The sequence below is a fragment of the Pithys albifrons genome, chromosome 2 (genome assembly GCF_047495875.1).
Source record: "Pithys albifrons albifrons isolate INPA30051 chromosome 2, PitAlb_v1, whole genome shotgun sequence".
Lineage (NCBI taxonomy): Eukaryota > Metazoa > Chordata > Aves > Passeriformes > Thamnophilidae > Pithys > Pithys albifrons.
In genome coordinates this window covers 33,613,742-33,717,701 of record NC_092459.1, presented here as the reverse complement: position 1 = coordinate 33,717,701, position 103,960 = coordinate 33,613,742, and the positions used below count along the sequence as shown (strand labels likewise).

The 103,960-nt window shown below is 39.9% G+C and overlaps 1 protein-coding gene across 18 annotated transcripts; it reads left to right on the top strand.

Moving 5' to 3' along the window:
* Positions 1-30,238: 30,238 nt before the first annotated feature.
* On the top strand, positions 30,239-98,777 carry SNAP91 (synaptosome associated protein 91). 18 transcript variants are annotated; one of them, XM_071548686.1, is made up of 30 exons: positions 30,240-30,598; positions 31,127-31,281; positions 49,723-49,865; positions 50,912-50,987; positions 52,792-52,894; positions 53,951-54,044; positions 55,219-55,330; positions 56,586-56,692; positions 58,019-58,060; positions 60,889-60,959; positions 62,828-62,855; positions 64,544-64,653; positions 65,796-65,920; positions 70,246-70,260; positions 70,403-70,573; positions 76,635-76,742; positions 77,266-77,523; positions 77,731-77,808; positions 77,906-77,977; positions 78,440-78,523; positions 79,384-79,467; positions 86,595-86,732; positions 88,017-88,166; positions 89,448-89,478; positions 90,607-90,718; positions 91,591-91,614; positions 93,699-93,782; positions 93,853-93,957; positions 96,103-96,203; positions 97,461-98,777. In XM_071548686.1, the coding sequence occupies exons 2-29, from the start codon at positions 31,152-31,154 to the stop codon at positions 96,193-96,195; spliced, it is 2,748 nt and encodes a 915-aa protein (XP_071404787.1). In that variant the 5' UTR covers positions 30,240-30,598; positions 31,127-31,151; the 3' UTR covers positions 96,196-96,203; positions 97,461-98,777. The 18 variants fall into 18 exon arrangements, with proteins under 18 accessions (XP_071404795.1, XP_071404787.1, XP_071404791.1 ...); XM_071548690.1 differs by having other exon boundaries at positions 31,122-31,281; positions 77,287-77,523; XM_071548688.1 differs by having other exon boundaries at positions 31,122-31,281; positions 78,455-78,523.
* Positions 98,778-103,960: the final 5,183 nt, after the last annotated feature.

The window sequence follows — 103,960 nt, the reverse complement described above, 5'->3', positions numbered from 1 at the left end:
CATGCTTAGCTCTTGGGGACAATTTGGTTAATACCTCTGAAGTGTTTTACAAAACCAACCGATCACAGAAAGCCTTTAGGATTTATTTCAATATTTCACTTAAAACAGCTGGTGCTTAAGTTCACATCCATAGAGTACCAAATCAAACCAAGTCAGGGAACTTTCTTATCATGCCATGAATTTTGTTCTTCAGACTTTCTCAAGCTTCTGGAAGAGATTGCCCAGAGAGGTGGTGGATATGTGCACTAGTTTCAGCTGCGGTACAGTTAATTTTCTTCACACCATGACAACATTCCATCCCTGGAAACATTCAAGTTCAGGTTGGATGGGGTTCTAAGAAACCTGACCTAGCTGAAGATGTCCCTCCTTATTGCAGGGGGATTGGACTAGATGACCTTTAAAGATGCCTTCCAACCCAAATTGTTCCATGGTTCAATGAAGCAGCAAGATTTTTGTTGTGATTTTTCATTAGTTATGATAGTCCTTAAAAAAAACCCACCTGGTTTTCATTGTACAATATAAAAAGAAACAACCAAAAATGGTTGTAACTCCTGTGGTAAGTTCTGTACTGCACAGAGCAATCATGAACTCTCCAACAGTCTTCTCAGGGTTTCTGTGGCCACACTGCGGTCTCCTCAGTATCCACTCAAGTGATAGTTTTATGCTAACTGTAGGAAGCCTATTTCCACACTGAAGTTAAAGTGATTTAAATAATCCACTACTATTTATGTAGTTTAGAATTCAATAGACTAGAAAAGATAATTAGTGTTCGGTGCTTTCTGAGACTGAAATGCCCTACAGCACCAGAGGCAAGAGTTCCCAAAACACAGTCATCAATAACATCAATATCAATTAGGATCTCTAGGGGAAGACCTGATACAGGTATCATAGGTAATAATAGTGGAGAGAAAACAGGATGGGTAATGTAATTACTGCCAATATACACAGTAACTGCTTTGCAATCTGCTAAATTTTGGAGGGCTTAAATATACCCTGGAGGTCAGAATTAAGTGTTGGGGAAAGAAAAACAGATCAAGAGGGCAATACAGATGCAGTGCATCATTAAACAGTGCTTAAAATACTAAACCCAGAAATGTTTCTTTCTTTTCAGCTCCCTAAATGCTTAGAAAAATCATCTGTTGAATAACGTGATCAGGATGCAAACCCAAAACCTGCAACCCATGTGGCTGAAATGCATTCAGTTTATGGCTGTTTCTCAAGAGGAAGCTGAAGATGAAATAGCCAAGAGTGTGCTATGGGCATTGGTGAGTGTGGCAGGTACTGAGAAATATGCAGTACAGTGGATGCCCCAAACACCCACCATTGCAGAAACAGGGAGGGCTCCCCAAAGCTGCTTTCTGAAAGCCTTTGGATGAAGCTGTCACACGAAGCTCAGATTTACTCCATAGATTTCAGGGGTATGAAAGGACCAGCTCTGTGCTCAGCCTGTATATGGAAAAAGAAAAATACAAACCACAGCAACAAATTTTTAGCTGGCACTGAAGTTTTCTTCTTCATTTTTATAAAATTAACATGGAAAAATTCAAAGCAGTGCCTACTAAATTTAAATATTTTCAAATATACAGTACTACAAATTTCACACCTAGGATTTTAAAGGAAATAAATGAAGATATTTTGTCATTAGTAACACTAATATTTCAATGTATGGAAATGTTTTAATATATTCATTTGTAATATTAAAAAGAGGGGGTAAATATATGGAAGGTAATAGGCAAAACACTGCAATAGTTAATATAAGAATGTAACAGCAAAGAGGTGAGGCTAGAAATGTGTTCAAGAGATGTCTGGATCTGGCACTCAGTGATATGGTTTAGAAGTTACAGAGGTATGCCAGGTGGATGGTTGGACTGGATGATCTTGAAGCTCTCTTTCAACATTGATGATTCTATGATTCTATGAAACAGGTGAATAATCAATGTCAGGGTTTCAAGGCAGGTAGATCTTCTGAAATCAAATTCCACTCTTTGACCTCACCACAATTTGGGCAATAATGAAAATATGTCAATACCATGTCCTTGGGTTTCTTGCAAAGCATTTATATATATTTAAAATGCTATATATATATATATATATAAATATATATATATATGTTTAAAATGTTATATATATATATTTAAAATGTATATATATATATATAAAATAAATGTTACTATACTTACTACATATTATTTATTTATATATTTAGATCTAAAAGCTTTTATCTGGTGAAAGAAGGCAGTTCTAAATCCAGACATTTACAGACAGGTCACAAGGTGGATGTGAATGGAGATCTCCAATGAATCATGCAGGTTTTGATGGGTTACACAGCATTCAGTTTCTGGTCCAGGGCTACTCAGCACTTGTGTTGATGGTTCACAGGATGAGGCACTAAGTATTTGCTGGCAAGATTTTGGATATCAGGAGATAGCACTGATAACATGTTCTAGGAATCAACTACTTAGTACTCTGGATCTGCTGTGTACATGATCCTGATACAGTAGGGTTTCTTCTAATGTCTACAAAAGAAAGACTCAGTTATTGGAGGGGAAAGCATATGTCTACGCATTTTCAGTGTAAGAGGATATGCTAAAAATTAGCACCTGTGAGGAGAATGAACTGAAAAAATTTAAGAGAAGACTAATCATGCTGCACCACTGCTTCTGCTGCTGTAAAGAGGAAGGTGGTCTGTCAGTGAAGGGGCAAACCTGCTCCCTGTGCAACCTGCTACGAGACTGCGCACACTGCACTTGTCTTGAGAAGAGATCCACATGGAATTCAGAGACTGGACAAAACCTTGCCCAAAAGGAAGATGGAGGTGATTCTAAAACCACATCTCACATAAAGAAGCTGCAGTGGTTTCACCAGAGGAAACAGGAGCAAATTGTGGTCCAAGGCTTGTCATCTGGGCTTAGCTGAACAGAGGGAGTAGTGACTGACTGAACACTTTATCCAGGAAAGAAAGAGATGTTGCTCACATGCTTTCAGGTGAACTAGCTGTCTCCCTTCTGCCTGTGGGTGTGGTAAGGAAAGCTCTGTGTGTGCACGTTTGAAATCCGGGACTTGACTCATGTAACCACTAGTAGTCTTCCATAGAGAAAAGGAAACTTTCTGCTGTGCTCTTAATACTCATGAATTTTGCAGCTCTGCAATGGGACAATGATTATAATCAAATCTCATGCTTCAAGGCTCCAGGGTCAGAAAAAAATAATACCCTTCATGCCACCATCAGTACATGCTCCAAATCCCTCTGGGGCCTGATAGAAGAGTCCTTTCATTCTCCATGAGCTCAGGCATGCTGAGGACCCCAGGGAATTTCTATCTGCCTGTGCATGTGGAGAAGGTTTTACTGCCTGAGGTCATACAAAACCTGCTCCCAGATTTTGGAAAACAGGTAATATTCAGTGTATCTTAAAGGCATGAGTTTGACACTACCTGTCCTGGGACCTGTGAGTGAATTTATCTGGTCCTCTGATGTGGACTTAATTTCTGTGAAGGAGATTATAGAAAATAAATTCCAAATTGAAGCTGAAAATATTTTCTTTTTTCTTAATTCAGAGAATGTCACTGGCAATACAGAAGAGGAAATCAGAAGAAAAAAATTACTGAATAGCTAAAGGGAATGAAAGGGTACATGAAGTTCAGGGAAGGCTATAAACCAAAATTGCTATTATGTTATTAAACAAAGGGAAAGAAGGATAGAAAAAAGTTGTTTAATTCCAGCAGGCTCAGATAAGGATAGTAACTGGTATTGCTATCCCACCTTTCTTTCCTGTTTTACAGTAGTGAGCAGGTATTAATCAACATTTCATTCTGGTGAACAGTAATGGAGAAACATATTTTAAAGCAGAAATTGTACTAATACAAATTCAGAAAACTTGTGAGCATGGGATACAGCTGTTACTTGGACATATCACAATAATCATGTATGACCAGTAGCAGATACACTAGAAGAGGGATGCTTAGGATATTTTACTTGTGCTAAATGAGAGAATGGCGAAATCTGAGCTTGAATATCAGTTTATCAATTTTACATATAATTTATGCCTGTCCTCACGTAAATGTGTTAGTTGGAAGCCTTGAGACTACATTAGCTTTGCCACCACCTCAAGGTAAAAAGGAAAGGAAGAGATGTCAAGGACATGAAATGCCTAAGTAGTAAGACCTATTGACCCTCACTTATTTAACAAGATTTAACTTCACTACAATGTTGAAATGAGCATAAGCAGAACATGAACCAAAACAAGTGCCAGGTTCCTGAAAGCTGCAGATGTAAAGTATCTCTTCAAGTTCACTCTGTCCTTTTGCCTTCTCCTAGCATGAAGATCCTATATGAACTCTTGGTCTGAGTCAATTGAGCCTTTTTAATATTTTAGTTCTATATTTTGTGTTCCACCTTTCCCAAGTCAAAACTACCAAGAGAATTATAATTGATTTAATAGCTAAAGCATTCTACGGGATACACAAAAAGTCCTCAATCTCTGGAATTCATTATCTACCTTTAATGAGAGACCAGAACAACGTCGTAAAAATCCAATTTGTGTTTGCAAAATAAATTTGCCTATCCTGTTTTTATATTCATGTAGCACTCATCCTTTTTCATTCCAGAAGCAATAACTCAGTATCAGTCAATATAAATTGACCAAAATGAAATGGAAATGTAATGAAAGGAAAGGAGTCCTGTCAGATGTAACACTGCACATCTGAGTTGAGGATTATGAAAGAGACATTCTGACCCAGAAATATGCAAACTCCCTAGCCCATGTTCTTAACTAAGGATTCACAAAACTTCACTTCAATGTGCAATTAAGTTTGCAAAGAGAGTAGCAAAGCTGGACCAAAATATAGCAGCTATACTTGGGGACAAACTGTCCCCCTCTGGGTTAGTATTGCAAATCAAACTCCAGTGTTGTCAGTTCCTCAGGTTCTTGTTTAATCTTAGTCTTACATTCCTCATTTCAAAATAAATGGCCTGTATCAGAGAGGAGAGAAGACTGACTGGAACTCTGCAGTTTTTAATAAGCCTTCCAAACAGAGAAAACTATTAGTTTAACTGTGCAAGGAAGGCACAGTGAGAGGAGTTTCAAGGTGGCCACAACAGGCAATGACAAAAGCCTTCAGAGTTAGTCAAGAGACGATGTGCCCTAAGCCATCAGCACCACCACTCAGCCCCATCACCTCTTTTCTAGAGATCCCATCCCCTCACTTCTTTTCTTTCCTTCCCTGTTTACTCCTTACTCATTCCTCTCCTAACCTCACCTGACTCCTGCCCTCCAGATGGCCCTCATCAAGCTGATGTCTTTATAAGCCCTTTATGCAGTCTATGATGCTCTAGTCCCAATGGCAGATGGACATTTTGTTGGGACACAAGGCAAATCTCTGGGCATAACTTCAAGGTATGGAGGTGAAGAATAGAAGAGCAAATATCTTTCTTCCATGGCTGTGACCATGTGGCTCAGAGGCAGTATAATGATGGGCACGATGGGATGCTCTGTTGAGCAGGGACTGCTGAGTAGGGAGAAGCGGTATTTAAGCTAAACCCAAATGTTGGTATAGGAATGAAAGAAATAATACATCCACAAATTAATCTAGGTTGGAAATTAAAAACTTTCTAAACCTCAGAGACGTACAGGAGACGAAACCATCCAGGTAATTCCTGTCGGAATAAAAAAGAGTAATTAGGGTTTAAGATAGAGCTTCATCAGTTTATAAAAAGGATTACTTTACCTAATGGCTTGAAAATACAAAAATTAGACTTCATGATATCTGATCCTATGCCACAGCCTATTCAGACTGCTAGGTCTTCAGAGCAGCACTGATCTCTTCCCATGCTCTTTCAAAGTGCCAGCATACTTTATCCATGACTGTGATAGGGCTTTTATGTGTTGCTGTATCTAAAAGGAGAAAACTCAGGGTGGAGGAAGGGAATTACACAAGAAAAACCAAGAAAAATAGTTGTGACGCTCAGAAAGGCTATTTGATTTGAAGGGGATATGCACATTCGTTTCTTGAAAGAAGAAGTTACATTTAGGGCATCACATAGCAGGTAGTCTATTTGCTGGGGCTGCCCCGAGGTGCAACCACAAGCCAGCAGCCTCGGCCGGCTGCTCCATCAGCAAGTGGTTGCTCCGCTCGTGGTTGTTTGGTGCCATCTATGGCCAGATACTCGCTCACACACCTCAGGATCATTTTAAGAAGATGAGCATGCATGTGGGTTTGTGAAATTAGCAACGACACTGAAATACAATGCACCTATAAATCTCTTTATGGATATTAATGTATCACTCCTCTGCCGGCTGTTGGATGCTTCCAGTGAGCTCCTTAAGGTTGTCAGTAGCTTCTGGAGTTGCTACATTCTTTTCAGAGTGACCTTTGTATCCAAAGAACAGAATATTAATTTGGGGTATGGAGTCAGGACTTTACTGGAGAAAAAGAAGCCCCGTGCTAGAGAAGATACAGCATCTGTTTTTCTACACAAATGAAGAAAACAGACATCATTTGCTGTGTCATCCTCCTTTTTCTTCCTATGCATCGTCAAGGACAGGCAGCAGTCAATGCCACAGCCACAGGTAATTGTGTTGTTTTGGCGATGCTGTCTGACCATTCCCGTGGCTTTGCAAAGGTGGCTCAGCTGTAAAAACTACTGAGTGGATAAGCACATCCCCACCCGTGCTACACTGTGTCCATGTATCCATCTCTTGGCAAGCAATATCAGCAGTGCTGCCTATGGACTCCTGCCCCAGCAGCAGCTCCTCTGTGGGAGCTAGTCAGTGTTGTTGGCAAGGGCATGTGCACAAATCCAACACTGCCTGGAGAGCTTTCCCCTCTCAAGGCAGAGGTCCGTGTCTCCTCTCTCCTCTGTCTTGGATTAGTTCCACTGTCTGACTCTGGATTTGTGGACAGTTATGAGGTCTCCCAAAGTATCTCTGGAGAAATATAGGGTACATCAAAGCTGGGTATGCCTAAACAACCTCTTGAAATGAGTCTCTTTCCCAGATGGAATACAGGGAGGGATGCCAACACCTGCATGTAGATGTCTGTGTGTAGCCATATGTGGGCCAAACATCCAAACTCAAGCAGTCACTGAGAGGGTAGGAGTGGGATGCAGCACTCACACACAGGCACCTTGTACTTTACAAGATGTCCTTGGATATCTCACTCATCCACACAGAGCTGCCATATGTGACAGTGGGACCTGCAGAAGACCCAAACCCTTCTTCAGCAGGAACTGGTGGCCCAGCAGAACACCCAAGAGATGTCGAAAAGGCTGTAGATACCTGTGTGTGGGCAACAGTAAGCACTTAAATTCAGGTGTATTGACCTGGAGCTGGATCCCACTGACTGTATTGCTATCTTCTCTGAGCTGCTCACAACCTGCAAACAGCTGGTACAGTCTACATAAAACACATTTCAGAATTTCCTCTAGTTTCTCATAATATTGCACCCATAACTTCTGATATAATTAATGGCTGCAATGATGGTTAGTCAGTTTATGTGGTGGGAACTGCTACTGAATTTAAAAGAAGAAGGATATTTTAACTGATTATTTAAATAGCCAAATTACTCGAAAACTGTCTACTGATCTGTACCTATAATTTCAGTCATCTGATGTTTACTCATGCAGCACATCTTTTGACACCCTCAGTGAGGTTTCTGATGTAATACTCAAGAGAAGGTGTTATGAATCTCCACATATAATGTGTGACACAGAGGAAGGGGATGGGACATGCGTTCCTGTATTTTGAGTAAGATCAGCTGTTTCACGCTGATAATAAAACTACTTTAGACTGCACATAAACCAGAATTTTACTACTCAGGGTCTCCAAGGTTCAGAATTTGAAAGCTAATCGCTATTTGTGGTGCTTACTTTGCCAATAAGCTCTAAATTACTTTCCTGGATTTTTGAAAATGATGATACTCAGAGAGAGTTATGGCTTCCAAGTATTTCAGGATCTGTAGGAACCAAATGTAATGAAACAATGCTAGTTGTCTGAACAGTTTAAGAGATATATATGTAATAGAAAGCAATAAATGTAGCTGGAGAATAGTGGGGGGAAAAATAATAAAACAGATGTATACCCTGACCACATGAAATATACAAGAATATTTAGGAGAAAAAACTTCCAACTGTGAATATAGCAAAAGTGGGTGCAGGATCACTGAAAGAGAGAATTTAATATGATGAAGCTGTCAAGTAACAAAAATATTTTAGTATTGGGACCTTTTCTTTTCAAGGTGAATAGATGTAATATTACAGCAACACTTAGAAACACTTTAGGTGGATTTGTAATATTGAAAGTACAGAAAATAGGATTCCATATGGCACTGTCATGAGTGTCTCAATTTGTTGGTTGATGGTAAAACTATCCCCCAACAGTCTAGTAATTATAGAAATTTCTTAATAAGACTTTTACTCAATTATCCTCTAATTTTCCAGTTTAGGCCAGAGGTAGAAGTACAGCTGCACCAGGCAGACCTGTCTGACCAGCTGTCATTCTCCTACCACCTGACAGGAAAGGAAAACAGCAGAGGGAAAAGCAAGATGTGAGGAACTTTAAAAGACAGGTATTTTAACTGAAGTGACTGTTGGTATGGCACAACTGGCACTGTTTGTGGTTTAAGTATGCTTTACAGATGACTTGAAGAGGTGTCTGGCTTTTGAAAATCAAACTGATCAATACATAGTCAAAGAAACACTGTTCTAAGTTTTACAAGTGCAATTATTTTTAGGGTAGTAAACATTGTGGCCAGCCTGAGCAACATACACCTGGAATGATGGGTTTGGTCTTCTTCAAATGACGGGATTGTAATATTTGGCAATTACAAGTCCATTTACTTCAACAGGAAGGAAAACTCTTTGTTGTTTTTTTATAAGGAGAGGAAGAAACTGAGACTGTGAATGTTTTACATCATACGTCATGTCAGAAAGAGCAATGCAAAATTTGTATGTCCTAGGTCTAATTACCATGGAAAAAACAGTGGAACTTCATGCAAATCAAACATGATAGTGAATCCAAGTATATCAGTATTCACATAATTTTTGTTACAGAATGAGGTTGTTACAAACTCAGTTTGGAATTTATGGGTTTTCTGAATGAGAAAGGCATACACAAAGGAGAGTTGATAACCTGGAATCCATTTATTTATGCTTTTTTTTCCTCTGCATTTTCAAAGAGCTAAAGCATAGAATTGTTTGACTATTCTGATGGCTTCACTGTACATACTCCCTATCAAAAATAGTTGATGTTGGAATCCTTTTAAGGGATACTTTATGGTCATTTTGATCAATTATGTCTTTGTGGGTTTGCCTGTATATGTGCATTCGCCTTGGATATAAATCCATATTTTACTGGATTGTGTTCCTGTCTTAGAGGGACCTCCTCAAAATGCAAATCTAAATGAAAACAGGAAAATCAAAAGTATGCTTTCAGTATCTTCCATATTAGTAGAGTATTTCCTGTACTTGACCTTTAAACCCAGAATACTTTTTATTATAGAAAATGTTCTACCTCTTCTTAGCATGGAAGAGGTTAAATAACCTCATCCATTTATGTGCAGGGTATGCTGCTGTTGCAGTGCTTTCCCCCCAACCTTGACAAAGAAAGCAACAAAATTTGCAGATTTTTAACATTTGAACATGTCTTATTAAATGAAACTAGTACATAGCCAGCAGCCTCACTTCTGGCAAGGTATCTAAATGCAGCTATACAAATAGGCCAGTTTCTGAAGTTGAAGCAATAGTCAACCCCGCTGAAGCAGAAGAATCTATCTTTTCTCTTGGCTTGTTGACAGAGATGCAGTCATCTCCAGAGTTCAGAATTATCCACTGCTGTTAATCTTGCTTCCCTTCAATGAGAACACAGTTGACCTTCAATTTGACCCATCTTTGACAACTTCCCAGGCCTTCAATTGCCAAAATTGTATCCATTCTTTTTTTGCAAAATGTGGATCACTCGGATCTCCCCTCTCATCTGCTGTTGTTCAAAGTCTGCGATGCAGCCCTGGTTCCCACTGTACACAGGGTTATGTCCCAGAAGTGTTCTATAATTAGAACCAACCACACAGATGTGCTTCAAGAGACTCTGCAGCTGAACTGCAGAAAATACTCAAAGAAAAAAAAAGTCAGTTTCAACTTGATACAATGCTGCTTTCTCTTGACAGTTTTTCTTCATGGTATTGCACATCACTCTGCCTCCCTTCATTGCAGCAGAGGTAATTAACACCTTTTCCATTATTAAAGCCTCTGGAACAGAAGATGAAATCCTGCCTTTGCTAAGGTCAATGACAGAACTCCTGTGAACTTCAGTTCTTGGAGTATCAGGCCAAAAGGGATCATTAGATTGTCCTGTATATCATTGATATTGATGTTGTATTGGACTACTGCCTATCCTCCAGATGGCATCCAAGCTGTGACTCCTAAAGGACAGAAAATCCACCACTATTCTTGATGGTAACATGTTCCCATGATTAGTTACCAGCTCAATTTAAAAAAAAAAACAAACCAAAACCCACACAAAACAAAAAAAAAAAAAAACAAAACAAACCAACAAACAAACAAAAAATCTTTCATTTTATTCTATTAAGCTTGCCCAGTTTAAAATTCCAGGCACTGATTTTTTTCATAGCTTTTCTTCCCCAATTGAAGAGACTTATTCCACCTTTCATATTTTCTCCAGAAAGATGCCAATTTACTGTAATTTAATCTCTTTTTATAATTCTAACATCTACAAGTAACAACCACAGTTCCTGACCCTTTGCCAGAAATTATGTCATTTCTGTGCCTTTTGCCTGCATTCTCCCCTGTGTTCTAAAGAGGATCAAAGGACTCAGGGGTGTTTGAGTATCCATCTCACCAGCTCCACCTACAGCATTATCTTCCCTCACTTCTGTTGGTTGCAGCCCCATCCACTCACACATGTGTGGTGTTGGGCTCTCCCAGTGACCTACTTGTCTGCTGCAGCCATTACATCCTCTCCCCAACACAGCCCTGATAAAGACAGTTTGAAATACTTTGTTCTGAGATGTATAAAACTAATTTGGGCTATATTAAAATATATTTTGATGCAGGTAACCAAATAGTTCAGATCAATGTGTAGCAGGCCCAGTCCTCATCATTATCATATGGCCAGTCCTTGTCCCGTGTGACCAGGAATGTTATAGATCTGTTATAGAACACAGAGAGCATCGCACATGCTGCATCCATACATCCCATGTAGAGCCCCATTAGAAGTATTTGCACTCAATAGTAATCCCCAAGCATAAGTCTGAAATGCTCCATCTGGCTTGTTCTCAATCCTGCTTAAAAATTCTTTATTGGTATTTTGCACCGATTAACTTTACTTGGAAAGCCAGGTGAATGTCCTTACAAAAGCCTCTCAGGTGGCAATCACATAGCTACACTTATCTACTAAAGTTAGAGTCAGGAAAAGGAAATAAATTGGGCCAGACTCCTGTAGCTAAGACTCCTATGGAGCTGACAAAGCTAAGACTATAGCAGTAAATGGAAAAGGTGAAGAATTGGCCAGAAGCAGGATATTAAAGACATCAAAGTATTGTGATATTCTGTTTGGACTCTGAGTCATCCCAGTTAAAGGCAAGCTGTATGTATTTACTTGGTGTTCTGGGTACTACAGGTCTGAAGTCAGGCAGTAATGCTGGGTATTTTATACTAGCTGTCATGGCCTTGGTACCTAATCATCATGGTTAGGCCAAGGCAAAATAGTGATATTAATAAAGATATCTAGTATAGCAGGTAAACAGTTTTTAAAGCCTTGTCTTCTAACACAATTATATGATTATTAGTATTTCATAACATCCCTTTGTGTTGGACACTTCTGTTGCAGCAGGCTGTTGCACAATACTTCACATTTTCATAGCACATTCCACCTGAGAATCTGGATCTCTACCAAGAATAATGGGTCGAGCTCCACAAAGCTACCCTGAAGCAGCCCTTGTGCAAGTCCAAACCTCGAGATGATGAAAGGGAATGGCAGCAAGGATAAGGAGTGCCCAAGGTCACTGAGAAAGTCTATGGCAGAACTGATTCTGGAAATAACTTTCCTATTTTCTCTCCTTAGGCTTTCACCTCAAGACCACTCTTCTCCAGGGCATAGCAGTGGGGGGGGAAGGGGGAAATTAAAAAAAAGGCCTTTTATTAAGAAATAATTTCAATATTTTGCATGAAGTTGTTCCTAGAATGTTAGTGCACTGATGTACTAGAGAAGACATAGTTTGCAAAGCCAGGCTCTCAGTAGCTGGGAAATGCATGTGCAGCCTAGTCTGTTTGCATTATAGTATTTTTCTGAGGACAATTCTTTCTCTGCACTGAATAAGCAGAAATAGCTGGGAAAAATTATCTGCAATCATATAATTAAAGAGGGCTTCAGGATTATGTAGCTGGTCTAGCTTTAGCTGTTGTCAGTGTGGCTCCTGCTTCACAAGCTCCAAAAGTTATAAAATGTGCAGAAAATGAGGCAGGGGACTGCAGGCAATTGAATGCTGCCCTGGAGAGATTGATGCTATCCCTGCCTCTGTCATTTTTCATTTTCTTGTGGCCCAACTTGAGACATCTGGATCTAAACTAGAAAAGGGCTGAACATTCACAGCTGCACTTAAAATTGCTAGCTGCAATTTGAACACATAAAAAAAAATTGGGCTCTGAGTTTCTAAAATCAGACACATAAATTTAGATAATACTCAATAATTCTGGGTTTAATATCTGTTCTTCACATCTCTCTGTCTCAGGACCCTGGGCAGAAAATTAAGGGAAGAATAACCTCAAAACAGAGCTGTAAGGATACATTAATTAATGTTGATAAACAGTGATAATATTGCTAAGAGATCATCACAGTAAATCTCATAAGGAGATTAATAATTCAATAGAGGATTTGAATAATTGTGTTAATAATGTGTAAGTAAGGCTTGAGCTTAGTGGAAGTGGAATATTTGATTAGCTTGCCTTCAGTGAGGTCTGTCCATCCTCCAGACAAATCAGGCAGGTGTGCTGGGGGAAAGGAATGTGACTGTCACCAGGTATGGTATTACTAACTGTACTCAAAAGTGAGCTAAACTCGAGTTGCTCTTCTAATTTTGGTACTGCCTAACTTTTAAGAGCCTGAATAGACCTTTAAAAGCACTCTTTTATTACATGCCTCTGCAAACTGGATTCTATGTATACTAATTTTTCAGTATAATTAGGGTGTAATTGCCATATACCCAATGGTAAATAGCAGCTTCCATGAACTTGCAATTTATGTGACAAGTACAAGGAATTATGTATAGAGAAGATAAGCCAGTTTGGTGTTGTGAGCAGACAGAAGTATCATGTACAGATTATAATCAATAACTCCCCTTTGTTTTTAATATGTAGGTTTTGTGCTCTTTCACTGCTCAGGCTTATTTATTATGAAAATCACATGTCCCTGCTGCTCCTGAGAGACTGGGATACTTTCCATATGAAAAAATCTTTGGTGTTTCATGGTGAGACACGACACACAAACCACTGCCTTCAACTACACAAGCGCTGCCTTCATAGCATTACAGAGCAATCTCCTTGACATCTCACTGGTGGGATTTGGCAGACCACAGCCTAGGAGTGTCGTAACAGTCAAAATCAGAACATGCTAATTTTAAAGGGATTTCTGCAAAACAATGCATGGATATTGTCTTTCAAAACACTCATAGCAGAAAGATGTGAACAACTGCTAAAAATGCTGCACTGCTAGTCTTACAACCTTTTCCTGAAAAGCCTTGTAAGGCTTCCCCACCACCAGCTTGATTTTGCCTCTTCTGTTGTCCCTTTCCATCACCAGAAGGAATTCCTTGGCAGCCCCAGCTTCAGTTTGGGGTCAGACCTTGTGGACTGACTTCCACATCACTAAGAAATAGTGTTGGTACTTTTACCAATTTACACCTACCTAAATAAAAACAAGACTTTTGCTTTTAAAAATCAAGATTTGTCAATATACAAATTACACCATGACAAAAGCTAGAACCCTTTATCTATTCCAACCCCAAAACAGACAGACACATAAGATAGCTTAATTCTAATGCCAGCTTGTAATGAAATGATCTGTTTTATATTATTTCTGGTGTAACTTCACACAGCAGATTTTGATAGGTTTGTTTTTTGGTGTTTTTTTTTGTTTTTGTTTTGTTTTTTTTTTTGTTTTTTTGGTTTTTTTTTTACAGGATGTGTTTTAATTTGGAGAGGAAGAACTTTTCTATCTTCAGATAACTTCTAAGGCAGTCAGCCAATATAGAAGGTGTATTTGGAAAATTTCCCTTTGTTCAATTAAGACAGCTGGGAGCAATCCAGATTCAATGCAATGCTTTCTTTAACCAGCTCTCGTCAAATTTATTATTCATTTTTTTAGTCTAGCTTTCAAGTAAAAATGATGAGGATATTAAACTATGAAAAAACCCATTCAGATGAAGGGCTGACTTCATCTCCCAAAAAGCAGGAAAGCCAAGGTTAAAACTGTCACTACTAGGAGACCTCTGTAATATTAAAGAGACACAATGAGAGCAAGCTAAAAATGGTATTTCAGGATTAACTCAATTTTTTTGTATGTGTTTGCAGATTTGTTACAGAACCAACTCCTACTTATGTTCGGTGACTAATCTCATTGCAGTGTAGTAAGTAGGCAAATTTACTGACTGTTAGCTTGCTGAATTAAATTATAGCTTATTTTAATAATTCTTTAAATATATATACCCCTAACTACTGCACTGATTTATGTTGAGATATTTAGTCCTACCAATAACAGAATGAGTTGGATTTTAAAGAAAAAATAGGAAGACTAAATATGTAAATCATGTTAAACAAGTATCGCCTAGCATGCTCTGAGCACTGCCATCATAAGAGAGCCAGAGAGCAAAAATACAAAATCAGTGTCATATTTAACTCTGTTCCTTAGTCTTACAGATTTTTAATTAAAAAATTAAAAATACCCTTTCTCATATGTGCACAGATTGGACGGAATTAAAGATTTAGACTGGTGAATTGTTCCATAATTGGTTTTGCTAGTAGAATCAGTATTATGTCTAGATGTAACTTCAAAATCTGTGTCAAGAATGCTGGCTAGCTGGCAATCAAATACCAGTTAGTTTTACTGTGAAAACATGGTACAGTAATTTGGAACTAAATATATACCTTATTAGTCATCTGTAAGAATTAAAAAAATAAAATTGTCAGAAGGTAGAATATTTATTAAAGTTTATAGTCTGACAGTTAAAGCATTGTTTTTTTTAAACTGAAGAACTAAATGCAAGAAATATGTGTATATTTTCCAGCAATCCAATGCATTTTGAAGTCACAGAAGGTACTGAACTGTAGAGAGAAACATTAAATGAAATGACGATTGTTTTCATTTCTGAAAGATTTTGTGTTGGTTCTTAGTTGGAAGAGGGTTAGAGCAGTGTATGCTGTGATGATCTATGTCTGTCAGTTCTATGCAAGTTCAAAAATTGCAGGAGGAAAATCTAAACATGCTCAGGATTCTCTCTGAGATTCAAATACTAAAACCTTTATTCATATAAAAAAAAACTTATTCCCTTTGTAGTCTATTGTTAGCGCTCACCTTCTACAATGAGGGACTTTTCAGCAGATACACAGTGAGCTGTATCTTTCCTACAAGCTGCTGCCATGGTCCTTACATATAAGCAAATTAGTTCTATCCTACATCAAGAAAAGATTTTTTTTCTGTCTGTGTAAGGTTAGAAAAAGCACTGAGGGCTACTGTTTGAGCTTATCTTCATATCCTTCCTAAGTTTTGTGGTGCATTCTTGGTTTGTGCAATCAGGATCTCTAAAATACCCATCACATTACATGTAGTTGTTTGCACGTTCTCTCACTGAGTTTTCTGCTGCCAACCTTGCTAACTAAAAGGCACTAGAGCTGCCACTGGCTCTAAGTGTCACCAAACTGGATACAACAGTATGGGGTGTCTTTCTTCAATTTTTACACAGTTCTTTCTCCTAAGATAAAATAACTGACTTATGCTGGATGGACATCTTAGTGTTGTATTTCTAGTAAATTCCATCACATTAAAATCAATTTGAAGAGGGAATGCAATGGTAATATTAAAGTGAAACCCTTTCACCCATCCTACACAGCTGCATGTACATGTTGGGTATTAACCTGTGGGGTACCTGAGCTATGTGAGTGGGAAGTCCCTGAAATGGGTGTGTAGACAGCTGAACAAATCACCATAACTTTCTCTGCTCTAGTATTACTGGGTCATGTAAGTAGCAGGAGATAAAAGCAAATGGCACAAATAGGTCAGAAACCCTCCCTATGGTGTCTTTCATGGGAGCAGTCACTACTGCAGCCTGCTCCATCTGCGTCTGGAAAACAGAGGGAATTTCCTTTCTCTTTCGCCACCTCTCCTACTCAGTTTCAAGGAGAATATTAAAGTCTATTTACTCAGGATTTGTGGAGAGCTCTAAATTCACCCTCTTTAAAATCTTTTTTTCCTTTTAAAAAAGGACTGCAAACAAAGATTTCTGAAGTATTTTCAGCAGCTCAGCAGGTCTCAGGTTTTGTGGCCTTTGATACAGCCTGAAGCCTTTATTATTGCTGAAGACCAGGTGTTCACCCTGCACTTCAGCAGCCTCTGAAATTGTCAGCTATAAGGAATTAGTGACACTCTTGAAATCCCAGGCAGAAGGATAAAATGACACTGTACAAAGACAGTGGAGAGATTCCTGCATGTTATGTGCTTTGCAGAGCTAACACTGTTCAAGTGTCCTATCCCATTGTCTCTGCTTTGCAGGATTCAATCAGGGTTAACAGTGTTAATGGGGAAGTAAAGGTCACAGAGTTTAAATTAAACTGGTGAAGCTGGGACTAACATTCATCTTAGGTCATTTTAGGTGCCTGTATACCATAGATATTTGTGTGTGAGCTCATAATCTGGCTTTCCTTTATTGCCAAGGGAGAGATATAGGCAGGATTCCTCTGATCTTTATGAAGACATCTATTTTATGCTAAGATGGATAGTAGCTCAGAATTGCCATTTCTTGGTTTGAAGGCAGACAAATAGCTCAGCTCAGTGTCCAAATTTCCACAAATGAATCACATTCCTAGAGGTAAATCTTCACCTCTTCATACATGTGGTATTGCCAGCACAATATACTCTGTCGTAATGGTGACAGGAGTGTAAATGAGACCTAAAACCACATGTAGCTTTGGAGCCGGTTAGTAGAATATAGGAATGGCCAAAGAGAAAGACATCACCCTTCTGAGTGATGTCCTGAGCTTTGCTGGAGAGCAAAGCTTCTGCAACGATCTCATTTCCCCAGTTACAGTAGCACATTTTTTACCCTTTTTTGTTTACCCTGGCAATTATTTTTCTGGAAAAATTATCATTTTTTACTTTTTTCAAGACAATACTTACATGTTACATACTGTAAAAAGCATAACAGTATTACCCGTTTAGAAAATCTCCTCTTAAATACTATCCCCAAACTATCTTCAACTGATTTCAAGCTGAGTATGAGTCAACTCATCTTTTTAGATCATTAAATGTTAAGAACTGGCTTTTTACTTGTCCTTTGAGTAGATGCTTGAAGCAGGTTCACTGTAGTTTTTATTACTGTTTTAAGAACACCCTAATTTTTTTCTTTGCTATGAACCTTTATTTAGTATTGTCATTTTGGGAAAACAGAAATATAATGATGCAAGCTGAAATATATCTAAAGCCACTCAGAAATATTATCTAATTCTTCATTTTCTATGTTATATGGAGAAGAAAAGTCTAGTTATCCTTACTTTAAAAAAACCCAAACAACAAACCACAAACTGAAGATGCATATGCACCTGAGCAGATAGCTCATTTATATAACTTTCCTGTAAAAGACCAAAACAATGTATTGTTGCTGTGAAGTGAACATGAGCCAGGACCTAGTGCACAGACCCACAGTGCTTGAGAGACCATGAAGAATCCACTTCATCCAATTGCTCAAAATCAGCAAAGCTCAGTGCCTAACTTAAAGATGGCTTGATGAGTTTCAGAGAGAATTTTTAGTAGGTTATATCTTTGTGTGTCAAGATTGACAGCAAAGTTTATAATTAAACCTGAATTCCAGACCTGTGAACAGAGAAAACTTCTAAAACTTTTGATAAACTACAGCAATACACATGACAAAACTGTAATTAAAAACCTCATTATTTTACCCAGATTCTTTGGATTCCTGCATTTATGGGGGATTTTGCATCACAAAGACAATGTGCTTGATTTTCAGGAAGACTTCTGCCTTCCATGACTCCACTCTGTCTCAGAAGAATTACATCATTCTTACAGGGCAAAGTCTTACACTTCTGTAATTCAGACCATTGATTGTAATGAAGCCTCTAAGACCTAGGTTATTCTTTTACATCTGCATCAAAAGCATATGGGAAATCTGTCAAATTTTAACATTTTATATTCTGTACTTGTGTATATACCCTCCTCTTCCATTCCATGCTCTTGTAAATCATCTACGTGAAAACTTTCTGCAGGAATACTGGAACAGAACATGACTGAATTGTGAAACAAGGTAATCATACATTAACACTCCAAGGACTGGAGAATTCTAAGTGTGTGAGGGATGCACAGCCAAGGCTGCCTATATTAGATTTATTTGGGTAAAGAGTATTAGCTCATGATCTTCTGCTGCCGGTGTACAATGGAAAAGAAAGCTTTAAGAATTCTGATGTGTTCCTCCCAGTTTGCGAGCACTGATACAGCAGCAAACTTCTTTTTCTACCTTCAGATTTTTTTAAGGCACTTCAATAACATTTCAAGGATGTCTGAGTGCAGGTAAGAACAAAGACACTAAAAAATCAGAGCACACAGGGGCATTACTGCACTGTCTTGTATCATCCTAACAGTCTAAACACTATGGTAATCTCTAACAGTTTGCATTAACTCTCCAAACTGCTCTGGCATTTTAAATAAAGGCTTACCACATAATTTAGGCCTAGCTTCATCAATACAGCTCGGCTATGGTCTATTTGATGCATTGTCGTGACCACTAAAATTCTCTTTGGTGCCTGATACAGGTTAGAAAAAATATGATGAAGGGCTGCAGCACCTCCATTACTGTTATTCATGGTTGAGATCAGACATCTTTCCTACTGAGGGGCTGGAAAGAGACAGCACGCCATCCATATGTTGTTTTTATTCCACTAGAAATACTTGTGGGATGATCCTGGTAGGTTTCCAGATCCTTTGTGGGGCAGGAGTGGCATGAAAGGGCGGCAGCAGACTGGAAATCCAGCTCCATTATTCCACTCAGTTATTTGTTCGCCAATGCAGATCCTCAACAGCTACTTTTAATCTTAAAAAATAGATGGTTTAAATTAATAATATGGTGACAAGATGCAATTTAAATGAGTTATTGCACTTTATTACATCTATTCCAAAGTCATTATCTGTGATCAGAATGACTATTAAGAATTCTGGATATCAAACCCTCATAATGGATTAGGTAAACTCTCCAATGTCAGTCTTGAGAGACAAAGACCAGTTTACCCCTACTGAAAAATTCATTTAACGATGACTCTACTATTAATGTACATAAAATGTATACATTACAGGTCTAAAGGATTTGTATGCACATTCTGCCTTTTTCACAAGTAGTTAGCTACTAGCTTCATAATCCAGGTGAAATTCAGTGCAAGGGAAAAACAGTGTCTGCATGTTATAGAGAAAAAGCTGTTTACTCTACGAATGTTGACTAAAGGGACATAAATGCATATCATTAATTATTTGAAAAGACATATAACTACGTGAGCATTATGCAGTGAGTTAGTCTCCCTCTACAGTAGTCCCACTCAAACTCATCAACATGAAACACCCACAAATACTGAGTGTTCTGCCCTTATCTGCCAAGTCTGACACTGTAAATGCGAAAAAGATGAAAAAGGATAAATTTCCATATTCTCCACTGCTAAGTACAGCAGTAAGACTTATTAACTGTAGTTTGTGCAGCTGTAAGCCACATATGTATGTGTCTGTGTGCTTATCAATACTGTTTGTACATTAACATATAAATTGAGTATAATGTGATATACATATTTTTATATCATACCCTTGCTGCACCTTTTTTTTCTCATTCATTTGTATTTTCTTGACCATTTTTAGACTTAGTGCCTAGAGATTTACTAGCAGAATTGTTTCATGTTGAATTAAGATAGCCTTTTATAGGTTCTGTTCCTTAGGTCTCTAGTGCTGCCAACAGCTTATTATGAAGGTCTCTAGCACCACCAGCAATGTGGTGAGCACTCCCTTGACATAAAGAGAAGGCAGTCCCTGGGGGTAATAATACTTACCTTCCCTACAGTGAAGTTGGGAGTTTAAATTAGCATCTGTGAACTATTTGGAGTTCTTTGAATGGAGGATACCATAGAAATGAAGGCTAAAGCAAAGTACATTGTGATGCAAAAATGTCAACAATCAATGCTATTCAGTAACGGCCATAATTTTTCTATTAGCAACACATCGAAATGAGACTCGTAGTACTTTTGGATCAGTTATTCTTTTAGACTGAAATTTTCCACATAGGCACTTAATTATATACCCAGGGATATAAATAAGTAGCTCAGCAGACATGATCAGTTGGGCCATGCCCGTCTACGCGCTGATCTCAATCCATGTTTGCCTCTAGAGGCTGTTCTTCTCTTTCAAGCTTAAAGATTTGTAGTCATCTTTAACCTTCCGTTCTTGCAGGTTCTGCTATGCTTCCTCTTATGTGGTCTCACTCTGGGAGTACAGGATTATCACTTCCCTTATCACAGTTCCTTCTAGAGATCATTTAGCTATTCTGCCCATTGGAAGCAACGTTTCTTGATCAAACCATGCATTTTACATATACAAGTGCACATGCTAAAAGTGCATTGCCTTTTTCTAGTTATAGCCTTGCATTCTCTATGTCACTCCAAATTCAGCACAGTATTAGCCCTCAAATATGTAATTTCTAATTTGAGGTAGGGTCCCTAACTTGCTTCTGTCAGTCTTTGGATCTTAGAAAACCAACCTTCCAGAGCTGCAAAATACTCATGGTACCATCACTTTCAAGGAGAGTGCTGGCACTCAGCACTTCTGAAAACAGCCTGTCTCATCAGATAGCTAAACAAAGTTTGAAAATTTCAATACTGTTGGGCCTATTCTTCTCATAGGCTGAACTCAATTTGACATCAGGAAATATTTGTATCTTTTTCTGAACTCAAAGTAATTAACAGGTAATTGTTTTCCTCTTAGACTAAGTATTCTACAGCAGCAGGATAAACACAGTTTGGCTTCATTAAGGATGATGCTTAAACATTCCTTATTGTAATTACTTTTTTTTTTATTTTGAGCAGTCAATAATGTGCTTACCCAACTGCACTAAACTCAAGAAGAAATTAACTTTGATGCATATTCTTTAAGTAGTAATTTAGTCTACTAAGTAAGGTCAGGTGCTGCCTCTCCTGTACAAATTATGCTTTCTTGTGGTAACATAACTGTGCAACCTGTGAGGAAACATTCCTATCCCTGTCTTATGAATAAAATTAACTCATCTCCCCTGTGCCAAATCTATGACTCTATTTTTTTACTACTCAAATTTTCAAGAAGTTGAGGATGGCTTTTCTGGCTTTCTCTTCAAGGACAAGCAGTTTTGATGAAATTATGAAATCCCACAACCAGAAGATACAAGGAAAGAAATGAGGAATACCCCAAAGGCAGGAAAACATGGTCTCATTATGTGCACTAGATTGAACTGATAAAGGAAGAGCAGCTGTGAGCACCAGGATTGCACTGAGCAATGCCTATGCCAAGTACTTACCTGCATAGTGCATGTGCAAACAAACATAGGAGTGGCCAGTTTTCCCTCTGTGCTGGAATATATGTTTTTTCCAATTAGGTGGTTATTATCAGACTGCACAGTGAGCTGAAGAGTGGTCAGGGGAACCTGTATTTATCACTGTTCATTACAGGTCTCTGAGTCAGGACTGGAGATTGCAAAAAGACTGATTACAGTCCTGCCTCTGTGACACCTGGTGGAAAACCTTTTGGCTTTGTCACAACCTGCTCCTGGGAAGGGGACGGGGGTAACCTAATTTGTTTTTAATCATTCCCTTTGGGGTGGATTAAAGTGAAACAACACTATATAATCTGTGTTTATTTAACAATTCCGTATAGTGTGACATAGAAAATAACCTTAGTGGGAGGGGGAAAGATGCATAGGGGGAAGAAAGACAGAAGAGTCCAGGACAGCAAGGGAAAAGAAGAGATGAGAAAAGGTGAGAAGGTTACATAGTCACCGCCCTAGGGATCCAGCATTGCATCTCAGCAGTCCTGCAGGCGGCAGGGGTGAAGAACAGAACCCAAATTCCCAAAGTCACCAGTCCATTTTTATATCCTTAGCATGCCTTTTGCACCTCCCTCTGAGGCAGGGGGTTGTTTTCCATGAAGCATTGCCGCCAGCCGGGCTGTGAATCCCCATATTCTCCGGGTTCATGAGGAAGGCAGGGCAACGGCTCTTCTTGCCTCTTGAGGGCTTGAGCACTGGAGGAAGGGATGGGCCCAGCTGCTCATCAGGGGTATAATACAAAAGTCAAAAGCCTGCAAAGTCTCTTAGAATGCATAAATCATTAACTGTTTCAGTCTCTGACAGGCTTGGATGTAGTTTGAACCAACTATTCTGTGAAAAGGATGTCTATTTCCCTTTACAGAAAGAGTAGCAATGTCTACAGCTGGGCAGGAAAAAATACTGGAAATAAAATCCTACCTCTTACAGATGCTCCTGATGAACAAAATTATTTGTCTTCTTCTGCTTCCTCTTTTATCAAATGATTTAGCCAATTTGAAGAAGTAGAAAAGTTCTTCCCCTTTTTGGTAGATGTCTATCATGAGAGTATGCATGGGCCTCCCTATAAGTAGGACAGAAAGAGCCTTCTAATACTCTAATCCATTTGTCAAGAGTCTTCAAAGAGAACATGAAAATCAGAATTTAAACAGTCTTGTAACACCAGTCTCACCCCTGTCATACATAGAAATGAAAATGACACCCCAGTCTTGCTGGTGGTGTTTGATTACAAAGTTTTGAGGCTGACCAAGTTTTTCTACACAGCATCACACAAAGTTTGAATATGTTGTTTGCCTGTAATGACTCCTAAATCCTTTTCCAGAGTAAAAGCTTTCCAGCAAGTAATCTTATAGAATATGCTTCTAGATATATACACTTAACTGCGTTAATGACCCCAGTTTACCAAGGAATCCAAAATCAGAAGGGCTTAGTCTTTTATACAGTTGTGACACAGTCAATATTGTGCAAGACAAATTAAACGTGTAAGTTATAAAGTCAAGAAGAAGGAGTGAAGGAGTTGACTGACAACATCACACCACCAAAATGGTTCTCGGGTTGCCAGTGTAGGCCAGTACAATCAAAAGTGTCCTCCTGTGGGTGTACAGATTCAGTTAAAGAGCAACTCCAAGCTCAGAAGAGTAGGAAGTGAGAACTCACCACGCCATACCAGTCACACTGCCACTTCAAAAGCATAGCTGAAGAATTCGGTCTTATATTAGCAAACTGAGCTTTGGGCTCAAAGCCCTTAGCAAAATTATGATGTGCACTGAAAATACCAAAACCATTAAAAGATTAGGGATTTATTGCTAAAAACAGAACAAAAAAAATCACTATGATATATGTTGGAATTTTATATAGTATTTCACCTAGAAAGCAAGCCATATGCTGAACTGCCTATGTAAATAAGTGCTGTAGCCTTAAGAACTAATTAATGAGATCAGAAATGGCTGCTGCCGACTTTCTCGGCAGATGTGGATGGTCAGCCAATTATGAGAAGCTTCGTAATATAAACAACATTGTTAACCAATAATGAGTGCCAAAGTGTCAGCACCTGCGGAAGGTTACAGTCTTAAAGATGTATATTAGTGTGTGTGCGGAAGAATAAAGGAGCCTGTTGCTGCTAACTTCTGTGAAGTCGTCTCTCAGGTCCAAAAACCCGCCTCCCTACGGTTACAGATATACATATATGCATATATAAACTTTAGCATACATTCATATATCTAATTGCCTAAACCAGCTTCTTTTCAAGTGAACAGAGGTCATATTTGGTCATAAGGTATTACAATTCATAATCTCCCCTCCCTATTAAATACATGCTTATCTTTTTATGCTTAAAACTTTTTTACCCTCTTGGTTGAAAATTGTACTGTTATTTGACATATGTCTGACATCTATTGAACCTCTGCTGAAAAAATCTGTCACTGAAATTGTAACTTTGGAAATTTCTTAGCAGACTTTGACTGTCACTTTACTGTACAGCTGAGTATTTCTGAGCCTAGAGCAGTGACAGACAGGGCAGTCGGTATGTGGCTGAGAGCTGAGTCCTCAAGTCTTGATGGTACCCCACTTCCATGGACCATGAGGAAAATGCATTATACTGAATGCAAATAATCTCCTTCTCATAGGTCAGCTTCTTTCTATAACACACCAAGTTCTTATTTGGTTAAAACCTGCTTTTAGGATGTCTAAAAGCTCAAATAAACCGTTCATGTCACCTGGCAGAGCTCTTGGCCAGGAGGTGGGTAGCTATTCCTGGCCCTGGCTGAAGGTTCACTGTCTTAATAGCTTTTGCCTAACACTCTCTCTTCCATCAGCTCCTGCAAATATTGGACAACATGTAAAATAAAAACATGCTTTCAATGCACATAGTTTCCAAAAGAGTCCTCAGAAGGTTTAAGTTACTTTTGCAGAAATTGATGAGTTGCCAAGAGGCAGATAAGCAGGTAAGAGATGAGACTGAGGCTTCAGGATGGCAGCCTTTACTGATTTAGCAGAACAAAGAAATGAAATGTCCTTGACAGTCTTTTCTTTTTGGAAAAATTTAGAGAAGCTTTCTCCTTTGCAAATCATTGCTAACTGCTTCTCAGCCATAATTTGTTCCACTTGTGCTCAATGTAAGCTACAGCACGTAATGCTTCCACCGTCCGAGCAGACAGAAGCTGGGCAAGTGACAGTCAATGAACCATCCCTGGTTCATATATGATAAAATCACTATTGTATGAAAATAACATTATTACAGCTGTACAGTCATTGCTATTGCTGATAAAACAACAATTAATCATTTACAGCAAAATGCTGGCACTTTGTCAATATGAATAACAAAATATTGCCCCTTTACCAAAAAAAGTTGGTTTTGCTCAAAAGGAAAAACAATGTCCACAAAGCCAAGGTAGGTTAAGTTTCTATTGTCTTTCCATGGATCAAAATTTCTATGGCACTTGAAATTTGGATTTTATTTCAGGCAGCATTCTTCCTTCTTGGAGCAAATGATGCAGTTGTGATTAATGTCTTCAGAGTTACATTATGTTCAAAGACAGGACTGTCAATTAGTCACTGAGTAATAAATTTTATATGTCAATTAGTAGTAAATTATCTGTTTCTGTATACTCCTGCACATGTTGAATGATAATGTCTGTGAAGACCAGCATGACCTAAATTTTTGATACTTCCCACTATCAGCAGCTTCAATGGAATATTTAATATTCATATTGAAGTTGACCTGCAACTTTCTTAAATTATTTCTCACACCTGTCTAATATCAATATACAGCTGCTATTTCCACATTAAATATATTAGAATACAGACTATCTACAGAAGCAGGAAGTTAGGTAGCTTTTGGTACACAAACTTGTTTAAATATTCTGTAAAAGATTAGTGCTCAGTGTATAAGAGAAGGTAAAAAAAAAAAGACAAATTTAGGCCTAGTCTGAGTCTGTTGTGTGGAAGTGCATGATGCTTCAAAACTCCAGACTTTTGCATTGGAGGCTCTACCATGATTAAAAAATTAACAAGCAAAAATCAACAACCAAAATCAATACTAAATAGTGAGGAGTTGCACAGGCATTGATTTTCATGATTACAGGACTTTTCCTCCATTTCTGATCCTGGTGTTCAACGGTCCCCTTTCTGGCCTATAAACCTCAGCATTATTGCCAGATGTAAGCCAAAAGCTACTCCACAGCAAAAGCTCTCCTTGTGATGGGGTGGCCGGGTCCACTAATACATCAGTCAACAGAGGTCTCACAATAGGGATTTTAAGGTTGTCCTTGTGGGCACAGGCATTCTGGATAAGGAGAAGGAACACAGGTATTTGCTATGTACAGAACAACACAGCACAAGCCAATTACTACCCTTCTGTAAGCATCAACTCTGCAATGCTCCAGCCACTCCGTATTCTGCAGAACATGACCTCAGTTTGACATGGCTTAGTGACCAGTAAAAGAGCTCATTTGCTATTCCTTGTGTAACTTTGTCTCTCATATTAATTCTCTCCCTTATCTAAATTAACTTTTTAATTTTCAAAGTTCTTCAAACACAAAAAGGCGTCTCCTATGGGATGTAGAGTATATATTGAAATCTCTAAGCCCCTATCCCTGCCACTGTGTATTGCTGTTCTCTTAAGATTCAGTACTTGAAGAGGTTCTCCAAAATGCAATGAATCTTCTACCTGGGTGTTGTAGTTTGGGATTATTATGTAAATTCTCTCCCCTGCCACTAACTGCCCATGCCAGCAGTTAACAAAAGAAGTAGTTAACTGCTGATCACTTGGATGGGGGCAGGTTTGTCTCTTTTGTTTTTTGGGGACATCTTTCCTTTCTTAGCTTGGCGGAACACGGGAGCGGTGGCTGCCGAGGAGGGAGCCGAGGTGGCTGCCTGCTCTGCTGGCTACTGCTAGGGCTTCTGGCTGAGACGCTGTTTTTCTCCTTGCCGTGGCTGTTTCTCCTGGTTCCTGCATCTGGGATCCCGGCCTCTGTTCCAGTCTCACCACCGCCTGCAGCGTCACGGCCTGCCTGCCCCGGCTGGGGCAGTGACCCGGGAGAGAGAGAGGTGTGAAGCTGCTTTTGCAGGACACGTGGTGGTTCCCCACTTTCAGCTTTCATTTTCCTTCATCTGGGATAAGAGACACAGAGTTCATCTGAGAGCTCACCACTCGTCTGTCTCGCTGGAGGGGGACTGGAAATTCACTCTGCAGCCAGCCGGGCTGTGACATTGACACTATTTAAGTATAACTTTCCTCCCAGAGGAAAACCTGCTGGGTTTTGTTGTTTTTTTTTTCTTTCTCTTGTGGCATTGGGGAAGTGGTTTGCACTAGTCTGTATATATATAGCAGTTAAGAACAGTTATCCTTCTTGTATTAAATTCCTTTTTTTCTTAAATTTTATAAAGAGTGGTGTGATTATTGTGGAGAAGGCCCTCTCCCCCACTTGTGGGTAAACATTTTGGTTTTTTCCCCTCAAACCAAGACACTGGGGTGTATGAACACATTCAGGCTACATCCTCAGGCCATTTTTCTGACTGGAAAATTGACAACCTGCTTTAATTTCTCATTAGTGCTTCATAACACAGCAACCAAAGGAACTACAGGAACAGTTGCCAGCAAGGAGGGTGACAACAAAGGCTGAATGAACTGTTGCAGACAGAACCCACACAAGACCAAGCAATGAGGTTATATTTAACAGCAGAAGCATTGAAATTCCTAGGTATTGCAAGATTTGAGTATCTACTGTTGTTTTGCAACTTCTGTTGCATGTGTTGTAGGGAAAGCATACTGCTACCTACCTGGATCCATCAACTTGATACGTCAGGAGCATGCCTCTCCTTTGAAAAGTCTTCTCCCCCTCCCCAAAGCTAAAGAGATCTGTTCAATACTGCTGCTATCACTATGGTTACGGCCAGCCTCTCCAGGAGCTCTGTTTGTACCACTGGCCCTAAGACTAGGAAGCAGAAGCAGAGCAGCAGTGCTGTGCCTGATGCTGGCTTGGCCCTAAAGAGGATGGAGTCTAAACCTCTGGCTGTCCTGGGAAAGCAGAAGGAAAGGACATCAAAATTGTTTGAAGAACTGGAAAACTTGACAGGAGAAACTGGAAAACAAATGAAAAAAAAAAGGCAGAATTACAGTGAGAAAACTCTCACTTTTAAGTGTACTTTAGTCTACATGCTTTATGTCACCCAAGACATGGGCATCTCTGGCGCAGAATTCAGGTGTGTGATGAATCAGCCCGTAGACATGCCTTCTTCCCTCCATGTGGGTGTCTGAACACGAAATTAACACAGATCAACTCTTTTTTTCTCATTTCAGATTCAGTTAAAAATTATCTTTGAGCATTTATCTCAAAATGGCTTTTATTTTGTCATTAGTATCTCTTCTCTCCTTTAAGGTTTTCGTTATGAAGTTAAAAGCATGGTCACAAACAATCGAGAAAAAAGTTGACAATTCTGTGTTATTCTTAAAAGCAAGAACCCTCTCTAGATGCTTATATGGCCCTCATCTAGACCTCCTAGTTTATCCCACCTCTCTGACATTATTAAGATATAACAATAGTATTAACAATCATAGTTTTTGGTGACACAGATGAGAATCTCAGTGACAGAAAATGCTGATAGCAATATGGACTGCTTCAGAAAGTATCCAGACCTCCAAATGAAGATGTACACTAGATGTTAATAGAAGTTGCATCACTAATTAAATACTTTGCCTAGCATAAAGTTGAAAACTGTCCTGATTGCAGCAAATAAAGCCACTCTAAATTTTTTGTTGGGTGTAACCAGCAAATTCCAAAACACTTTATATATTTTTTTTCTTCTAGTTAAAAAGAAACCTTCTTTTTTAAAGTCAAGCCACTATAAGCTCCTGTCAGTATTAACAAGAAAAGTTCAGAGTCACTCTTAATGCCAGTAATGGAACATGAAATATTTGTAAATCCCAACAGTTTCTTTCCTCTGAAATCAATTGGAAGTATGACACCAATAACTGATGGTGAAGTAGAGGAAGAACTGTTTGTGTGCCTCTGCTAAGACACGCTTCTAGCTGCCACAAATCACTCCGTTAATGATCAGTTTCTAGGAATGGAAGTTAACATTTCTGTGGCAAATTAAACACAATTTCCAAATAATATTAAAATTTGACTTTATTTGATCAGCAGACTATAGTAATGCTAAACAATGCACTATTATATTATCTTTCTGCCCAGCTCCAGTGTTTATTCATTTGCTACTCATTACTGAATAGAGCTGAGAAGCACAGACACTTTCTCACTATTGGAATATGAGAGTCCTACTTACAGGAACATTTTGCAGACTCCTAATGCTGATTGCTTAGAGTGACATACACTTACATCTTTTTTGAAATTAAATCCCTCTCCATAATCAAACACCTCATTTGAGAAAACCACTGAATCTTGGAATCCAAACATCTCTGCTCTGCAGATAGAGAGGAATTTAATGAAGGAAGTTTAATCAATATTGAAAGCCTGAAAATCCTAACTTCTTTCTTCAGTTAACACTGGCACCACTTTAATAGCTATTTTGGAAGAGATTTTCCCATTGAAAAGATGTCTTGAACTTTTGAGCATTCCCAAGCTTTCAGGCTGTCTAGGACTTTAAAAATCCCCCGGCTGTTAGGTTAAAAAAATAAAGAAGTAGTAAAAAAGCTGCTATTTCATACTGTCACAGACCACAATCCCTCGTCAGTATTCTGCTCCTGGCATAATAAACGAAAATGGTGCCGTGTGTCTGTATGCAACAAAACCCAATTATCACTTTGTGTGCACAAATCTTCCATACTGACTGTACATAGTGTTTTCTTCAGCTAATTAATAACATGCACTGACATCGCCTTCTGAAATTTCTTCTACCGGCAGCCCGAAGTAATTACTACCAGTGCCATTTCATTTAGACCCCACCCACTTAAATCACTTTACTCCAAAACTAAGTTCAAGCAATTTATGGTAATACATGTATGCCACATTTCCCAATACTCCACAGATCACTCCGTTAGGCTTCAATTACACAACAGAATTGTGGCGATATATCCTTTCGAGAGTAGCGTTGGGTTGTAACCAAGACCTTTAGGGTATCTTAGATAACAGAAAGAAAACCCTTCTCGGAACATATTTCAGATGTCTTTGATAACAATAATATCATAACAATATTTTGGAGAAACCCAGTCTATGTGCAGTTTTGGGATCCCTCAGGGCATTATTTTAAGCGTTCACGACAGGACCACGATGCAGACAGGAGAAGCATCAGTGCCTTCGGCTCCCCGCTACCCTCCGTGCCTCGCGCATCCCCACCGGGACAGCCCCCGCCTGGGAGCAGCCCCTGCCGACTGCCCCGCCGCCACCTCCGGGCAGCGGGATGCGGGTGGGGGACGGGGTCACCTGACTGCGCCGGGCCACCGATCTGCGGCGGCGAAGGCAGCGCCGCGCCGGTCCGCGCCGCTCCGTCCCGCCCTCTGCACCGGGGTAGGGGCGGCGCTGCTGCGGCAGTAGCGCGGGGATTAGGGTGCGGGAGGATTAAGCCGCCGGCTGGAAATAGCAGCGTCGGCTGCCGGGCGTGGACGCCCAGCGCATCCCCGGCGGCGGCGGCGGCGGCGGCGGCGGCGGCGACGACGGCGGGAGGGGCAGCCCGCCCCGCACCTGGAGCCAGCGGGGCGCCTCGCCAGCGGGCCGGGGGCGGGCCGGGCCGGGCAGCGGTCGCGGCGGGAGGCGGCGGTGCCCTCCCCGGAGAGGCGGCGGCAGGAGGACGGCAGGGAAGGACGCGTTGACAGGTCGGCCGTTGGCGCTGCCTTCATCCCCCTCTTTTGCCCCCGCGCCGGGATGCTGCATGGCGCGTTTGCCGGCGCGGGGGGCTCCCTGTCGGGGCCGGGGGTGGCGGTGGGGGGAGGCACCGAGAGGGCAGAACATGGCGCAAGGGTGCCATAATCTCCCCCGGGGAGGCGGCGGGGCGGGCGCTGCAGCGGGGCCGGGGCGGCGGCGCCTCCTCAGCGGGCAGGTGCTGAGGGGAGCCTTGCCCCCTGGCCGGGGGGCTCCCCCCCTATTTGCGTGGATCCTCCTTCAGCTGCCGTCATTATTTCCCCTCCATCCGTTCCTTGCAACGCCTCAAATACCCTTCTTCCTGCCCCAGGCGCCTTCCAGCGAGGCAGAGGCTTACACAACGGGGGTGGGGAGGCTGCCCGAGGGACCATTGTGCGTGTGTCCGTATGCCCCTGCCTGTGCGTGTCTCTGCCGTGCCTTCCCCCGGCGATAAACCCGGGATTTCCCCTTCCCCTCCCGTGCTTTCCGCCCCTGCAGAGCAGGCAGCAGCCAGCACGCCGCTCGAAGATGTCGGGTCAGACGCTGACAGATCGCATCGCAGCTGCTCAGTACAGCGTTACGGGATCGGCCGTAGCCAGAGCCGTCTGCAAAGCCACCACGCATGAAGTGATGGGGCCGAAGAAAAAGCACCTGGACTGTGAGCATCCCTTTTTGTTTCCTTAGCAGTGGCCCGGGGCTGAGCAGCCAGCCCGCAGGGTGTTTTAGTGGGCCTTGGAGCCAGCTGGCTGTCACGTTTGCTCTAATCCAGCTTGCAAAGTGTAAGGGTGATGGGAAATCTCCAGGAGAGGATGAGTTATTATTGCATTTCTTCTCATATTGCATAATGCTGCTCCTTCAGCCATTTTTTGTTCTCATGACCTCTTGGTTTTTATCTAGGAAAACAATACGAAGAGTGCCTTGTGGAGCAAGGGCTTGGGAAGAGGGGAGGGGGTTAGACACAGGGTAAAGTGGACACACGCTTGTCACTTCCTGCTTCACTCAGGAAGGCTCGGTATAGGCTGAGGTGTACATACGTACTATGTCTGGAGCTGGCCAAGCACTGGGGTAGGAGTGTGGCCATCTCCACAGCAGAGGTTAAGATGATGGTGGGCTTTTAAATTGCAAGGCACAGGAATAACACTGTGCTGTAGATTGGGACTACTTTTGGAGAGTTTAAGGGTTGATACTGAGGTCCCCAATATCTGACAGCAACTTCTTGAGCTCTCCAGTTGTTTGCATCACGTTTTATTGAAGATGGTGGTGGTTTTGTCTCATAGGTTTATGTAGTATTCTGGACTGGCATTAGCTAGTTAAGCCATGACACAAGGTTGTTTTGTCTCAACAATTAAATTTCAACTGTGAGTCCCTTATCAGAGACACCAAGTAGTAGAATGTTGAAAGAATTCAGTTGCGTGATGTTAATTGGCCTTGTTTACCAGTAGTAACTCTGTCCAGCATTGAACTTGGCAGATCAAAAGCAGGTTTTAATGTCTAAAATTAAGTGGGTTTCCTGTGGGTTTTTTGGACATGGTAAGAAATACTTTAAAGTAAAGATCAGCAGGTTTCATACCAGGCAGTCTCTTGGCTGCTGGCCATTACTAAGTAATGCTGGTGCAGGTGCTTGTAAGTGCAATTCTGATGATGCTGTATTTGGTAAAAGGAGGTAGTATTACTTCTGGAAAATACTTCCAGATTTCAGTTCTGTTGACTTTGTAGCTAACCCTCAAAGTGACAAACAGTATGCTGGTCTGTCACTGTATCTAAATACTCCTGTATATATGTTGAAGAAATGCTGATGTAAGCAGCATTGATTGAAGTCTGACTGGAGTCTAAAATGTTTTTTAAATAGATCACTGGTCTTGATATCATGTGTTCTGTCTTGTTTTCTTGTATATTTGAAAAAATCATCTTGGTTATTGATGTCTCTCCTATGTTATTCTTTAGTAGCTGTCGACACTTTTTAATCTGTAGGTTTTGTCTGCACTGTCCTACTCTATCTGTTACTACAAGCTTTAGCTTAAGAAAAGGGCATAGCCTGTATTTAAGAGCATGTGGTGTCTTTGTGTGTATGCGTCTGTGTATGTATATATATATATAAGAATAAAAATACTGTTTTGGATAGGCAGGTTTAGAGTGAGGTTGAAATAATCTACCAGTGCTCTATTAAGGACTCTAAAGGGTCTGTGTTTGGGTATTGATGCTGATATTACTGCTTTGGAAGGTGTGAGTGTTGTAGAGGTGGAAGCCAGTAGCATTCCATGCAATTTCATATGTACCTGCATGTCAGACAAAACAGGAAGAGAAATTATAATTTCCTGTGAAGATACCTCCCTGCTTATTTTTCCTTCTGTTTCCAATCTGTATATAACAGTTCAGAGTTTTACTGTCTGATATGATTAAGGACAGAATCTTGTCTAAGGGAAATATGCATGTTCAAAATTAAAGACTATAAATTAAAGTTCATGTTTTAAAAGAAGAAATATTATCTGGGTCTTAAAACTGAGGCATGTCCTCATCACTGTGAATTGATAGACAATTTCTTAAACTCTGACGTATGTCTTGTGAGTAGTTGTTAAAATGAACTTTATATATTGTAATGAGAGAGCAAACCACAAGTTCATCCTCTGAAAGAGCAATGCACCTGTGTATACAGGAAATACTATTAACTAGAGATAGATCTGAACTGTGTGGCTAAGTGCATCTCAAATTGAATAAGTAGCATTTGAATGCATGGAGGTAAAACTTGCCAATGTCTTACAATAGTCAAGGGGTGAAGGATTTAGATGATTAAAACTTCAGATACCAGAAAGAGATGGCTGGAGTGAGGCTTTTTTATGAAGAGCTGGAATTCTAATGTTGGTGTTGGGATTCTGTGTCCTTAGGGAACTCCATAATTTTTGTTAGTGTTTAGTAGCCAGGTGTCATGTCACACAACCTCTCTTTTAACTCCCCTGGTTAGCAGTTGGGCTTTGTAAATTAAATTGAGAGGTCAACTATTTAACATGAGGGAAGTAGACCTGTGAAGACAGGATTCAGTGATGTCTGTCCTCATATCTTTTCTGCAGAAGGTATTAGTTCCAGAGGGTTATAGAAAGATTATGGGTGACAGAGTTTGGGGTGTTTTGATTTGGTTTGGGTTGGGTTTTTTTCTGAGTGCTACTTAGGAGTTTTCTCTCAGGAATAAAAAAATATGATGTGAATATGAGTTGGAGGAAGGGAGGAAAGAACAGAATTAATGTGTTATATGAAGAAATGCTGAGCTTCTAAAAGTGTTCACTTTTGTGTGTTTTTCTGTACTTACATATTCAAATACAGATTTTAACACAGAGGCTGCTGTCCTCTGGCATGGACTCTGGCTGCTGCACAGGCTTGTCATGTATAGAAGTACTGAGGAATGATTAGGTTGCTATCATACATGCAGCAAGATTTACTGTTTTGTTGAACTGCAGCTCCCATACTAGTGAATTTTCGGCAACTGCTGGAAGTAATGCCAGATGGCATTAAATGTGCTTCTCTAGTCCCTGTGGGGAGAAAAGGATTGTAAATCTGTACTACTGTGATGGCTTGGGACAGTTGATATGTTAGAGCTCTGACCATTCTGGATTTACCAAAATGTTGTCATCTTAAAGTTGTCTTAAAGTCACCACAATGATATGGATTCATATCCCTCAGCTAACCATGTTGTATTAACTAAATTACAATTAGATGTAGCAAGTAAGGAAAGCCTCCACATGAAGAAGTGGGTATTATCAACTTTATTTTGGTACTATGAGAAGGGCCAGAATGAATGAAAGAGGCAAATGGGCTATGTTAAGGATATATAAACTGATAATTCAACTGGGAAAGTAGTCCTAGTGCACAGCATAGAAATTTCATTCTCAGAATTGTTCTGAAAGTTGTGTTAAGGCTTCACTGAGGGTTTAATTGTGTGGGACAAATAAAAGACTGCTTTCAGCCTCAAATGGTGATGACTGTGATGATATTAAAAGGGAGGTGGTTTTGGAGAAGGGAAATAACTTGACTTTCAAATGTAAAAATACAGAATAAATGAGGAAGAAGTAGGTAGATTTGAATTTGTCTCCTTTTATAGAAGATCTCACTCAGTAACAGATGGTCAAGTTTTTGATTAGAGAAGTGAATTGAAAACTAGTGAGGTTGTTGCATCTACAATTGGTTGTAACGAGTTCCTGTTTCTGAAAATTATAAAAGTGGCTGGGATTTTTCTTGACTTATTTTGTTGAGTGAATTGCTTTGCAACAGGAGGAAGTTCTGGAGTGTATATTCTAGAAAGAGCACACGGTGACCTCTTCCTTCTTCAAAATAATTCTCGTAAAGTAGAAGACCCTTCCAGAGGCCTGATCAAGAGCTAGGAGATGTTTGTGAGAAGTGGAAACAAAGCGGATGAAGATCAGGATTCACTTTTTTGTGGCAGTGGAGATGACTTATGTAGCTGTTGTAATATCTTTCCATCCCAAGTCTAATTTTCCATGTTTGTATGTAGCAAACAAAGGCTCTAAAAGGAAGTTTATAGTTTAATTCATGGTGGTAACTAAACTGCAGGACTGGTGTCAGTATTTTGCTTATACAGATAACTTTTTTCTGCCAACTGGGGGGTTGACCTAACAAGTTTCGATTGCTGTGGTCTCTGGTGTTGAAACAGAAGTGTCTGTTGACCACAAGCAGTGGGTCAAAATGAGCTTTTTTAACCAAAATCTCAAAAATGAGCCATTTTCCTAAGGCTCAGTAAAGATGGAGTTGCTGGGTGCCACAGATTAGTCTTAGAAACCTCTGTCCTATTCCTGAGGAATATGCCTGTCTCTGTTTTTTGGGAAAGGTGTGGGTCAGTGGAGCTATCTTGAGTCCCTAAACTTCAGTGACTGTTAACTTGGTTAAAGGATAAGGTTAACTTGGATGTGTATTTCAGAAGTTGTTTGCTGTTGCAGTGATTTAAGGAGTGTTCTGAGTCTCTTGGCACTTGGGGCCCTTTCCTGATGGGAGTAGCGCAGCTGTACTGCATTGCTCTGCAGTCCAGGAGACACAGCCTTTACAGCTGTGGAAGTATCTTCAACAAGGTTGCCAAGAATGCAGTTCCTGTACATACTGGGCTTAATCCTTCACATTGTACTAATGAAGCTGCTTTTGTATGTCTCACTGTATTTTGTATTGCTGTAATTTGTCACAGTTTGTATGTATGAGAGAACTAACTAACTAACTTTGTTTAAAAGTTACTCTCGAAGGTCAGCTGCATTACCGTGTCTTTGGTTTTGTTGTCGTAGCTGGGGTGAATTTTAAATTGTGAACTCCTCTGTCACCCCAATGAATTATTTTCATACCTGAAAGGAAAAAAATCCAAGCAAGCAATTGTTTTCTTTAATTCATTAATGGATATTGGATTAACACATGTGTTTGTGTGTAAGGACTTGACATCAGTCTTTGTGTGGAATAGTTCTTTCTCTAGGCTTGTGCCATGTCCTTTCTCAAAACACTGTTGAAGACACACTTCATTTGGAGGCATATAGATCTGTGAATAGGAGTAGAAATGCCTTTCTTGGGTAAGGGAGCTAATAAGAAGGCTTTTTAGATTAGTTGTTCTTGAGTATTTAAGTGGCATTAACTTTCAATTCCACTCCACCTCCTGAGCCTCATACTGTTTTTAAGGCATGTGTAATACCAAAAGAAAACTGCCCTTTTAATTAAACTAAGACTTAGCTAACTAATAATTCTTCAAAATATGCTTGAATCAGGGTAGAAGTTTGAACTCATGTTAAGTTATGAATGTTGGAACCTTGTCACGATCACTTGATCTTGTGCATCTCAGCTGTTCTGTGTTTAAGGTGTCTTATGGTTCAATGCCTAAGGAAAGGAAAAGGGAGGATAGGGGAACAGAAAAGTGGGTAGACAGTGTAATATTAAAGTCCTTTTCATCTAAGCAGTGTAACTTGATAAAGATAGATTGACTAGTCCTACCTACCCTCCCCTTGGCATCTCCTCAGCTGAAAGCAGGTATTAGTCCTTTTCAATAGTAAGCAAGATCCTTCTGTTAAATGTGCTTTGTCAAGGTCATGGATGACAAATTCTGGGACAAGTCAGGTCTTTTCTGTTGCACTGACTTCCATTAGTAGACCTTGATAATGGACCAACTATGTATGAGATGGGCAGGTTGATAGTGACCAGAACATAGTTTTAATCACTTCTCTTTGGTAGCTGAGTATGTTTCATAATAATCTTATAGTGTTGCTCCCTTAGATGTGGGTTGACAGCAACTGAACAACTTCTAAACAACAAAACAAATCTGCTGTTTGATTACTGTGGTTTCATCTGTGCCTCTGATTTCCCAGCCTCACTCTTAAACCCTTTATCTTGTGTGCCTGCCTTACATGGACCTGTCCCACTAGTGAGGAATTCTGTGAAGTCTCCAAGAAAATGCTCTGTAGGTGGGATCAGTCCATGGTTCTGTGTCTCTGCCATGTGAAGGATCCTTGGAAGTGCTTAAGAGTAGATGATAGGATAACTTTGAAGGGCATAAAGCATATTGGATGCTATTCATTGTCACTGCTTCTTGGTGTAGAAATTGGTAGTCAGGAGAATTTCTTGCTTTCTTAGTTCCCGCTTTTGAAGAAATGGCAGCATAGCAGAGGCACACCTGCTTCTAGTATTTTTCTGCCACTGCTCAAGAGTCTTGAGACTGTTTTACTCTTCCTGCCCTGCTTACCTTCCCCCAGTACTGGTTGTCCATGATAAGTTTTTGGCTGCAGGGCTGGCCTCTGTCAGAAGAGATCAGGACATGCTCTCTGTGCCAGACACAGCCAGCTCCATAGTGGATCCCCTGCAGTACATGGCTGAGCCTGTCCAACCAGCTTGTGGTATCTCAAATAAAACAAACTTGAGAAAAGGCAAAAAACACTGGATAGGCAGAGGAAGAGGCAAAATGAAATGGCAGAGGGAACATCAAGGTTAGAGGTGGAGCAGGAGGTACTCCATGGTGCTTGAGCAGATATCTCCTGCAGCCTGTGATAGAAACCCCTATTCTCAACAGGCACAGCTGCAGCATCCCCTACTACTACCATAACCTTGCCACATGCACCCAGTATATACCCCCTGCCCCTTAAGAAAAGAAAGGGATAGACCTTAGTCAGCTGTGCATGTCCAGTATTGCTGAAGGAGCTGGATCCAGTGTTTCTGGGGGTGGGGAAAAATTGAATATGAAGGCATAACATTACATCCCTTCTCTTAGCCTTACTATAGCCTAAAGATGAGTCAGTGGTACCAGTCTCATTAAGTTAACATGCCCCATTCCTTTCTGGAACTTCTTTCAAGGCACAGATCAGGATGCTGGTAAGGGTGGAAAAGCAGAAGTTCAGCTGTGGGGAAATACTGGAGTCTCACCAGTGAGTGTCTGATGAACCTTGAATCTCCGAGCTTGAACACGTGGCATGCAGATTCAGAACAGTGTTCTGGCTGGTTTGGTCAGAGGAGTTTAAATACCATGAAAACTAAAAAGCAAGGAATAAAGCAAGCCACGGTCTGAATCTCAGCATAGGACATAGAAAGAAAAGAATGGGTCACCTGGCCCAAGGCTATACCCTGAACTCAAACTAAATGATACAATAGAGGAAGCCGTCCTGGTAGGTTTGCAGTCAGTGCTCTGTAGCACAGGGTTTGCAGCAGTACTTTCATTCCCCTGAGTCAGCAGTATCAGCAAGATTGCAGTGTAAAGCCTCATTGGTAAACTGGCATCAGAGTATCCCACCCCATCAGATTCAGCGTGGCTGCTTGATTTTTCCTTCTGTCCAAAATTTCGCTTGACTGAGAGCTAGTGGCTTAAATTAACCTGAAAAAACCAGATCTTGGCAATTGGTAGAAGGCAATTGGAATATTTGGCAGAGGCTACTTTGTCACTTTGCAGAATATGGTAAAGCCTGCTTTTTCTAGAATCTTGCAAACCATATACTAGGCCCTTAAACCAGTTTTTAATGCTTTTAATCCTGCTGTTTTGATTGTGTTTTCTTTTGCAGAGCTGGTTAAAGACACTTAAAATCAATACAAAACAAGTTTTGCTTGTGTTCCTAAAGTCTTCTCTTTAGATTGTGAAACACGCTGAAGCAGTTGAGAGTTGTAGTTTACTGGGAGAGGGAATATACTAGCCATCTGGACTAGCTTCGCAAGTGCTATTGGACATCAGCCTTGAAATGAATGGAGGTGGAATGCTAGAACAGTACTTCATAGGCTGCTGACAAATGGGGAATCCAGTGGGGATCTGAGGCTTGCAGCTTAGTTGTAGGCATAGTATAGGAAGTGGAAGTGCACAATATTACCAATGACTGCTGGACAAGTCAAGTCTAAATACCTTACTGTTCCACCTTCCTGCCCTGGATAATGTGATCTCATGCTTTGTTTTAGATTATATCTGTATCTTAACTTAGTTTAATGAAAGGGATTGGATGCTAAAAGGTCCTGGTGCTATGCTTACATTGTGTATTTATGCAATTTTTACTCTGGCCATTTGAGCTGAGGCAGCATGTCAGGTGGTTGCCTTTCCTAGCGTCTGTCTTTTCTAGCTATTGATAAAACTCAAATGTGTTGCGATATTTTTTTGTAGAGGAGATTTTGTATGTACACAGACATGATCATGCTTGAAGACCACCAAGAAAGCAATCCCAGCCTGTCATGTGTACTGAGAACTGCAGGTTGCTGACAGGACGTGTCTGCAGCCTGGCTCTGACTCATGGCAATCAACTCTTTTTGATCATAAGCCAATAAGCAAAATTGCCACAGGTAGAAAGCAAGCTGGCAGGAACTGCTGTATTGCAGTAGGGTTAGAGAGCTCTTGACAAGACAGCTGAGCTGTGTGCTTAGCTAAGATTGCTTTGCTGTCTCAAAGAAGGAATGATAAAGAGAGCAATGTTCTTTGCTCATTGTTTTTAGGTATTAAGGGTACTAGGTTGTGGCTGAGATGTGAAACACCTGTAAGGGTGCATTGGAGAGTTCGTGTCCACTTGAGCTAAGCTTATTCTGCCAAAGCACCAAAGGGCATGTCTTTTCAAGAAAGTGTCTTAAACTTTGCTGTCCTGCAGAGGTATAGTCCGTCACTTCAGACTGACTCTTGGCTTGGTGTGAGCACGAATGACACAATGGCAGCGGGTGCTTCCATAGCAGATGGTCAGGGGTGAGCCTGCAGAGCCTGGCAGGCTCCTAGTGCCTCTGGCATAGTTTTGTTAAATCTCTTAAGTCACTCTGGTAGTTTACAGAATGTTCTAAAATGGTCCTCCACAGAAGTGAGAGAAAGACATGACTGCTCAAAACATGAATAAAACATGCTGACTTGTCGCCCACATTCTTTAAATGTATGCAAGTTTACAAGTTTAGAGGAAGGTCCTCAAAATAAGGCAATGATCAGTTACCTTGCCACAGAGCAGGACAGCTCTAACTAGGGTGTACATCTTTACACATATTTGAAGACCTGACATAGATGCACTTAAGTGGGAGCTCAGACTGTTATTGAAAGGACTCTTCCTTTCACTTCTCATTTCAGGGAGTGTAGGACTTGTATGAAAGGGGGAAGCAAGCTGGCCTGCTTCTTGGCTCTAAAGGCTGCTGTTTCTCATTACATACAGGTTGAATGTAGACAAAAGCTTTAAAATATCATTGCATCAGTTCTTTAGCAACCCTGGAGTTTTGAAATCTAACCTTTTTAAATGGAGACTTGGCTTTGGATCTTGTTGCTTGATTCTGGCATCCAAGCTATGGATATTATGCCTGTAGCTCTTAATCTGTTTTATAGCTTCATCTAAACCTATAAATAGGAGAATGTACATTCTGCTAAGGGACAGCAAGCTATAAGTAAGTCAGCATATCTAGTGTGCCAGTGTTTTCAAAACACTTGTTTTATCATGAGTGATGTTTTATTACTGGCATGTTAAACTGGTATTTTCATACGCGAGCCTTGCTTGTGACTTTCTGGTCTTTCGTTCTATGCCACATAGAGTCTTTCTGGTTTTGCTAAGATTGATTTAAACTTCATATTGCTTTGTTGTTTCTGAACGGCAGGAGTGTTAGCAGGCAAAGTTTGCTATGTTTGAAGAAATAAGTGAGTTTAAGAGAGCTGCTTCTTGTTTATCAGGCAGCTGGAAATTGCTTAGACAGTATGTTGAGAAGCTACCTTTCCAATATAATGCTCCATATCGTGTTAAGGAGTTAATCAATACTTCTAGGTGTTCCATTCTAGAGGTCTGACTCAACACAAAGATTTGCTGCCTGCATGTGAGCCTGTGTGATGCATACTAACTTCCCCACTCATCAATAGCTTGATAGGAGATTTTAAGTGCCACTGGCAAATGCATCATGCAGAAGCATTGGTGACTTTGAACTGTTAGTAGCAACTTACTGCTGTCAGGTTTTTTTTTAAAATATTGGTAGTCCTATCTGTGTCTTCTGTCTCTCAGGTGGATGGTCCATTGAAATTTACAGATGTTTTGGGTTTGTTTTTTTCAACATTAAGAAATCTGCAGTATGTGAAAGGCTGCCAGGTTATGTTGAAGAGTTGGGCCTATTGGTAGTAGGTGTTAGCTTTTTCAAAATTGCTGAGGCTTAAACTTGCCTGTCTGTGTGGCAGAAGCAAAGATTATTAACTGATTTAGTACAGGAAAATGGACATAAGTTAATTGCATGTTTGGTTTCATATTTTATTTTTTTTAGCAAGGAGAGAGTAAAGCTGTGTCTGATTGTGAAGGACATCAGTCACTTTTTGAAAAAAGCAGTTCTAGGGCACACCATTTACATGTAAGGCAACTGTCTGGTTTTAGGAAGTCTTATGGTCTTTTTGTTCCTTTATTATAGGTACATAAATATAAGAAAAAATGGATTGAAATTATGGCAATCATGTTACAGAGTACTTGGTGCTGCTTGTAGCTGCGTCAGTGTGCTTCCAAGAGGTCATACTGTTACACTGGCTGTATGGGAGAGGTGTGCATGGCACTTCATTTCTTTTTCCTACAGATATGTCCATGTTTTCAACAGGACTGCTTGCATGGTTGTGGGCATTTAATTCCTGGTTAAGAATTTCAGGTTAAGTCATCATGTGGTATCCACTGAAATAAAAATGGATGCTGAGAATAATCGTGCTGAGGGAGCAGGAAAAACATGGACCATGGTCTGGACCTTGAGCCAGATGTATCAGTTTCTGAGCCTGCCTACTTAACTGTCCTGTTTCCAGCATACAGACTGTAGCTAATCACCATGGCACTGAAGTTGCTTGCACGTTGTCTCATACCCACCCAAGTTACTTTGGTTGGTTGGTTTGTATTTTTTCCCAGTGTGTAACAGCTAAGTAGTGCAGCTGAAACATCAGGCTCCTTCAAATATATTTTTGGTCTCATTCCGATTCGTAGTGTACTACAAATTGCTGTTCTGGGCAGAGTTGATAGACTAGTAACAGTTTCATTTCTACAAGTTTATTGAAACCAATTGGTTTTCTGAGGAAAGGAGATCATTTGGGGTAGAATTCTCAGAATAAAAGTGACAGCAGCACAGACACTGAATAGCTCATGTACCATGCCTCAGTTGATTACCACTTTCTGCCAGATGTGTTTGGAGTGTAAGATCAGCCCAGTATGCAAAGGCTGATTAGAAAACACTGTAGTGCAAAGATTATGGTAAATGTCCCAATGCTCCTGGGACAAACATTAAATCCTTGTGTTTCTAGTGTGGCTGTACTGTCTGGATAAAAGCTGCACTTGGTCCTGTTACTGATATTCCATTAAGTGGCCAAGTGGTAAGAGTTATGCATTTATACAACCAACAGGTATCAACAGGAGTTGGTCACCTTCATGGAAGGGTAATCACAGGCCACAGCTGGAATCCTGGTGTCCAGTTGTGGATGTGCCTAGTGTCAATAGGCAATTGACAGTGCTCATTTAAGTAGTTCTTACTGACTTTTATCCTTTTAAGCAATAATCTTGCAACCCTGTACCACATTTAAACTTGCTTTCTTGTTTGCAACGGGAGCTAGGATGCAGCAGGACTGTCACTTTAATGCTTGCATGGACAGAGAGAACAATTCCATCCCTTAGAGGAAATTGAATAAATGCTTTAAAGGCTTGGCAGAAGATTGACTGGGGGCTACAGTTCATGTTTCTTCTCTGAATTAATGTGTATTTTGGTTAAGACTTCCAGGTTGGAAGTGCGAAATGAAATGTGTTGTAGAATGAGGTCTGATATTTGCCATGCAGGATAAAAGTTCCTTTTCGTGCAAATTATTGGTCAAACGCTACTTGTAATGTTAGTAGTGTTTTTTCAATGTCTCTTCCTCCCCTAGAGTTTGGCATCTAAGATGCCATATTACAATAATCATTGATCGGTGTCCACCAAATGCAAATGGAATTTTGCATATCTTAAACTATTAAGAGCTGTGCAAAAAATGTAGTGCAATGTGGATTTGTGGCTCAGCTCGTATACGCAGTAAATCATCAAATAAAGATCAAATATCCAGATCTACTTGATGTTTCAGAAGCATAGCATAAGCAGAACTGCTCAGTTCTTGTCTTTGAGCAGAAAAATGCATATTTCTGTTAAGATAGTTGGGGAGCAGAACTTGTGTGGAAAGAGGGTTTGGAGTGGGTTCTCTGAGTGAGAGGAAGGGATCATTAAAGCAATGGTTTTCTCATCTTTCCTCTGCTTTGCTGAACTTTTGCCTGAGACGAATTCTTTGGTATTCAAAGTGAGTGAATTCTGTACAAATGTGGTTCAAGACTGAGCTTTTTATGAGTTTGGACAGGGAAAGGATTCCATGCTTAATAACTAATACTGTTCCTATAGTGAAACTGCTTTAAAAAGCTGTGGTGGCTGTAGTTGGGAAGAAAGCAGGCAGCATTCTTGGACTATGGAGCCTTTTCCCCTTTGTTTAGTGTTCCAGCTTCATTTGTGTGAGACAAAAAAGCCGCTTTTGATAATATCTTTCTACTAGAAAGTTTGTGTAGCCTATCTTCTGCTGTTCCAGGTGTGTAATTCCTGAGTAAAATTGAAGCTTTTCTTCTTCTGACTGGTTGGATCATGGATGTCAGCAAGGTTTCAGACTTGGTTCGTAAAATATACTAATTCCTACTTAATTAACAGTCTTAAACACCATACTTAAACCCCTAATGACTGCTGCTTAAATTGGTCTTTTGCAGCTGATCTGAATGTCATCTTTTAGTTGTACTGCTCTCAAGGAGAGAACTCTAATGCAACACTGGAGGCAGTACACACTGTTCCCACCTAGAGGCAGTGGAGCTCTAAGGTCTGGGAACTTTTTTTGTATTCAGACTTCATGGAACTTGAAGGAGTTGCATATGGCAAGATTTTTTTTTTCTTTAGCACAGTGTCATCACACTTTTCTTCCATTATTTGTACTTAGAGAGACAGCTGCCTTAATTGCACCCTTTCAGATCCGTTAGAAGACCACCTAACAGTTCGCTTTTATTTTCCTCTTTCCAAGAGAGCTGAACCTGAGCATCTCAGGAGGAAAAGCCATGTGTATAAATAATTAAGGACTAAAATGGACGCAAATCCAACATAACTGGTTTAATACTGCTAATGATTTGGGGTGGTGTTTACAGATGATTTAAAGCCAAATGTCTTGGCTTGATATGTTGGTTAAGGAGGGATGCAAACTGTATGGAAATGCATGGGAATAAAATCTAGCAATGTTTGTGAGGAGTAGATCTTCTGCTTTGTTTCAAAACAGATAATTAATGAGACAGGAGGTGGTGCACTGTAGTTTTTAAAAAGGAACAGGGAGATAATAAGATGATTCTAAGGCTAATTAAACTCTCAGTTTGAGAAACTGGAGGATGCTCCAAGAGAAATTTGCTGGTACTCAGTCATTTGGCCTGTCTCGCCACAGACTCTTCGTGTGATTGATGGATTCTGCAATAGGCTATGGGTGGTATGGGTATGCCTCTGAGTAGGCAGAGGGGATTGTGTGTAAAAGCTGGCCTTTGTGTGGTTCAAAGGCTGACTGCCCTGACTTCTCAAACTTCAGGATCTGCAGCAAGTATTTGTCTTCACAAGAGTCAGAGATATATTTTGGAAAGAGGATGTCTTTAAGTAAGGCTGGAGAGAGAAGTTAGCAGTCCCCTGAGGGCTATAGCTGGCAGAGTCCTTATAGTGCCTGGAGAGCATGTGCTCAGTGAAAGGTTGTGTTTCGATTTGTTGAATTGGCAAAGGCAAGGAAGTGTCAAGGCAATACCTGAAAGATGCTGGACTTTGATAAAGGTTAGGCTTGCAGGGGTCAAGGTGGGATGTAGCAACCCCTGAGGCAGACTTTTCAGGAGGAAGGAGGAGACAGTGTGAATTGCTATTCAGTTGGGGTCAGTGTTACAAGCCAGATTAAGGTGCATGTGGAGGTGAAAAGAATAGTGAACTTTAACCCCACACATAAATTCCCATCTCTTTTCTGTGGAATTGTTTGATAATCAAAGCCAACAGCATTAAAATCACCTGATGTTCTCATGAACAATTATTGTAGCAGCAGAAACTGTTAACTTTGTTCTGCTTTCCTGTACTGTTTTGGGGTCACTTGTTTATGATCTTTTGTAGACCTGAAAGTTCAGACCTTGCATTGGTTAGCATGACACTGCAGTAGCTTTTTGATACAGTCCTGTGTCTTGCAAGGAAGGACTTGTACTGTTAACTTGCCTATTGATTTTTTTAGGTTGAGGCTTGTAAATTCTTACTTTAAGTTGCTCTAGATTAGCCTGGAATCAGAACAATCCTGCATTTTCTATAGGTTCAAGGCATTATTTAAATACATATAAGCAAGAGAAAAACCTTCTGAAGACTATTGTAGTAGCATTCAGTGTAATAGTGAGGAAGGTCTGTAAGGGGGTTACTGTCAGATAGATTTGGCAAAGTTTAGGAACTGAATGTATGACATAGCTCAGATGCTGAGGCAGCTTGTGTGTTAATTCAGTCTGGAATGACAGCTACTCTTAAGTTGGCACTGATATTCCTCTGAACAGAGAGGTCTTGTGCTCTGCTGCTGTTTCTCTGCATACTGAAATGTAAATTGTGAATAATTAATTTTGAACTGGGAGATCCCAGGTCTGTTTATTAAAGAATTGAGGGCCCCCTCAAAAAAACCAGAACAAAATAAAGATGTATAATCTCTCTCATCTTAAAACAAGAAAAAAAGAGAGAAAAAAAAAAGAAGGAAAAGTCTCAACTAGAAACTACATTTTTAATGAGACTGAAGAAGTCTGAAATTCTGAAACTTTCTTGCTGGTCTTTTTTTTTATGGTCTTACGAGCTTAACAATCATTAAAGGTAGTCACATCTTTTAGTGGTATCTTTAAAGTGTCATGAAGAGCTAAGGTGTCTTAACTTACTTCAGTCTTCCTCAGTTAACCCTCCATCAATCTGTCTCAATTTGGCAGGTTTGTCTTTTTGTTCATGGAGAAATTAATTGTACTCTAGCTTTACCTCTATTCAGTAAATAGTTCGCAGATGTTTTAAGTCTGGGTCAAAAAGCTGGTCTGTCAGAGTCTAAAGCCTGATATTTAGGATTCAGTTACGGTGTCTAAGAATTGACAACCATGTATTTCTTCTACATGCATTGGTTTTGCATCTCAAAACTTGACTAGAAAAGTATATTGAAGTTCAAATTACAATTTGAACAAGGATCCCTAGAGTTAATAAGTATTCAGAATAGCAGCTACCAAAATATGAAGAGAGGAAATAGGAAAAATCATGTACTGTGATATGGCAATTATAATTTAGTCCCACAGTAAACAAATGGATTCAAATGAAGGGTATATAGGTCTTCATTCTCCAACTACTTCCTTTCTATGACAATCACGATGAAGCACTTGCTGCTACTGCAGTATGATTCCTGATTGCTCACTCTGCTTGGAATTTGTATTTGAGCTCAGTGACTGGGTTTGGGGATTAGCTGCCAGTGTACTGGATGGCTGCAGTAGCATAAATTTCATCAGGAAGGAACCTGTAATCCACTTTTTGCCCTGCTTGTGTGTGTCCCAAATGGAATAAACTTTGTAAGATTGCTTCACATGACTTCTGTTGGGCTGTTCTTCCTATGTCACTTCTTAGTTTTACCTGTTTTGTATTAATGTGGCTACCTGTGATTTCCTTGGAAGATTAAAATTCACTGTCTGTTTTGAAAACTAAGTTTCTGTCCAACCAGTAAATGTCTGAATCTGTATCTTTTGAAAATGTAACTTCTAGATTATTCATTGTTACATACTTTCTCTTTCCTTCTACCTGTTCTTCCTTGCCACATTGAAGTAAAATTATTTTTTTCCAAGTCTTGTTTTAAAATTTAGCTTAGCCATCAAACTCTGCTGTCAGTTTGTGAAGTTAGCCATGTTGGTGAGTTGTTCTGGATGCTGGTGATTACTGGTTAAGATGAGACTCTGTGGTGTTGGGGAAAGAAACCTAGGAAACTTGAGTACCATATCTTTGTGGCATGGCTAAATGGGAAACAGCTCAGCAAGAATTACCCCCCCACACACACCTCCCAATCTCTGTTTTCTGCGCTCAGATGATGAGTGACATCTTCATGCATGGTTTAGTTCTTTTCTGTGCACTGAAAGTAGTAGGCTTAAATTTAATCATGCCTCTCTATTTGGCACACTATAATTACTCATGTCCTAAAACATTCAGAGCTGCAGACGAGATGCTGTACCCTCCAGCAGTTTGGAGAGGAGACAGAAATGACTGACTGACTTAAGAAGCAGTGCTGTGGCAGCCTATAGTAGTGCCTTGTAGCCTCCATTACCAGCATTGCTGTGGGTGGACTCCTCTGAGGTTTCATTATCTAACATCCTCCGATGGAATACGCAATTTAAATGTCTTCCATAGAGAGCTACATACTGAAGCCTAGGACTGAAAGCTTCCAAATTTGATGCGTGTTTCCTTATATTGAAGACAAATCCTGTCATCTGCTGTAAAACCTCTGAACAGGGTAAACAGTGAGCAAACCACTTGTGACTTGCTTCTAGGCTTTTACAAACTGCTGTCTTCTATAATGCATTAATCAGCAGTACAGAATAAAAGATTATTGGCCTGTTTGTACTATAAGATCAAGAAGAATTGTTGGAGCTCTGTGAGCTTGAACTGCTGTCATTCAATATCATGGTTTTACTGCTGTAATACTTTGTCTGCAGAACTGCCTCTGCCGAGGGTAGTATTACTGAGGTTATAGAACTCAACCTTTCATTTCAGAAGGTGTTCTTAAAAAAACCCAAGAAACACAACATCCATAACCAAGACAAAAAACATCATTACAACACATATTTTAAATTCAAACTGGGTGAACAATTCACATAATTTTTATCTCTTGTCTCATTACAGAAAATAATTCTCTTGGCCTAAAATTGAAGAAAACTTGCAGTTTTTTGGCCATACAAATGACGATTTTAAACTCAAGCACTGCAGTTTTCCCAAGCTTCTGACTCTGAGCTAGAGATTTCTTGTACCTTGAATAAGTCTGTGTAATAGAATTAAAAATGCCCATGAAAATCACTTGCCATGATTTTAAAAAAGAAAAAAAACACAACACCAATCAAACAAACTAAACCTGAACTTCTGGTTGCACAGCAGTGTGGAGTTCTAAACACATCAGGTGGGTCTCAAGAGCTGATGTGATTCATCGATGTGTTTAGACAGACCCATCCTTTGGACTTTTCCTGCCCTGCAGAGGCAGAATCAGTAGTTCAAGAGCAGACTGAACCTTAACTTTCCACTCTTAGGAGTGTTAATGCTCTGCATTGTATAGGGTTATGTCGGGATAGGAAAGGTGGTTTGTAAAGTGGTGACCCTACTGCCCAAGTGAACAGAACTCCGGTAGTGTGTTTACAGCAGACTTACATAGTTTAGATGTGCAAAGATCAGTCCTCTTTTAAGGTAGTGTATTTGTTAATACTGAATGAGTTGAGTAGTTGGATGAAAATCTCTAGTGTGGGGGCGGGGAAGAAATCATTAAAAATTATTCCTCTGAGGGAAAGTAAAAAATGAGTATTTTTATTAGTAACACAAATATTGCTTAGTCTAGTAGTTAAACTTTTTAACTTTTTCTGCTCAGGTCTTCACACTTAAAGCCTCAGCCCTACAATTAGGTTGGTATTCTGTGCTCTTTGTGTTGCATGAAATCATCTCCTGAAGTCTTGCTAGGGCTGTGTCTAGCATCACATGGGTTTTGGTCATGCAGTTACAGTATGCAGTGCCCGAAAATAGGTAATAGCTTGTAGAAGGTAATTGCTGGCTGCCTAGCCAGAGTCTGCAGGTAACAGATGATGTAGTAAATTACAGATCCTGTCAGTAGATGTGTAATAGAGATGGTAGTGGAAAGCTTGCTGCCCTACTGTTTATGATTTAACTACTTATCTTAATTTCATGCATTCTTTTCATGCAAATCTACACCTTTCTAATGTTAAAGACACAAAGCTGTATTTTACTGTTGTTCCCTAAGGCAGTCTAATGTCTTATTTCTTCTGTGTAAGGTGCAGTCGCTTGCAGAAGACTGTTATTCTTCAGTATAAACTAATGTCTGTCCTGGTGTTCTTTCTCACTGTTGAAGAGGTCTTAATGCATGTCTGAATGCAATTTTCTGCTGTCTGGGTCTGTAGAGACCTTAGGAGGTGTGCTGAAGCCTGCTGATGACATTAACCTCTAGGATGTTTAGAGTATCTGTTTCTGGTGGTACATCTAATGACTGATGTGACTGGGTTCAGTGTGCTTGATGTATCACCTGTAAGTGAAGAATTCAGTAATACTTCTCTAAGTCAGCAGTAGTGAACTGCCACAATTAACTTGAAAACCTGCAAGCTTTAAGGTTATGTGATGTTGTGCACCCTAACTTCATCTGGGATAAAGATGGAAAAATTGTTTGGTTATAGCTCAGGACAGAATTGTTGGAAAACTAGTATCCTTAGATGGGTTAGACGAGTGTTTTGTTTTGCTTTTATTTCAGTGTGAAGTGTAAGCACTGAACTTGTTGTTTGTCATAACCATGGCCTGCAGCCTGATGGTCTGAGAACTTGGCCATGCTGCAGACTTTTTTATCTTACTTGTAGCACCTAATGCTTTCCTTTTCTCTTTCCTACAGACTTGATCCAAGCAACTAATGAAACAAATGTGAATATTCCTCAGATGGCTGATACGCTTTTTGAGCGAGCAACGAATAGTAGCTGGGTGGTCGTATTCAAAGCCTTAGTTACCACACATCATCTAATGGTTCATGGAAATGAGGTAACAGCACTCTCAAGACCACATTGACACTGAGCAGATTCCAAGCCAAAAATATTACTGATGCAAAGGCATCTCTTCTGAACCAGTAAGGACCTGAGAACAAAGGGCAAGAATGATTCTTGAAAAGAAAACTTATCTTTAACAACATAGTTGAAGGCATGCCGATTACTTGTCTCTCCATTTATAAAATCGTAACATAAGACCAAGACACACTCTGTTGCAGGATGTTGACAGTTTATGTGCTATCTGAAAACAGAGATGCACAGGATTGAACACTACCTGGGATTTTTTAACTAGGGTCAAAGTTGATGTTCTGGCACATGTGTACTGCCATCCAAGTATCTGCCCTTTCTCTGCATGAGCATTAAAATCTTCCTCTGTATGCGCATTAACACCTTTCTAGAGCTGTAAATTCAGCTTAGTACCCTTTTTGATTGAGTTTTCCTTTCCCTTCGTTTTCATTGACCTGTATAAACAGATACATCTGCATAAAAGCAGAAAGCATATTTACAGAAGATAGGAAATGTTTTCATGCAATGAAGTTCTCACAGTGTAAATTTCTATATATTTTCATTCCAAGTTTTGGCTAATATTCTCATCTGATTAACTATTTCAGCCTGTTAATCTCTGTACTTTGTGTAGGGCCTTGCTTGTTACTAAGACAGGCCCTCAGCTTGGCTGAAACTGAAGGCTGCTGGATTGAGAAGTCTGGGACTAGCCTGGCTATGCTGCTTTATAAGTAAATAAATATTGTACTCCCTCAAATCTCTTTGAGAATTGACCATTTTTATTGCTCTTTCCACAATCCAATTTGTATTTTGCACAGAATCTAGTTTTTTATATGTACCATAGAATATTTCCTAGAGATTCCAACTAAAAGTAGTTAATCTGAATGTATGGAAAAAGTTTGGAAGAAGGTATTGCAGGCTAAGACAAAAATCTGGGGTTTCATGTTGTATGCTGGAAGTAGACTGTTAATCTTCCTGCTAGGAGGTACAAAGCCTTCAGATACAGCCTGTGATAAGAAAAATAACTTTGTGTTGCAGAGATTTATTCAGTACCTGGCATCTAGAAACACATTGTTCAATCTCAGCAATTTTCTGGACAAAAGTGGTTCTCATGGTAAGCATACTCATGTCTCTAATCTTAACTAGATATTAAATAAGATACTATTGTTAATTTGCTCCTTCATTCATAAGATGTAAACAATATCAAAATGTGCTACTGAAGTCTTTTTATAAGTACTTCATAAATACAGGAGCTCAAGTGAACTGCTGAACAACTTCAGAACAATGTTTCCCATCTCCTGCAATATTTTAACTCAAAAGGTGAAACTGTATCAATCCCTTAAGTGCTAATTGAATCTAGGCTGGGTTCTCTCTCTCCTCAACTGTTAAGGGTGTTAAAGTTGAAATTGATAACTTTCCATTTTGTTTTTTTGTTTTTTACTTAGTCTTAAGTGGTAACTCCATTGCTTGGGGACACTGCACTTTTTAGGCATTGTCTAAAACTATTTAATGGGCAGGCTGTTGGCACCAAAATAACTGGTTGGTTTTTATTTGACTGGAGTTATGAATTTAGAAAGGTGTATGCAGAAATTAAGGACTTGTTCTCTCTAAGCCTTAAAAGGTCTGCTTTTCGACTTTTTACTCTGGAATTATTAGTGAGTTTTCCTGTGCCCTCACTTAAGATGAAAAGCTTGTTCCATGGTAGCTCTGCTAGAGAAGAGAGAAAGCGTAATTCTTCAGCTATCAGAGAATATTGGTAGACTGCATGCAGAGTGCAGGAAAGCAACAATATTGGGCAAAACAAAAGCAATGCCACATTACTCCATCTCTCGATGTAGACATGTGACACCAAAAAGACTTTAGCATCTTTTAGATACGGTAACACAGGGCAGGAACAAAATTTAGCAAATACTGAAAGTGTGCTTTTCTAAGCAAAGCATACTATGTATATTCAGAGACACTGGCACTTGGCAACAATGAATTCTGTTAAATGCATCCATTTATGTTCTTCACCACTTTCTTTTAAACTTAAGTTGCCATTTCATAGATAATACAACAGCATATCTTAGATAATGAGGCATCAGATTTGGTAGTATTGTGCTTGAGTTGGCAGAGATACTTAATGGTGAGAGATACTAAGGAAAAACACAGTCAGTGACTAAGTTGAGGGGTGTGGATTTTTACAAACGTAGCAAAAAGAGATCTGCACTGAAGAGAAGGATGAGCTGCCTTCTTTACATGTTTCTGTATCTTAGAAGAAGAAACTTTGAAAGACAGACTGCAATACTAACTGCTAAGATGTCATATGCTTGGAGGTCACTGAAGTTGGAGGCTGCTTGTACAGTGTTATGTGCCTTGAGGATGTCTGGTGTAACACTTCAAGGAAAGGACTAATCTCTGTGGATGCCATCATAGTTTCTTTGTTCTGGTAAATCTAGTCAGGGGAATTTTGAAGGTCCAGCTAAGACTTGGAGTGACTAACATATCAGGACTAAAATATCAGGAGTATTTAAGTTGAAATTGATCTTTATCCTGGAAGTCATGTAGCAGTTAAGTAAAAACATTTTGCTAAATTGATATTTTTCTTGGTTATTAAATAGAGGGGTAGGTTTTGCCTTCAAGTAATGTTACCTTGTAGCTGTGTGGGAGCCACTAGTAGGTTTTTCCAGGAACGGTGCCACTGGTGCATTGGATAAATCTGTTGCAGCATAGGACAGTGGTAGATTGTTTTGGTGTATCACTACTGATTTTTCTTCAGAAGCTTGAAGATGTCTTGTGATGCCTGTTCTGTTTGTGGACTTGTATAATGCAACAGAAATCGTATAATCTTAGGGTCTGTTGACTGTATATTATTGTTTACTAAAGAACACCCAAACAATCATGAAAATGAAATACAAAATGTGTAACTTTTTTTGCAGGTTATGACATGTCCACCTTTATAAGGCGTTATAGTAGATACTTGAATGAAAAAGCCTTTTCCTACAGACAAATGGCATTTGACTTTGCAAGAGTGAAGAAAGGGTAAGCAAAGTTAAGATACATAAATTAATAGGGTTGCCAGTAATCTCATTTGTGTCATTATGCTCAATTTTAGTTTCTCAGTGACTTTGTTCTTATGTTCTTTGTGTAGCTACAATGAAACACCAAAATGGTTTGACTTTTAAAGTATTTGTAATGGTTCAAAAATGCTGAAAGTGGAGGAGAGAAAAGACTGGGTATTAAGGCAAATACTGAAGACTAAAGTAAGGTGCCTTGCAGAACTGGAAGCTTTTAGTGCTAGGTGTTAAATCTGACTCTTACTAAAATTGTGCTACAGCAAGACTGTAGGATTTGGAGAAGGAAGCACTTTGAAACTGTATTTAGGATGTTTCATTGTTCTCCAGATACTTTCAGTAAGAAAGATGGCTAATTGTAAACAAAACCCTAAGTGAATTCTACTATTCCTGCCTTGCTCTGTGTTCCTGGAAAGGCTTTCTCTGCTTGTTATTTCTGGTTCTCAGAACAAGGTGCTGTCTGAGAGTGTAGCATGAAATAAGTAAGAACAGTGGCATGCATTTCCAGAGAGGAGGTGCTATACCTGTCTGCAGCTAGAACAGGGCAATACATAATGGTGGTTGTGCAGGTTTGTGATACTCAGAGGTAAAAGTGAACATGCTTGAAGACTGCTAAAAGACTATGGGTGACAGGTCAGAAATGCTATGCATCTACGGACACGTAGGCAGTGAGTTGTCATTAGTTATTTGTAACAAACTTCATACACAAAGGTTTATAGTTCTGTAAGTACTTCTGAGGCAGTCAAGACAAACTCTGTGTTGTCTTTGCATAAAGAGATCAGTCTCTTGCGTTCATCACTCCAACATAAAACCTTTCCTCACCTACTGTGAGGGAGGATGGCTGATGAAGGAGTTTTCATGCCAGCTCTCACAATAATGTGAGAAGCAGGAGAATCAGACAGTGCTTTTTGAAATGGTGTAGAATGAGTTATAGCTGCTTTAAGCATTAATTTAGACAACAGTTCAGTTTGGAGGAATGGAGAGGGGAAATGCCATGGCTTCTAATCTATATTGTCTCTTGCAGAGCTGAAGGTGTAATGAGAACAATGGCTCCTGAAAAGCTGCTGAAGAGTATGCCAATATTACAGGAACAAATTGATGCACTGCTTGAATTTGATGTATGTATTGAAGCTGACCTAGCATTAACACTAGGCAACAACTTATAACTGCTGCATTGTAGTGAACACATTTAACCTTATAGGTAATGCTTTACTGATCATTCCATCGTGTGGGCCAAAAAAAAATCCCCTTTCAAATGTTCCAGTGAGGTAGTGTGGTGAAAGATGGTCCTTTCCTCTATGTATGAGAGGTGCAGATTGCATTTTTGGTTTTGTGAAGACGGAAATTGGAGTTTCATTTTCTGCATCAATGAGGGGAAGAAATGGACAAAGCAGGGAGACTGAACACTCTTTTTTCTGTCTCTTGGCAACCAGCTTCCTTTGGGGAGGAGGGAAAAGCCCATTAAAATACCACATGTGCATTGTTTGGCTTCTTCAAAATCTTCATCTGGTTTTTGGCTGTAAACTAAACTGGCTAATGTTTAATCTAGACTGTTCATAGAAATAATTGTGTACAATGTATTTATAATGCCAGGAGTGTTAGTGGGATTGTTTATCTGACCTAAGGATAAAAGCAGGAGTCAACTGTTGTTTCAAAGAGGTATTTGAAGGAATTGATCTTGAAGTTCTTCTGTTCTTGGTGGGCAGAAGAATACACTGAGATGGGAGGCAGGATTCACTACAGCTCTCAGAGGAAAGCCTTAGAAATACATGTCTTGCTAGTGTGTTTTTCATTCCTTAAACGGCTTAGGAATTGTGATAGTGCTCTCGGAAGAGGAGATATTTTTAAGAGAAGAAATATCTTTTAATAAATGAGTGCATATTTTCTTCCGAAGTTAATGTGAGAACTGAAAGGGTCTTGACAGCATCAACCCCAACTGTATTACCTCATAAAAGATTGGGGGTTTGTTAAGTTCTGCTGTAAATTGACATCTTTGTCCTCTTCCATTAAAACTTTGTTAATAGCATCTCTGCCTTCCTCTTCCTTGTGATAGGCAAAGGAATCAAGGCTAAGATGTTTACTGTTGATGCAAGTACTCCTCTGCTGTAGTGGGTTGTTTTGAAGTGGTGAAAAAAACAATCCTTGATCTGCTAACCAAAACTTTTGGTTAGTCTTAGAATCAAGCACTGAAGCTTTCACACTGTCTGTAATAGCATCAAATACCTGGTGTGAGCCAAAACTTCTTATTGTATTCAACGCTTCTGTTGTAAATAACTGATATTTTATTTGTAGGTTCATCCAAATGAACTAACAAATGGTGTCATAAATGCTGCATTCATGCTTTTATTTAAAGATCTCATCAAACTTTTTGCTTGCTACAATGATGGGGTTATTAACTTACTAGGTAAGTAGCCTCAAGTCTTCATCTCACATATCACAAGCAAGTGAAAAATGAGTTTCAGATCTGTTTCAGATTTTTTACTTAACTTTAATTAAAGCTGCATTTTTCCTGACTGTTCTGTTCTGAAATGAGAGACAATTTTATGCTGTAACCTCTTATATTAGTGTAGAGAGTGATAAAGCTATGTGTAGCTTTATATAAAGTAATACACTCCTTAATAACATTCCTGATCTGTCTGAAAGCATGACTGCCAAAGCTGGAACTCCTCCAGAACCCTATCTACCATCAGCCTACAAAGTCTAAAGGAGGCTGTGTGCGTGTGCAGCTCAGGCAGCCTGGTGTGATCATCAACACGACACACTTTAAGCTGTCCCTGCAGAAGACTTCCTTATGATGTCTAAACCCAGGGGTAGTTGTAAACTGCAGGAAACATAACTGACCCTATAGAAAATGAACTTCAGCTATTAATGTTTGTGAACACTGCATCTGGTCTATAAAGACAGCTAAAAACTCAGATTGCTTGGGCAGCATAACTGACCTAAAACTGTCTGCAACTAGAACAGGAAGAAACAGACATTATGGCCATGTTACAGAGACTGAACAGGCCAAAAGATGTTCCTGAGCTGTAAAGCTCAATTTCTTTTTTATCCATGTTGCAATGTTTCCTGGTGGTTTCATAAAATCCCAGGTGTTTAGGCTGAAACTGTAGGCATGGGAAGCTTATGGAACAGGTACAAATATATTGTGCATAACAATTCAGTTAGACAATGAGACAATTTCACTGTCTACTGCTACTTTAAAGTGTAAGTTCAGGTTGAAATATATGACAGCTGTGTTTAATAATTGATAGAAATGAACTTTAGAGAGCTACTTAAGTAAGAAAAGTACTGTTCTTTGGAGTGAAGGCAATTCAAGAGAGGCCATACGTTTAAGTACCTCTAATTATTTGGAACTTTAAGTTTGGTAGCTACTTCACCTGCTTAGTTTTTGATCTTTAAAAGTACAGGTTACATCACACACAATGCTGTGGCTGGTTGGGGTGCAATTTTATAGTCTATATAATTTTTTAGCAGCTCAGCAAGCCCAACTCCTAAGTTCTACAAAGGGCTAGGAATGCCAACAGATTAGTGTTCAAGTAGAAAAATGTTAATGTAGTGCCATATTCTTGAAATGTAATTTTTCTGAAAACTGGAGTTTCTGATGAACACAGACCTAATGTAAGATATCTTAACTGAAATTTACCAAATTATTTCTTTAGAGAAATTTTTTGAAATGAAAAAGGGACAATGTAAAGATGCTCTTGAAATCTACAAACGATTTCTAACTCGAATGACCAGAGTATCAGAGTTTCTGAAAGTTGCAGAGGTAAGTGATTTCCCATCTTTTGGAGTTTGGCACTTAAATATTTTGTGAATTTTTTAGCACCAATATAAAAAATTAATTGCATTTGTTAAGAATCTGTCTCAATGTGTATAAATGCATAGAAGGCCTTGGATCTGCTTGTTCAGCTCTTGTTGGAGTAGTTAAGCCCTGCCTAGGACTTCCACACTTCTCTTTGGTGCAGCCAGCCTCAACTTTCCTGGTTAGCTTAACAGATGACATGACTTCAAACGTACCAGTATTTCTGAGAAATCCTGTAATAAATGCATGCTTCTAGGACAGAGTTGAACATTAGAGGAAGATACAGCAATTAGTAATAAAGGCATACTGATCTTGTAAGTCTGTTTTTTTAGTCTTTGCAGCCAACATCAAGTTAAGTGGAATGTGAGATTTTACTGGTTTTGTTCCTTGTTATCATCCTCTTATGTGGATAATGGGAGTATTACATGGTTAATTAACTCCTTTGCTGGGTTCTCATTTGTAGTAGCTGGCTCTTTGGCAGAGGATGCATTTTCCATGTTTCATACTTCATTCTAATGGACAGCAGTAATGAGCTGAATAAAAAGTTTCTTTGCTAATTTACTTATCTGTGAAGGCCAGATAGACTCCCTAATGATTTGTAATGGCAGATATGAGTATTGAATTTGAGAGAGTAAAGTACTTTGGAGACATAGGTCAGCTTTGCTGTACAGGGGTTATAGTGACTATACTTCAGGATTACTGGGTGCACTGGAGCTTGCACTTCTGCAAAAGCCAAACCAACAGGCACTCTGAAGAACTGTAGTGAAGCAACAGGGCAATTAATAGGAGATTGCTGACTTAGACCCTAACTTGTTTTATTTGAAATGCTAGCAGAGATTGGCAGAACAACCAAGGAACTTGAGCTTTAGCATTTTTTTAAAGGGATGCCTTCTAGGTTTTTCTCACTGGCTGAATTTCAGAGAACTGCATTGGGATAATCAGGTATCTGGATAGTCTGTGTTCATCTGTTCGCTACTGCTGTCCTCTGAGACAGCAGTGTATGACCAGTGTATTGCAGTATGGAGTATGAACTTTAACTGTGTGAAATGGAGCTCCATTTTTTATTCCTTTTATTTTAAGTGGATATTTATTTTGTGGAGAAGAAAAAGAAAAGATTGGTGCAGGTTGTTGAAGGTAGCTACTGGGAAGATGAACATGGGCTCTCTAACTCTGTAATATTTTTCTAAAGGTAGAGCATGTTACACTTGAGGAGCAGTTCTACTCAAAATTAATGTGTGCTGCAGTGGAATAATGCACTTATATTTTTACTTTATTCCTTTATATCCACAGCAAGTTGGAATTGACAAAGGTGATATCCCTGATCTTACACAGGTAAGCTTCTCTTGTAGTCTTTTTGGATCTGTTAATAACTAAAAGTTCTGAATATATACCAGGAATATACATGTTGGTAGGAAGTAATACCACCTAACATGCTGGAGCTGCTGGTCCATTTTCAGTATCACTTGCAAACTGACCTGGGTGTCTGACATTGTGTTTAATATGAAAAGAATGTTTATTTATAGGAAGAGATCCATGCTGAAGAGTTCACCTGTGGCAGTTTTGATGCCAATAAAATTGGAACAGAAGGGCAACCCTGAGTGCTTAACAGTTGTAACCCCCAAGTGTTCGTATATTTTTTTGTTAATACAGTTTTTGAAAGCTTCTTAAAAGCCTGGTTTAAATCAGCATCACAATAGTGATTCTCTTGGCTAAAAAGCCACTTAAAAATTCCGAAAGTGAGACATTATAAGAAGGTGGAGGATTTTAATCTTCATGGATTTCAGATACCATAAGGCTGTGAAGTCTGACCACCCTTTCAGCAGAGGAAAGTGGCGCGTGGAATACCAAACCCAATTCTGAAACAGCTGACATAGTATGTTCACCTAGCTCTGTGCCTCAGGGGCTCTTTTTTAACAGTCCAGTCAGTCATGAACTAAATCCTTAAACCATAGAAACTCACCTAAACTCAGTTAATGACATATACTTTGTAAATTTCTGTGGCACTTTCATCTACTTCTGCTTGCGCTGGCCTGCTCTGCATCATCAGTCAGTGCCATACTTGCTCAGCAGCACCTTAGTTACTGCTACCAGATGGTCACTTTCACCTCATGAACCAAAACTTCAAAATAGAACAGTTCTTTTGGAAAGAAGTGATCTACAATAGTCCAACTGCCTGACCACTTCAGTGGTCTTCTGAGGTAGTTCCTCATAGCTGTATTCTCTCAAAGGCTGCTTGGGACTCTTGTTAAGGTGATCTGCAACATGCTATAGCTTGGGTCTAAGGCCAAGGCAGTGTATTTCAGTGAGAAATAAATAAAAGGTGCATAATGAAACTGAATTTCAGCTAATAAGTAATACATAATTGTATGCAATATCAATTTGGGTATACTAAATTCCTATAACAAGGAATAGTCATGGTAATAGTCAGTATTCTGCTGGAAGTTGCTTGTGTTGAAACTTGATGTGTGTACATGTGTGTAAATCCAAACAAGTGGTCCCAGTAGTGTAATTCAATAAGATAGTTGTTATTTTTGTACTTCATAGTTTGGCTGCAAATTTCTGGAGGCTCAGAAGCTAAAGGAGGCTTGGCAGCTAAAGATCTTGTCTCATTTTAATTTACTAGCAATTCTCAAAGTGTGACAGTTTTGCCACTAATAGCTAGTGAGGAACCCATATTTAAGGTGCTGACTGATAGATAATCTAATGTTGAAGCAGCATCTAAAAGAAATTAAGCTGTGTTTGGTGTTTCAAATTGGATGCCAGATAGTACTTCCCTAATTGTTGCCTCTGCGTAGAAACTTTCTGAAGCCTCCTCTCTGAGTTCTGTTTGGTAGATAAGTTTTATATTACCTTGTTGGCTTTTAAGAAGCCTGTGAATAATATATTGGAAAGCTATTTAACTTGTCTAAAGGTAACTGGTAACAGAAAATAGTGGATTTTTTTTTAAACAGATTTTCCTTACATCTTAAAGTAGCACAACTTGTATCTTATACTGTAGCCTTTTTGAATATGTAGAAGTCTGAATCTCTCTGGGTTTTTTTCAGTTTTTAGGTTTTTTTAGTTTTTTAGTTCTTGCTGCTGGAGAATGCTTATAACTAAGTCACCTATGTTTAAGCAATTCTTTATTATGCTCAAATGAATTGAAAATTAATAAATATGCCAATAAAAGCCACAAGGTTAAGATGTTTCTGTATTGCATATGTACAGGGAAAATATTTAAACACAATATGTACACAATATGTTGATCTCAAACATACTGAGAAAATTCCCTGTTTAGAGACTGTACCACTGATGAACTGGTAACCCTGATGAAATATTTGAATGTCATATGCTACTGTATCTCTCAAGGATTTCCTTCACGCTTCTTGATCTTGTATGAATTTGCTTACCCAGACTATTTTTATAGTGGAGTAGCTAAACCCAGTGTGCATTTACGGCTTCTTTTTCTGTCTGCTGTAGTAGCAGCAAGTGCATGCCTGGGGGTGTTGGCTGACCACAAAAACAGTTGCTTACAATAAAACCTAAGATCAGGGAGGTCCGAAAAAGCTTAGTTTTTTTATAGATGGTTATAACAGTAGTATTTCTGCATTTCAAGCTGGCTGCACAGTAAGCTGTGCCAGGCTATCATTTCAAGAAGAAAGAGCAATAAGTTTTTGTGATGTTGGGAGTCTCAAACCAAAGGTAGCTGCTTCTGGGGACCTTGGAAAGGACTTCTAGTTTGTTTTGTTTGGGCTGCAAATGCTGTATAACCCGCTGGTCACAAAGGTGGTGTTGGGGGTGAGACTGAAAGCAAAACTGAAAGTGTGAATTTGAATTTCTTACTCTTAAAATTAACCATGTGGGTGCCTGTGCTGTTGTCAATGTTTAACACTGTTTTGAAGCATGATGAGCAGAGCAGCATGTTCTGGATTTAAGCTTCAGGTGCTGTGTAGCAGAGGTAAGTGTTTTCTCTCTGCAACTTTGGACACAGTATTATCTTTTAAAAACTGCCTTTGCCTGAATACTTCTAGCATGAAAATCCACTGTTTCCACAGTGGTGTAAATAAAACATCAGCACGAGCATGAACAGGGTGGACTTCAGGGAAGCTGGTGCTGGATTTCAAAGTATGGTTGGGTCAATGCAATACGTTTAGGTTTGTATCTTTCTCTTTCCTTTCAAGGCTCCTAGCAGTCTCATGGAGACCCTGGAGCAACATCTAAACTCACTGGAAGGAAAAAAAACTGGCAACAAGTAGGTATATATGTTGTACCATGCATAATACTGAAAATGCAGTATAAATTGATGTTAAGGTTTGTGTCCCTGTGGTAGTTTTAGTTAGGCCTTTTAGAAGGCCTCAGTTTAGCAGATAGTCTTACATAGATTAGAAGAGACAGGTGTCACCTGACTTAAGCAACCAAAGAAATACTTCATACCAGATGATGCAAACTGAGATATAAATACAGTAGAGTAAGAGGTGTTCTCTCAGTTCCCATCATGGCCAAGGCAGAGGCAAGATATGCAGCTGCTGTCTTGCTGAAGTGATCCTTGGCTGCTGCCCACTGCTACTTCACATTTTATTTGAGTCCAGGGAAGTAAACATTTGATTGTTATTTCTCTCTATTTCTTGCTGGGTGTCTTTTGGGTGTTTTATGGATCTAGAGTGATGGGATCTGTTTTTGATGGGAGGAAGAGGATTGTTGTTATATCTTACTTGTGTAGATGTGTGTTATATTGTAGTCTACTTTTAATTTTCTCTTTTTTGTGTAAATATATAAGAAGCTTAAGTCTTAGAGTTTTTTTCCCCTCCCTTTTCTCAGCAGAGGAGGGGAGGGAGACTGACTCTGCATTGGGCAGTTGGCATTTTGCAGCTCACCCCAAGATACTCCCCCAGTTCCTTTTGTCATTTCTCTAGAAAATAAGGCTTTCCTGTTCCCTCACAAAGTCATCTTAATGGCAATCGCTTTTTAACTACTGGTGTAGGGGGGAAACAGGACAACTAGACACCTTCTAAAAATGAGTAAAATTCCCTGAGGAAAACTCTTAAAAGGAAGTGGGGTTTTGCCTGCTGCTAAGACTTTTATCATCAAAATCTATTTGTCTTCTAATGGTTTTACATTTTCTTACTAGATACTTGTCATGGCTAAGTCTAGGAAGGATTAAGCTAAACGTGTGTTTTTTCTTTTACTGTTGCTTTCCTTGCAATTTAGCGAAGGGTAAGTACATGTGTTTACCTATCACTTGCATGCAGGCATGATTATGTGGGTTTTTTAAGGTGGCTTGAACACGTAGATATTTTCTTTAAATTGAACAGAACTATTCCTTGCTTTTGTATATAGCCGTTATTTTTTGTCATTTGTGATTAGAAAATCTCCAGATCTACAGCTTCTAGGACTTACTTCAAGTTGTAGGATGGTTCAATATGGGTGCAGTTCAATATGGGTGCAGTTTTATCTTCAGCTTCTCCTTTCATGTCTTAGATCAAAGCAACTCTAAAAATATCTAGCAGTATTTGCATACCTCATAATAATGAAAGCAAACAAATGTGATGACATATATTTTAAATTACGATTGAAGCTCTATCAGTTATTGTTGATGTGATTTTTGTGCATGTGGGAGAACTTTCAGCTTGAACAACTCACTGTTTTCATACTTTTAAATACTGTTTCAGGTAACTGACTTTCTTTAAAAGAACAGTAGACTTTGAAAAATTGCTGGCACGTTCTCAGAAGACTTGTGTTAGATGCTTTGGTATTGGTGGTGCTCTGCTACTGTTACATGGTTTTATAATGTGGTGACATCTTGCCCCGTAACTCTTTTCTGATGGCTATTGTAGGCCCCAAAGCAAGACACTTGCATGCATCTCTGCCTTTCCTCCATTTCGTAGAGCTTATTTAAAAGGCAGAATAAAAGATTCATTTAAGATTTGAAGTAAAATTTGCATTCCTTGTATAAAGTGGCACACGGAACTTCAAAAAATTGAGAGGGTATGCAATTGTATAGATCTTCAGAAAGCTTTCATGCTTAGTTTTTGGTCTTTTTGTAGAAATTTTGATGATCAGGAACAGTTTCCAAAACTGTACTTATCTGAAACCCACCCCTTTTTTTTTTTTTTTTCCTAGATCTGGGGCTCCTTCTCCTCTGAGCAAGGTAAATACTGCCAGTTGCTGTACTAGTTAATTCCTGTTCAGTGATATGCTTTAGAATATCATATGGTCATAAAGATAATTTCTGTCTCCTAATCTACTTGTTAGATTTTGCCACCTAAGCCCTATCTAATTGACAAAATTACATCTTTTAATGGCCCCATAAGAGCATGTCACTGACCTGAAGGGCTGCTGTGCTTGTACCAGTGCAGGATGCTGAAGAACTTTGCCAGGATTTGGTGATCACTCTTTCTGAGAGCATAAAAGACCCACATATTTTAATTCCAATTTTTTTTTCAGCTGCTCCCCCTTAATCCTCATGTCAGTGAGAAACTTACTCCATAGTATTTCTCTTCAAAGTTCTTCACTCCATTTGCGGATGTTCTGACTCATTTAAAACTATGCTCATGTGAAAATCCAGGAAGAAAACTTTCATCCAATGTATCTAGTTTCAGAAATGACCTTTATTAGTGAGACTGCTGACCTTAACTTAAAGCAAGAGTTGCTAGTGAAACTGCCGTGGTTTGAATGTCAGATAGAGTAATGAGCTTTATGGTGTTAGTAATAGTAGCTCCTGGTATCCCTGGAGCATTGCCAGGTGTCATAGCTCTGTGTCTAATAATGGGTGTTGTGCAGGAAAAACTCAGTGAAAACTTCAAATCTGAGGGAGGTGGTTCAAGGGTTGATTCTAGTGAAAGCTCTTAAATTTCTTTCAGAAAAGCTGTTTACAAAAAACCCACAACAAAACCAAACAAAAACAATAACCCCCCCAACCTCTCCTGTTTAATACTGTAGCAGTTGGTGAGAACTAAACGATGGCTCAGGAAGAGTTCTTCCAACTTTAACCCTCTCTTCTTTGATGCACATGAGGGATTTGACCACTCTAGTTTCAGCCCTTAGTACAGCTTTGAGGAGAGTCTAGAAAGCTTCTATCTATCTCCTTCTAGAGTTATGATGATGGGACAGCAGTAGAAGAACTCAGAAGGAAATTTCTCCAAATTTGCCATTCTTTTTGCTTCTTGGAGGTGGTCAGAATGGCAAACTACTAAAATTAGGACTTGTTTTCAGTCATTAGAAAAAGGATCTCTCTAGCACGTGAGATGCTGTAACAAAGCTTCTAGAATTAAGTTAACGCTCTTCAAGGTAACTTAAGTTCACAGAAGAGTTGCAGTATATTCTCCTGAGTGTCTGTCTTTGCCACACTTAAAGCATCTTTATCCAGAATTGGAGGAGCTAATTAAGCAAAGTGATAGGCTGAGCTGTCTCTTCTGTCTTTCCAAGGAGTTAATCTTTAGTGCTGTCGATGGCTTTTTAATATCTTTTCTGAAGGTTTAGGGACAAACTTTTAACTACTTTCTAACCATTTCTCTTCTACTGCCGTTTCTGTGGTTGGAATACTGAGGTGCTGTTGTGGACAAACAACTGCTTCATTCCATAGACAAAATGAGGGGCCTGAGAGATGCAGAAACAAACCCTGTAGAAACTTTTTTCCTTCTTCGGAGTCACCTTGCAGCTTTTCAGCTCCACTGTTATCTGAAAACTTAGCCCAGTCTTCCTTAAATTCTTTCAAAGGAGAGAACAGCTCACAATAAAAGACCTGATGTCAAAACTGGGTTTTTGAAGTATATGAATTTATGAGTTGTTTGAGGAGAAATGGTGGTATATTGAATGTATATTTAAATATTTCTCCAGTCTTCTCCAGCCACAACTGTTACATCTCCTAGTTCTACTCCAGCAAAAACTGTTGATACATCTCCTCCAGTTGATCTTTTTGCAACTCCATCTACAGCTGCTCCAGTCAGGTAAGTTAAAAAGTGTGTTTAAGTTACTGAGCTTGATGTAGGTGCCAAAGTCACACTTGTAACAGCAGGCTTGCCTGAAAAGTTTTGCTTGTTTTACAGGTGGTGTACACCAGTATTGAACAGGTTACATTTTAATACTGGTATAGATCACAAATAAACTCTTAAAACAAAAAAACCTTATGGCTACAACTTATGGCTACTCTGATTTGTTTGCAGTGTGATTGTGATGTTGTACCATTCCCAGCATAAACTTCCACTTGAATAGCCTGAAGTAATGTGAAAATCCAGAGTAGTGTTTACTGAATTAATATTCCTTTTTCTTGATGTTCGAATCAGTTAATGAAGCACGAGGATAATGAACTTCTGGAGTTTAAAATAAAAAAAATAAACATTTGACCTGTGAGACTCTGAATCTTGGTTTCAAGTCAAAATCAGAACAAACTGCTGTTGCTCACTATAATTAGCAGAAGTGGTAGAACTCTAGAGGTGTAAAAACCTCAAAGATTGAAGGAAAAATCTGAAGATGTAACTACCTTAAGTTAAATGTCAGGTGAAGAACATCACTATTGTTTGTTATTTAAATGTTTTAGATAAACAAGACCTGGTTTCCTAAGTAAATATCTGACTGGCTTAAGCCATTCAAATTTTATCAACTCTCTTCTAGCTAATGCCTGTTTATTGCCTGAAAATGCAGGTTTCTTGCTCTCTGAGATACCACAATGGAATACTGAAGAGGAATGGAGATGGTTTCAGTCACAGCAGTTTTTTCTCTGTTTTTAGGGACGACCTGGGATTTTGAATTTTTTTGTTTTGGGTGATGTGATGGGGCTTTTTTGTTTGGTTTGTTGTTTTGGGGTTTTGAGGGGTTTTTTAGAATTGTAACTCTCATGGATGTGTTGCAATGTCATTATCAAGTAACGGAAGTAAGTTAAGGTCCCATCCCGGGTTCTTGGCACTTTGTACATTGTGGGTGTTTATGGCTACTGCTCTCTAATCCTAAGGCCTGAAAGAAATGTCTCTCTCTTTTCATCAGTCGTCCAAACTAGGGGAAATTCTATAATCCAGTTGTGATATTTTTTAAAAATGTGATTGCAGCGGACAAATAATGCCTGCAGCATCTAATATCTCCATTTTCTTGGCAGCTCTTCCAAACCATCCAGTGATCTTCTGGATCTTCAGCCAGATTTTGCCACTACTGGGCAGGCAGCTCCAGCACCTGCTCCTGCTGCTGCTGCTGCTGCTGCTGCTGGAGCCACTTCATGGGGAGGTAGAGAAACCTCAGTATCAGCATCTCTTCTTGCAGTCTCCATCTTGCCTGGCTGAACTGAAATCTGGCTTTCTCTGCTAGCACAGCATGCTCCCCCCTCACTCCCAGGCTTCTGCTGACCTGACAGTCAGGCATTCCTTTGCAGCACAAGGCGGCTACTTCTTTCCAGGGATATGCATAATAGCATAAGCTGCTTATAAGGGCCTGTCCACAAAGCTGGGGGGAGCCAGGATTATGTGACTAAAAGTGAGCAGGAGGAAGCTGGATGAAGGTGAAGAGGTAGGATAGGCTTATCAAAACAGAAGAACTAGAACTGTTCATGAGCTTATTGGCAAGGTGAGGGCAGAAATCAACTCATGTTCATAAAGCAAAGCCCACAGATCAGTAAGAGAAGGATCAAAAATGCCTTTTAAAACAAAAATGCATCTAAAGCAAATGGTGGCAACTTCATTTTGCTGCATGATTACCTCTGACAACCCTTAACATATTCTAATAAAATATCTTTCTTGTCTGCTTAGAATAATAATATGAAGATAGAAGTGGGGGGCTAACTGCTTTCGAGCAGGAATACCTAAGGCAGCTCTGAAATTTGAGCTCTGGTGAACTGAGCCTGTTGTTCCAGTCAGCACTGGCAGCTGGTGATCTGAAGAGGACCACAGTAAACGTAGACAAAGTTCACTTCTGTCCTGTTAAGACAAGGAATTAGGCCAGTAATTGTGATTTAACTTACCCAGTTGTAAACCCACTCTGGTATAATCTTAAGAGATCCTGTAGGTTAATGAACTCATTAGCCCTCTCACAGCAGGAATGCAAGACTGAGTCATTTTGACTGTGCAATCAGTGCTGATGTACCATCAGTGCTGGTGTACTGTCAGTGCTAGTGGCTTCTGCATTCCCTGTTTCTGTTCTTAGTTTTAGTTCATTCAAGATGACATTGTATCTCAGCCACTGCATTACGAGAGGAAAGCTGTGGCTGTCATGTCGACCATGTTTTGAGTATTCCAGTTCAATTCTCATGAATTGATTTTTCTTTTTTCACAAATACCAATTTTATTAACAGAAATGTACTCTTACCCAGAAAGCAAGACCAGAGTCATCTATTCTAGGATGCCTGGGTTTCATTATTCTGCAGGTTTTTGGTTGCATCCTGTTTGTCTTATTTTGTCATTGCCAAGCACTGAAATACAAACTTTTGAGATGCTTGAAAGAGCTAATCTTTTTCAGCAGTTGCTCAATCCTAAAACAATAGAAACATAAATAAATAGCCAGTAATATTGTAAAATATTAATTTACATAGAAATCAAAAGCTGATTTATTTGGGGGTTTTTTACAGCTTTTTGAACAAAACCCCTAGCTAGTAGTTTGGAACTTAGGTGTTTTATTCTTCTGAATTACTGAAAACTTCCAAATTGACTGTTAATGCACCTAGTCCTTTTATTCCACAACAGAAGAGGACATTTTCCTTTGGCCAGGATTATCTCCAACCTCATCAAGTATACTTGAGTCTTATCTTTCAGAATAGCATTTTGGTAACTTAGTAAGCTTCAACTTTGTCTGCTTTACTGTTGGCAGGAGTCCAGGTATGATGACCTATGACTACATTACTGCACTGGAATCTTGCGTGGTTTTGGGTGGGTTTTTGGTGGAGTTTTTTGGCGATTTTTTGGCCTTTCTTCTTTTTCAAACTCTCTTGAAGTGTTGCCAAACACCATGTGAGACAAGCATAAATTGAGAACTTAAATGGCTTTTTTGTGAAACTACTGTAATTTCCATTAATATTTTATCTGATAATGAGAAAATCTTTAAGCCTGTGTTACAGGTTGTTTATTCACTTGTTTAAACTAAGTCTTCAGGATGAAGCTAGTAGTAATTACAAATTGTACAATCTCATAGATACACAGCCTTTTCATTAATGCAGGTGAGACCACATCAGAAATAGTGCATCCAGTTCTAGGCTCTCCTGTTTAAAGTAGAGGGTCTTGGCAGAGGACTGCTAGGACTCCAGAAGTCTACATGTCTTCTTCACAGAGATGGAGGGAGCTGGGCCTCTGTCACCTGGCAAAGAGGAGGCTAAAGAGGACTCTTAAAAGTGGTCTACAACTACTGGAAGGGGAATTACAGAACAGTACTAAAATTTCCTTAGAAATTATAGTTGATTAAAATGAAGAGATGGATTAAAACGAAGAGGTTGAGTGGATGTGAGAAAAAAATTACTTCATTTGGAAGGTAGGACAATACTGGACCAGATTTTTGATGCAAGCTAGTGAGATCTCCATTCCTGGAGATTTTTCAAGACCTGACTAGGCAAAGCCATGACCGCCCTGCTGTGGTGTTGGGATTGCTGTTGTTCTGAGCGGGAGGCTGGACAAGGTGACCTTCCTTTCACTCTGGACTTCTGGGAGGATGTGAAACAGTGCCTCACTGCTACTTGAGCTGCTTACGCTTCTGGGCTACAGCAAGTTAATGTGGGAACTCATGAGAAAATCGTAGGAGAGGGATGAAGTTGGAAAAAGTGCTACAGCTTGGAATAGCTGGGAGAATAGGAATATCAAATACTTCAAGGTGCAACATCAATACATGTCAGCAATAAATGCTCCTGCTTTTCTCAATCTCCCTGGCAGTGTAGATCCTGTGTATTCTTGCCTATACTGTATATACTCAGTATAACGCACTATATTTAGGGGTAGGTACATTGTATATTTTGTTATATACCTAGTATATTTCTGAATTCACAGTATGTTATCTAGGAAATGAACTGTAGCTTGTGAAAATCTACACTTCTATGCTAACAGGAGATCATCAAGGTAGGATAATATGTTGCCTCCAACATACTGCAAGGTGAATAGATAGGCATTTGGCAGGGAAACTAGGCTATAGTATTACAAAAAATACACTAGGTCAAATTCTGCATCCTTGTAAGATCTGAGTCTTGGATATAAAAGCAAATTGTCTTGAATTTCTTCCTTGAACTACCTTGCAGTGTGCCTTAGAACATGGATTGGCTAATAGTATTGTTACTGTAATGTTACTATACAAAACAAACATTGCTTTTAATCATTCCCATATTAACAGTAAGTGTAGATTGCTGTGTTGGATAATTGTAATTTTGCTGTATTGAGATCTATAACGTAACTGAATAACAAGAGTGCATTGAAGAATAAGCTAATAAAACTTAAAAGTTTGCCAGCGGTTGTTTATTTTGAGTCTAGCTGAGACATTCACCTGGTGTGCAGTAATGGATACCAGAGTGCTGCATTATTAATGTACTGTTCTGCTCTTGCAGAAAGGTGTTTTGACTTACCTCAGCTTGTGCAGTCACGCTCAAGTAGAGCTCTCCCAAGGAACCAATTACAAAAACTGTAAAAAAACCTACGTGTAGGTTCTTGCTGCCTTTTTTACAAGTGTTGTAAAATAAAGAAAAATTTATGAAGATCGAGCAGTGCTTGCTCAAATCGTTTTGCTTCCAACATGCTGACCCACAGTAAAGTATCTGAACTCAGTGCTTGCTGATCAGTGTGGATCAGATGAACCTGTGCCCCTGTTATGGCTACAATAAATCTGGGAGCAACACCAAGCTACTGGTTAATAAATAGATAGTTGGTGAGCCTAAACTATCTTAACTGCAGAATAAAAAGGTTATAGGACTTGTTAGTTTACACGGGGTTTTATCTCTTATAGTTGATTTTTTTATATAGAGAAAGCTTCTGTGTTTGAGCTCAATCAGAGGACATCATCATTGGCTTTGTTGATTTCCAGAAACAGTTGACTAAGAAGCCAAAGTATGAGCAAAGCCAATCTGCTTCTGCTTATGCTGTCTACCATTCACAGTCCTCATAACAAGTGTTAACAAAGTTAGTTTCTGTTTGATAGAGCATGCTTGCTCTATCATAAATGCAGGAAAAGCTTTTGAAGAGGAGCTTCCTCTCTGCCTTCCTGCTCCCTTCCTCCCTCCCTCTTGACAGTTGTCCCAAGTCAAATAATCACCACCTGTTTGTCCCTTAGAATATACTTGGGACACTAGGGATGTCATGAATCATATCCTGAAGGAACTTAACACTGTGCAAGCTGCTCTCTGCTAGAGTACCCTGGGTTTAGTGCCAGTTCCATGAAGGGTTCTGGGGATGTACTGGTTTTGTTTTGATTAGTTATTAAACAGAATGAGCTTTGTCGTGTCAAAATAACTTCTTAAATTCAAGTGTAGAAATTGTTTAACCTAGACAACATCACTTAGAATGAACATTTGGCTAATGAACTTCTTCCATTTGGAAGCTCTACTAACTTGTCTGTTTCTTTATTCTGCTGTCATTTTAATGGACAATCACTAGACCTTTTGGGAGAGGGTGAGTAATATCTTTAATTTCTAAGACTTCTGAATGTTAAGACTCCTTAATAAGCTCCAGCTTTCTGGACTTGAGTGATTGTGGTTTCCGTGCCTCACCCCTTACTTTTCCTGTTTGATCTTCATTATATGGTTGCATATAGATAATCTGGCTGCACTTTCCGGTGTTACCTCTGAGCCACAGATTTCAGATCCATTTGCCCCAGAGCCTACTGCAACTACTGCTGCAACTACTGATACTACAACCACTTCAGCTGCTGCCACCACAACTACAACTGTTACTGCGTCCACTGCTGAAGTGGATCTCTTTGGAGGTTAGTTCGGTTGCTGTAGTGCTCTACACCAGCTTGTAAGGTAGATGAGGTAATATTGAGTTCAGCTGTTGTAACAAGGCATCTAATTTAACCAACTCTACCAGAGGTGCCTGTGTATGGGATGCTGGATGGAACAGAAAATATCAGCTGCCCAACTACCTCTTTCTTTGCTGTGCTTAAAAGACTCCTGTGCATATATATATGAAAAATGGAAAACTCTATACCTTAAGGCTGCCTTATTGTATGATTGAACAGCTAAGAACAGTAGTTCTCAGATCCATTCTGGGGTGAGAAGGTATTGTTTTCACATTATTTAGTATCTGTGCACTCTTACTACAATTTCCGGGAAAAAGCAGGTGTACTTCATAGCTGAAGAGGATGGATGTGGCAGTGTCCTGCCTCTTCATTACTTGTCATGCTTGAGCTGTGTTGTGTTTCTTTTGGGTATTTCCTGCAAATACAGTGTTAAGCCATCTGAAATTACTGTATTTTGGCATTCTTGAGTCTAGGTTTTATTTCACAAGACATTTGCAGTAAACTTTAGTGATGATGAATTTGTACTAAATGCCAACTATGCAAATAATGTATAGGAAACATGGTTTCAGTCTTTAATGTTATCTGCTATCTGCTTGAGTCAGAATACATTCCCACTGTATATTGTCAGGTTTTTTGTCACAGAGCAGGAGGCTTCTCAACAGCATTTCTTTTTAATACTATACCAGTCCAGTAATGGACAAATCTTTCTGTTTAAAAACTGTTAACATTTTTGAGATCACCTGACCACTGTGTTCCTCTAGTTTTCTCTTCCTTTGATGCATGCTTTCAGCATGACAGTGTATGCCAGGAATAAGTAATATCTTACTTGCCATGAAAACTGAATTCCAGTATTTTCTCTGTGGGATGTGCTCATCTATCTCTTCTGCTGACAGGAGTGCTGGAGAGATCTCATACATAAACAGCTTGACTACAAAGGTGTTTCCTAAAGACTGAAAGTTCCCAGTTAGAAGATTTTTTTAGGACTGACTTTTACAGACAGCACCAAACACCCCAGTAAAAATGCTGAAAAGCTGTAAGAAAGAAGTACAACTACTACCTGCTACTCAGCCACTCCTTTTACAAAGATTGATAGCAGTCCTGTGTCACAGGATTGGCCAGTTTAAAATTTAAAATTTAAAATTAGTCATGGGCAAGATTCTGGATGCCACTAAGAACAAGAGAGGGTTGTTTACTCTCAGCAGCCTGTTCCAGAAGCCAAGGCCTGTGCTCATCAACAGCCCTGCAGATGCATAGAGTGTGAAAGCACTGGGGTGGAGCCAGTCTCAGATACCGCACTTTGACATTGCATTACTCATTTAGCATAAATACATGATTTTTTAAAAAATTAAACAATAGTTAAATGGATAGAAATCACTGTAAACTTTCAACAGGATTAGGAAAACACCTACCCATGCCTGTTCTTCCAGCAATACAGCAACAAGATGTAACTTTTTTTTTCTACCTTTATCATTATTTTGTGCCTGTGAAAAACAGCTACTACGAAATTGTGTGTCTGCTTCCAGGCTTCTCAAGTGGCAGAGACCTGGATGGATTTAGTTTCTAGACATTTAATTGATCATTAGATAACTTAGTGACACATGTTAAGAAGTGGAGTTGCCTTCACCCTCCAGTGTGGAAAAAATTTTACTTTTGCATTATGGGGACTTCTGTGACATGATCTCTTTGAAAGAGAATGTATTTTGTTGCTCAAATGCTATAAATCTCCAGTGGATTATATGTTAGATGAATAGTGACTTTTTCCTGGAACACTTCGGGATGAAGCAAGGTTGCATTATTTACAACAACAGATGTCTAGTTCTCAAGAAGAAAAATCTCTAAACACATTCAGCAGTGAAAGTACATTTGCAGTGCCTTCAAGACACCCCCTGGCCACACCCTTTTAAGATCCATGAGTCCATACTGAACTTCCATCTCTGCTATGGTCTGGGAGTTTTTGTTTCTTTATGTTTGTTTTTCTTCTGAAGGCTGTGCTGTAAGTATATACCAGTATATTACACTAACATTCCATGTTACTTTAAGACTGTGTACAGTGCAAGAAGAGGTAGTTTGGGGGGCAGACACTGTTGCTCTGTAGCTTTTGTGGTGTTAAACATGCTTACACTTAATCTTGTTAAGTAGGTATTTGACCTTTGAAGTCTTACAGATAGTCTTCCCGGTCACCTTAACTTCTTGCAGCTTGCCAGTGCTTTGTTGCTTCATGTGGTTCCTTGTGGTGAGGTGTGGTAGGGAAAATTACAGGAGCGGTGATCTCAGGAGGAAAATGTCTTCAGGGAGTGACTGATTAGAGAAAGAAGCAAAGAAGCTGAAAGCTGCAGGAGAAAGGCAGCCAAGCTGAGGGAAGAGGCAGAAGAGGACACTGAAATGGTTGTTGTCTGTCTACTCTCTTGCACTGTACTGCTGATACTTTAGCTGATAGGCGCCTGCATGCTGCCTAGGATTGGGCCTTGTCTTTATGACATAAGCTCTGCATTATGTCTTCATCTAATATAGTATTGGAAAGCTGATGAGAAATGCAGGATTGATCCAGAAAAACTTTTTTAAAGAACCCACTCTGATTAATGGACAAGCTTTCAGTTACCTGAGCCCACTTGAAGAATTCCTTATCATGTTTCTAAGATAAACAAAAGGAGGCTGTTTTTAAAGTGCAACTGGAATCATTCCTTAGAGGAAAAAATGTAAAGGTAGAAGAAAAGCAAAATACCTTGAAATGCAGCGTATCTCAGTAATAGAATTTGTGCACAGTACTTTTGAACTCCAGTAGTGTGCTACTGAGTTACATTTTGGGGTGTGATTACACTGTTAAATGGTGCAAGTAACAAGTCATGGCAGACATTGTGCAAATGTCAGCTGTTAGACATTCAGATGACTTGAATTGTAAGTGGACAGGAGAGCTATGGTTTTCCCCATAGAGAATGTACGGGCAAAGTGTGAAGAATTTTTGCACTTGATGGCTGATGAATGGCCCCTATGATGAAAGAGGCTGGCATAGCAAAGTAGCTCTTAATTCAAAAAACAGCAAAAAATTTGCGTTATTATGTCATAGAATCATGGAATGATCAAGGTTGGAAGAGACCTTTAAAAGCATCAAGTCCAACTGTCAGTTTTGTAGCACTGAGCCTAGTAGAATACTTCTCTTTAACTCTGGTCAGGTTGTCCATGTCAAAAAGTAATGAAGGGTGACTGAAGAGGGGAAAAAACTGTAGAGTTTCTCATGTACACTTTAGTTCTACCATCTTTCCTATACTTGTGACTTTCCACAGGATTTTTTCACTTGTTGCATAATACATTAAATTATTATAAGTCAGCTGTATCACCATATGTGAGTTAGTTTGTCACGTATTCATGCCGTGGCATCAAATAAAGCCTGAATTTATGAAATTAAACAGATCACTCTTCAGGAACACTTATTTTACTGCAAACAAGATGTATCATACCACTGCTTCATTATTTCAGAACTTTAAAATGCTCTTGTTTGCACATGATTTCAATAAAACTGTATTTATGAATTTAAATGTAATGCAGTACATAATACATACCTATCACTCCTAATATATGTTCCATGCAGTGTGAACTTGCAAAGGTTTCAGCAACGTCTTAAAGTTTTCAGGATGTCAATAGTTGAAGTGAGAACCATATGCTACTTGATTCTAGAAATCAAAAGCTAGATTCACTTTTGAAACAGAAGATGCAGAAATGTAAGGACTAGAGTAACTGATTGAAAGAGAGAAGATCTCTTACAGTGCTGGATATGCAAATGTACTGTTACTATGGAGGAACAAAAAAAGAAAATAAACATTCCTTTTTTTTTTTAGTGATGAAGTATGCAGACTAAATTGTATCCCATTTCTGCATGCTGTGCTAGATTTTACCAGAGGGCAAAGGGCAACTGTGCGGGTGCAGCAGAGGCTTTTGAAAAGCTTCAAATAGCTTCATAGGCGTTAACGTAAAAGAACCCCAATGGCAAACTGTTAGTTTGATCTATGAGTTGTAGGATCACCCGTTCAGGTTGATTCATCTCTGTGTTCTTATACATTTCTTGCACTTCTCAGTAACTAATACTAGAAGTTCTCAATGTAACTGTTTTTCTTTAGTTTCTATTGTGTTTAACCCATCTGCCATTTAACCCAAGTCTGATGCTAAAAAAAAATTATAATGCTTGGCAAGAGCTTTATTCAGAAGTGTCAGTAAGTAATAAAACTGGTGCCAAACTATTGTTTCCTTCCATCTATGGGCTTTAAGAAATTTATGTCCACTTGAATATCTGTGATTGTGGAATTTCAATAGCCTACACCTGGTCAGGAATAGGTGTTACTCTGAGGCTGAAGTGATCCCAACACAGAACTAGTGACTAACTATGCAATCTGAATTCCCACTTTATATGTCATCTGGAGTCTATCCTTTCATTCTGGGAAATAATCACAAGTAGGGTTAAATAATGTCTGTGCTGTTGGCCTACAAGCTTGTGTGAGTACAATGTGTTCTTTTGAGAGAGCCCAGGGTGACCTTCCATCTGAAAGCTGGCCCTGTAGAGCAAAACCCAACACACATGACCTTACATATAGCATATTCTCCAGTAGTACAGTGTAAAACTCTTCAGTTCTGTGTTGAATTTCTTCCATGTGGTGTATGCCAGTATCTGGTACACATACAATACTGTGATGTTTGACTTATGCTTATTTTTTTACTTGGACAACTGCCATCCAGTTTTGTTGTTGAACAACCCTGTTACTTGAAAAATAGAATTATATTTTAAATGGCTTATTAGCAGGCCTTTTTGCTACTAATTCATTTTGATTCTATTGTACAAGACTAACTGGCTTTCTTCTCTTCTGTTGAAGTTTCAATGCATGTTCTTTTGAGCTTTTTAGATTACCTGGCACAAACTTGTTTTTAAAATGGTTGTTTTCATTTTAAAATTGACTCTCAAGTTAAAGCATGTTAAGCTTTTTCCTGTAGTAGTTTGACAGTGCAATTGCAGTATTCCCCAACAGATTTTTTTTTATCTTGCTAACTTTGTAGCAGTAGAAAAATTGCCTTTACAAGCATCTTGAAGTATTTAATCCTAACTGTGCAGTTTTTTTGTGAAGAAAAGGCTTGCCTATGATGATAGTCCAAATGGCACTGTCCGTTAGGACTACTTCATAAAATTAAGAGCTACAAGTGGTGGTTTAAGCCTACAAATAATGCTGTAAAAGTTCATAGCTTGAAATTTAAGCATGCTACTTAGCAAGTGGCAAACAAACAATAACAAAAAGCAGTCAAAGAAAACTCATGAGCAAGTCATTTCAAAACCTCAAACCAGTTGTCTTCCCTGACTTGACTGGTTGGCCTGGTAGTGATCCTAAAAGGACAGACAAGCTGTGGCTGGCCAACAGTTGAGATGAACACTCTTGATCTGTTTGAAGCAAGCTGAGTTAATATAACCTATACATCAGGTTATGGCTTCAGAAAGATCCAATTGGAATACTGTTAAGAAACAAGTAAGTTCAAATTTTCAGATGTTGCATGACTGGCTTGGCTCAAAAACTAGAAATGGTAGATTCAGATACCTGCCAGAGTAATTGGATTGTTCTTCGTTAACGGTGCTTAAGTTTGCAAAGCACTGTGCTATGTGAGTAAACTCACAGTTGCAGATTAATCACATGTAATACAGGCTTTAAGCATGCAAGTTGTTAATATCTATTCTTGAGTTAATTTCAGGTAGTACATGAGCATGCAGCTCAGAACCCTTATACAATGAGAATAATGCCTTCTTTCACACTCACTATACTTCCTGTGGGCAACCCAAGAAGCTCCATCTGCAAACCCTGTCTAGAACATGCTTGTGTGGGGTTGGGGGGGGAGACAAAGCGTTTTGCTCTGCATGACTTGCCTTGCTGTTGGAGTAATTACATTCATGTTGTATAAGGGGATCTACCTATGCAATTTAACTTGGTTCTTTTACTATATTTTTTCTTCTCTTTATTTTTTTTATTTTAATTTCTGTTCCTAAACTGCACCCAAGATGCCTTTGCAGCTTCTCCTGGGGAAGCCCCTGCAGCAGCTGAAGGGGCAGCAGCACCAGCTACCCCAACCCCTGTAGCAGCAGCTCTTGATGCATGTTCAGGAAATGGTGGGTTTTATGTCATTAGATAGTATCTTGTTTTGCTGTTTTATTTGGGGTTTTTTGTTTTATTTAAACTACATGGCAGTGTGTTTTTCTGAAATTGTCATAGTGTTTGCAATTGGTCAAAACAAATCTTAGACTGAAGACCATGCTTAACAAAACCACCTGTTTCTGAGGCCCAGTAACTTTGTGCTTATTTAGTAGTGCTGAAAAACAGTTCTGTCAGTGCTGAGTTGTAAGCAGGACCCTGGATAGTCTTTTGTTGTATTTCTTTCTTTGGGCCTGTCAAACAGCCTTTGAAAGTTCTCACCTGTAGTAACTAGACTGCTTAGTCTTTCAGATGGTCTTTATTTTAGAAAAACATAAGTAAGATTTCTGGATAAGTAAGCTAGATGTTAGAGCAGTCATCTCTGTGTGCGTGGGTGTATTTTGCAGTATGTGCATTGCCTGTAGTTGCTTTGTTCTTGACTTCCTCCCTCACTGATCCTAAGTATGCATACACATATATTTCCCCTCTCCTTTTTACAAGACCCCTTTGCCCCATCCGAAGGTAGTGCAGAGGCTGCTCCTGAGCTGGACCTCTTTGCTATGAAGCCAACAGAGACTGCTGTTCCTGTAGTTACCCCTACAACTAGCGCAGCCACTCCAGTTCCTGCAACAACTCCTTCTCCAGCTGCTGCTGTTGCTGCTGCTGCTACTGCTACTACAGCTACTGCCACTACCACTACTGCCACCACTTCTGCTACCGCCACCACCTCCGCTCCTCCTGCTCTAGATATATTTGGTGGTAATTTTGTTTTTAACTCTTTGATTCTGGTGGATTGATCTGTCAGGAGTACCAAACAAACAAATCATTGTTGCATGCGTGTTGTGTGCTAGGCTTTCAAACCAGAGAGCCTAATTAATTTCAAATATGATATGCAAAATTTGAAAGTTGTGCTTTCAGTCCTGCCTTTGAAAATGAGTTAAAGATGTGTTGTGTTCTTGGCCTTAGATTTATTTGAGTCTGCTCCTGATGCACCTGCAGCACCTAAACCAGACACTACTCCTAGCATAGATCTCTTTGGTACAGGTAAAGGGAGAATTCTTCCAATACTCTGCTGCTTTGATGCTGTGAAATGGTGACTTGAGTGATACTTACTTCATGTTTTTTCTTTCATTTCTGGAAGATACATTTTCATCTCCACCACCTGCAGCTTCTCCTGTGCCTGAGAGTTCTCTCACTGGTGATCTCTTATCTGGTGAGTGCTTGTTTTCACAGGTCTTTCTACAGACTTCCTGGGTTTGGATTTTTTCCCAAAAGTTAAAAAAATATCAATTAACTGTGAATTTACATCTTTATGCTGAAATACATGAAGTACTGAGTTGTGTGTTTGATGCTTTGAGCACAAGAAGTGTGCGTGCTGAAGATGCAAATCATTAATTGGCTGACAGTGAAGTTGAATAAGTAATGTGATTGTTGGAAGAGTAAATCCTCCTCTAAGCATAAGGAAATTCTTAATGAACAATTCTTTCTTTAAAGTACTGTGGTTTTCAGTTGCTGTGTGAGAAATGTAACACTTCCTGTTTGCAGTTCTGAAGACTGTTACCTGAATTTACCAACCCTGTGGTTCAAACTGATGGAGCCCATGTGGCTTTGAAATATTTAGCTATCATTGTTGCCTTGCTGATACTAAATATTATTTATCCTGTGCTCACTGCAGTTGATGCATTTGCAGCCCCCTCTCCTCTACCCACTGCCTCTCCAGCAAAGGTGGATTCTTCAGGTGTGATTGACCTATTTGGTGGTGGGTATTTTTCTTTCCTCACCACTTCAGAGTTGAATCACTTCATTTCAGTTACCTTTGCGCTTTGCTAAAGCTGCGGGTTTCCCCTTCTCACAGCCTTTTTGTGTGACATTACAGCTGAGAGTAGCATGTCCTGTTCTTAGTACTGTACAATGATGAACTGCAAATAAACTGTTGGTGTGGTCATTCTGTTGTCATGACACTTGCCATCTGTCTTCAGTCAGTGCATGCATGGCTCTTCCTCAGATGCCAGTGAAAGTACTGTATTCTTTTTTCTTTTTTGCAAGTCTCCATGGTCATGTTGTTTTCTCTCAGTTCCGTTTCTCAAAGCAGCTGAAGTTTTGAAGGTGATTTATCTCAAACTGGGTATCTGAATCAGGATGTTTGCTGAATTTGACAAGGTGGAAACTAGGATAGGCACAGCCAACTCTAGTCATGTTGCAAAACAGAAATTTTGCTTAGAGGCAGTGCATTTCAAACCTTAGTGAAATACTCCTCTAAAAAGCCAGTACAAGTCACTAGTTTTTGGCTGGAATTACTCCAAACTCTGGTTCAATGCATTCGTCTCTGAATGAGTTAACCCTGATTTCTTCAATGATATGCTTTGTATGGTTTTTTTGAGAAGAGGCCCAAATAAAAGATAATTGTTTCAAATATTGGTTTGTTGCACCTCCTGTTTTCCACCTGAATGTTGTGTCCATGGTACTGCTCTGCAATAAAGATGGCCAAGCACTTTCATTTTATCCTGATGATGTATAAAGTGGTTATCCTTTTGTCTTCTTTTGTTATGATAAGTGATTAATTGATATATTTAATATTGAACTCTACTTTTTCTTGATGCTTTCTGGAATTCCCTTTAGATGCTTTTGGAAGTAGTGCTCCTGAACCCCAGCCAACAACCCCGGCTGCTTCTAGTTCCTCAGCTTCTGCAGACCTACTTGCTGGTAATAAAGAACTGTTAAAAGTTTACTATTTTAAAACATAAGAATTGGTTTTCAAAATCTTTTCTGTTCCCTGGGTATAGATAGACTTTTGCAATGGAATAAAATACTCATTCAAAAGATTTCTCAGTACTTCAGATGTTTTAATTCAAATTAGAGTGATTTTTAATGGAGGCAAAATAGTGAAGTACAAATTAACTTCCTAAATTTTCTTCTTTCCATGCTATTTATTTTCCTACCTCACACACAACCCTTATTTTTCTATACTGTTCATTGAATATGAACGTCTGCATGAAGCTTTTTTGACTGTAGCAGTATTCAAGAGGTTTTTCAGGCTATGCCTCTTCTTCCTTACTGCTAATTAATCATAATTTCTTTTAGTTCATTCAGTTTGATTGCTTTAATTGAGTTAAATTGAATACTTAAATGTTAGTAGCTTGAATGAATGCCTTGGTAGAAGTCTTGGATTTAGCCAAAGAGAATGAGATGATGAGTGTGCTTTTCTGAGCAAAGGGCATAGAAGTGATAGACCTTCTGCTTTTACTGGGCAAGATGAGGTCTCTGCTAGTGCTGAGTGTGACATCACTGTCGCTCTTTATATGAGAGGCTGAATAACTGTATCACTGTAGTCTGCATCCTACAGACAAGGAGCTTCACTTGAATTCTGTGTATAATATCCTCCAAAATTCCTGAAATACCATGTACTGTAGTAGCTACTGATTGTGCTAAACAGTTGCCACTCCTCCCCATCCCTGTCTGAAGTTTGTAGAGCACATCTTTGTCAAGAGGAAGGAAAATAATGCACTTTTGGTTTGTAGAAGGTTTGTCTTAAATTCTCACGTATTTCTGAAAGGTCAATTTGTGTTGTGATTTAAAATAACTCTGCCCCAGCCAAAACTAGCACAGTTTGTCAGCGTAATTGGTTGGTAGGTTATCCTTAATGAATTTCAAAGGTGATTGTTCGCTTCTTGTTGTACCTTTGTGGCTTTAATTCTGAGCTGGATTGATAGTCTGCCCTTTATGCTACTGCTAATCCATTCTAGGTATGAAAGGCACTGACATCAGTTGCTGTCCCTCTGTTTGTAGGTCTCTCAAGGCAACTCACGCTGTCAGAAGTCCAGCCCTGTGTATGTTTTGCCATTATATGCTCATTAGAGGTCCTCTGGTGGTCCCATGGTGTAAAGGAGAACACTTTGGACTCTGAATCCCAAGGACCTGAGTTCGAGTCTCAGTGGGGACTGTCCTCTGGCAGTTCAATGCCTCCCTGCCATCCCATCCCATCCCGTCAGATCTCGGATGCTCAGCAGGGTCAGCCCCGGTTAGTACCGGGTGCTGTGACAGTCTCGAGGACTTCCCTGTCACTGTCCAAGCTCGCTTTGCCGTGGCAGATGGACCTCAGGACTTAAACGGTGGGGCCAGTTCTGTGCACGCTGTGCCTCACCTAAAAAATCCACTGCACAGGCTGGAAGGGCACACCCACGTGGCTAGAGCCCTTCCTAAATCTTCGCTCACAGAGTCTGGCCGTACAGAGGTCCTCTGTTGTAGGAGGAATGCATAATGTGAACTACTCAGTATGTATTCTGCTCTGAGTGCTGTGAGTTGATACAGGTGTGTGCTTGCACCCTGATGCCATCTCAGAAGAGGACACATTTTCTAGTACCTATTCTAAGAGCAAGCATCATCTAGCTGTGCCATAGGAAGGTAGAAGTAGTCTAGATAATCATAATAACATATATGTTCATTCTCAATCGGTTCCAGTGGTAGCAAGCTAGATACTCACAGTGGTACATAATGTGTAAATGCTTGCCAAAGCATTAGTACAGACAGCTTCAGATTTTAAAGTAAAAGACTACTTTTTGTTTTCATACTGCTTCAGTAGTTCTTTGTATTAGTTTATAGATAGCTTAAAGCCAAAGATCAGGCTTTACCTATAGGTTCTGAAACATGCCAGTCATTTGTAGTTGTGTGTTATCAGGGGGATTGAGTGCAAAGATGTTGTTGGATGGAAGCAAATTCTGCTTATACAAGCATTACAATACAAAATATTTTATGACCTTATCTGTAACTAAGCTTATATTCAAGTTGGAATTGTGCTCCAGGTGGCTTAAACTTTGTCAGTATGCTCTCTGAATCAGATGAGTTCCATTAATTCAAAACCTAAATTATAAAAGGAATGTTCTACGTCTAAATACTCAAGCAGACTTGGAGCAGTTGTGGTGAATAGATAATTTTTTAAAATTAATTATTTTTTGCTTTGAATATACAATCAAAAGGGCTCCAAGTAGATTTGTTTTTTTTTCCAAACAGAGAGAGTCTGTAGACATCAGAGCATATTGCTAAGCATTTGTTCACCCTTTATAATGGCAGATGTATAGCCTGCAGTGTAATTCAGTTTTAAATTTAAGAGTGTCTGGAGTTCATACAGTGGCTGAAGGCTTGTCCTTCATGGTTTATGAGTGTTTGGTTGTACCAAGTGTTTGTATGCCTATTGTTATGAGTATATTTACATTCATAATTGTCTTAAATGTTCTGCTGTCAAATAAGTTTCAGTTCCTTCTTGACTCAGGAAATATGGTAGCAATGCTTTCCTATTCTTGTAAGCCTTTTAGCGGACAAGACTAGAACTATGCTGATAAACACAACAGTCTAGTAATTTTCCCTTCTAGTCTTTCTGCTTAATTAAACTGTGTGCATGTGTGACCCAGTATTTACTCCAATAATATGTTCTTACATGAAATCTGACTTGAATGTGTAAGTAAAAGCAACCTCAAAATCAGTCAGTTGTGGGTGTCCAGACAACACATCTAACTCAGTTGTGCAGACTGGCTCTGGGTCTTATGCAAGACCTAGACTACTAGGAGCTTGGTCTGTTAAAGGATTTTTATGGCTTTTGTGCTTGATGTCACTGTTAAATTGTGCAAGGCTAAAAGCTACAGAATTAAGACCAATTGTGCAAATTTTCAGCAGATGCTGGGGAGTACTGACTTCTGTAGCTGGAGAAACAAACGCTTTATGGGTCTTTGTAAAAGCTTACAGAACTTTATAAACAGAATCTTAATAATGGATATTGGATTGTACTCTTTTGCCAGACTCCTTGTTCTCACTCAGAAAATGGAAAGACAGGCTCTGTAAATGGCTCCTGTGCTTTAATATTGCTGCAGTGAACTGCCTTTGTCATCCCTGGATCTTGTCCACCTGCTTCTGGTCTGATTCTTTGGAGATTAGTACTTTTCTGCAGATAGTTGAATGCATGGAGCTTTGCCTTGGGATGGGTGATGATCTAGGACAGAGCTTGTGTCAAGGGTCAGAGGACTGTCTAGCATCAGTAATGCTTCAGCAGGTGTCTGCTGCAGACCACCTGATCAAGAAGAGGCAGTAGAAGAAGCCTTTTTAGGCAGCTGATGAAAGCATCACTATCACAAGCTTTGGCACTCAGGCTACTTGAATCACCATAGTATGGGCTGGAAGGGAGATAGGGAATATGACTGGGCATAGGTAATCCAGGAGACTTTGGGAATATATTAGAAAATCTCTTGATGTGAGTGATCAAGACATACCAGAGTGAGTTCAGTGGAGAACCACAGAGATAGTGACTTGTGCACATGACATGTAAAGAGAGGCTGAGAATTGGGCCCGTTCAGCCTTGAGAAGGCAAAGGGAAGCCTTAGAGGTGTGTAAACACATGGGCGTATACAGAGAAGACTAGCCAGGTTCTTCTTGAAGGTGCACAAAGATAATGAAAAAGGTAATGTGTGTGGGAAACTCTGTTTGGATACAGTAACTTAGGGTCTGATAGGACAACAGACTACACAGACTGGCAGTAAAATCTCTTGGAGGTACCAAGGCAAATCTCTGTGCAACCTGATTTGATTGGACTTCTTTGAGCAAGGTGTTGGGCTGGCTGACCTCCAGAGGTCCCTTCCACCCTAAATTATCCCAGGACAAACTTGCTTCAAGAACAGAAGCATGGATTGCTGAGGGCAGATCTCTGATCCCAGTGCATTTGTGCATAATTCAGGGTTAGCAGCATCTGCAAGCATGTGACTTGCTGTGGACTAGGATTTGGATAATAAAGGTTTCTTGGTTCCATTGCATTAAAGTAGGCCTGATAAACACAGGGAAGCTCACACAGGCTGTAGAAATGCTCTTTACTTAGGACTGCAGAAAGTAGACCGCTCTGCTTTTCCTGCTCCTGCATCCCTGGCTTCAAACAGTGCCCTTGGTCGGTGGCATCTGAAGGGACCAGTATAGGTTATGATCAGAGTGTTTTCAGTCATTACCTGCAATCTGTGAAGCTTCAACTGAAGGATGTAGTTTAAGAGGAGTTTAGAATCAGGTTGTATTCTCCTGGACCTGTCAGTGCATAGTCAGGTTTGCTGTCCTCTCCCAGCTCTGTCTGGGGCCAATGTATTTGTTCATACAGGCCAGGTGTTCCACAACTAGACCCTGTCTGCTGGTGATACAGCAAGTTGCTGGCCTGGTGCCAGGACCCAGTGATGGCACACTGCTCTCATTTCCCCATGGAGGGTTTTGAATACAATTAGCTAATGCTTACTTGCTTCTCTTCTAAAATATGCATCTGATATGTAAATGCTTCCCTCGTGTGTGTGTGTGTGTGTGTGTGTGTGTGTGTGTGTGTGTGTGTGTGTGTGTGTGTAAATTTCTCTCATTCTTTCAACATTTGTTAAGTGGTATTTAGACTTTTTTCTCTGAGAAAGTAAAGTTTTCAGAGAGAGCATCTGGGGGCTCACAGTAGTATTTGACATAATTGATGCACACAATTTGAGCACAAGTTTTATGTTGAGCAGGGGCCTGTCATGTCTTTAAATGTCCAGCAGATGTTTGATTTCACAGCTGGTAAATGTGTTGTTGTCAGTGTTTATAAGCATCATGGTTTAACCGTGGCCGGAAGCTCAGCTCCACACAGTCGCTCACTCACTTTCCTCTGGTGTGATGGGGGAAAGAATTGGAATAGTAAGTGAGAAGACTTGTGGGTTGAGATCAAGACAGTTTGACAGGTAAAGCTGCAGGTGCAAGCAAAGCTAAATAGGGAATCCATTCCTCACTTTCCACGGGCAGGCAGATGTTCAGTCATCTCCAGGAAAGCTCCATCATGTGTAATGGTTACTTGAGAGGACAAACTACTTTTTCCCAGAGCTGTGTATACTGGAGCATCATGCCTTACGATATGGAAAGTCCCTGTGGTCAGTTGGGGTCAGCTGCCCCAGCTGTGTTCCCTTGCAACTTGTTGCACACCCCCAGCCTCCTTGGTGGTGGGGTGGGTGAGAAGCAGAAAAGCCTTCATGCTGTGCAAGCCCTGCTCAACAATAACAAAAACATCCCTGTATTTTTAATACTGTTTTCAGCAAAAAATCCAAAACACAGTCCCATGCAAGCTAACATGGAAAAATTTAGCACAGTCAAACCCCAAACAGTAAGATATCTGAATACTGTGCTGTAATTGTTACACCCTATGACCATGGAAAGCAGTTTGCATAAGTGTTTAGAAAATCTTCAGAATATTCTTTATTTTCTGATTTTAAAAAACTGATATCCTTATTGAACTGGTAACTAAAGAAAACAGAGAAAGAAAGGAATCAGTTGACTGCTTAAATAGGAGTGGTACAAACCACCTCAGTACAAGGCAAGTAGTGATAAGGGGTTAGTGTAAATTCTTCTAAATTGGAATGTTTCATCAGTGTGACTTTTGGAATGGCATGCTTCATTTTCCAGATTTCACACAAATGCAAAGAACTGTGTTTGTTTTGGAAGAAAGTAGAATTTAAAATATTGGACAAAATTATTTAAAGGAGAAATTTCAAATGGGTAAATGTTCAAGCTTTTGTCCAAAGGCAGCAATGATTAGCTGGACAGATAAGGACAGTGGACTGTAAGGCAGGAACTTCCTTGAAAAGAAGCTAAAGGCAGTGGTAGAGCACTGGCTCACCACTGTCTTGTGGGGCAAAACGCTTCCTATTCTGTTCTAAGCGAAAGAAGTACAAACAACCTGCTGTTTTTCCAAGTGCTCTTCCTGCTGTATTTCCATAGCCATGGTTGGAGCTCAGATCTGATTCTTTCTCTGCAAGGGTAGGTGGAAAATCCAAGGCTGATAGACTGAAGATACAGTGTAGAGGTCTCAATCTTCAAGAAGAGATTGACTAGACAAATGGCTGGTAGACTAAAGAGAATTGAGAAAGTGTCATATATTTGTTCTCGTTTTGATGGAGTCTTCACATATTTAATCAGTTTTTAGAGTCTGTAGATACTGCAAGTATTCTTTAATTGCAAGGGAGATAAAATTAAATAGAGAGCAAGGGAGAGATTGGAGAGATTTTGAGAATACTTAAGCATTGGAGTGAATTGCTTGTAGGCTAGACAGTCATGGAATGGTTGGGATTGGAAGGGACCTTAAAGATCATGTAGTTCCAATCGCCCCCCTGTGGGGTTGGGACAGCTTCCACTAGACAATGTTGCTCAAAGCCCTGTCCAGCCTATGGGGTGGGATGGGGCTCCAGGAATAGGGTGTATTTATATAAACTTAGGGTTTATAACCTTATGTTAACCTTAATCATGGAGATTATCCAACCTTCAAGCAGTTCACCTGTGGATGCTGTTGATCCTGCTTTGTTTGGTGTGGGGGCAGGGGTACAGCTTGCACACATCTTTACCAGGAAAAAGCAGTATTTTAAGATGGTGAGAAAGGCTAAACTCAATTAGTAAAACACTGCCTTCTGAACTGAGATTCCAGAATAGTTGATGGGTGATCATAGGCTTTTCTGAAGCTAGTCCTCTCTTTCTTTTTTTTCTGAACCGTTTGTTGCATGCTACCTGTGAGATTACTTACCTAGAACAACTGTGCATAGACCTGGAAGAATTGCGTTCTCTACACTGTTGGTCTGGCTCTACAGAAAATTAAATAAAAAACATCAAAGTTTTTATCAGTGACTCTCAGTAAGTGTTTAAATTCCCATGGTCATACCTGGGATACTAAGGATGCTTATGTAGTTATTTGCAATGGTCTAGTAAAAATTGTCTTTATCATTCTGCCCTCTATAGATTGAGCTTTTGTTAAATACAGCCTAACCAGACTGACTCTAATGTCCACACCTCTCTTATGTAACTTTTTAAAGGCTTTGGAGGTTCTTTTATTTCTCCGTCTCCATCACCATCCCCAGTCACTCCAGCTCAAACCAACTTACTACAGCCTAACTTTGATGCAGCTTTTGGGACAACAGCTCCAACAACTGGCAGTTCGTTTGATGCATCAGGTGAGCCACAGGGTTTCTGCCTGTGAATTTGCTAATGTGTTTTATGTGTTAGATGAGTTAATGACACCATATTTAGGCTTTGAGTGCAAGCAATATCAGTGACCTCACTCTTCTTTCTCTACTGGAAGAACCTCAGGGTGGTGTTTAGGCTGGTGTGTGCCCAAGAGCTCTCTGTACCCATTTTTAATAGTACCCTGTCAGTAAAATGAAACTAGTGTGAACATCATCCTTGCATGTGCTTAATAGCATGAATTACGAATTAAGCAAGGAAAACACTATTCTGTAAATAAAGTATATAGGCAAGTCATCTTGTGCCTGCTGCTGAAGGTGTTCTTGAGTTTGCATGGCACCTGAGGGTACACACAACAGAAACTGGCATATAGTTCTTTGCCTGACTATAAGCTTAAACTTTTATCACTGCTATCATTTTGTTTGCATCTCTTCCATTCTATATTTTTCATGCTGGGTCCCTGCTACAAACTTAAAATTGGTGAGTTCTGCGACTGTACAAGAAAAAAAGGTGGAAGTAGTACTGCTGCTTGGTCATTTGATTGCTTGCCAGTGCACATGTTGCCCTTTCCTGTTGACTTAAAATTAGCATGTACCTCAAATACAGATCAGAAGATAGAACTCAGGCATGAGATGTGCCAAGCAGTTTGACTTTATGGGATCTAAAAAATGAACTTCTGAGTTAGATGACTGGACTAAGGAGGATATATCACTGTCAGTGTGGATGGTTCTGGTTCCTTCTGATCTCATAAGATGTTAGTAGGTTTTCCCAATTCCCTGCTGCTTGCAAGTGAATAGTAACATCTTGACACTTCCAATCCTGTTGCTGTGAGATGTCAAGGTATAAGACTGCCTTTGCCACAGTAATTCTGACTGGTGTTTGCTGCAGCAAGATGTTCATTTTAAAAACCTTTAAATGAATATCTCCTTACAAAATGTGTGCATCTGACATCTCTCTAAGGATGGTTGTTGGAAAAATAGTGTCATGTGGAAGTGGTGCTGTATCTATGTAGATTCAATGCTCCAATTAAAGTCCTTTTAGGCATGTCTTCTCATATTAGTTTCATCATTAAGCTTTTTCAGGATTACTGTACATTCAGTGTCTAATAAAATGACATGCATGCCCTTGTTGGCATTACATTTAATGTCAAATGGTGTTTTGGTAAGACTTGTGGTGTGGTTGTCTGTGCTATATTTGTTGGAGCAACAGTGAAGTGACAGGCAGTGCTGTCTTACCACAGCTGCTATTCTAACCGACTTTCCTTTCACTTCCAGTTTTTGATGGCTTAGGTGATCTTCTTATGCCAACTATGGTTCCTTCTGGTCAACCTGTAGCACCTACAGCCACAGCAACAGTCACTGCTTCAGCAGCAAGCAAAGGCCTTGGAAGTGATCTTGATTCGTCTCTTGCAAACTTAGTAGGCAGTAAGTGACAAATTTTGGTTTTAAGTGGTGCGGTGTGCAGTTATGTTACTTTTCCATGGGGTCAAATACCTGTGTGTTGTAGCTTTCTTCCGTGTCCTCCCCTTTTGCTGGGGAGACTGGGGAAGCAACAGCTGATCCGGATAGCTGGTAGGCTGGGTTTGTGACTTGTGCCCAAGATCTGAGTCAAATAGAGGCATCTGTTTGGTAGGTCTGATTTGTAATGTGTGACAGTCCCAGGTACATTCCAGAGGCTCATCACACTCTTAAATGGATGTTCCACTGGGTAATAGATGGAAAGGTGAAAATTATCCAAAGGATCTGATAGCATTATGGGATTTAAGCAGCAAAGCTGGTGGACATAAATAGTTGACTTCATGTTTAGTGAGAGGAAGAGTAGCAGAGGAGTGATGAGTGTACCAGCATTCAAGAACAGACCTTCTCTCAGGCAATGAACCTACCAAAATGTGTTCTTGAAGTGCTAAATTACGTTCTTTCCTGTAGTAGGAAAAGGGTTCAAGCCTTTGTAACTGAGGATAGTAGCCACAGCACTGCCAAAACCAAACCTAGGCTATGGTGTAATACTGCTGAAGTTGTATTTTGGAGGGTTGCATAAATGGAATTCAAAGATATAACTAATCTTATGATACATACATGTCTGTTAGATGTAGGGTAAAACTACTATGCTTAGAAGTTGGCAGGACTCTTAATCCCTTGAAACATCTTCTGCAAGTCATTTGTTATATGCAAGTCTTACAGGACTTTTGCTGGTTGTGTGAGAAAAGTATTGTTTAAAATTTAGCTTAGAACTTCTCCCAAAGGTTAGTTAAGGAAACTGCTTGGGGTTTCCTTCCGTGTGTGTTAGAGCAGATAAAACTGTAAAACTTACAAGTAATGTTCAGATTTATGTGTATGTGAAAAACAGCTTTCTATTTCCCTATGAATAATGAGGAACAGAAACTAGTGTTATCATTCATGGTAAATAGTTTGGTGCTCTTAAATAACTTCATATTTATAGAACTAAATATATTGTTATTTTGGTTGCTTATGAAGCAAAAATGGCTTTCTCAAGTGTAAAACATCTACAGGGTTTCTCAAATATTTCTCCTGGAGAATGAGTAGCTGTGGCCAGTCCTCTGATGCTGTCTAAAAGAATACAGCCAAAACTTTTTTACTTTTTGTAGCCCATGTGCAATGAAATGTAAGTGTTACTTAGATATACTTTTAATTTACTAAGCACGTGACTTCTTTTTATTATTTCCTTTTTTTTGTTTCAATTTTCAGATCTTGGAATTTCTGGTACTACTTCAAAAAAGTAAGTTCAACTTTGCTTAAAAATAAAAGGAAGTTTTCAAATCTACTGTATAGCCTTACATCTATTTAAATGTTTATTCAGAAACCGTGAATTGATTATGCCCCCCTGCTTCCCAATCAGTTCAGAAAAATTTTGGAGGAAGTATTCTATTCTATGTAGGTTCACTGAATAGTTAAGGTTAAATGCTCCTGACATAGCTTTTAAACTTGCTATCTTTAATCTGAGTTTCAGAAATACTTTTCCTGTAAATTACTGTCTCCATGTTGCATAGTCAATTTCCAAACAGCTTATAGTGAACAAATTGCCCAGGTAATAAATTCTATAGCTCCTCTCAGTAATCTAGGCTAATATATAACAGTGATGCTGGATGTACTTACTGTGTAGGCATTGAAATACTTACAAAATAGAAGTTCATTCCATGTCGTGAAAAGCTTCTTTTTGCAAAAAGAGGTATTTATAACGTTACTTCTGTCCTGAGTATTCTCCTATATGTGAGACTTCAAAATGTTTCATGCTTCTGTGGAGATGATAGGAGGAATATGTATAAACACATCAAGAGGTTGATTCCCAAAAACATAGCTTTCTTCAGTCTGCTTTGTTCAAATGGTGTATTTTATTCTGGATAGAGCAGCCTCTACCTGGTTTTGCAATGGCCCTTTTATTCTATGTATGATTTGTTTCTCTTGTATCTATCAACTTTTTTCAGAACTGAATGTTTTCCTCCTTCAGTTGTCTGAGCAAGATTTCCAGCAATGAAATGACCTTTCAAAGGCATCTAGCAGGCAGCTCTACTGCCTGGCCCCAGTAGAATAGGCAGTAGCAGTCCCTCCTCCTACTTTCCAAGGGTATTTGTGATATGTTACCTTCGTTCAATACTAAGTAAAACTTCTCTTTAATTCTCACCGCAAAGGCCATAACCATGTAACTGACTTCAGTATAGAGTGTATTGATGTCTGCTGCTAACAATCCTTGAAACTGTGTCACTAAAAAGCTATCTTTCTGTTAATAACTTGCATACACCATAAGCTAATGTAGCTGCACGTCTAATGTTAACATGCGCTGCATTTGGTTTTCGTTTCACTGTGGGAGTATGCAAATAATAGCCTGCCTGTCTCCCTCTCTTACTAGGGGAGACCTTCAGTGGAATGCTGGAGAGAAAAAGTTAACAGGAGGAGCCAACTGGCAACCAAAAGTAGCACCTGCAACATGGTCAACTGGTGGTGTCCCAGGTGCTCCAATGGTAGGTGGTTAATCCGTAGATAACACTGGTATTGAATTATCAATATTTCATGAGATGATGTAAGCATTATATGTAGGCACTGCTCCAATCTACTTCACCTGAAGAGTTTGCTTCTGTATCAATTATAGGAATGTTTCAATCACATTTTTTAAGGACAGGTTTACAGCTGGCATAAATATTTGAGTGCAGGTAAATGAAAAATACACTAGCATGTGTATCAAGATGTTGCTCTACATGTACATTTAATACCTGTGGACATTTCCAAGTGTATGATTACTCATTTAGGTCTTGCTAGCATGAGGCCCAAGTCAATTGCCCAAAAGAAAATGCTATAGATCCAAAGCTGAAGTACTGAAAGGAGAGAAAATAAATAGGTTTTTTTCAAGTTTTTCTGAAGGAAGTAGAGCAAAATACTACACAGTATTTGTCCTGATCAGGTGACTGATGGTAGTTTAGAAGTGGGTAACTTATCTATCAGGGTAAAGCAGTCTGTTGGAAAAGTTAAGATTACCCTTTAAAAAGTATCAGAAGGCACTAACTTTGAGAGAAGAGAGTTGAATTAAGCTAAAAGTCTAGATTGGGCACAAGAGCACCTTGATCATGAGTAAGCTACAAGAGTAATGTGAAGAGGTGTCAGACCTCATCTCATCAGAAGTCTCAGAAGGCATAAATCAACCTCCATTTGAAAAACACTGAGTTAGGAGGGGAAGGAAAGAACTGTAAAGGGAGACTGTGACCATTTCAGTTCCTTACTGCCACAGCCAGGTGTTAACATGACTCTAAGCATGTTCCTTAACCTTATGGAAGATACAAGAATTTCCTGTATTTCACCAAATGTGTTAGTTGTAACATCCAACTTTTTTCCTTGATAGAAAGGCTGGGCAATACTGTACAGTGTAAGTGAATTTTTTTTTATCTCTTACTGTATTTACTAAACACAAAGATACTAACAACACCTCATCAGTACAGTTATTACTGCTGGCTTAAAATTAACTACAAGCTTCCTGACATAGCTCCTCTTGGACTGTCTGTCAAGCTGACAATTCTCAGGCAATGTGCTGATATGGTAGTAGTGATTAACCATTTCTGTTCTGTAGACATGAAAATAATGTCTTCAAACTGTCCTTGCTTTACTTGGATGTGAACTATCTGATGAGTTGTACTGTGTGAAATGTCAAACTTCTTTAACATCAGCCTGATTTTACCATCTGATAAGTAACTAGTCTTTCTGGAAAGCTGGGTAGTTTTGATAGCATTTCATGAAATACATGTTATATATATTTCTTCAAAATCATGCACTTAGGTATTTTTTGAAACCAAAGAAAACCAGATCATCAGGAAAAATAATTGTGGAAACCATGAAGAAGCTTATCTCCATGTCACTTTTGAACCACTTAAGTTTTGGTCGCTTCTTCCCTTCCTTGTGACCTTTCAATTTCTGGATTAAAATCAACAGAATTTCATAAAAGTCTGTTCCCTCAAGTGACCCTTGTGCTTTGAGGCAAAAGCAGATTCATTTTGTGTGGCCATTTTCTTGACATCTGCCTAACTGAATTTTGAGCTACAGTGTGTTCCTGTGAATGCAGTCTGTTGAGGGCATCTGATGTCATTAGCCTGTGTGTTTCTATGACTTGCTTTTCATACCTGAGTGTCCAGATGTTTGTTTTAGTGTGGGGATGATGCTCGCACAATATGGCTTTGAATTGAAATGCTCCCCAGAAAACTTACAGAGTGAAATAGATAATGTAGAGTGATTATTGAATCTGGGACAGGTTGTCTTGACTTGTACCCAGCTTCATAAGAAGCTGGCATGTTTTATTCTGGCAGCAAGGATCAACCAAGGGCACTAAATGCAGCATTCAGAAAAGTGGACTGTGCAGTGAGTAATTTGAGCATATCTGCAGGGATGCACTGTCCTTTGAACTGGAAGTGTACTAGCTGCTCTCCCAAGTGTTGTGGCATATAACTGAGTTGAGGCAGGAGGCAAGGATGTGGAGGCACAGACATGACTATACATGTTTCCATGACAGCTTGAAAGATTGTGCCAATATGCTTAAGTCATTCAATAGCAGTAATGAAATTCTACTGCCATTTTTAAACCCCTTCTTTGAATGCTTTCTGCCTCTCTTCAGAGTTACTGATTCGGATTGTATATGTATCTGTAAAAAGTAAAGACTTGTATGCTTTCAAGGCCATAAGAAGGCTCTGGGCATGGGAAGTTACAGACAAGTAAACCAAAAGGGATGATGTGTAGGTCATGCTAGATAAGTGGAGTGGGCTGGCCTTGTTCAAAGGAGCTCTTGTGCTATATACCCAGTCAGACTACTAAGCTAACAGTTCTCTCTTCCTGAATTCTAGAGAAAAATAAGCCTTTTTTCCTTTGTGTTAGCTGAATGAAAATCATAGCAAGTCAAGCATGTGAATGAAAAGCATATCAAGATAAACTAAAATGTCCTTAGTAATGGTTCTGAGTGTGGCTTAAATGTATGAAGTTATTTTTTAACTTAAATGAGTCTTGGTGTGTAGTTATTTTTTTAAATTGTAAACTAATTATAGAAGCTATTTCCCTTAGCTTTACAATCTGCTTAAGCTTTTGCTAAAATACAGTGCTACAGTAAGTGCTATAGTGTGTTAGCTGTTATGAAATTGGGATGCTTTCGTAAACTATGTGAAAGGCAAAGGAAACTGTGCGTTTTCTGGGGCCTGTTTTGAGTTGTATTTGGCAAATGGACTCTAATCATGAAGAGAGTGGTGTCTGTCACCCTTGCTTTCTTGTGAAGAAGCAAGCTGAGCATCAGCATAAGGACTCATTCAGCTCTCTCATTCTTTGAAGCGTTGTGGTTTTGAGGTTACATATGTGCTGCATAACAGTCCTACTTTCCAGAACAGCTTTGAGAATGCTGGGGACTCTCTGTGGTTTCCAGATGGTTGGTGTTAGATTCTTCCTTTTTCTTTTTTTTTTTTCCAATCTATTTTTTAGGCAGGAGCTGTGCCTCCAGCAAGTGCTGTTCCTGCCGCAGGAGGTACTCCACCTGTCCCGCAGCCAGGAGCAGCATTTGGGATGGTGAGTCTCTTCTGTTGCCCTGCTCTCCTTTTTTCACCCAGACTGCTGCTGACTCTGTGTTGAATTACAGCCCCCAGCAGGTGCAGGTGTGCCCATGATGCCCCAACAGCCGGTTATGTACGGGCAGCCTATGATGAGGCCCCCGTTTGGAGCAGCCACTGGCCCTGGTGTACAGGTAAGCACTACTGCCAGATAAATGTTTCATTGCTCTCCATTTCTCTAGAAAGAGATAATGTGTATGCATTGTCTCAGTTCCACTCTAGCTGCAGGTATCTTACAGGATGAGCTGCCTGGCTTGTAGTAGGTCACAAGAACCATCTTGGTTTTTAGCAATTGCCTTGTATGAGACCAGTGAAACAGGTTTGAAATGTCTCTGGCAGCTAACTACATTCAAGATCTGCCTTTGGGAGATATTTGAGTAAAGCTCAAAGTGGAATCGATGGGCATTCCTATTCTGTTCACAGCCTCCCATAATTTAGTAGAGTTGCATTTAGCTTCTTTTCCTCTCAGCCCACCAAGAGACTCCTCAGAAAACCGACCTGCTGATGAGCAAGCCAAAGGCTCCAGTTCTGGCATGACAGCCGTTTCTCAGTTAATACATCTTGATCTGTTTCAGGCTGATAGCTTGCTAGGTTTCTGTCAGTGCAAAACAACTACTTTCAAATATGGATAACCACAGTATATGCAACATTAGAGTGCACAGGATGTCTGCTTTTAACAGCAATGCACAGATTTAAATTCCATGAGGTTTTTTTCTAACTTGCATTATAGGTATGCAAATGAATAATCTTGATCACAGTCACTGTGTTGTTTTGTAAGTAGGAGATATGACTGCTTCAATTCTTCTGGTTTTTAAATTATGTTTTCCTCATCTGACTTTGTGACATTCACTTATTTAGACATAGAGGGGCCACAAGTTTGGCCAGCTAAAACCAAAGCAAACCTGTTCTTAATTCTACGCTAATTAAAAATAAGCGGGAACCGTTGTGTCACAAGTTACTGGTTGCAGGGAGATGAGCCCTTTCTTTAATATACTGAAAAAATATGACAGAGTATTTAATAGTGAAGTAGGTTGAGTGAGTGGAGCCATGTCATCCTTCCTGTTGAAGGGGGGGTAATATCAACTACTTTTCATTTCTAAGATTTTTTTTAACCTCAGGGTCATAAATTTGGAAGTGCAGCACCATGTAGCCACTTTGATGCAAAGCTTTTACCTCCTAGCCAGTAAGTGATCCAGCATAACCTATAATTCCCATTCCAGGCTATTTTTTTAAGGTAGAATTTGGTTTGTAATAACTCTAAATAGGAAAGGGCCCTTCCAAAAGAAAGGCAGGGAATGACTTAGCTTCTTTGTAAGTCAGAAGTCCATCTTGTCTTTCAAGTAAGGTGGGAGATGGAAGCTGATGCTGCAGCTCTAAAATCTCACTTGTAACCCTGGAAACCAAGACACTTCCTTCTTTTGACAAATAAAAAGCAATCAACATGTAGCAAACAACACTTTTTAAGTATGGAACTATATTCCCAGTGAGGCTTGTCAGAGTTTTCTCTGTAAAAATGGGAAGATCTTGAAACTGCTCTAAGTAAGAACATACTTGGTCTTACTTTACCTCGCACCTCAAACTGCCTCTGCACTTATCAAGGACAGTATTATGGGACACAGACAATATTTCTAAGAGTAGTCATGGTGCCAGGGCTACATGTAAAATTCCTCTAGTGCCCTGAGTTAAGGTAGGAATGGGGAGGAATAAGGACAAGTTGTGAGAAACATTTGATTGCCATAGTGGTCATGGAACTCATAAACTAACATTTTCAGTGGAATAACTGATGATTTCTATACCTACCAAAGGAGGAACCTTGTATAATCTAGTCATGTTTCCAGTACACTTGGACTCTTACTTGCATTATCAATGTAGAATAATTTGTTCTTAAATGCCAGTTGCCAGGATTTTCAGTTGTGCTCTGCAGCATGCACTCTGCTTACTCTGCACCTTGGTGTTTAATATCTAATAGTTGCTTATTGTCTGGGTTGATGATCTAACACCATTCTGTCTTACAGGGAGAGAGAGATTTGAAGTCATGCTAATTAGCATCTGCAGTGTCTTTAGCTTCATCCATTAAACCTGCCAAACATTGTTAACCCTGTAGTAAGGTTGGAATTTAAACAATGCTTGAGCAAAATGGCACCACACTGAACTTGCAGAAAAATGAGAACTTCATATGCTTGCAAAGTGCTTGCGTGAGAACCGTCTATGTCTATCTAATGCTTTTGTATTCTTGTCTACTTTGTTTTTTCCCTGCTGTCCTGGCTGGCGTCTGTTAGCTTTCTCCAAGCCCAACTCCTGCTACTCAGAGTCCCAAGAAACCTCCAACAAAGGACCCATTAGCGGATCTTAACATCAAGGATTTCTTGTAAACAGTAAGGTACTCTGTGACTGCCTGCTTAAGCATGTTACGCTGTAGTACATGTCTGGCACACAGATGTTGTTTAGGCCAGTGGATTGAATATGACTGATAAAATTGTAGCTGCAGAGATAGATAGAAACATGCACTGATAATGAAAACTGAAATCTCTGTCCACAATTGAAATTTTAGCCTGAAAGCTTGACTTTTAGATACTTTTTTTGCCATTAGTGACCTCCAGGAAACGTCTTCAATCCATAGCTTCTATTTTTACCTTGTTTCTATTCGATCTAAGTTTTCAGGTTTGGATTGTTTCCTGAATTTAATACTGATACATACAGACTTATGACATGGTAAAAATACTGGGGGCACGCAAATGGTGCTGAAGAGTATTGTTCCAGTCTTGTGGGTGTTGAAACAGATTTGTATCATAGGTGTGAAGGTATAAAAGAGGGAAACATACATTATGGTCATCAAGGAAAGGTTGTTTGCATCTCTTAACTGCTGTCAGCTAATGTTCTCTGCCACTATACAATTTTTCAAGGCACTGCTTTTCTGAATGCTAAGGCATAAGGTCCTGAGCAGTGTTGTATAAAACAGTGGAGAAGAAGAGAGGAGTAAATGTAAAGAAGAAATGGAGAAGAAGCAAAAAAAACAGTACTGCAGAATGGAAGGAAAAAAGGCCCAATTATTACTGTTAGGATTTTGGAGAAGGATGCTAAGAGGACCAAGAAGAAATGTCAGCTTGAATTGAACACTTAGGTCAGTTGAAAAATAATAATGCAGATGTAGGGTAGGCATTTCATAGTTAACACGAGACTAATTTGCCAGGTGAAGAGAGGACAATCATTACATAACTTTAAAGCCTTTTTCATGAGTCACTTTTCTTTCTTTCTAGAGCTTAATTTTAAGACTTGTTCTAAGCCTCCCCTGCACTGGAGTTGGCAGCAGTGGATGGGATCAGGCTGTTCTTAGCAGGCATTGCACAGTCCCAATTCACACTTCTCCAAATTCCAGTCACAGGGAGGTGTACCTGGCACTTGGTGGACATGGCCATGAGTGGGGATGCACCTTCCTTGGTGGGACTCACTGCTTCCAACTTGTATTTGTAGTAGAGAGATAATTAGTATATAGTAGAGAGTATTCATAACTGTCTGTGGGAAGACTATTGCTTCATTAAAAACTGATAGCAACTCCTTGTAGGTGTGAAGAGTTGAGCAGATTTGGTGCTCTTTCTCATTACTCCAGTTTTCATCTAATACTTTTCTATATTTACAGCTGCAGTTTTTCTGACTGGATGCTAAAAACGTGAGTTTGGAGTCTACAAATGGATGCTCAGAGTTTCCAAGTGAGCCACCAGTACCAAACCTAGCGCTTACTCAGACTTTCTCTTCCTCCTGAAACGTGTAGCACAGCTGTGAAAGTGAACATTAGGAATGTGTACTACCTTAGCTGTTATCCCTACTCTCTCGGAATTTGTGTACTTGGGTTATTTGTGTTTTACAATTTAAGCAATGGATGTATGTTTCTGATGCCTTCTAGTGCTTTTCTGAACCTATCCCATGGGGGCAGATTATGCAGCTGTTGTTTGGTGAGCCATTTGGAGCAATGTTTGTGGTTTTTGAAGGTTTCAATGTATATAACTTTTTGAGGACACCTAAAATTTCCCTAGGACTCAATTTCTCCTTTATCTGTTAAAAAATATAGTGTGATAATACCAGATAGTAAAGAAAATACTTGAGAAATTGTGCAGAATACTTTTTTTTTCCAGTCACAGGAATCTCAAATGTCGTGAAAAAAATGTTTTATTTTTGTGGCACTGTATATGTTAAGATAATTTAAAGTAATATAACAGAAAACTTCCATAACAAGTATGTTTTCAATGATTTACCAAGAATGAAAAATCATATCTGAAAGAATACCATATTTATTGCTGTTTTTATTTTAAAGTCTATTTTAATTATTTAAGTTTTTGCATTTAAAATTGGCATATTTATCAGTTCTTGCTAAATGCACTGAAAATAAGTAAAGGGTCAGTTTCTCTCCATGTAGTTGGGAAAAAGCAACCATAGTTGTGCTGGCATTAAGGGATTTCAAATACGAGAGCACTTTTTGGTATATCTGTAGTCAAAGCATTACAAGTGATGTTACTCATCTCTGTTCAGTTCTTATGTTCATCTCTTATTTTAGTGCTTACCTGTGTATGCCTTAGGCTAGTGTTTTCTCCATTGCCCCGAATGCGCTGTGAGTAGCTTTTGTACTATTGGTGATTAGATTTAATTCTGATCCAGAGATCCATGCCCTTTACTGTACATACTGTGTTTCTTTAATTTTTATTTGTTCTCATACTGTTTTCTGCTGATGGCTTGGTGTAAGATCTTGACTCTTCAATGAGGTCACTGTTGATCAGTGTTAAAAGTGGCTTGGCAGTTCTCTGTAAAAGCATATTGGGTTGGAAAGATATTCACCTGAAGTCTTTCAAATGAACTATTTAATCAATGTATGGTACCATTAAAAGTGGTTGTATCTGAATTTGCTGTGGGGATAACATACACTGTAATGGGAAAGTTCTATAAAAGCTGATTTCAAAATGGCTTTTCTTTGTATTTCAGTTTAAAAAAATCCCAAACAAAAAAAAAAAAACAGAAAAAAAACCCCAGTGCATGTGTGCCCTCTGAGATGCAATAAACACCTTGATCAAAGTAAACATCTTGTTGCCAGTTTCATGATCGTTGAGATGTTGAGCACAATAATATACTTTGAGAGGGGAAAAAAGTATATAGGTCCTGACACAGATTGCTGAATCTGCTGCATATGATAATGACTTTTATAGAATCGTAGAATCCTTTAGGTTGGAAAAGACATCTGAGATCATGGAGTCCAGCAGTTAACCTAACACTGCCAAGCACCACTAAACCATGTCCCTAAGGGCCAATCTACACATCTTTTGAATACCTCCAGGGATGGTGACTCTACCTGTTCAAAGCTGTTCCAGTAATTGACAACTCTCTGTGAAGAAATTTTTCCTAATATCGAACCTAAACCTCACCTGCTACAACTTGAGGCCATTTCTCCTTGTCCTATCTCTTGTTACCTGAGAGAAGAGGCCAACCCCCACCTGCCTTGAACCTCCTTTAAAGTAGCTGTACAGTAAGGTTCTCCTCTCATCCTCCTTTTCTCCAGGCTAAACACCCCCAGCTCCTTCAGACACTCATCATAAGACTTGTGCTCCAGACCCTTCACCAGCTCTGTTGCCCTTCTTTGGACAAGCTCCAGCACCTCAGTGTCCTTCTTGTAATCAGGGGACCAGAACTGGACACAGGACTCAAGGTGTGGACTAACTAGTGCTGAGTACAGGAGTGGATGATCACTTCTGATGATGGCTGACCACACTATTTGTGATACAAGCTAAGATGCCATTGGCCTTTTTGGCCACCTGGGCACACTGCTGGCTCATGTTCAGCTGCTGTTGACCAGCACGCCCAGATCCTTTTGTCCTGGGCAGCTTTTCAGCCACTCTTCTCCAAGCCTGTAGCACTGCAGGGGGTTGTTGTGACCCTGGTGCAGGACCCAGCACTTGCCTTACTGAACCTCAAACCTTTGACTGACGTGTCAATCCAGCCTGTCCTGATCCCTCTGTCTTCCTACTCTCCAGCAGATTGATACTCCCACCCAACTTGGTGTCATTTACAAACTTAGTGAGGGACCACTCAATCCCCTTGTCCACATAATTGATAAATAGGCTTGACCCCAGTATTGAGCCCTGGGGAACAGTACTTGTGACCAGCTGCCTGCTGGATGTGGCACCATTCACCACCATGCTCTGAGCCTTGTGATCCAGCCAGTATTCTAGCCCGTGAACAGTTCACCCCTCTAAGCCATGAACAACCAGCTTTTCTGGAAGAGTGTTGTTGGAAACTGTGTCCAAGGCTTTACTAAAGTAGAGAACGTCCACAGCCTTTCCTTCACCCACCAAATGGATCATGCTGTGGTAGGGGGAGACCACGTCCTTGCTTCTCACAAACTTTTTCCTAACAGCTCTCTGAACAGGGGATACTCCTTTCAAGGGAATTTATCTCTAACCTCGCTTTGCCTGCTGATCTATTAGAGACATCTGGACATGTGCAAGGGCCTGTCTCTTCCCACAGAGGCGGCACCAAGATGTTGAGATTCTTTAACTGAAGAGACATAGTCTGGCAGTTTTCTGCATTCAGTTTTGCACACCAGTTAATTACCAAGTGTGTGCTAGAGGCTTGTTTTTCATAGTTTCTTTTAGGTAGCTGAATAACCTCATCGATTTCACCTCACCACCACTCCCAACTAATTTCAGCTGTGCCACCAAGAGTAGGAATAACCTCCTGGGCATGGGGACTGCCTTGTAGCCAAAGCACAAAGCCCTCCTTGGAAGGATGCTGGGTGGAAGGATGCTGGGTGGAAGGGTGGGTGGTGGGCAGGGCTGCACTTTGAGTGCAGCACCCTTGTGTAACAGTGCCACTACCTGGCAATGCAGTATTCACAGTGCCCCAGGGCAGGATAAAGGGAGCATCCTCCCTTGTCCCTGGCCAGCCAGCCCAGCAGACAGTTCAAAGACATCTGAGATGAAGTCCTTGAAGAACTGGTGGAATTACTTGCAGGGAGGAAGACAGGAGGCTGGTCAAGGCTGCTGGAGATTCTTCTGCAAGGCCAGGTCCTGGTAGAGCCACGTTCAAAGTCTGTCTGATGGGTCAAATTCCTGCTCCAGCCCTCAGGTGACACCAGCTCCTCAGGAGATGAGAAGAACCACTCACTCCAGCGGCAAGACCAAGGGAATGCCTTCTTGAGGAACACTGCAGAGCTCAATCCCAATGCTTTGGAGCATCCAGTGGTATCCTGCCAGGCACAGGAATGAGTCTTGCCTCTAAGGTCAATCAGACGGTTCATGTGGCCGCTCTTGAAAGCCCCTGAGATGTCTCCTGAAGCATGATCAGCCTGTGGGATGGGTAGTCAGGTCTTGCTTGCATGTTCAGTGAATAGCTGATCACCAGCTCTGGGATTAGAATTCTCCCACAGGGCAAATTGGCACTTGTTCACAGGGTTTTTTTTACCTCCCTCTGTAGCACTGAGCATGACCACCTCTCAGGGCTCCTTTGGGCCATTTTTGCCAGACTCCTGCTGCCTGTGCTCCACAAAGTGCCTTGTATTTGGGGGGAGGAAGGTTTTATTTGGAGTAGCTGCTGACTCCCTCAAAAGCAGGGGTGCCCTGCAGAGAGATCTCAACAAATCAGAGGATTGGGCAATCACCAACCATATGAAGTTCAACAAGGGGAAGTGCACCTGGAATGGGGCAACCCTGAAGATATTTACAGATGGGGAAATGAGATGCTGAAAAGCTGCCATAGAAAGGGACCTGTGGGTCCCGGTTGATGGCAGGGGGAATATGAGTCAGCAGTGCCCTGGCAGCCAGGAGGGCCAACCATGTCCTGGGGGGCATCAGACACAGCATTGCCAGCTGGTCAAGGGAGGGGATAGTCCTCTGCTCTGCTCTGCTCTGTACTGGAGCAGCCTCACCTTGAATATTGTGTGCAGTTTGGGGGGCACCACGATATAAGAAAGGCATTAAGCTATTAGAGAGTGTCCAAAGGAGTGCAATGAAGATGGTGAAGGGCCTGGAGGGGAAGCCATATGAGGAGCAGCTGAGGGCACTTGGTCTGTTCACCCTGGAGAAGAGGAGACTGAGGGGAGACCTCATTGCAGTTACAACTTCCTTGTGAGGGGAAGAGCAGGGGCAGGCACTGATCTCTTCTCTGTGGTGACCCGTGACGAGACCCGAGGGAATGGCCTGAAGTTGCGTCAGGGGAGGTTTACGTTGGATGTTAGAAAAAGGTTCTTCACCCAGAGAGTGGTTGGATACTGGACCAGACTTCCTGAGGAAGGTCACAACACCCAAGCTTGACAGAGTTCAAGAAGCATTTGGACAATACTCTCAGACACTTAGTGTGACTCTTGGAGATGGCTCTGTGCAGGGCTGGGAGTTGGACTTGATGATCCTGTGGGCTCCTTCCAATTTGGCATATTCTGTGATTTCAAGGGTTTTTCCCAGGGGTTGCTTCTTGTCCTCTGCAGCACTGAGAGCGTAGTCCCTCATCAGGGCTCCACTGGGCCCTTCAGGCTCACTTCTTGCCTGCTGCCCTTGCACCTTGCAGGCACCACTCCTATCCTGGCGCTCTCTGACTCTTTCCTGAGAAGCACAGTGCAGGGGTGTTTAGAGGGCAAAAAGTAGGACTGGCTTAGGTAAGTGTAATACTTTCCTGTTTCTGGCAGTTGCTGATCTTTAAGCAGTACAGGAGAGATCCATACAAAGCCAGACTGAGCAAAAAACTACCAGTAAAATGGGGAGTGGGGAGGAGAATTCTCTAGTTAACCTTTAATGAAGCCTCAGGAGGCTTCATGAAAGCTCTTCCTTTTCTTAAGCTAGAATAATATTGAAACAGTGAAAGTTTATAATACTGGTCCTGATTTCTTTCCTATGAGATATCATTAAACAGCTACTTGTGAGCCAGCATAGCTATAATCCTACAGGAATTGCTTGTGCTACAGTTTGTCTTAAGGCAGGATGGAAGGAGGAGAAAGTATTTCATATAGTTCAGTGCATTAAAGTTGTTCTGGTATGAGGTGACTAACTGGAGACCTCTTTGATTTAGTAACAGAATGAACTGATGAAACAGTACTGAATGCCAGGGGCTGCTTCCAGGTGCTTTATAAACCAGAAAACACTGAAATGATTTGATCATGCTCTGGTAAGGTTTGACTCTTGAACTGAATTTCGAAGACATTTCAAAGTTGTGCGACTAGTAGGGGAGTGTCATTGCCTAAGAGGGATTTTTGGTTATTCATTTGTGCTTTCTAATACATTGATATTCTGAATCTATTAAGTTTGGTCTTGGAAAGGTGGATTTTATACCTCAGCCTTGAGTTCTCTGTTGCATCAGGGTGTTTGGACTTGAAAATTGGTTAGGCTCAGCAAATGAGTGTTTTCTCACTCTTTGAGCATGAAGATCTGAACAAGGTCAGTAACTGCAGCCCCAGAAAGGCTCACCATGGTTTTTCTCACCCTGTGTATGTGCTATCTCTTGCCAAATGCAGGGAATGCTCAATTTCTTACCATTGTGTTATGCATGTCTTCTCAAAGTGAGGACAGCATTTTCAGAGGAGCATCATAACCAAACAAGTAAATATATTTAGACCAGTTCAGTAGTGTCTAATTTAAACTGAGATGATGAACTGCTACTCACTGAATTGCAAATGTGTGTTTGCAATGTTGCATATTTCAAAGGGCTAAACCTCAGAATAAGGGCATTCTCCTTGCCAGGTACATGCCCCTGCCATATATTATTTGACTCTCTACAATCCATGTCCACAGGCCTTGGTCCTCATTTTGTTTAGTCCTGTAGATCTCATGGCCAGCAACTGTGTGTGTGTGTGTGTGTGTGTGTGTGTGTGTGTGTGTGTTTGTTTGTCATTGGGTATCCTGGGAGGAAATAGAAGCCTGGACAGAAAGGAAATTTGGTGGAAGAACATCTGGAAGCTTGTTCACTGTTGGAAGTAAACCCAGTGTATTTCCCCAATATTCTGAGTAAGGCTAAACAAAAGTGACTTGCTCTCCTTGGCACAAAGGAATTATAAAATCTGGCTTGCAAGGAAAACACGTGATTGACTCCTGGACTGTAGACAAGAACATGTTCCTGTTATCATCTGAGTTTCATCATCCAGGCATGAATGCATCTGTGTCTTGCTATGAC

Coding starts and splice junctions, on each gene's coding strand:
- SNAP91 (XM_071548686.1), top strand. CDS start 31,152: ATGTCGGGTCAGACGCTGACAGATCGCATCGCAGCTGCTCAGTACAGC. Junction 49,866..50,911: donor TAATGGTTCATGGAAATGAG/GTAACAGCACTC, acceptor TTTGTGTTGCAG/AGATTTATTCAGTACCTGGC. Junction 77,524..77,730: donor TGCTCTAGATATATTTGGTG/GTAATTTTGTTT, acceptor TCTTGGCCTTAG/ATTTATTTGAGTCTGCTCCT.